General features: G+C 45.3%; 3 protein-coding genes across 3 annotated transcripts; 2 read left to right on the top strand and 1 right to left on the bottom strand.

Annotated features, from left to right (window-relative positions):
* The first annotated feature begins 1,171 nt into the window (after positions 1–1,171).
* Positions 1,172–69,610, top strand: ACO1 (aconitase 1). The gene is made up of 21 exons (XM_079791177.1): positions 1,172–1,302; positions 29,412–29,530; positions 30,804–30,972; positions 32,031–32,168; positions 44,455–44,524; positions 44,675–44,858; positions 45,356–45,495; positions 46,205–46,376; positions 48,338–48,438; positions 49,979–50,095; positions 50,884–51,043; positions 52,290–52,425; positions 53,136–53,220; positions 54,002–54,158; positions 55,350–55,474; positions 56,983–57,087; positions 57,969–58,111; positions 60,085–60,232; positions 64,880–65,002; positions 67,788–67,973; positions 68,787–69,610. Exons 2-21 carry the CDS (start codon positions 29,434–29,436, stop codon positions 68,898–68,900), a joined length of 2,670 nt encoding a protein of 889 aa, XP_079647303.1. The 5' UTR covers positions 1,172–1,302; positions 29,412–29,433; the 3' UTR covers positions 68,901–69,610.
* Positions 69,611–78,262: 8,652 nt separating this feature from the next.
* On the bottom strand, positions 78,263–80,569 carry LOC307111352 (uncharacterized protein). The gene is made up of 4 exons (XM_079791181.1): positions 80,496–80,569; positions 79,390–79,526; positions 78,979–79,092; positions 78,263–78,891 (listed from the first exon to the last, which is right to left on the bottom strand). Exons 2-4 carry the CDS (start codon positions 79,513–79,515, stop codon positions 78,754–78,756), a joined length of 378 nt encoding a protein of 125 aa, XP_079647307.1. The 5' UTR covers positions 79,516–79,526; positions 80,496–80,569; the 3' UTR covers positions 78,263–78,753.
* A 42,710-nt stretch (positions 80,570–123,279) lies between these two features.
* On the top strand, positions 123,280–126,298 carry LOC307111350 (uncharacterized protein). Its single transcript, XM_079791179.1, has 5 exons — positions 123,280–123,340; positions 124,600–124,736; positions 125,042–125,212; positions 125,482–125,725; positions 125,824–126,298. Exons 2-4 carry the CDS (start codon positions 124,611–124,613, stop codon positions 125,710–125,712), a joined length of 528 nt encoding a protein of 175 aa, XP_079647305.1. The 5' UTR covers positions 123,280–123,340; positions 124,600–124,610; the 3' UTR covers positions 125,713–125,725; positions 125,824–126,298.
* Positions 126,299–137,017: the final 10,719 nt, after the last annotated feature.

Genomic DNA, 137,017 nt, shown 5'->3' on the forward strand with positions numbered 1-137,017 from the left:
TCCTGTATGTTGAAAAATTAAATGTAACTGGGGGATAGCTGTACTCTGTGGTGTAGCATGATGAAAACCGTGTGGCCTTCAGAGTCAGCCAGGCCTGAGGGCTGCATCCCGGCTATGGGACATTTCATACTTGCAGAATGGGGTGCTATTCTCCACTGCATAGGGCAGTCGGAAGAGTCGAAGCACATAACCTGTAAAGCTCCAACCATAGGGCTCTGCGGACTCTGAGCATGGTAACTGGTAGCAGTTGGCATTAGTATTGGCTATTATTCATCTTATCGCTGATTTATTCAGATACTCAAGACAGAAAACTACATTGTCTAACCACTATGCTGTTCGCCTGAAACTAATATAAAATAACATGGACAGCTTTCCATCTAACTGGGCAGGAAAACCTCACCACCTTTCATCCAGGAGGACCTAATCACTTCGTTGGACTCACAGTGCCTGGGAGGGCAAAATTCCAACCAACATCCGGAAAGCAGGTCCCGTGGAGAAGGCCGGGGCCACTCTCAGCCACTTCTCCTGGGGCCCAGCCTGCGTTATAAAGAGTTTCCACACGTTTTTTGAAAAAGTCACACCCAGAAACTTTGCGTTTGTAACCGTGGAAACCTTGAAGTCTCCCTATCTTGTCAGCATGACCCCGAGGCCCACTTGGCACGCTTGGCAAGGAATTAAGGCGAGAGAGAGAGAGAGAGAGAGAGAGAGAGAGAGAGAGAGAGAGGCGGGGGAGGGGGGGGGGACGGGGGAGGAGCGAGAAGATCACACCTACCCAGCAACCAAATAATGGAGCTTAGGGTGGCCTCTCAGCCAAATCTTTTTTAAAAGCTGCATTTCTGCACCGCCCCCCCCCCCCCTCCAACCCGCCCCCCTTGGCTCACTTCCCAGCGCGAGCTTGGCAGTCGCCCTCCAGGCCCCAAAGTGGCTAAAGTCGCCCTGGGCGCAGGCCCTGTGCGCGCACGAGCGGACCGGGCCCCAGGGACAGTGGGTCCCCAGCTGCGGCCGCCCATCAGCTCCCCGCTCCCAAGGCCAAGTTCCTCCCGCGGGGCGGGGCGGGGAGCGGGGCTGACTCCGGCCGCCCCTCCGGCCCCGCTCGGACCCACCCCCCCCCCCCCCCGGCCGCGCGCTGGCCCCGCCCCCGCCCCGCCCCCTGGCGGCCGGCCGGGTGGCGCGGGGCGGGGCCCGGGGGAGGTGGCCGCGGGTGGACCCGTGCAGCTCGCGGAAGCGCGCCCCGCAGCGCCCTGGAACGGCCCCGGAGCAGCGTGGCGTCCGCCTGGCCCCCGAGCCCTCGGTGCAGCCCCGGTGAGTACCGACCGGGCCGGCCCGACGTCGCCGGCGGGAGCGCGGCCGCCCTGTCCCGGGAGGAGCCGCGCGAGCCCCTTTCGCGGCGTCCGGGCCACGTTCCCGAGCGCGACTCCGGCGCTGGGCGGCCCAGGGCGGGGAGCGCCCGGGAGGCCGCGGGGAGAATCGGGGACTAGTCCTCCCGGGGGACTGACCTCCTCACCTTGTCCCCAGCCCGTGCCGCGCGGGGGGCAGGGGCCGGGGCTGGAAGGGCTCCCCTCGCCCCCGGTGCCGGGGTGTGCGTGCCGCCCGAGAACCCTCGCCGCGGTGCGGGCCTCGCCGGCGAGCCCTCCGCAGGCGGTGCCGGCCGAGCTGGCAGTCCTGACTCCGAGGAGCGTGTGCGGGCCTCCCGGGTAGGCCTCGCCGGGCCGGGCTGGCCGGGCCGGGAAATCCTCACTGGGTGCCGGCCGATCGGCAGTCCCACCAAGTGGCAAGAGGAAAAAGGGGCGAGGGGAAAGCACCCCTCGGTGGGAGGTGGGAGGGCGGCACGGAGCACATCCTGAGAGATGCAGAGCCGGGAGGGCGCATGGGCTGCCTTCCTAAGCCAGCGGCACGCACGCTGAGTGGCATGTCCTCCTTCCTGCACCGCGCGCAGCTCCTGGGGGTGAGGGCCGCGGGGCACAGCCTCTGGGACAGCAGTTCTCAAACTTTTGGGGAGACGCAAAACCCCTTTACACTCCTAAATATGAGCGTACTAAGGAGCTTTTGTTTATATTGGGTTATATCTTTCGATATTTACCATCTAGAACAGAAATTTTTACTTTATTTTAAAACAATAGTGGTCCTGTTATCCTTAGCCTAACGTGTTTTTCTGCAAGGAGCCATGCTGTCCAAAACAGACTGTTACTGAGAAGAGTGGCATGTTACATTTTTGCAAACCTCTCTGATGCCAGGTTTCATAGTAGGCAGCTGGATTCCTCTCTCTGCTTCTGCATCCAGTCTGTTGCAATATCACGTGTCATGTAGCCTCGGAAAACCTCCCTGTGTGTACTCCTGAAAACGTGAGAGTGAAAAAGCCAATCGCCTCTTGGTGTCATTACAAAACTCGTGTAGACCTTGTGGATTCCTAGACTGCCCGGTCCCGCACCACACTCCGAGAACCACTGGTGTGGGAGATGCCTCCGAGGCTTCCGTCATTGGCCCGGCTTCTTGTTTGCGATCCTGCCTCTGAATGGAACGCACGCCAGGCCAGCCCATGCCATGGGCAGCGTTAGCCTCTGCTATTTGCGACTAAGTGCTGGGGCCCCACATCAGCGCTGATGAGCCCTGCTGGCCTCCTGGAGACTCAGCAAGGCTCACAGGTGGCTCAAAACTTGCACATAGTTGGCCTTCATTTAAATAACCTACTATGGATTCTTCTTTGATCCCAAGTCCTCTGCAGTTGTCACTCTAGCCATGTCTGTCTAGGATGTGAGTTGGATCCCCATTCAGGGCGCGTGAGTATGGGAGGCAACTGATTGATGTTTCTCTCTCTCTTTCTCTCCCCCCCTCCTCTTTTCTCTCTAAAAGTCAATAAAAGCATATCCTTGGGTAAGGATTAAAAAAAGAAAACAAAAAGAAAAACTCTCATTATATGTACATATGTTATACACTGTAAATGTACATTGTGTGTATGTATGTGTATGTGGGCATTTGTGTGTCTCTATATGTACCTAAGTCATATGGGTGTGTGCTTACATATTCCATCTATTTAAAATTGCCTTATAGATGTTTGGGCGACAGATATACCGAACTGTGAAAGTTGTAGTGAGTGTGGGATGGGTGGAAGAGGACAGTGGGCTTTTACTTGGTTGTTTCTGTGCCTGCAATCCGGGTCCGACAGGACCTGGGTCCAGAGAAGAGCCCACCCGGAGGTTGTGGCGAGCGTACAGGGGTCTGTGTGACTGTTACCAGAAGTTCTTTCCGAAAGAACAGGAACGCGTGCGTGCTTTTGTCTTTCCTTTCTCCGTGTGCATTTCTGTTTGCCGTTGCATGGCCTTGAGTTTGTCGGGAACTCACTCCCCGGTCTCGGTGCTCTTGCACTTCCCACTTGCCGAGGTGTGTCCCTGAGTGGCCCTTCCTGCATCCTTCCTGGTGCGTGGTAGGTGGGACCCCTCTCGGGTTATTTCCGCCACATCAAGTTCGGTCAGCACAGGTTCAGGTAGAAGCTCCATACATCATAGACAAACAGTTCTCTAAGTCTGTCCTTCCTTCCGCTCCTGCATCCACAGGGCCTCTGTGCTCCAGGCTGCAGCCTCCCCTTCGGAAATGTTGCAGGCACACGGGCGTGTTGCATCTGTAGCTACACTCTCCGCAGACTGGAGCAGCCAGTGGGTTCGCCTCTGAGCGCCTGCTCTGTTCTTGGTTTAAAGATATTTACTGACCTACTTCCCTTGCCCCAGCCCGTGCCCAGCTCCGCACAGGATTCTGGAAAAAGTAGGAGCAAAAACAGGTGTGGGCCCCGTCTGACCAGAGCTTTCCGCTGGCGGTCCCTCAGGGAACTGCTGGTTCATAGAGACAGAGCCCACATGAGCCATGGTCCCGTGTGAAGAACAGTACCCCTTCCAGGTGTGCGCTCAGAGCAGGTGCTGGGAAAGCCCGGCCCCGAACGGTGAAGATACCAATAAAACCAACGTTTATGGCCACGCGCCTCGCCCAGAACCGCCTTCGCCTGCCTGCCTCCGCGCTCTTATGGAGGAAGTCACCCCGGTGAGGCAGCCGGACTCTGCAGGGAAAGGAGCTCCAGCCTGGCTCAGTCACTAGCCCAGTCCCGGGCGAGGCCCTTTCTCTCTCGGGGCCTCGGTCTCCTCGCCTTTGAAGTGAGGGCTTGGGCCACTGGTGTCCCAGGTCGGGGCCCTGCAGATGCTGGAGGAGCCAGTGTTTTGCTGGAGCTGGTTGGCACTAGTGTTGTGTGCATTTCTTCCAGCTCCGTTCCAGTGGCATCGCATGTTTTAGCGTGTAGTACGCCATCATCCGTGTATTTACACCACGGAAATCTGCTCGAAAGCCAGGGCGCTCCCCCACTCTGCAAGTTGTTAAAGGTTTACCAGCTCACCGTTGCTGTGTCAGAGCCGGGTGATTTTCCTCTGTATTTTAATAGAAAACAGACTCTTTAGCCAGGACAGAAACACTGGACATGGGGTGCATGGTTCAAGTTCTCCAAATCTTTGATAGGGAAAAAATAGTGTGTGTTCACTATATTCTAGAATACGGGTCAGCAGACTTTTCTGTAAAGGGTCAGATAGCATTTTACACTTTGTGGGCTCCCCTGTCTCTGTTGCACCTATTCAGCTCTGCTGTTGTAGTGTGAAAACAGCCTGAGACAATATGTGAATGAGTGGACACAGCTGAGTTCCAATAAAACTTTATTTATAAAAACAGGTGCTAAGCTTCAGGTTGCTGACCCCTGTGCTAGAATGTCGAAACAGGAGCCATGCTTCAAGGGGGTAGTTTCATGGAAAAGGAAATTCTTTAGGACTTTATGCATGAATACTAGGGACTTGATATTCCAAGACAGACATGGCTAGAGTGACAACTGCAAAGGACTTGGAATCCAAGAAGAATCCATAGTAGGTTATTGAAAGGAAGGCCAACTATGTTCAAGTTTTGAGGACACAGCCATGGGTGGAGGAGGGAAGGGGGTGTCTTTGTTCCCAACTGTCTCTCTGGAGCCATCTCGGACATGCTGGGATGGAGGGACCTGCAGTGTAGCCCCGTGTGAGTTTTGGGTGCTCATTGGCTGGAGCATCATCCTGTACACCAAAAGGTTGCAGGGGTTCGATTCCCAGCCAGGGCACATACCTAGGATGAGAGTTCGATCCACATTCAGGGCGCGTGCGTATGGGAGGCAACTGATGGATGTTTCTCTCTCTCTCTCTTTACCCTCCTCCTTTCTCTCTAAAAGTCAATAAAAGCATATCCTTGGGTGAGGATTAAAAAAAGAAAACAAAAAGAAAAACTCTTATTATATGTGCATATGTTATACACTGTAAATGTACATTTTGTGTATGTATGTATGTATATGTGGGCATTTGTGTGTCTATACATGTACCTAAGTCATATGGGTGTGTGCTTACACATTCCATCTATTTAAAATTGCCTTATAGATGTTTGGGCGACAGATCTACCGAACTGTGAAAGTTGCAGTGAGTGTGGGATGGGTGGAAGAGGACAGTGGGCTTTTACTTGTTGCATTTGGTGATGCCATTTGTCTGCCTGCCCTGCAGCATCCGTGTATTGCTTTTACAGCCGGAAAACAAAACTAAAAACGAAAATCCCAACAACCTGTATTTTAAAAAAGAAGGTAGTTATTTCTCTAGTAAAAATGTTACTGCAGCCTCCTCTCCCCCGATAAAGAAAATCATGTTAATTGTCACATCCTGGTTCTGAACAAGGGTGTATGGTACGGGTATATATTAACGCAAAATAATCTTGAGAGACAGCCCTCTCAGATCGGAAGATTTCGTTAAACAGCCATGTTAGATTTAAGCCCCAGATCCAAGTGTTCTTTACCGAACTATCGCTCAGCCTTTACAAGGGTGTTGGAAAATGCTATTTCACGGAGTAGCCGGAAGTACAGTTTAATGAAAAAACATATTACCCAAGAATATTTCCCTGTGATCCTGTTTTTCAAGGAGAGGAAACATGCGCCTGTATGTGTGGGTGTGCACACGCGTGGACCGAGGCAAAGGCTCTGCCACGCACCGAAGGCTTTTCTCTGCGTTCTGGAGTAAGCTGGCTTTAAATGGTCTTCACTTTGCCTATCAATGCTTTCTAGCTAGTATTAAAAAAGTATTAAATTTGATATGACAAGGATTAAATTGGACATGACCAAAAATACGCCCCATAGTTACTTGTACACCTAGTAGGAGAACAACCCGGTAGCCTTCGTTTGTCTTAGACACACTTACCACCCTTCCTCTCAGTGGGAAGTGGGGAAACACGGGCCGAGGGACAGGCATGGGGAACCGAAAACAGGCCCGCCGCCGGGCCGCCGTCACGTTGTACTACTTCCCCGTGGAGTGGGCTCCAACCTCCGCCCACCCTCCCCCTCCGGGTGACCCAGACGTTGGGAAGTTCTTCATAAACACCATCATCTGAGAAGCCATCAGCTGACCATCTCCCTAGGTCGCCTGGCCTTCACTTCTTTCTTGGACATTTTTAATGGAACATGTCAGACATAAGAAGTGGAGAGTAGAAACCTCCAGCTTCAACCAAGAGGAACGTTAACTTATGGCCAGTCTTGTTTCATATTTTCCCATTCCTTTTTCTCTCTGACATCTTCATTTTCAACTGTATAAATTAACAAAAAATATTCTTCTTTGCTGTGTCTTTTTAATGACAAGCATGGGCTGACTGCTGGAGCCAAATCTTCAAACCCCTCTGCCCCAGGGTCAGCGCCGCTCAACCACCCAGTGGCCCTTGAGCACTGGCTGTGCCGTCCCGCTCTCTGTGGCTGCGTTTGCTCTTCCGTGTACATGTGTCTTCCCTCTTTCTTTCCCCACTTCTCTGCAAAGCCTTTCTCCCCTCGTGACAGCTGTCTCTCAGGTGACCTTTCTTATAATCCTTATCCTACTATCGTGACTTGTGTGCTGATCTTAGTCTCCTGGTTAGATTTATTTGTATGAAGCAAAAAAGTGTTTTCCTTATCTTCTGTATTCCTTAGCAGTGCTTAATGCAAAGGAGATGCTCAAAGAATGGATGCTACATTAATTGGAATCGAGTTCGTTGAAGGGAAAAATTTTTTTTTTCAATCCTCACCCAAGGATATATTTTTTCCATTGATTTTTAGGGAGAGTGGAAAGGAGAGGGAGAGATAGAGAGAAACACCAAGGTGAGAGAGACACATCGATTGGTTGCCTCCCGCATGCCCCCGACCAGGGCCAGGAGCTGGAAACCAAAGTATGAGCCCTTGACCAGAGTTGAACTAGGGACCCTTCAGTCCTCAGGCTGATGCTATATCCACTGAGCTGCCCCGACCCGCGGGGCAACAACGCAGACACCAGAGACGAACCTAAGAGAACGAGACAAACAAGGGACGCGGAGAATGGAGGCAAGACAAATGGGTTCTGATCAAGCCTCAAAATTTTATTCTTACAGCGGTGCCTTATATCCAAGTCAGGGAGTGGGAGGTGGGGCGCGGGGAGTGAACTGTGGACCTATCAGTGCTTGCCAGCAGGGGCTGCAGGCAGGGGAGGGGGTATGAGGAAGTAGCCGTGGGTGCACGTGGTTTCTAGAAGGGGAGATATCTAGGAGGGATGGGGGCTGAGCGGGTCATGTGGGTTAGATAATTTGCTAAGGTCATAAAGGGTGCTGACTATAGATAAAGGATGGGGCGGTTGGAGGGCAGGTGTGGTGGTAGAAGGGCAGTTATGCGAAGAATGCTTTGTCCTTAGGCATGAGGAAGTAGGCCTATGGTGAGGACCAGTTTTCCATGAGGTTCTGTTTCATTAGCTTACTAAAATAATGTTAGAATTAATTTGTCATTGACTCTTGGCTCCTGACATCTCCTCCCTCTCTGTTTAAGAGAAGGGAGTGGGCCTTAACCAACCGGGGAAACATCGACCTGATTCCTCCCGTGGGCTTTGTATGCCCACCATGTGTGGCTCTTGACATCTTTTGGGGAGGAGAGGCAGAGCCATTATTTTTATTGATGTCAACCTCTATGCAAACCAGGTGTACTCTCAGGGAAATCCAGAGGAGGTTGGAAAAAATGTCCCGATCTTCCCTTGCAATGCTTTGCTCTGCACTCGGTTTGATACCCATACCTCTGGCTCTGGCCAGAGCGTAGGTAAGCATCCCTCTGGTTAAGATGCTGTCCCCGTAGGGAAGGAGCGAGTCTGGGTCTGGAGGTTTTCTCGCTCTTGGTAAACCGAGCCCCACCTATCGGCCATTTCCAGGCATTGATAATGAATCTGAATGGGTTTTGCTAAAGCTGAATCTATTTGCTGTTTTACGAGGTCGGTTATTTTTCTAAATGCCCAAGGGCCAAATGTCTTCATGGCTGGAGCATTCCTGTTAATTCCTCTCTGTTGCAGGAATCCACATGGTCTAGGAGTTGTTTTCTGAAAATATACAAACACATTCTCGACCAAGGTTAATAGAGAACTCTTTTCTATAAATTTTACTTGGGATCCTTTATTTTTTGCCCAAACAATTTTCCTTTGGCTTATTTTGACACCATATATGTTTTTCATGGGTGTCCTGCTGTGTGAAAATTAATTTTCAAAGTAAAAAATTTTTTCTAGATGTAATTTACTTACAGGATATTTTTTCTTACATGGTATTTTTCCACTATCCCCCTTTTTTATTTAATTTTTAGGAGGTTTTGGAAGATTTTTATAATGCAGTCTTGATAACTTTAAATTTTAATTTCTGCACAAAATATGACTGCTTTAGGTTCATTGCATGTTAAGTAATTTTACCATGAAATGAACCATCAATAGAAATTTTGGTTAATACTTTAGGAACAGCTTTTGTACAATTACATTTTCTTGAATATTTATTTTCAATTAGCCAATTTAAATTAATCTGAAAACTTGACTATTTTACTGTCAAATTTAATACTCATTAAATAACAACAATCTTAGTTTACTCAGTAAATATTAATGGAAAGGATTATTTTGCATCCTTGAGAAAGCCCTGAGCATTCCTGGATTTAGATATAGGGCAGCTGCCATCAGCCAACTCTCTGTTGCCTGGGTCTCAATCCAAGCTGGGCCAAGTCTCTTTCTGTATCTGGGTCCAGATCTGATCTGATCTGGGCCAAGTCTCTGTATGTTGCCTGGGTCCCGATTTGAGCTGGCATGGGAAGCGCGAAGCAGCCATGGGGCAGGAGACCTCCCTCAGAAGGGGCGAGTGTTCAAGCCCCTGCAATGTTGGGGGGGTGAGGTTCTGTGCCCCACCTCTGTTGACCCCCAAGTTCTCTCCTGATGGCCCCTCTGCGACTGTGCCTGTCTTAGGTTGTTCCTCCCTTGAGGAATCTTACCCGTCTTTGACTAACCAGCCATCCTCTGGGGCCAAGCAGGGTGATGTGAGGTTCAGTTCTGTCTCCTTGGTAGCCTATGCCCCTATGGCCTCCATGCCCAGCACCTGCCTTGGGATCCCCTCGCCTGCTGGCGGGGCCCCGGCATTGATCACATATCTTGGGGAACCCAGGTTTCTTCTCCAGGGAGGGCCCATCTCACGCCATTGGGCGAGAGACAGATCCATGGTACCAGTCATTATGAGGCTTCAACCTCAGCATGAACTGAAAACTCAGGCAACAGCTATGGGCAATTGGATTGTGAGAAGAGGGTCCCTCTTGGCAAAAAGAGCAAGAAGGGTCAATATAGAATGCTCAAATGCTTTCCCAAGGGGCCTTCCACACCGTGGAAGGGATTAAATTCTTTCATGTCCTTTTTAAATTGCTGCCAAACATTCAAAGAATTAGTTTGTAAGTTTAGGATAATTGTACAATATGCTGTTGTAAAATATCAAAAACTATAATGAAATTGTAAAATATCATGTAAGAATATTCTTTGTTCTAGGCCATGGCAATTCAATCTCAAACTGGCTATCAATTTCTCTTGTACACAAAAGGTTTTAACCAGTTAAAGTCTCCTAATAATTTCTAAAAGTCATTTAATCTTTTCTTATCTACACCTTCTGAGGTCTGATGCATTGATTATCAATTACAATCTCTGATGTTTGAAGGAAAACTCTATTTTCTCCCAAAATAATCTGCAGGCTATAGAGCGTTTCATTTAAGGATCTTTGTCTTTCTTTTTACAACAAGCAACCTGTATGGTTACAGCTTGAAAGGCAAGCCTCAGGCGACTAGCTAGCTATATTACAAGTATTCTTACAGTAAGGCTGACTACTAATTTACTTTCAGATTTAACATTTTAATAACAATTTTCAGTTTATACTGTAAATGTTAGTGAAATAGAATTTAAAATCTTAAAATTTCTTTTTTATAAATTTATAATTATATTTTTAAAGTATCCTCTTAGGCTTATTTGAATATACAGAGGAATCATGGGAAGCCTTCAGTAACCCTTTTAGAAAACTTATTTAAATTGCTTACAAAGACATTGGCTTATTTAAAGGAAGGGGACTGGCCTTTGTTATTTCAAGATGGTGGCCAAAAGCCACATGGCCAGAGGGGCAGGCAAGATGGCGGCTGCCTCACAAGCGGCAAATGTTGCCCCGCCTCTGGCTTAATTAAGAATGCAGGCGGCTACGAGTCAGGATTCAACTACTTATAAAAACATTGGCTTCTCATGTAACTTAATTTATATGAGACATTGATTATATTTTAAAAATCCAATTTATAAGGTAACTTAAGTAGGTATCTTTAATTTAAAAAGCAAAGAAACCTATTCAGTAAAACTTATTTGATACTTTATTGTTCTGATCCAAAAGTATAAACACTGTCCCACCTCCAGCCGATCCAAAAATGCAGGCTGCTTGAGGCTTTTGTCTTTTTAGAAATTTTACTGCTGTTGAAAATGTTGGCTATATTTAAATATATTGTTTTTGCCCTCCTTACAGGCAAAAACTTTCATTATTTTATAAAGCTTTCCATGAAGAGAGAATAGACTTTTGAAATACATTTAAGGGCCTGTGAAATGTCTTAAAAGCTATTCTCAAAACCTTGAAATACCTTGGAAAGGTCAAACATATAATATATATATATGTATATATGATTTAAAGATTATATACTTAAATTATCTTAAAGAATATCAATTAAATTTAAACTGTATCGCAGAATTAATTCTCTTTTTTAAATCAGACCAAGAAGTAACATGTTTTGAATTCCTAATTATTTAAGAGAAAACACATTTTATTTTCTCAAAAATTAAGTTGCTATACTCTAGGCATTTAGTTACCACAATTCTATAATTTCTCACAATTCAATCTGAACCTTAAACTTCCAGAGTTTGTAAGTCAAATATTTAGCAGTTCTTTATTAATAACCCTTTATATTTTTAAGAATAAATTTTAAAATCTAATAGTTAACTTTAAATCATGTTTTTTCTGGCTGGGGTTGGCCTAGCCACTTGACCTTTTCTGGGAAGGTCGGCTAGCAAAAGGTGTAGCCATTGAAATGCAAATGAACATTCTTTAAAAATGGCCGCTGGCGGGAACCAGCCCACCTACACGCTAGGGGAAGGGCGCGTCCATCCCTCCCTCCATAAAAAAGGGTGTAGCTTTAAAACCTTTTAATGGAGAGTAAAGAGACCTTAAACTTTCAGAGCTTTAAATCTTAGATAGCAAAATTAAATACTTAGCATTTCTCAAATCAATAATACTTTTACATTTTTAAGGATACATTTCAAACAAAATATAAGGCATAGTCAATTAATAGATTAATTAATTATAACATCTAGACTTCATACTAGGCATACTCAGATCAACATTTCAGTATTATAAATTTCAATACATTTAGATAATTTGAACTTAAAAGTTGTAAATTTCCAGCCAATAGGCCTGGCACAGCTGCTAAATATTTTAAAAGAATTTTCCTGCTAGGGAAGTCAAGAAGCGAACCCATAGCTATCTTGCTTTCTACTTCCTGGGGGTTACTTGCCTCGGGGTGGGTAGTTTCAAAAGAGTCACCCCAAATCACCTTGGGAAACCAGCCTCTATCTCTCTCCCCGGTTCATCTCCACCATCTTTAAGGCCAAAATAGTCTCGGGTTTTTATTCTGTACACAGAAAAAGGTCAAGTCCAGCTCAAAACTATGCGCACTCGTTTTTAAACTGGCCTTTTCCCTTGCATGTGCACAGAAATCCCGGATGCATTTATAAATTTGTAAAAGCTTTAAGTCATTAGCTGGAAAATAAATAAAGATGGTGAAGATGAGGCCTTTCAAATTGGCTGTCTTGGGGAGTGGCGTCCATATTGGATCACCTCGTGTCTCCCTTCCCCCACCTCCTTCTTTCTTAGGGGGAAGATTCAGTAAAGGTCTGGCATCTACTGTTTTTATTTTATTTACTTTTTTCAATTTTTATTTATTTTTATTTTTAAGGAAAGAAAAGATTTTTAAGATAAAGAATTATTGGCCGTTGCTGAAAAGTTCCTTTTATTCTTTTTTACTTGGTTACAAGTAGTTTACACGTGGAGGCAGAAGAGGTGCAGATGGTATTCTTAGAGACTTGCACCCTTCCATTGCAGGCTGTAACCCACTTAGACATTCTTAAACTCTCCTGTGCTGAATCAAGGCCATCAACAATTAAAATAGGAATTTTCTCTGGACCAAAAGTCTCATAATAATCCTGAAGGGCGTGTGGAAGGGGGACGGGAGTTTTCTTTAAGAATTTCCTCCCCCGTTTTAATAACTTCCTGAACATCAGGGCCATGTGAGTGGATTTTCAGCATGTAAATTCCAGTAGGAAAAAGTAGTTACAGGAATCTTTTCAGGGCCAAAGGCTCGATAAAAATCTTGTAAAGCATCTCCTACTCTAGCCCATCGTCTATGATTGATGGTTCCTTCTAGGAGGAACCAGGGAAGGGTATCATGAATAAAGTCAAAAGATTTCTTGAGATCCTTCTTTTTAACCCTTACTCCTCGCGTCCTGAGGGATTTCTTGAGGCTATCAAGGAACATTTCATGACTACTCAGTGAATTCCCCATTCTTGGTCGGCTGGATGGCTTTTTAGGTACTTATCCTCTCCCACGTAAGCCTCCGGGCTGTATAAACCCCGCGCCAGGTCAGCCTGACTTTTTTCGCCTACTGTGAAATCAAAGCGGAACTCTCTCCTTTCAATATTGCTCTTTACTCCCTTGCTTGCGTGAAACAGTCGGTAGGTATAATCCGCCTACTCGGACCCTCATAGACAAGGAAGATCCCTGATGCCCCCGTCCCATAGGAACGGGGGAGGTGAACTCCTCGTGGTTGAGTCTATGAGGTGAACGACCTTTTGTTCATAGCAAGCTCAAGGTTTGGAGAGCAAATCTACTCAGTGAGGAATTCACGACAGAGAAATCAAGCAGGGATACTAGGCCAGGTGATTCAGAGTTGTCACTACCGAGACTGGGTACCCTTCACTCTTCCCCAGTACGGTGAGGTGACTGCTTATTAGTGGGCTAGAGGAATTGACCCGAAAAGCCAATAATAACAGCCGAGCAAAGAGGGGTGAAATGTCCGAAAATGCTTGTTTGTAAAATTATCCACTTACCTCACTCCGATCTGACTCGCGGCGGGTGCGCGGCGATCTAGGGGGGAATGCAATCCGAAGGTGCGAGATCAGGGGGAATGCAATCCGAAGGGTCGCCTGGCCAGGCCTTTTCAGTGGATGTTCCCGTCGGAGGGTCTCTAGACCACGTTGGGCGCCATCTTTGCCCCGACCCGCGGGGCAACAACGCAGACACCAGAGACGAACCTAAGAGAACGAGACAAACAAGGGACGCGGAGAATGGAGGCAAGACAAATGGGTTCTGATCAAGCCTCAAAATTTTATTCTTACAGCGGTGCCTTATATCCAAGTCAGGGAGTGGGAGGTGGGGCGCGGGGAGTGAACTGTGGACCTATCAGTGCTTGCCAGCAGGGGCTGCAGGCAGGGGAGGGGGTATGAGGAAGTAGCCGTGGGTGCACGTGGTTTCTAGAAGGGGAGATATCTAGGAGGGATGGGGGCTGAGCGGGTCATGTGGGTTAGATAATTTGCTAAGGTCATAAAGGGTGCTGACTATAGATAAAGGATGGGGCGGTTGGAGGGCAGGTGTGGTGGTAGAAGGGCAGTTATGCGAAGAATGCTTTGTCCTTAGGCATGAGGAAGTAGGCCTATGGTGAGGACCAGTTTTCCATGAGGTTCTGTTTCATTAGCTTACTAAAATAATGTTAGAATTAATTTGTCATTGACTCTTGGCTCCTGACACTGAGCCAAACCAGCTAGGGTGGGAAATCCTATCTAATAAAAGGATAATATGCAAATTGACCATCACTCCAACACACAAGATGGCTGCCCCCATGTGGTCAAAGATGACTGCCCCCATGTGGACACAAGATGGCTGCCACAAAATGGCCAGCAGTGGAGGGCAATTGGGAGGGACCAGGCCTGCAAGGGAGGGCAGTTAGGGACAATCAGGCCTGCAGGGGAGGGCAGTTAGGGGTGACCAGGCTGGCAGAGGAAGAAAGTTGGGGGTGACCGGGCCTGCAGGGAAGGGCAGTTGGGGGGGACCCAGGCCTGCAGGGGAGAGCAGTTGAGGGGAACCAGGTCTGCAAGGGAGGGCAGTTAGGGGTGACCAGGCCTGCAGGGGAGGGCAGTTAAGGGTGACCAGGCCTGCAGGGGAGGGCAGTTAGGGGCAAACAGGCTGGCAGAGGAGCAGTTAGGCATCAATCAGGCTGGCAGGGGAGTGGTTAGGGGGTGATCAGGCTGGCAGGCAGAAGTGGTTAGGGGCAATCAGGAAGGCAGGCAGGCAAGCAGTTGGGAGCCAGCAGTCCTGGATTGTGAGAGGGATGTCCGACTGCCCGTTTAGGCCTAATCCTACCTGGGTTGGGCCTAAACGGGCAGTCGGACATCCCTCGAGGGGTCTCATATTGGAGAGGGTGCAGGCTGGGCTGTGATACACACACACCCCGTGCACGAATTTCGTGCATCGGGCTTCTAGTTTTTTATTATAAAAGAAATGCATCACATTGAAAGAAAAATTCACAGACCCTGCCTCGTACCAAGAACATTTGATGGCACCTGATTTTAAAACATTTTAAAGAATTGTGATGAAAAGACTTCAATTTAGTCTGTTACCATTTTTTCAAATACACAGCTAGAGCCTTTAGGTCTTTTCTGATTTTATAATTTTTCCCCCCAGTAGATAAGAGTGGCTCTGGCTAGATTTTAGAGTATCCATAGTGTTTTAAAATGTAGATTTAAATCTTCAATAAAGAAATAGGCCATGTTTAGAATCCCCCTGTCCCATGAAGTAAGTGGAGAGCAATCTCATGCATAATGGTAGGTCACAGGTATAGAGTTCCCAGCGTGCACTGTGCTTCCCTCTCTTGCCTTGTTTCCTTACACAGCAGCCATTGTGAGCTGGGCAGAGCAGTGCAGGTCGGGTATCATTACCTTAAGTCTGCAAAGAAGTAACTGAGGTTTAGGGAGGTAAGTGAATCTTGAATACTTACCTCCAGAAAATGGCAGTCTGATTTTTGGTGTTGATTGGAAACCAGAGGGCTTTGAGATTATATGTTGCAAACATGCAAAGACAGAAAACTATCTTTCTGAGCATTATATGTCTTGGGAGACATACCCGGCTCTTGAGGTAAGGACGTATGTGTCCCTTAATGCCATCGAACTACTAAAGGGATATCACACTCTCTGAGCTAATCGTTTCTCAGATTCCTTGTGTTCTGCTTTAGTGTTTGCCTTTCTTACGCAGTTGTTGAGAGACCAAAAGTTATCCACCTTCTGATGAGTTAGCAAGGCCAGTGCATGAGTGCTGGTGTGATTCTCATTCTGTTCTTGACCTAAGATGACTCTGGGAAAGCCCATGTTTGGATAGTGTGATTTGCTCAAGCAGATGTTTACAGAGCACTTAATTATTCCTTATCCTCATCCTCCTTTTGAGACAATTATTGTGACATTACGAAGCACAGTTCACGCCATGGCATCGTTCACAAAGAAGCTGCGTCAGTGAAGGACAGTGCCCTCCTACCTAATCGCCAGGTTTGAATTTTTAGTTGGGGAGGGGTGAAAATCATTGATGACACTCTGTTATGTGCAAGAGCTGTGCCAGGGCTGACGTACCAAAAGTACAGTTGTGTAATAGTGGTGGGGCCTGACCTGCCTCAGGGTTAGTCTTCAGGATGGTAGGTTTCATAAAACCCCTGTTTGCTCAGGTAAGGAATGAGTTGCTTTATTTGTGCTGGTGACGCCTATACTTTTAAAGGGTGGGTTGCTGTCAACAACCCACCCTTTAAAAGTTATCTATCATATAAATGTTGCCAAAGTTAAGGATATTTGAGGGGAAATAGAGGTGACTAGCTAGTCCTCACATGTGCACCTTTGAGTTTGAGGATTGTTGTAATGTGAGATTTAATTTTTCAGTCCCTTTGGTTAATTTGAGTCCTTACATGAAGAGTGACTATAAAATGCTGCCACTGTGCAGCCCTGGCACCAGGGGGCCTGGGTCTGACTCCCAGCCTGGCCAGGTGCCAGTCACTAGACCTTGGCAGGTTACTGAACCCCTCTGATCCTCAGTAACATGGGGTGGCGATGCCTTTCTCACGCAGTTGTTGAGAGACCACATTACACAATGTGGGTGAGGTGCCTGGCACCCCACAGGCACCCAGCACATGCCATCGGGCCCCGTGCTGGTGGAGTGATGTGGCGCTCGTGGCATAATGCCTGGTGATTGCTGCTGTTCTTCTGAATTTTCGTTCCAGCCCAGAGCTCCTGAGCTCCAGGCCCAGGTATGCAGCTGCCTGCTGGATGTCATCACCCCAAATCCAGCCCAACATCCTGGTTCTCATGTTAGTCATTGGTCCTTCCAGCGTGCCCAAGTGAGGGACATAGGCGCTCTCCCCGACCGCTCTGTCTTCAGTGCTCACCCTGCGTCCCTCCTGCCTTCCTCACTCTTCCTGGGATTCTTGAACTTGTCTAACTCAAAAAGAGAGCCTCTGGCCCTAGCTGGTTTGGCTCAGTGGATAGAGCGTCGGCCTGGGGACTAACGGGTCCTGGGTTTGATTCCGGTCAAGGGCACACGCCCTGGGTTGCAGGCTCAGATCCCCAGTGGGGGGCATACAGGAGCAGCCGATCAATGATGCTCTCTCATCATTGATGTTTCTATCTCTCTCCCTTCCTCTCTGAAATCAGCAAAAATATTTTTAAAAGAGAGAGAGAGAGAGAGAGAAAGAGAGAGAGAGAGCGCCTCTGTTCTCTTTTCCTGACGTGACTGTAGTAGCACCATAACCTGCCTCCCTGCTGCTGGCCCTGAGTCAGTCCCCACCACTACCGGGCTGATCTCTGACAGTCAGATCAGGTCTTGGGGACTCCAGCTTAGAATCCTTCACTGTGCATCCTTGTCTTCCGGATGAATCCCAACTGTCTGTGAAGTCCCTCGTGATGTGGACCCTGCCCTCCTTTTCCTCTCGGCCCTGCCCAGCATGCACCCTGTAGGACTCCCCCAGGGGCCCACCTCCCAGGCCTCTGCATGTGCTGTTTTCTGCCCGCAGTTTCTCTTCCTGACTCCGTCCCGCTGCGTCCTTCTGGAAGGCTCCTGCAAGGTGTTGCCTGTAGCTAGAGGCCTTCCTCACACCTCCCATGCAGGTTAAGGTCTCCCTGGAGGCTTCTTTGTCACCCTCCCTCTGCCACTACCTCCCGACCAGTCTGTGTGTGACCGAAGCGCGATGGGGCTTTTACCCCTTTACCCAGGTGGTCCATAAGTGTCCTTATTAAGCTCATGAATCTACACCAGGCCCTTCTCTTGAACAGTTCAGCCCCCAGATGTGTCATGGCCTAATGCCACTCCATTACTTGTCACATCATTGACCCAATGTGGATCTCCTGCCACTGTGTGGTGGGTACACTGAGATGGACCGGAGCACAGTGCTGAAGAGCTGGGCCTTAGGGTCGGGTGGATTGGCTTGGAGTTCCGTTCTCCCTGCAGCACGCCTGCAGTCTGGTTCCGATCTCAGCTCCTGACCACCCAGCTACGCGCCTGTGGGGCCAGCAAGTGCAGGCCAGAAGCCAGGAGCATCGGTCCTCCGGCAGCTGCCTTTCTTCTGGAAAACCAGTCAACATGCGGGTTTATACCTCAAGCTTCTTTCTGGGCGCTTGACTGTCGTGAGTCATCATCCTCGAGTCCAAGCAGTTCTGGGGTGGGTGGGGGTAGATGACTTCTGAAGCTGGGTGAAGTCATGGAGATAAATGCTTCCCTGGGGGACCTGTGGCAGCCCTGCACCCGGCCTCTGGTGGTGACACTCTTTCCCAAGTCTGAGTTAGACAAGTTCAAGAACCTATGAAATGAGTGAGGGAGCTTGAGGACGTCAGGCTGCTTTCGTAAAGAAAGGGTGTCGACTGAGCGTGCTCTGTAATGCTCTAACACAGCACAGCTGCCTGCCCCTACTCCTGCTCTCAGGACTGGGGTGCGGTAGGCCTCGGTCGGGGTCTCTGCACGTGTCAATTTGGAAGCCCCACTGGTGATGGGGGTTGCTGCAGGTAGGGGACCCACGTTCTGGGAAGGGCTGAGGACTGACCTTAACGAGGAAAGGAGGAGGTCGGGAGCAGAGCTCGGGCTGGGTCAGGACCCCTGGTTCTGAGGAGGCCTGTCCAGCTTCTTCCTTTATTTCCCGGCCAAATGTTTCCTGACCCCAAGATGCCTTTCTTTTCTCAGTGCATCTCTGGAATTATAAATTCTCAAGTTCGCCAAGACTTTTTGGGGAAACTCTGCTTATATTAGCCCACTGTTTCATCCTTATGAGTTGGTGCTGATGCAGTTGATACAAAGTGAACTTCGAGGATGTGTCGGGCTGGCCTTTCCCCTTTGGGAATCGCGTACGATACTGTGCTGCTTGGTCGCGACCTAGAACTCGGGAGCCTCGAAGAGGCAGGCGTTTTACTTTCTGGGCTGAGAGTGAAGAGCAGGGGCTGCTGGATTAGGCGGTGCAGCGGCCACGGCCTGGCCCCCCCAAATCCTGACCCTTGCCTTTGGCAGTGGCTGTGCACATCTGCCGAGTGAGTCACGATCATTTTAGGATACATCCTGGAAATTTCCAATGTTACCTAATAATGAAGTTCAGAAACAGAAGAGTTAGTTTTGAGGAAGTAGCCACTTTTTAAATGCAATTTTTATATTACAGGCTAATTTCTTACCCCACTTTAACAAATTCAGATGTTGGAAATCTACAGTTTAAGCCAAACATAAAGCTAGGAGAATACTCTATAGGTTGTCTTTGGTCAAAATCACTAGAGTGGCCTACTCTGCTCTCCTCTTTGTCCTCTTTTTTTGCACTCATTCTTGCCTTTCTCAGACCTACCTCAGGGCCTTTGCACATGATGTTACCCCTCCTCCAGATTGCATGTAACTTGTTCTCTCTTCCTTCAAGGCTCTGCTCAAGTGGCTCCATGTCAATGAGGCCTGCTTTAACTCCTGACATCCTTCAAGGCCCCAACACTCCCCACTGCTCTCGCCCTGCTTTATCCACACAGCTGCTCTGTCTGACATTGTTTGTATATTTATTTATTTGTTTAATCTTTCTCCTTCCACTAAAGTGGGAGCCCCGTGAGGGCAGGAACTTTGTCAGTTTTGTTCCTGGGTGTATCCCTACTGCCTAAACCGTCCTTGGCATATGGATCATATAAATATGTATTGAATAAATGAATGAATGAATAAGTCAGAATTTTTTTCATTTGGTAAGGCCTATTTAGATCATCAACTAACCTTATGTTGCAGATTAGGAAATTGAGGCACAGAAAGGTAATATGGCTTATTGAATAAAATTGAATCATTTAAAAGCTGTTGTAACTCTTTAAAAGGCCTAGGAATATATGTGGAGCATTCTGGTTGATTGTCAAGTAGAAAACAAACTAACTAAAAATTTAGCAAAAAGAGACAAGTCGTTGTGTGGTGGCAAAGCTTTCTGATATAGAAGGCAGACTCTTATTCATTTTTAAAGTGTAAAGTGCACCTTGCATATAAATAGAAAAGAAAACTATGTCGATGGATTTAGTTATATTGTTATAAAGCCATTTCTTTCTCCAACTCCCTCCTTCTGCACTACTTTTTCTCTTTTTCATTCTCTACCAAAACAGGCAATGGCTCTTATCACTTCTCTTGCAAAATCCTTTTGATTACAAGTATCACGTTTAAGAGATTTTTGTTTTGTTTTTGTTTGTGTTTGTTTTAATTACTTTTTATGATTCTAAGAGGTTCAAAGAGGTAATCTGTCTCTGGAAAAATTCAGAGCTTCTTGGGCTACTCCAGTTTCGTAGATGCATCTGCAAACAAGTGATTTCTAGCTCCCTGCTTGGCGAAAGAACCAAGTTAACAGGCTGTGGTGGTTTGCTGGCCTGAACAGTCCTGACCTCGGTCTTGTTTATGCTCACATAGACATCCTTGGAATCTCACTTTTGTCAAAAAGTTGTTTATAAGTAGAATGACATTCAGATACATGACCGTCAGTTTAGGAGTGGGACCAATTAATTTCTCTTTAAACAAACAAACAAACAAAGCAGCATTCTGATTTTGATAGTGAACTGAAATGAACTCTAGAGATGTAGTGATATTTGACCTTGGAGTTGGAAGCCATGATAATGCAGGTGGGTGTTTTTAGGAAAGTGAGAAGAGAGGTGGGTAAACCACATGAAATACAGAAGGAACTCTTTTTGTTGTTTGCATAAATTTTTAAAATCTACTCTCCTGGAAACTGCCATGTATGTATGCACACTCTGTACCCCCTTACCCCCCCCATTACCCCGCCCCCCCCCCAGTTAGCTCTATCCTCCCACCCCTTGCTGACCGGGTCCTGCTGCTCAGGGTCACTCCTCTCCTCTGCTCCTTCCCACAGGTGCATGGAAAGCCTGTGGTTGGCTGTAGGGCACACTCATCTCAATGCCTCTCTCTATGTCCCTGGGCAACATAAGAGGCTCCAACTCTTGACAGCAGAGGCAGCTAAGTCTTGGACTTACATTCTCCAAAGGCAGGAAATGATCTGAAGAAGTGAATCTTATTTTATCTGATCACTGGAGTTTGGCTAAAGTCAGCCGACTGTTCCAAACATCTCTACAGATCTGGCTGTGCCAACACGCATCACTGTGTGGCATTCACTGTGGCCTGGGTGTAGGGTCTGAGGTGGTCTTCTAGCAGGCGTGATGGTGTCGCAGTGTTCTGCCCATATGCTGTACTCGGCTCCCTCCGAAGGCCCATGGGCAAGGTTGCTGCCTGGGCTTGGACGTTCAGTTTGGGTTACAGATGGCAAAGCCTACTGATCAAAGAGGGATTTTGCCCGTGACTCAAACTAATGGACCACTTACCTTGCTCTCCCCATCTAGGTTCACGATATACCCGAGCATGGGCTGAAATTGTACATCAGATTTTAGGGCCTACCCTTCATGTAAAGGGGAATCTTGTAGACTGCAAGTCTGAAGATCAGAGAGAGGCCAAGGGCAGTCCTTCCTTCTCCAGGGTTAGAGTCCCATCCACATTGTAAGCTCAGTCAAGTCCTCTCCGGAGGCCATCTCAGTGTCACTCAATTTGGCCTGTCGGCAGACACGCAGTTTATGAGAGAAGAAATTCAGATGTCTAACAGACAGATGGAAAAGTATTCATCTTCACTAGCATTTAAAGAAATACCCAAGATTAGCTTTTTAATCCCTCAATTTGGCAAATGGCAAGAAGGAAAATTATGTTGCCTGGTTTAGGCAACTCCAGTCACGGCCTCAGACAAGGGTCACAAACCTGGAATAGCCTTCCGCAGCTCCCGGTGCTGTGTGACAGGTGGAGATGGGCAGAGCCTCGCTCCCGCCGTCCTACTTCGAGGAATTGAAAGCTCCGAGTTTATTTTAAGGAAATGGATTAAGAACCTGTTCAAAGAAATGTATACAGAGGTTGTAGCATTGTTTGAATGTAAAAATTTGGAAACAACCTAAGTACAGATGGTCTCCAGCTTATGATGGTGCAAAAGCGATACACATTCAGTAGAAACTATACTTTGAATTTTTAATTGTGATCTTTTCCTTAGCTAGCAATACGTAATATGATACTGTCTCATGATGCTGGGCAGCAGTAGTGTGATGATTTTGCCCTACTGTAGGCGAGTGTGTGTGTTCTGAGCATGTCCTGTAGGCCTGGCTAAGCTATGTTATTCAGTGGGTCAGATATATTTAAGTACATTTTCGACTTAGGATTTTTTTCAACTTACAATGGTTTTATCAGGATGTAACCCCAACATAAGTTGAGGAGCATGTGTATTTTATTAAGGATTTAAATAAATTGTTATATCTGAATGACAGATTTTTATGGTATAGTTAAAGGTGATATTAAATATCATATAATTGCCCTATAAAGATGTTTGTGGTCTATGGCTGAGTGAGAAAAGCAATTTACAGAACAATGTGAAGTTTATAAAGTATCATATGATTGCCCTGTAAAGATGTTTGTGGTCTATTGCTGAGTAAGAATGCAACTTACAGAACAATGTGAAGTCTGATCGATTTTGTTAAGAAATTCAAATACATTTTAAAATCATGTTCAATGAAACCGCAACCATAATACAGATTGACTTTTCTTTTTGTTCACCTGCATTTTTTAACATTTCTACAATGACCATCTACTTCTCAGTGTAATATTTTTAAAGTTATCACCACCTACCAAGATGTAGTTCAACAACAAGCTTGATACCTGCTAGGATTCCCTAGGAAGGAGAGGGGGCGGGGCTGGGGTGAGAGGAAGGGGTGCAGCTTGGATTGACTTGTGTGAGTATGGAGTTGTCCATCTAAAGTTAAACATGAGCCACTTCACTGCGTTGGTGGATAATGGAGGACACATTTTGGGGAGCAAGGTGGGTTTATCTAAGAAGTAATAGTCACAGGTTTACTTTTAAAGAAATCCTCATCAGACATTATTAAAGAAAGAACCACATATTGTAGTTCCAGAAATGTTGTGGACTGTTTTATCTTCTTTTCAAAGGACATATCTGTCAAATTCTCATTTTATAGAGACCACTAGTAGCCCTGCGCACGAATCTGTGTGCCAGTAGCTCTCTGCGGGGCCTGGCCACTCTGCGCCCGCTGCCCAGAGGCCCACCCGCGGCTGGGCGCAGAATGCTTGCCTCGGCACCGTGGCAACGAAGCAAGTATCCGCCAGGCCGCTCACGCTGCCCACTCTCAGCGGCTGCCACCCCGGGACTGGGAGGCTGAGAGGACTGGGCGCCACCATCATGTGGCTATGGGAGCTGCCATCTTTGTGATGGAGTGACGGTTAATTTGCATATTATCCTTTTATTAGATAGGATGCCTTCCTGTGTGAAATATCCTCTGAAGATATTTATGTGAAAACTGAAAATGGCTGCTTCAGCTCTTTTAAACTAGTAAATAGTAAATGAACCCATGCTTATGGAAAATAGAATCTGGGTTATATTCAGCAGTGTATAACATAAAAAGTTAAAGCCCCTCCCCCTTATGCAATGTATTCTTCTACCTAGGGATAATCAATGTTAACTTTAATCTTTCTTTTTTGTATGCATTTTCAATACAGTGGTATATGTGTGTGAATGAATATATACTAAGAATCTTGAAGGTTTTTAAACTTAAACTTGATTCTAGTATTTATATATATATATCTTTTCTGTAACTTTTTTTATTTCACTTACTATCACTAAGTGTGAGTCTGGGCTCACATGTCTTATGTTGAATCTGAGTAAGGAGTTGTATGTTTGATGTTTTATTGATAAAGTTGATTTGCCCTTATTCTTGGGAATAAACTGTTCACTCAGGACAGACTGTCAAAACTTAACCATAAGCTGTTTTCCCAAAGCTTAGCTATCCGTCAGTTCTCTGGAATTCTGAACCCCATGGAAGGTTCAGTAAATGATTATAGAACTAAAAGTGCCAGAGGACTGTGATATGCCTAACTAAGTAGTACACTTTCCAACTCTACTTCTAAAGGACTTTAAGTTTTTCCCTGCAGGAAATCTTTATTTCATTGGAGGGAAAATCAGTGCTAATTCTTCCATATTCCTGTGACCCCAGGCAGTCACTGTCCTCAGGGCCTGGCTTTCCTCATCAGGGGAATCTTTGCAGAAGACAACATTCTCTGATTCCCACTCACACGTCCTTATCATCTGAAGTCACAAATCCCTAGGGTGGGTGGTGGGTTAATGCCTGTCCACATATGCACAGGAGAAGGTGCCTCTGTAGGTCAAAGAGTCAGTTGGATGCAAGACTGGATGTAGTTGGGGAGGAACCCCAGCTCTGGACTCTCTCCACCTTTTTGCTGGGAGCATGGCTCATTTGTTAAACATCTCAGATCTGCCTCCCTGTGCCTAATATTTAATATTTTCCATGATTTAACTTAAAAATTCGGTGTTTGACACTCTCTTCCCCATATCCACTCGTCCAGGCACAAAATGCACCTGTGATGATCGTGATATTTTATCCGTCACCTAGCTGGTGTTTCAGGAAGGCTTAGCTTTGAAAGACATTGTTTCTCGACCAGTTGTCAATTGTCTTGACTTTCGAAGGTGAACTAGTTATGGCGAAGGGCTTGCGACGCAGTCATGTGTCTCTTTTTGGATTCCTTTCATGGAAGAACCGTTCGCCTGTCCCACGTGACTGTCTGGTCAAGCGGCCCAGCATTCTGAAGGCAAGTGTTCAGGAAGGACAGGTCCTGAATGAGCTCCGACCTCAGAGCTGAAAAGATGCCATTTCCTCAGCTCTCCTTTCCTCTTCCTGTTTCCTTTTTCCCCTTTCCCTCCAGGCAGTGCCATCTCATTCTGCGGAGCAGGAGAGGCGGCAGCCCAAACATAGTTCCATGCCTACTAACGCTTCCCCTTCCAAAAGGATAGGGTAACACTCCGCCCTCTCCTAAAAAATTCACATGGACTCTCTCTTTTACTAGATTGAATGGGGAGAAGGTAAAACGGAAAAATGTAGGACAAAGCAGAGCAGAGGAGGATGGGAGATAAGAAAAGAAAAGGAGTGAAACCGGATCGGTGCTCAGTGTGAATGTGGAAAGTAGGCAGGGCTCCCTGGCCAGTTGGTAGGGTTCCTAGACAAAACCCCAATCCTGGGACAATTTGGGAGTCAGCAGGAGCACGGTATTCCTCAGGTTTGGGATGGGGTAGGATTCTGGGCAGGGAGGAGACCGAGGGGCACTGGATTCCGCTCTGGATCTGGCGGTTCCCAAGCGAAGGTCTTTCCCCTCCTAGCCTCCTTGGAATGCTGCTGTGTTGGCTTTCTCTCGGGCTTGCTAAGCACTGGGAATCCTGTACGGGGATTTGAGACAAGGGTCACAGAATGAGGGGGACCTTGGAGTGGCTCTGATTTCCAGAGCTCTCCAGGCTCGTGTGGAGGGGTGGTTTCCCAGCTTCCAAGCAAATCCATTTTGGGGGATTGCCAAAACACAGCTGCTGCTCTTTCCCCCGACTGGGGCTCAGTCAAGGGTGGCGGGGACAGGTAACAATGGCTGCGCAGACCAAGGCGCTGGGTGATCCCTGAAAGGAAGTGAAGGGACTCCAGGCGGGCAAAACAAAGTCCTGCCATTTCAGCTGCTAGTTTTCGGGGCGGGAAAGTTCAGTCTGGGGCAGAAGCATCGTGACAGATCAAAGGGATAGCAGCATGACTGCCTTTTTAGATTCTCCAGATCTCGTCAGTGGCATGGTTAACCCGTTTCTGAGCCCACAGGTTTGTAAACTTCTCCTGGAGACAAGCTAGCCTGTTTCTCCTATGTATCCATGTGGTTTTATCCCGCCTGTCGGGCTCCTCTTTTAATGGGGATAAATGGCAAGTCTCTTGAATTTATGTTCCTCTTCATCTTAAATGCGCTCTCTCCTCAAACACTAAAGCCACAGTCTCTCCTTGGCACCCGGAGTTCAGTAGTATTTTTTCTCCCCCCTGAGATTCCCATTCACAGCCATTTTCTCTGCCTTTTGCCTCTTCAGCTTTTGCTCCATCCACTTCTCTTCCATTTCAGCTGCCCGCCGTCCAGTGCCCGCCAGGCTCCATCTCACCTTCACCCGAGTTTCCTGCCGGACGTTTCTCTGCCTGGTTACCCTACCGTTCCTCCTGGCCAGTGCACCTGTCAGTTCAGGTTGGGACACAGGTCACAGACGGACCAACAGTCCAATAGGGCCCACAGGCGTGTTTGGTTGGCCATCATGGGGCACAGCCACACAGTAGTTTACAAAACGTCACGTACCAACATGTATAAGTCAAGCGAGTGCATGTAAAAATCCAGGTGGCCAGCCTTCCTACCTCAGACCTTGGCTGGAGCCAAAAGGCTGCCGCCCCTGAGACGGGCACACACTGCCCAGGCTGCCAGTGCCTCTGCTGCCCGCTCTGTGTAGGTTCCCTGCCTGGGCCGTGTAGGCATTTTGGTTGTGACCCCCTCTCTCCTTTGAGCATGGCCCTCCTTTCTTCATACACTTACACACCTTTCCTGGTACATCGCTGCCTCCTGAATTAAGTGTAAGCTCCTACTCCACAGTGTCCACCAGTGATTCTCAAACTGAAAATGTGTCTGAAACATTTGGGAGATTAAAGACTGATTCCTGCTACACCCCCACCCCCACTCCCAGTCAATTATGATTTGGTATATCACGGGGGGATACTCAGAAATACTCATTTTTAACAAGAATGATCCCAGGTAATTCTATGCAGATTCTAGGGCACATCTATAATAATAAAAACGTAATATGCTAATTAGACCAGACAGCCGAACAACCTTCCAGATGTTATTCCAGACGTCCTTCCGGATGAAGTCGCCATGGCAGGGGCCAAGGCAGAGGTGGTTAGGGGCAATCAGGCAGGCAGGCAGAGTGGTTAGGAATGAATCAGGCAGGCAGGTGAGCAGTTAGGGGTGATCAGGCAGGCAGGCCAAGTGGTTAGGGGCAATGAGGCAGGCAGGTGAGTGGTTAGGGGCGATGAGGCAGGCAGGAGAGTGGTTAGGGGTGATGACGCAGGCAGGTCAAGTGGTTAGGGGTGATCAGGCAGGCAGGCCAAGTGGTTAGGGGCAATGAGGCAGGCAGGCGAGTGGTTAGGGGCGATGAGGCAGGCAGGAGAGTGGTTAGGGGTGATCAGGCAGGCAGGCTAGCGGTTAGGAGCCAGCAGTCCCAGATTGTGAGAGGGATGTCCCACTGCCAGTTTAGGCCAGATCCCACAGGGATTCCTGCAGGATCTAGCCTAAACCGGCAGTCAGACATCCCCCGAGGGGTCCCGGATTGTGAGAGGGTGCAGGCTGGGCTGAGGGACCGCCCCCACACCCCCATGCACGAATTTCATGCACCGGGCCTCTAGTACTTTTATAAGTACAGTTCCAATATGTTCCATTGCCCCTTGCTAGCCTTTCTTAGTTTCAGTTCCAGAATTCTTAAAGAAGGAAGTGGATTGGCCCAAATTGAGGCAGATACCTTTCCTCCCCCCATGATGGCAGCTCCTACAAAACCCACATGGGACCAGGGCACAGAAGCCGTTCCCAGCAGAGTTGCTGGCACCCTACCCGCTCTTTCCTCCAGCTTCTCTTGCCCCATCAGGTGTCTGGCTTGTCACCCGTGCTGGTGGCCCCAGGAAGGCAGGGGCTGCTTCTCAGCCAGCTGCCTCTTCCCAGAACTAACTAGCACTGGACTTTAAGCACAGTAGATGTACAAAGCCCTATTTCAAAGTTATATGTGTACACAGTTAAAAATGCAAACCATGCAAAGGGGTATATGGTAAGACTGAGTCCTCCTTCCCGACCTAATTTGGGAACCTCTGTCCCTCTTAAAGGAACCAGTCCCTTTTATGTCTTGATGAAGATAGGGACCTGTCTTTGGAGAAAAGGCCCATTTGTAACTTTTTATCTCCACAAAGAGTTGTTTCCTATACATGTTTGTTTGTTTTTTTTTTTGTTTTTTTCATTTTACAGCAATATGTTGATCATTCGTATTAGTCATCTCAAAATTACGTTGAATATTTACTCATTAAAATTTTGGATTAATTAGGGAAATGTTACTATTCTTATCTTAAAATTAAGACTGTTGGGGAATGGATTCATTAAAGGATTTTTTGCCCAAGGGGTAGGAATAGAGAGCAAGTCTCTGTCACCCACCCCAAAGTGTTCTGCTGTAAGTTGTACATATATGATTTGAAATCGCTGTTTATCTGTGTGGAGGCCACAAACAATGTCCTCCCTTGTTCACTGCTTATCCTATATAATAAAGAGGTAATATACAAATTGACCGTCACTACAACACACAAGATGGCAGCCCCCATGTGGACACAAGATGGCCACCACAAGATGGCCTGCAGGGGAGGGCAGTTGGGGGCGATCAGGCCTGCAGGAGAGGGCAGTTGGGGGGAACCAGGCCTGCAGGGGAGGGCAGTTGGGGGGGACCAGGCCTGCAGGGGAGGGCAGTTGGGGGTGACCAGGCTGGCAGGGGAGCAGTTAGGCATCAATCAGGCTGGCAAGGGAGGGCAGTTAGGAGTGACTGGACCAGCAGGGGAGGGCAGTTGGGGTCGGCCAGGCCTGCAGGGGAGGGCAGTTGGGGGCAATTGGACCGGCAGGGGAGGGCAGTTAGGCTGGCAGGGGAGTGGTTAGGGGGTGATCAGGCTGGCAGGCAGAAGTGGTTAGGGGCAATCAGTCAGGCAGGCAGGTGAGTGGTTGGGAGCCAGCAATCCTGGATTGTGAGAGGGATGTCCCAGATTGGAGAGGGTGCAGGCTGGGCTGAGGGACACACACACACACACACACACACACACACACACACACAGTGCACGAATTTCATGCACCGGGCCTCTAGTAATTTATAAAAAGAGAAATTCTGCCCAGTGCTGGGTAGAGGGTCTCCTGCAAACCTATCATGGAAGTTTGGGCCTTGATGCCACCACAGTGTTACCTTAAAGATTCTCTGCTGTGAACACTCCATTGTTGTCAGATACTAAAATGAGTCAGGAACACTTCTGACCAACACGTCTATCATTTACTTACATTGCTGCAGAGACTTACAACAGAAAGCAGCGGCCTTTAAATCCCCATTTCCAAAGTCCACGTTTTATACAGTTGCATAATATCACCTGCTATAGACCTCTTACCTCCTGTCAAGCAAGTCATGGGTCCAGCTCAAAGGTCTGTTCAAATATACAGGATTTACCATGAGGCACATCCTTCATTTCACTTCTTTCTATTTCTTATCAGTGGGAAAATGTTGGAAAATTGTAGAAAGAAGACAAAAGAAGTTTGGGACTTTATGCTCTCTTCAGAAGTGAATGCTGGGTTTCACAATAGCTTCACAGAAACCCATTTTATTTGCTAAGACATTCTTGTATTCATTTATGTCCCACTCCCTCTCTGAAAAGATAATGAATGATTTCTTGAAGTAAATGTGTACCATAATTGTTATAGAAAGCAAACACTCATCAAAATAAGTGAGGTCCAGCTTTGAGAATAGAAATTAAATGTTCTTGTTCCTTTTCAGGGACACATAGCCATCAGGAACCATGAGCAACCCATTTGCACACCTCGCTGAGCCTTTGGATCCTGCACAACCAGGAAAGAAATTCTTCAATTTGAATAAATTGGACGATACAAGATATGGTAGGTACATGGCTCTATGAAGTAAGTGCTTTGGCAGTAATTGGTATCTCATTTGCATAATAATTATGCTATGTAATTAATTAGCTTTTAGGAGAGTTGAAAAAGGCATAGCAGAGAACAGGTCTTGGATTAAGCTTTATAAACACACACCTTGCATTGTTCATTTTTAAGTAGTAATAATGATGATATCCATGTAGCATTTATATAGCATTTTATAGGGTATAGAGTGTTTGTACATATGTATTATATTACTTAATCTGAGTAACAACTCTAGAGATCATGTTTATAAAGTGCAACAAGTGCTGAGGAATCTGAATTCCCAGAGAGAGTCAATGACATGGTCAAATAACAACTTTGTGGTTATGCAGAATAGGACAAAAACATGTCTTTTTAATTCCAAATCCTGTGCTTTTCTACCTTTATACTCTTGTCTTTTCCAGATAATATTGGGGAATAATTTCACATATCAGGATGGAACATTTCCTTTTTAAATGAGCAAAGTAGTTTTTCTTATGAATTACCATTGTTTTATCCTAGAAATCCCAGTTACCACACTATATGCTGTTTGGGATTTTATCTCCTTGGAGAGATGTATGTTACTATACTTTGGTCTTAATTACAATAATTGTAAAAGAGGTATTTTCTCATTTCTTAGACATTAGTTTTCATGAGAAATATTACTGTGTGTGTGTGTGTGTGTGTGTGTGTGTGTGTGTGTTTTACTTGCTAGCATATAATACATTAAGTATCTACATTGATTTCTTTCATGATGACTTGTGAGGCAACCATTTATTCTGAAAGAATTAACTGTAATATTTTGTTTTTGCCTAGTGTGTGGGTATTTTCTAGTACTGAATTTGTCCTAAATTCATTCAATATCTTCAATACCTTCATATTTTAAACTTTTAAAATCAGTTTACATTTACCCTCTTTTCCTGTTGGAAGAATAGTCTAATGCCTTATATCAACATAGAGGCCAGGTGTACAAAATTCGTGCACAGGTAGGGTCCCTAGGCCTGGCCAGCAATCAGGGCCAATCTGGGCCTTCCAGCTGCCAGCTGGGGCCTTCCTTCATTCTGCGCCACCCTCTGGTGGTCAGTGTACGTCATAGTGAGCGATCAAACTCCTGGTCTCCTGGTCGAACTCCCAAGGGGACACTTTGCATATTAGCCGTTTATATATAGATTATATAGAGATGGGCTTTAAAGATGTATTATGATAAAAAAGTATTATGATTTTTGTTTGTTTTGTTATGCTTTCTCCTTTATCCTAGGACGCTTACCATTTTCTATCAGAGTTCTCCTGGAGGCAGCCATCCGGAACTGTGATCAATTTCTGGTGAAGAAAGATGACATTGAAAATATCCTAAATTGGAATGTCATGCAGCACAAGAACATAGAAGTGCCATTTAAGCCTGCTCGGGTCATCCTGCAGGACTTCACGTGAGCCTAATGTCACTTTGCTCTCTTCTTCTCTGCCTCCCTCGTCAGACTTTAAAGAAAGCTTTAAATAAAAAGCCAACCACAGTGACTATATAATTTATCACCCAATACCCAGACACTTTTGAAAACGAAAGGGAGCTATTGATCCCAGACAGCAAGAGATTGTTTCAGGCAAATGATGGGATGTGTTCCCTCCACCTCTTCCAGTGACAGAGTTCATTGTCTTGGTCTTGAAGACTGCAGTCCTAAACGTACCAGCGAAGGGGGAAAGACATAGGAGTGAAGCTATCTTGGAATCTTTTTCCCCCACGTCCTGCACTCAGGGAGACAAGTTTCAAACAACTGTACTTGAACATTGATGTGCAGTTGAACACTGACGTGCAGTCCCTTGAGGAGTGATAAGGAGTTCACAAGGCCTGACCTATTGCCGTTAAGCCCCAGTTCACATCCTGCTGTTCCCAGAAATCTTTGCTCCCCATCGGCCTCTTTTTTGAGATAGCACTCACTACCTTTCTATTTTTAAATGATATTAATTTACTCCTTCTGGAGGCCCAACTTTATTTTTCTAAAGGGAGATACTCAAATTTTATACTCTAATATAACTGAAAGGAAGGATTCATTTATACATTTGATTTATAACCTATTTCTCTGAATTATATTCATTTCTTTAAGTTTGGTCTGAAGTTGAATCTGTGTTCATATGTTTTCTCTAGGTCTTTGTCAGCCCACCATGTTAATGGGAAACAGTCATGGCAATAAAAGTTCCAGAGTTTTTAAGCACCAGCTTTCCCAAAGTTTCTCTACTTAGACCATGTTGGTTGTTAACCTTAATGCAGTGATAAAACTGCACATAGAGCTACGGCTCAGCCATAGCACTTACTACTTATGTGATTTCTGCTCAAGCAAATGTGGTCAGAAACTTCCACTTTTCTAAGTCATCGTTCGCTCCACTGATGAGAGTTTCATTGCCAATTTTTTGTCAGTGGAGACAAAAGCTAAAAAACTCAATGACACATGCTTGACAGATTTATCTTCTGCTCAATTCCTTCTTTTCTCAGGGGTGTGCCAGCCGTGGTAGACTTTGCTGCGATGCGTGACGCTGTGAAAAAGTTAGGAGGAGATCCAGAGAAAATAAACCCCATCTGCCCTGCTGACCTTGTGATTGATCATTCCATCCAAGTTGATTTCAATAGAAGGTGAGAGATTAAAACAAATACCTGGGCTTTCTGCTCTGTGCAAAATATTGGAGTGTAGGTCTAGTGTGTGTGTGTGTGTGTGTGTGTGTGTGTGTGTGTGTGTAATTAAATAAATGAAGAAAATATTTAAAACGAATATTTAGGGAAACTCAAACTTAATGTGGATTTTGCAGTGAAGCTTTTTATTTGGGAGAGGAGGGTAAATTTTTTAAAATCTTTTTTCTTTTTTTTTTTTTTCCTTTTTTCTGCTTGCTTCTTGGGGTGAGCAGCCTGTGCTTAAATCTAGCTTGAAGTCTGAGTGAAAACCATTCACGTGAATTTCTGCCATGAGAGTTTGTCAATGCAAGTATTTGTTTGACTTTAAGAGTTTGGTTTTTAGGTTTCTTGTTGTTTTTAACCACTGGATCCTTATTCCTTTTTTTTTATTTTTTAATCCCAAGTAACTATTTTATATCTGGCTATCTCCCCCTCTCCGTGTCGGTTTCTGTAGTGCCTATGCCTTTTTTCTCCTTTGTTCTTTCTTCTATTGTTTGTGATACTCCTTTCACGCTTCCTCAAAATTCTTCCAGTAATGCTAACATCTCCGTGGCAGTCAACAGTGAGAGTTTATTTCTTCTACAAGTTGACTGGGAGATCAGCTGATCTAAGCTGAGTGCAGTGGGGCAGCTCTGCTTCGTCCAGCCCTAGCTGGTCAGCTGCTGACACTGCACTGCACATCTGCGGAGCGGCTGGGACAGCACCACCCCCTGTGTGCTTCTGTTAGGGCCCAGGCTGAAGGAGAAAGCGACTCCTCACAGGCTCACGAAGGCAAGCAGGAACCCACAATATACTGAGGCCTAGAGCAGGACTGGCATACGTTCACTTCTAGTCACAAGGACATTAATCAAAGCAAGTTACACAATTAAGTCCAAAGTCATAGACGTAATTGCAAGATTACACAAGGGAGGGCAGCCCGGGCCTGCTAGAAGGCTGGTATCTTAACCTAGAAGTATAGCTAGGTAAAGTTCTTATCAGCTATCAGTGAGGAAAGAAAGAATTATTCTGCATACAATGCTGGGAAAATTAATTATTTGACAGACGTAGCAGTTCATAAGAATTAAAGCATTAATATTAAAAATTAAATCAAAATTTAGAAGAAAATTCAAGAACATATGTGTCAAATATCTTTATGAGAAATACCTTTCTAAATTTTGAAGCAACGAATAAAACAAAAAAGGGGAAATCTGTAGATTTAATGACTTCAAAGTTAACAGGAAATAACTTGAAAAATATTTGCAACAAATATGGCAAGGTGTTAATATTCTTAATATATAAAGGGGGGTGTGGAAGGTGATGTCAGCAGCATGGCATTGTGAGAGGTCCTTCTGATCTCTCCCCTTGAAGTTAGAAGTTGGACAGCTGTAATTCAACAGAGGATTCCCTGCTTAACACACAGACACATCTGAGAGATCCACGCATTGAAGCATCTGAAGGTGGGCGAATCAGAGCTAACGGGAAGAAGGAAGGGGGAGGAACAAAGATAGCGGCCACAGTGGGCACACTCTGCAGTCCTGAGGAGTAGAGGGGTAGAGTCAACATCCCTGCCTGAGTGGCCAGCCCATATGACAGCTGAACCCAGTAATGGGCAGGCACAAAACAGTGGCAGCAGCTGTGGATCAGCAGCTGCCATTACCAGGCACTAAACAAAGCCATAGAGCCTCCCTCCCTCCCTCCCAGCGCGTGCCTTCCCTCATTCCCAAAGCTCACATCTGCCCCCAGCAAAAGCTCTAGCAGCAAGTGTCGGTTACAGAGCACAGTATCTGCAGCCCTGAGAACTGGAGAAGCAGAAACATTCCTCCCTGAGCAGTAGGCACACTCTGTGGCTAATCCCAGTGACGAGTAGAAATATAGAAGTCTGGCATTAGAGGTGTGGCAGCTGCTGTTAGTGGGAGGAGAACAAAGCCATACATGCATGACTTGGCCTCTCCCAGCCCATCCCGTCCCAGCCCATTGCAGCTGAGCCCAGCAGAGGCTTAGACAGTACAGCACGGCCAGCAGCATCTAGTTGCAGAATGCAGTGCTGGGATTCCACCAGCTTGGAGCACCATTGCCCACCACATTTACCCCTTGAGGGTGGTGCCCTGAGACCCAGGTGGCCTGGTGAGGGGACACCCACCTCCCCAGGGAATACAGGGCATTTTCCACTGCCCTGCAGGGAGCTGAGAAGCCAGAGCAGTTCAAGATAAAATAAAAACATGCCTCAGTGCCCCCTACTGGAAACCAAAAGAAAGACCTCTTCCTATCAACCTGCTGATAGAGATGCGCTAAACACTCTTAAAAAGGCAGATTTCATTCCCATAAATGCCTCGACAGAGAAACAACCCATCCAATACCATGAATAACCAGGGTACCAAGGCAGCTCAGAAAGGTAATGAAAAATCTCCAGAAAATAAACATAGGGAAATGTGTGACTTAGAGAATTCTAGATTGCAGTTGTGAAAAAAAACTCAGTGAGATACAAGAAAACTCAGGCAGTTTAATGAACTCAGAAATAAAATCCATGAACCAAAGAGATTGAAATTTTAAAAAAGAACCAAATAGAAATTTTGGAACTGAAGAGCTAAATAAAAGAGATGAAGAATGAACTAATGAGCTTAGGAAAAAGAGCTGAGGAAACATTAGTGATTTTGAAGATAGGAATCTAGAAATGGCACAGATGGAAGAATAAAGAGATTTTGGGGAAAAATAAAAATGGAAGAACTCTAGAGAACTATTGGACTCCATCAGAAAGAGCAATGTAAGAATAGTGGGTATGCCAGAGGGAGAAGAGAAGGAGAAGGGAACAGAGAGCCTATTCAAACAAATAGAGAGAACTTCCCAAACCTATGGGAAGATGGATCCTCAAATCCAAGAAGCTAACAAAACACCTAAGTATCTCAATCCAAAAAGGCCTTCTCCAAGGCAAATATTAAAACTGTCAAAAATTAATGACAAAGAAATAATTCTCATGGCAGCCAGAGAAAAGAAGATAATAAACTATAAAGAAAATCTTATTAAAGTATAGGATTTTTCAGCAAAAACCCTACAAGTTAGGAGAGAGTGCAATAAAATAGTCAAAATATTGAAAGAGAGAAATTGCCAGGCAAGAATAATATATCCAACAAAGTTGTCCTTTAGATATGAAGAAGAAATAAAGACTTTTCCATACACAGGAGCTGAGGGAATTTATCACCACAAGTCCTGCATTACAGGAAATACTGAAGGAGGTTACCTGAAACAGACATGTCTAAGATGATTCATGGACAGACACAAACAGAAAATGGCAATCCTTTATTTAGAATAGAATATTATACCCTTAAATGTAGTGTAAAGATTAAAAGAGGTAAAAACATTTTTTAAAAAGAAAAGACATAGCTACTGCAATTTGGAAATGCCCTCACAGCATGAGAAGATAATTTGTGACAACAAAAATATAAAAGGAGGGGGGTAAAGGTCTGAATTTGCACAGGGAACTAGAGATAAGATGCAACCAGAAGCAAAATGACTGCTGCCTATATGAAACTTTCTATTACATAAACCTAATGGTTACAGCGACAACAAAAATCTAACATAAAAACCAGGAAAACATTATAGAATGCCACCAAACTAAAATAACAGACAGCAGCCCCAGTGAAAAACAATAGAGACACAGAGCTACCCAAAAGCAAAAGGTTTAAATGGCTATAGGAAATACTCAGACATCAATAATCACCCTAAATGGAAATGCTCTGAATTCATCAGTAAAAAGGCACAGAGTGGCAATTGGATCAAAAAACAAAGTCCAACCATATGCTGCCTTCAAGAGATACATCTAAGCTACAAAGACAAAGATAGGCTCAATGTGAAAAGGTAAAAAATGATAGTCCAAGCAAATGGCATCCGAAGAAAAGCAGGTGCAGCCATCCTATCAAAGAGTGATATGAAAATTGACCATCACTCCAACACACAAAATGGCTGCCCCATGTGGTCAAAGATGGCTGCCCCCATGTGGACACAAGATGGCTGCCACAAGATGGCCAGCAAGGGAGGGCAGTTGGGAGGGACCAGGCCAGCAGGTGAGAGCAGATGGGAGGGACCAGGCCTGCAGAGGAGGGCAGGTAGGGGCAAACAGGCTGGCAGGGGAGCAGTTAGGCATCAATCAGGCTGGCAGGGGAGTGGTTAGGGGGTGATCAGGCTGGCAGGCAGAAGTGGTTAGGGGCAATCAGGAAGGCAGGCAGGCGAGCACTTGGGGGCCAGCAGTCCTGGATTGTGAGAGGAATGTCCGACTGTTCAATTCCCAGTCAGGGCACACACCTGGATTGCTGTCTTGGTTGCCACCTGGGGGCATGCAGGCAACCAGGCTTTCAGGGAAGGGCAGTTATTGTCACAACCCACAGGTTGAGAACCGCTAGCAGGGTCACCTAAGACCATCGGAAAACACAGATATTTACATTACGATTCATAACAGTAGCAAAATTACAGTTATGAAGTAGCAACGAAAATAATTTTATGGTTGGGGGTCACTACAACATGAGGAACTGTATTAAAGGGTCGCGGCATTAGAAAGGTTGAGAACCACTGTACTAAACAATGACTGGGTCAAAGAAGAAATAAAAGGAGAGATCAAAAGACACATAGACAAATGAGAGTAACAGTATGACATATCAAAACTTTAGGGATATAGCAAAAGTGGGGAAAAGAGGGAAGTTTATATCATTACAGGCCTATCTTAAGAAAAAAGAGAAATTCCAAGTAAACAACCTAATATCTATAATAGTAAAAGCATAATATGCTAATTAGACCGGACAGCCGAACACCTTCTGGATGAAGCCAGGGCTGCAAGAGCAGAGGCAAGTCACCGCGGTTGCGAGGGCCAAGCTCCTTGCATGAATTTCATGCATTGGGCCTCTAGTTTCAACATAAAGATCTAGGAAAAGAAAAACAAACAAAGCCCAAAGTCAGCAGAAGGAAGGGAATAATAGAAATTAGAGCAGAATTAAATGAAATAGGAAAGAAAAAGACAATAGAAAAATTAATGCAAGAGCTAGTTTTTAAAAAGATTAATAAAATTGACAAACTGGCTAGACTAAGGGAAAAAAAAGGAGAAATAGACAAAATCAGACATGAAAGAAGAGAAGTTACGGTGGACACCACAGAAATACAAAGGACCATACAGGAATAGTATGGAAGACTACATGCTACCAAATTTAATAACCTAGAAAAAATTGAAAAGTTCTTAGAAATATATAACCTTTTTATACTGAATCATAAAGATCTGGAAAATCTGTCCAGATGGTGTTGATCAGTAGTTGAGCATTGACCCATGAATCAGGAGGTCACTGTTCAATTCCTGGTCAGGGCACATGCCCGGGTTGTGGCTAAATCCCCGGTAGGGGACATGCAGGAAGCAGCCAATCAGTGATTCTCATCATTGATGTTTCTATCTCACTCTCACTCTCCCCCTCTGAAATTAATAAAAAATATTTTTTTAAAAAAGAACTGGAAAATCTAAATAGACCAATAAATAGTAAGGAAATTAAAACTATCAAAAACCTCCAAAGACATAAAATCCCAGGACTGGGTGGCTTCACTAGTGAATTCTATTCAAACATTCAAAAAAGTTGGAGGAGATGCAATACTTCCTAACTCATTTTTATGAGGCTAATACTACCCTGATACCAAAACCTGACAGGGATAACAACAAAAAAAAGGAAATCTACAGACCAATATCTCTGATCAATACAGATGCAAAAATCTTAACTGAAATACTAGCCAATCAAATACAACAATACATTAAAAAATAATACATCATGATCAAGAGGGATTCTTTCCAGAGGCACAGTGACAGTTCAACATAGCGAATTGATTAAAGTGGTACATCACATTCACAAAAGGAAATCAATATACTCAAGCTTATAAACATTATTAATTATAAAGGTGTAATGAAGGAGACATTTTTATGCACTGCTGATAACACTGTAATTTAGAAATGATGAAAACAGTATGTATCAAGATCCTTAAAAACTGTGATAACCTTTGTCCTGGAATTTCCAAGCTTAACTGGTACAGATACAGAAAAAAGCTTAATGACTTAATAGTGTTCATTAAAGCATTATTTATAATAATGAAAATGTAGAAGCGTTCTAAATATACAATAAAAGGGAATGATTTATTAAATTATTGTATGTCCTTAAAGTAAATTATAAGATAACTTTTACAGTTATACTTATAATGTGCTACGTAACACTTGGAACCTGCTTATGTCACACAGCTCCATGAGCCAGGTGTAAATTGCATATATAGAATTATCTCAGCTAGATGAAAAGTTATGCAGAGATTAAAATATTAGAAAGTGAGGTGCAGTTACTTATAGGATCGTAATTGCTTTTTATTTTTGCAATAAGAAGCTATTATTTTATAATGAAATATTTAAGAATATGAAACAATCCATTCAAAGGGAAAAAGGAAACCGTTACTTGCTTCTTTGGGGATTTAAGCAAGTTCTGTACAGCCTCAAGAGAAATGTAGAAACTGGTCATTCTCCAGTTGGTGTTGCCAATATGCAGACCAAATAAATCCAAGATAAAGAGAAATCTGCTTTGTAACTGACGGTTCTTGGAACAAACAGACTGGATGCTTGCCAGCTCTTCCTTTCCTTTGGACTCTAAGCCCATCCTTAGGCAACATGTCTCTCCCCCTTCTCCTCCTCTTACATCACAGGAGCTCAATTTAATGTGTGATTTCAAAGGAAGTGTTAAAAATACATACACAAAATATCCTATTTGAGATTAATGATGTTTTCCTGAAGTCCAACTTTAGAAGCCATAAAAAGTGGCCTCACAAAATCATGGCCAACTTGATCTTTCTTGGAAACTCTCATTGTGGATGGATTTACCTCATTTTGCTGGCCTGGTGGAGACAGAATTGCAATTATTTTAATGTCTGAAGTCTTTTCTTACTTCTCACCATTCTTAGAGCTCCTGACTTAAGCAATTAATTATTTTTGGTTATCACCAAGTTCCGTGTGATTTTTTTAACTTTTTAAACCTTGACATCATCAACTCTGATTTTAATTTTTTATTGGCATTTCCGTTTACACTGTAGTACAAAAATCCTATATAATAAAGAGGTAATATGCAAATTGACCATCACGCCAACATACAGTATGGCCACCCCCATGTGGTCAAAGATGGCTGCCCCCATGTGGACACAAGATGGCTGCCACAAGATGGCCGGCAGGAGAGGGCATTTGGGAGGGACCAGGCCTGCAGGGGAGGGCAGTTTGGGGGGACCAGGCCTGCAGGGGAGGACAGTTGGGGGGTGACAGGCCGGCAGGGGAAGGCAGTTAGGGATGACTGAGCTGGCAGAGGAGGGCAGTTGGGGGCAACGAGGACTGCAGGGGAGGACAGTTGGGGGGGGACCCAGGCCTACAGTGGAGGGCAGTTGGGGGGACCATCCCTGCAGGGGAGAGCAGTTGGGAGGAACCAGGCCTGCAGGGGAGGACAGTTGTGGGGGATCAGCCCTGCATGGGAGTGCAGTTCGGGGGGACCAGGCCTGCAGGGGAGGGCAGTTGGGGGTAACCAGGCCAGCAGTGGAGGGCAGTTAGGGGCAACCAGGCCTGCAGGGGAGGGCAGTTGGGAGGGACAAGGCCTGAAGGGCAGGGCAGTTGGGGGGGACCAGACCTGCAGAGAAGGGTAGTTGGGGGTGGCCAGGCCAGCAGGGGAGGGCAGTTAGGGACAACCAGGCCTGCAGGGGAGGGCAGTTGGGGGGAACCAGGCTTGCAGGTGAGGGCAGTTGGGAGTGACCAGGCCAGCTGGGGAGGGCAGTTAGGAGTGACCAGGCCAGCAGGGGAGGGCAGTTAAGGGCGGCCAGGCCTGCAGGGGAGGGCAATTAGGGGCAATCGGGCCATCAGGGGAGCAGTTAGGTGTCAATCAGGCTGGCAGTGGAGTGGTTAGGGGAAATCAGGCAGGCAGGCAGGTAAGCAGTTGGGAGCAAGCAGCCCTTGATTGTGAGAGGGATGTCCAGATTGGAGAGGGTGCAGGCTGGGCTGAGGGAGACCCCCTCTCCCCCCCCTCCCATGCACAAATTTAGTGCACCGGGCATCTAGTATTTTTAAAAAACAGCAAATCTAAGGTGAACTTTGATTCTAAATTGATACCCAAATCTAGCAGATCTGTTTTGTTTTGTTTTTGTAATTAAACAGAACATTTCTGTTAGAAGTGTTTTCATTGGTGTTGTTTTGTTTTATTGCTTGAGTTTGGTTTTGCAATTTGACCTCCTAGTCTCTTTCCTCATGTTTGTAAGGAATCGAATGGGATATGTCTCAATCTTTGTGGAACTGTGTGCTGTGGGGGTATTTCCAGCTGTTTTCAGAAATGAAGTAGAAAAATGGGGTAGAGGTGGTAGGGTGGTAAGTTTTCTCAGTTAAATACTTCCAGGCTCTTTGCCTGGTTTGAATAATATTAATTCACCTCACATCATCTTTAGGCATTGAGGATCTAACTAAGACATTATTGTAAGGTTTTAAAAAGTTATCTCAGAAATAACCATTTTTAAAATTCCAACAAGAATATCGTAACAATTTCTGACCAGATTTTGTGAGTGTGAAAACTTATCTTCACTGTTTGTGAATTTCTAGAATACCATCTATAATAATAAAAGCGTAATATGCTAATTAGACGACATCCTTCCGGACGACCTTCCAGATCACCTTCTGGACGAAGCCGGGGCTGTGAGGGAAGCCAGGGTCCTGGGTGCCAGAGGGAAGCCGGTGCCGGCAGCCAGGGGTAGAAAGGCCTACTCTTGCACGAATTTCGGGCATCGGGGTCTCTAGTTTAATATAATCCTCAGAAACTTTGAAGGCCATCCAAATCTGAATTCAAATTCTGTAACTAACGAGGAATTTCCTCTTTAATCTGTAAGGCCACCACATTCAGAGACCTTATTAAAAGCTCACTAAGATTGGGTAAATTTAGGATCATTCTGAGTGGTTCAAAAATCTGAATTCTAGGTCTGTTTATTCGTGTAAATAGAACTAAGTTCCTTGAGCCAAGGTTAGCACAATTGATGTTTTGTTTTCATGAGTAAATAAGGTTTTACCTGGAATTAATATATCATGAAATAGCCTAAGCATTTCTGACTTCCCTTGTCCTATAAATGTGGTGTTTATCTCAAACTGACCTTCCCAGCATTCTCTGGGGTGAATGTTCTGCTCCATCCCTGCTTCTGCTGTGAGGAGCTCTGACACGCTCAGGTGCTGCAGATGGGAGGACAAAGCTAATGACGGAGTTAGGTCACAGGTGTTCAGAGAGCAGAAGTGATGGGGTGCCAGAGGCAGGGGGCGGCCATGTTTCAGAATGATGTTCCAAGGTGTGTGTTGTTTTTCTTAGGTAAACCCATTTAACAGCCCTACTATGTATCAGTATTTGTTCAAGAAACAGGTTAGCTTAGAAGAGGAGATTAGTAAACACACAACTTTAATGCAGTTAGCAAGTGTAGCTGGGGCAGGTCATCCTGACTTGGGCTGACAGAGGTCCTTTAAGCAGTGTCCTAGTCGGGTCCTGCAGGGTGATTATCACAGAGAGAAGAGCCAGGAAAGGCATTCTACTCTGAAAGAGGGAGTGTGCAAAGGCGCGAGGACAGGGGTTGGGGAGAAGGTGCGGGCTCCGGTGTGTGTGAAGCTGGAAATTTGCACCGCAGGTTAGGAGAGGGCTCACAAAGGAAGGCTGAGGACAGATTGAAGTATTTTTTCAAAGCACAAAATTTGTATATTCAAAAGATGGGAAGCCATTGGCAGATTCAAGATGAGCATGATCTATTTTAGGAAACATTCTGATGACGTTACAAGAGATATATTGACTAGGCTGACGGAGAAACCAGTGAGGAGGCTATTTCTGGAATACAGACTTTGGTAGCCATAGCTGCTAAGTGACAGGACAGGAGGGCGTTAGCACAGACAGACGAGGACGAGATTTAGGGAAAAGGCCAAGCGTTAGGGTTTGTGCATTAAGTCTGTATTCCTGACACAGGTGCCCCAGATACGGTGGGCATGTGGGTCCGGACCTGAAGAGAAGGTGGGCATTGGAAGGACGGAGCCCTGGGTGTGCTAGTGAGAAGGGGATGAGTACCCTGGGGAGTAGCTGCCCGGCCAGCAGCGGTCCTGCCTTGTTGCACTGAACTGGGCCTCCTGTCTCCATTGCCTCCTCTGCCTTTCTCTAACACACACACCTTCACAGGCATTCATCCCTCTGTCAGCAGTCAGCAAACTTCTGTCCTGCCTTTCTCCAACACACACACCTTCACAGGCATTCATCCCTCTGTCAGCAATCAGCAAACTTCTGTCAAGGGCAGTAGTTCAGGCTTTGCTGGCCACATAACTGTCTCTGCTCACATTTTTTTCCCAACCTTTAAAAATGTAAAAATGATTTTTTGCTTGAAGGCCAAACACACAAGTGTTGGACTGCGTTTGGCCTCTGGGCTGTGGTTTGTGGACCCCGAGGTAAGGCTCTCCAGGGATTCATTCCATTAAAGCCACCAACACTGTTCTTGGAGGATATTCACATCAAGAGGAAAAGGGGGGGGGGGGGGGGTGAGGTAACTGAATGTGGTTTTTGTAGAGTAAATAAGTACCTCCAGTTCTTTTCTTCCCAAAGAGTGCCTGCCCGTTTGTATCAGGTTGACTCCCCTCCCCTTCAGACTACATCGATGACATTTCCTCTGGACGGCATTTCGGAGCCCAGTCTGAGCGCTCACGGCATGGCGGGTGTATTCCCTGGATCACAACACTGCTGGTCACTCCTGTCAGCACCTGGTTGAGTGCTGTCTCGGCCCGGGCTCTGAGCTCCCAGTGGCGGTGCACGTGCTGCTTTTGCATTTTGTGTTCCGTGCGGCACGAGGTGGGCTCTGCAGAGCACCAACAAGTGAAGGAAAGGGCGGAGGAGGAGTGTGGGGGTTAAAGTAGAGGCCCCAGGACCATCAGACCTGGTTCAGCTCTGTGACTTGCATGCATCTGACCTTGGACGAATTACCTAAACTTCCTGTGCCTCAGCTTCCTCTTCTTCACGTCGGGGTGACAGTAGTATCTGTGCCAAGCGATTGAGTTCACACTTGGCACCGGGGACATAATCCTAGACTTTAGCTCCTGCTCTTACTGTGCTGGCTGTGGTCATTCCCACGACCACCGTGACCGCTCCTGTTTCCGCAGCAGCAGCTACGGGAAGGCAGCACGGCTTAGGGGTTTAGAGCATCAGTACTCTCGGGTTTGAGTTCCAGTTCCACCCTTTACCTGCTGTGTGGTCCGGAGCAAGCTTTTACCCTCCCTATGTCTCAGTTTCCTCTTGAAAAATGTGGATATTAGTTGGGCCCAACTCAAAGGGTCATTATAGAGACTAAATGAGAAAAATAAAACGTTTAGGATAGTTTTATTTTCATGTCATGAGGTTGTGGATGGGAAGGGAGTAGAGAAGGGCTGGCTCCTGGGAATGTCAGTAAGTGTTAACTCTTAATGAAGTCATCCTTGGGTCTTAGCTACTAATTTTACTACCCTTTCCCATGTTCCCGCAATCCAGGATATACAGTGTATGAGCGCCCCCTGTGTGCTGAACCTGCAAAGTTGCAAAGATGAGTTACACTACTTAGACTCAACACAATGAAGTTTGATTACAAAAATCCTGGGAAAGTTCTTGATGCCCTGAGTGGCCGGTGTCATTCCCGAAGGACTGAGTGACTTTGAATAAACCTCGGCATGTAGTCTGGGCTTTACAGACATTCTTGGGTGGCCCCATCCTCTTCACGGACCTCGTTCGAGAGAGAAGAGATTATGGTTCTGTAAATGCCTGCCCCTCCCGGCACCGGTTGCTCCCTGTCTCCCAACATAAACGGATGGAAATGCCAGCCCAGCCATGGCTCAGCCCAGACAGGAGTTGTCAGGAGGTTGTGGATGAGCAGGGAGTAGAGAAACAAGGGTTCTTTAACTGTCTAAGCTGCTGGTGTCATCAGAAATGCCTTGAGTCTGCCTATGGGTCGCACATTGTGATTGAATTAGTTTAAACTTAAATTCACTTAACATTTTCTACCCACCATGTTTAAAGGGATTGTAGGAATCACTTTAATCAAATCATTATTCTTTTTACTTTTGCTGATTACCTTTCCTTTCCCATGTGAATGAATGTATAGTACTACCCAGCGGGCCTGCAGATAAAATTACCATTTTGTTTATTCATTTCCAATAAATTTGACAAGTAACATTCTAACTCTTAAATTTTATACATTTGGTTTTTCTCTCTGACAGGGTAGACAGTTTACAGAAGAATCAAGACCTGGAATTTGAAAGGAATCGAGAACGATTTGAATTTTTAAAGGTATGGGCAGAGTTTGGTCCAGGTTGATCCTTTCCGAATGTGGGTACGAGGGAGAGGCGCCCGGAGCTGGGCTGTACGTGTGGGTGGCATCGAAGCAGAAGCTGTGAGCGCCTCGGGCATTCAGCGTGTTCTCCCATTTTTCAATCCTAGTGGGGCTCTCAGGCTTTTCGCAACATGCGGATCATCCCGCCCGGCTCGGGGATCATCCACCAGGTGAATCTGGAGTATTTGGCCAGAGTGGTATTCGATCAGGATGGATATTACTACCCAGACAGCCTTGTGGGCACGGACTCGCACACGACCATGATTGACGGTTTGGGCGTTCTCGGGTGGGGTGAGTGTCCTTCCGTGTGCTCTGTACTGTAGCTGTGCGTTAGTTTATGTGGGTGCCATTGCTCCCAGGAGCATGGGTTTGTGTGACCACAAGAATCGGAGAGGCATTTGTGTCTGCTTTGTTGGCTGCTGTATTCCCAGTGCCCAGAAAAATGCCTCCTGCCTTTGTTTGGAAGCGTGAACCGGAATAGGGGTCAGGGTCCTTTAGAATAAGTGTGGGTGTGTTGCAAGTGGAGGTTCCTGAACCCCCCATCCACTTGGTGTGGAATCAAAGGGATTTTGATACAGGTGTTTGGGGAACCACACTTGGAGTAACGCTCATTAAGAAGTCTGTGGAGGGAGATAGGGAGAAGGTCATTGCTCCTTTTAGAAGCATAACTCTGTACTAGTAACTAGTAATGTTGTAACTGGGTTTATTGCCTGTTAATGACTCTGAATTCTGCCTGGGGATATGGTGAGAAGTAATGAAACATTGTTTTAACATGCCACTCCTTGCAGGTGTGGGTGGCATCGAAGCAGAAGCTGTCATGCTGGGTCAGCCAATCAGCATGGTGCTTCCCCAGGTGATTGGCTACAGGCTGATGGGAAATCCCCACCCTCTGGTCACATCCACTGACATCGTGCTCACCATCACCAAGGTAACAGACGCTGCCTCTTCTGTGGTCTTGGAGAGTCACAGAAAGGTCGAGAACCACTGAGATAGGGGAACCAGACTGGATCTTTTGGTTACATTTGCCTTGTACCTGTGTTTAGGAAATTTGTCCATTATACACTTGAAAATAGCCATTTACTTACTCAAGCCATCAGTTATTTTTTAGCACTTCCAGGCATTTCCAATGATCTCATTGCAGAAAAAGTGTTTCATATTTTTAAGCCCTTTTCTTAATGTTTTTCTTTGTGTTTATGGCATTACTTTTTTTTTGAAGATGGTTTTGACAAAACTTTAGATTTACAGGAGAGTTTATGTAAAGATGATACGGAAAGCTCCTGTTACCTTTCTCCCGGCTCCCCAAATGCTACCTGGCATAACCGTAGTGCATTTATCAAAATAGAGAGGCTGGCATTGTTACGAACGGCACTGAGAGCCAAGCAGAAACTTGGCCGGTGTGTTTACTAGCAGTAAAGTCCCTTTTCTGTTCCAGCTTCCAGTCAGGATACCGTGTTCTATTTAGTTGGCATTAGTTTTCAAGGTTTGTTTTTTAAAGTAACCAAAAACAGGTTGAGCCAACTTATTGTTTCTGTTTATTCATTGCTAGTTTGTAGGAATTGTAAGGTGATGATAAGGTGATAGTTCTGCATTTCAGATGTGGCCTATCCACTCTGACACCTTTCCATTCTGCCGCTCAGCACCTCCGCCAGGTTGGGGTAGTGGGAAAATTTGTCGAGTTCTTCGGGCCAGGAGTGGCCCAGTTGTCCATTGCCGACCGAGCTACGATTGCCAACATGTGTCCAGAGTATGGAGCAACCGCTGCCTTTTTCCCGGTCGATGAAGTTAGTATCAAGTACCTGGTGCAGACAGGTGAGTGGAATCCCCTCAGAAGCAGGGGCCCTTCGTAACGTTTCATAGAGCACAGCGTCGGGCACAGCCTTCTGCTTCCAGCCCGGGAAGGGCACTGGGTCAGATTTGCAGACGTCTTCCTTCTCTCTGTGGAGTCGCAGTAATTGCTGGGGTATCAGCAGATGTGAAGTAGGTAGGGTACAGCCATCAGGAAGAGCTCAGCTTCTCTGGAAGCCTAGGGTTGAGGCCGTGGGAGGTGAGGTGAGGGGGTGGGCAGGCAGGAACCAGATCCACACAGGCTCGGAGGCCACAGTGATCAGTGAGGATTTTATTCCACACGTTCTAGGAAGCCACTGAGTCATACTGAGCAAGAAGGTAACATGAAATAATTTTATTTTCACTACCTCATTCTATGTGACAAAAATAGAGACCTTTTAGTTCCCATATGACTCTTAAAGTTGTAACGAAAGCATTAAGGAGAAAGGAGCGAACTCCAGCGTTCGCATCCATGTCCCGTGTTTACTGCAGTGGCCAGTGTTTCTTTCGCAACCGGAGTAGTGGGCAAAGTAAGAGCCGGGTGCCCATCTCCGAATGGGTCTCATAAGGCCCGTTACTTCCAGCTTCTCCCTGACTTTCCCAAGGAGAGGTTTCCTGGTAGAGTTACGATTGTCATGAAAAGTTTATTTAAAAAAAAAAAAAAAAAGGTTTTTGTTATAAATACAGCCACATCGAAATTGATTAATTGCTACCTCCCTTGATTTCCAAAGGACTTGAAGTGAAAAAGATATAGAAATTAAAGGACAGAATAAATAACTGAGGAGATCAAGCTAAAGAAGAGCAGGGAAGGGATGTCGGGGAGGGGAGCAGGAAGAAAGCTGTAGAACCATCCAGAGCAAAGATTAGTGTCTGAGGCTCAAGGGGGGCCACTTGAGTAGTGACCTGGCACCACATTTGAAGCATCTATTAAATTGAAACAAACATACCCCTTAGAGAAGTGGAACTCTTTCTCACTCCAAAGAGAAATCTCTCCGGCGCATCTTTACGAAGGGATGGCGTGGGATGTAATCAGCATGGGCTCAACAACAGGTCAGGATAAGCACGTTAATGAAGCTCGGACCGTCGGCTTTTGTGAGGCCGGTGCTAGAAGCTGATGACCTTGACAATTCATGTCAAAGAAACAGGCAAACAAAAAATGCTGCTGTGTGGTGGGTCCAAGAATCAGGCTTTCAAACAGTTTTTTTCAGAGACATGGGTGGACTGCATGTCCTTTGGGCATACTTCCTGAGTATTATCTCCTCCAGCCAGGGTCTCGTGATTAAGTGCTGAGCGTTCAGGGTCATATTCATGGTGATGCAGCATTATGAGTTAAGACTTTGGACTTTGGAGTCAAACTCAGGTTCGGATCCTGGTTCTGTCATTTACTGGCTGTATTCCATGGGAAAGTTACTTCATCTTGAGCCACCATTTCCTCATCTGTGAATGAGAATAATAACAGTAGTTGTCTCCTAAGGTCATGATAAAGGATTAGAGATTGAGATAATGCATTCAAGACGTGTAGCACACAGTGCAGGGCACCCAGGAAGTGCTCCTAGCTGGTGACTTGTGGGATCGGGGTGGACTATTACGTTAGCAATAATAATGTGGGATGCTGGGAGTCTGGCCAGGTGAAGACAGAGGCAGGATGTGCCGAGGCCTAGGATGCTCCTAATTGAGGAGCATAAGAAAGAGAAGGGGGAGTGCTTACAGGTACGAGGAGCCTCTCATAGCCTCTTCCTTAGGAACCACAGGTCGGTTAATAGTCCGCAGGGAACAGCAGATCAGCTAGAGTCAGACTAGTGGCCTGAGTGCCGTGGCATCAGCAGGCCTGTCTTGTGAAAGTGAAGTGCTGTCACTGTATAATCGCTGGTGGAGGCAGTAGCTTATAGTCTTTAACCAGAAGTATTTACATCTATCACTTGTTTCCTCTTAAAATGCCCCCCTAGGTCGTGATGAAGAGAAGGTCAAGTACATTAAGAGGTATCTGCAGGCTGTAAGAATGTTTCGGGATTTCAATGACTCCTCCCAGGACCCGGACTTTGCCCAGGTATGAGAGCGCCTTCACAGACTTGTGTTTCCTCTTCCTGAGGCATGATTTTAGTGCTGCGTGGTTTTTCTTGGGGGATGTACTTGTAGAAAATTAGTAGAGGAGCTTGGGGAAGGACTTCACCAGAAGGACTGAAGGCTAAACTCATCCTTATTAAAGAATAGTGGCCCAGTGCACAAATTCGTGCACATTGAAAGGAAATTAATTAGAAGAAATATTTTAACATCGCTCTTCGCCCTTTATCATGTCAATCAAGCCAAATTCACGATTGACGATGACAGATGGAAACACACGTGCAATAGGCGGCAGCAAGAGATTTATATGTATCGTGATGCGCGAGTCAACTTAGCCTTTTATAGATATAGAGTAAACTTGCTTAATTAGACCTGCTTTCTGATTTAGCTAAGCTTTTTCCAGCCCAGTGAAGCACCCCAACTTCCCTTTCAGGTAATTGTCAGCAACACAGCAGTAAATATCAACATGAAGCAGATTATTATTGTAAATCACACAGGGAGAACAAGGGGTAAAATATTTAACTGCAGCAGTGTTTGACTATATTCTGCACAGTGAGAAAACCTGAAGTCATTTTCAAGGTCCACCATTTCTTACTTCTTTTCAGTCAGGTCAAGTTTCTAAACTTCCTAAATCTCCATTTTCTGGCTAATGAAAAGAAAATAGGATTCTATTGAGTCTCCTATCTACCTACTCCAGGACTTCTGTGAGGATCAAATGAGATGAGGCACGGGAAAACGCTTCACAGACCTTTGGTTACAGTGTAAAATGTTTCCACCTGGCTGTAAAACAAGTCGTGTTTCTGGGCTGAAGAAACTCCAAGGAGGCTAGTCGCTAGGGAGAGGAAGCCAGGCATTGCTATGTGACATCATTACCCAGACGGACACTTAGCATATTAGCCTTTAATATAGGTAGATGGGAAAGAAAGGGAGGTGTGAACAGGTCAACTAGTTCTGATTTATCCAATGACTAAGCCTTCATTCATTTCCTAGGGTGCTAACTGAATCCACACTTTTCTCAGCAGCCAGGAGCAGAGGGCACAGTAGGTGGGGCCCTCATTTTCCTTCATATGACACTGAGGGAAGGAAGTGCTGCATTAGACTAGGGCCCACTTCCTGGCATTGATGACTTGATGGCTGCATCCCTCCCAAATCATCTTCGAAAAGTATAATGGGTTATGTATCATTTCAATAGAAAACCCATCCCAGATCAACTTAAAATAAAAAGGATGTAGGAGCTGCTTTTCAACGATGGCTGGCTGGAAGACACTGGGCAGCAGCCACATGCCCACCCTGCTCTTCCTGAGAGCAGCACAGCTGCCTGCTGTCCCACGCTGCCTACGTGACCACCTTCATCTTTGGAGATTCGTCCCTTAGGCGTTAAAACGAACACTGACCTCCTTGGCTTTGAATGTGGTGGTGTAGTTGGTTTTTATTATTGCAGTGCTTTGAGATGTCTGACATGGCTTATGTTGTTTCTGTGTGGGTATAACATCAGTTCCACGTTTCCTTTCCTTCCGGGGCGGCAGGTGGTGGAATTAGATTTGAAAACGGTAGTGCCTTGCTGCAGTGGACCCAAGCGGCCTCAGGACAAAGTCGCCGTGTCCGACATGAGAAAGGACTTTGAGAGCTGCCTCGGAGCCAAGGTCAGTGCCGGGAGCAGGTGGAGGCCCTCCCCAACCCGGCCCGCCCCACGCTCGCTCACCTAGTGCCAGGCTTCAGAACACCCCATTCTGAGATGACTCCTCCAGGAGCCTGGCTGGGTGGGGGGAGGGGGTGTCTTCTCCATCCTGACGTCCTCAATGCCTCCCCACCAGCCAGGAGCCAAGCAGCCTCCTGAGAGCACTTGGCCGTGTGTAAGCATGATCCAGCCCACCTTTTAGAGCATATCTGCTTTCACATGCCGCTCCCCACATCCTTCCCTCTACTCGCCACGCTTGGCTGGCCCTTGTGCTGCTGTTCATTCCGTTCCCTGCTCGCTAGGCGGCCTCCGGCTCAGAGCAGACAGGCATCTCTCCTTCTTTGGAAGCTTCATGCACTTGCTTGGCTGAATCTGACCCAAATGGCCCCTTTTTCTAAATTTCCATCTGGTTAGAATCCGTGACCTCATTAAACTATAATAATGCCATTGAATTCTACGGAGATTAACTTTAAACTAAATTTGTAGTTTTAACATTTCCGGTCTTTAGGTACAAAGGAAGTAATTGCTAATTTCAAAACAAGAGTAAGATTTAGAATTATGGCTGCTGATTGTAAAGATTTTAAAAGACTAAAGAAAACTTCAATTTTACTGTAGCATTTTGGATTTTGTTGGCCAAGATATTTATGTGTTGTTAAGAATTGCCCTTTAATGTTACAGTTCCCAAAGTATTTCTTCATCTTTTAAAGTGATAAGTTTTGAAAAAAAATATCTTTTTCTTTTTTCTTCCTGTAGCAAGGGTTTAAAGGGTTCCAGGTTGCTCCGGACCATCTTAACGACCGTAAGACGTTTATCTACAACAACAGCGAATTCACCCTCGCTCACGGCTCCGTGGTCATCGCCGCCATCACTAGCTGTACGAACACCAGCAATCCATCCGTGATGCTAGGGGCAGGTGTGTGCATTTGAAACCCTCCTCGTGGCCATGTGGAGGACATGAGGGTGGAAATCCCCCAAGACATGACCCAGGGGCTCAGCATGTGGTTCCCTGAACCTTGTCTTTCCCAGATGTAGGAATTTATGGGCCCAGAAATGTTTACACAATAAATAGCGTCCAAAGCAAAGTACTTAAAGTAGGACAAATAATGCATAACCGTGGTTAGAATAAACCAGAAAATAAGTAGAAGAAAGGCAAAGGAAGATGAATTTCTGGCAAAGCCCAGAACTTAGGTCAGACTTTAGAAGAAAAAACTAATTTCCCATCCCAGGTGGTTCTCTGTAGCACCCCTGCTGGGCCCTTTTGTTCGGTGGAATTCAGGCTTAGATTTGTTGTCACGCGCACCTGAGGTAGGGCACAGGCCTTGTCTGCAGTTCTGATTAAGTAGCTAACATTTGCATACAGACTTTTGCTACTATAAGGTCTCTTTAAGTTTCCACATTTCTGAGCATCCCCCACAGTTCCTCTTGAGCTGCATGTCATAGATGATGGAGTTACAACAGCCCTTTCCCTACGAGCTGGACGGTGCACAGGAAAACCAAGGAGTCAGCTGCTGCCAGCTAAGCTGGTTTTTTCTGGCACAGACCAGGTTCCTTAAGAGCAGTCACCAGCGTGTCTGTAGCTTTCTGTGTCTCTACACCCCCTCTCCTCATTTCTTTCTGCCTCTGTGATACAGCCTCAGACAGAGCTCCCCAGGGCCCAGGGCCCCTGCAATGGGCTGTGTTTGTGGAAGTCTTGTGGCCCACGAGCTCCTGATCTTCCACTTTAAGACATTTTTACATCTAGACGGACTGTATTCCTCACCAGCCAGTGCACCATTCAGATGCTTTAAGAAGGGGCCCTTCCGATTAGAATTTTCATCCAAATAAAACATAGTTAGATTGCTCTCCCTCCCCAAATTAAAAACTCATTCTGTAACATATCCCTAAACAGTTTATCTCTTAAAATACACACGCACACACACGCACATCTCTTTCTTCACTTTCGTGGCCGCTTTTGAGTGTACTGCACACCTGTGAGGGACTTGGGCCAGTGAGCTTTGTGTTTCTAATCAGCAGCAGAAATAGCAGAAAGTGCCCACATGAACGGGGCTTGGTCTGGCAGGGGCCGGGAATGCAGACTGAAGAGCCAGTGTCTTTCTTGACTGCCCCTGGTACCTAGAGTAGGCGGCCACCCACCGTGTGCCTGTGTTTACCATCCGCAGGCTTGTTAGCCAAGAAAGCCGTGGACGCCGGCCTGACCGTGAAGCCTTACATCAAAACGAGCCTGTCTCCTGGGAGCGGGGTGGTCACCTACTACCTGCGGGAGAGCGGAGTCATGCCTTACCTGTCTCAGCTGGGGTGAGGGAGAGTTCTTTTACGCCGTTGCCTTGTCGTATTGTCTTCCACATGTACCTTGCTGTGTCACCTGTAACAGATGTAAGCTCATCCGATGGTATTTTGTCAGATAGTGAGTGACCTTTAACCCTCACATTCTCGCGGAGTAGGACCCTCAATTGCACTAGTTGTTCATCATACGAGGGTGCCCGTGAAGGGCAGCGCAGGGCACGGATCCAGCCTGTGGTTGGGTGCCGCTCCCTCCCGGTGCCGGGGGCCAGCGCTGGCTCTGCACCGAGAGCTGCCCTTTGGTGTGAGCATTCTCACCCTGGCTAAGATGTTCTCATTCCTCAGGTACTTTAGTTATTTGTTTCCAGACACAGTTTCCCCAGCTTCCCCATTATTCCTAATTCGGATGACAGAGGTTTTATTCCTGTGCATCATAATAGTCAGAAACCCTTAGGAATATATGATAAAAATAGTGAATAGAGACAATAAGTGGCATATCCAATTTTAACTTTCACTTAGACTTATTTTTATAATTTGCTCAAAAAGGAGTCTAATGGAATGATCTAGAATGGATGAATGATGTATCAGAATGCTCCGGGAGTGAACGCTTTAAAGGAACGGCGCTGTCCCAGGCTCATTTCATGCGCTGCTCTCCTCTTGAAGGCAGCGCTCTCGGGGGCTATTCCAGCAGAGGGCGCTCTGAGCATTCCGTCTTGTGCTTCTAGGTTTGATGTCGTGGGCTATGGGTGCATGACCTGCATTGGCAACAGCGGGCCCTTGCCTGAGCCTGTGGTGGAAGCCATCACGCAGGTAATCCCAGGGGCCTATGGGTCTTCAGAGCTGTGGCCTCTTCTCATACGATGTGTGACCAAAACACTGGTTAATTTCAAAGAAGGTTTAGGGAAGCAGGGGCTGTGATTAGATGTATGGCCCTTGAAGTCAAACTAAACTTCCTGTTAGATAACCTGGGGCAGGTCAATGAACCTCTCTCCACCGGAGTGGCCACGACTGTAACTGGAGGTGATAAATAGTACCTGTTCCAGAGCCTGTGAGCACTGAGATGAGAATGGACATCAAGTGGGAATGAATGCAAGTTCTGACTCCAGAGGGCTCCAGATTGTTTCATCTGAAAACTGGTTCCAAGTCTGAGCAGTCTTCCCCCACATGAACCTAAACTGACTTGCATTGGCTTAGGTTTTGTCCCATAAATTCTGTAGCGTTGACAAATACTATTAGGTTTGCTTTGCATGAACTACAGAATCCATGTAAGTCAGCGTGGCTGCCTGTAGCTTTCAACGTTTAGTCATCCCCACCTGTTCTTAGGCCCCGGGCAGCAAAATAGGATGTTGCCTCTGACCTACCTGGCATCTCCTCATGAGCAGAAACCAGTGACCATGTCTCCCTGTGTCTTTTGACACAGATGGTCTCCCCCAGGGACACCCCTGTGTGCTCTCCTATAGGGGCGAGGACCAGTGCAAGGGAAGCTTAGAGAGCTACGTCCTGGTGACGGGAAAACTCAGCCAATGGCCTAAAACGAGCCGCCGGAGCGATCTCGTTTCCTATGACCGGATTCCTCTCTCGCCTCTCACAGGGAGACCTTGTCGCTGTCGGAGTCCTCTCGGGGAACAGGAATTTTGAAGGTCGAGTCCACCCCAATACCCGGGCCAACTACTTAGCCTCTCCGCCCTTGGTGATAGCGTATGCAATTGCTGGGACCATCAAGATCGACTTTGAGAAAGAGCCACTGGGTAAGACTTTGTTTCTGGGGTTATAACCCCCCCCGCCCAATGAATTTGAAAATGTAAGTGAAAGAGAACTAGTGCTTTCCTTAATAAATAATGAAGCCTAGAACGTCCAGAGGTAAGATGAAAAGGGAGGAGAGTCTTTTCTCTATTCCTCAATACACAGCCAGACGTAACTGAAAGAAATAAGGATTTCCGTAAGAGCACGGGATGACAGAAAAGAAGTAAGTACAGAGAGGAATAGAGAGCTTGCTCTTCTGACAGCTTCTCCAGTTCCCTTTTCCGTCTCCTGCTTTAACCTAATGACAGGCATTGCTTAAATACGCCCTCTGTGGCAACACCTTCAGGTAGTGTAACCTCCCCAAATTCAGAGAAAAGGATGCTTTGTCCCCTTACCTCTGGTTTTCTTGCTTCCTATCCCCTCCTCAATTCACTCTAAGCAAATTAGATTATATGAAAACAACGCCCTTTCAATTCGCCTCTAGGAAATTATAACTTAGACCTACAGGTGGGACTCATTATGTGTATTCCATATTTGCAAACTTGCCTGTTCACTAAAATGTACTTTACCCCCCAAGTCAGTGCTCATCATGCTTCTGAGGTCATTCACAGGCACGCATAGAGCGGGGAAACCGAGTCATGCCAGGCACACCTTCTCAGCTGCAGTCACGCGAGGCAGCCCCCTGCCTTCTTATCTCAGCTGTCACCCTAGCTGTCGCCCTGTAAATGAGTGACCTGTTCATGGGCCACTCGTGCCGGGGTGTTTGATTGTTGTGCTGCTTGCAAGTGATGCCACTGTTTCAGACGGCCCCCCAGGAGAGTGCAGAGTGCTGTCCGGTGTCCCTAAGCCCAGGGAGCCTGTGAGGTGTCTCGTGCTAAGTAGGCTTCCTCAGGCACGGGTCATCGTGCCGTTGGCAGGGAGTTCAATGTTAATGCATCAACAACATGTGTTAACTAAGGCGTCTGTAAACGAAACACATAAAGCCAGGCTATATACTGATCAGCTGACCGAAATGTTGTGGCCAGAGGCTCCGACACCTGCCCTGTGTTTCCTCAGGGCGTGATTTGGGATTCACCCTGCAGTGTCAGCATGGACTCGATGGATATAACTACCGCCAAGAACAAGACTTGACTGTATGGAGTAAAGAAAAAAGGTGTTAAATGAAGTTTTCTCATTAATAAACATTTCTCCCCCAGGGGTAAATGCAAAGGGACAGCAGGTATTTCTGAAGGATATCTGGCCAACGAGAGAGGAGATCCAGGCGGTGGAGCGTCAGTACGTCATCCCTGGGATGTTCAAGGAGGTCTACCAGAAAATAGAGGTGAGGGCCCGCCCGCCCCATTCCGCCCAGAGAATCTGAGGGCCAGCTGCTCCTTAGTGTCAGCTCTGCAGACCTGGAGGCTAATGGGGGCGGAACCGGTTCATAACTCCCTCTTCAGAGAATAGGGCAGTGGCTCTCAGTCATTTTTCTCCGTGACTCACAGTTTTACAAACCCCACGCCCCCCAGATGTTCCATATGTAGACAGGTGGGCGGGAAGAAAGGCCTCAGGTTGTGTGTGGTTCCCAGCCAGCTCTCCATCACTCTCCCCTTCTCAGACCCCTGGGCTGTGGCGTCCCTGTGGGTGAGGACCCTCCCCCAGGTGTCACCGAGGGGGAGTCGGTTGGGGGAGCGCACCTCTCGCAATTATTTGGATGCTTAAGAATAAATAAATAAGCAAACAAGTAAATAAAAGCCACTCAGTAGAAAGCACCAAACTGCTTCAATAAATAAAACTTTTTGAGCATTTTACAATTAGGGATAAAATGTATGGGCTTAGTATTATTTGTTGAGACCCTTGGATGTTATTTCTTTCCCTGCTTTCTGTGTTCGGCTGACTCACAGCCTGCTGACAAGGGCTTGGGTTTGAAACCAAACCGAAGACTGTCTGGGGGGGGGGGGGGGGCGCTGTGCCCTCCTCCCAGCAGCCCTTGGGAAACGAATGGTCTGAGGGAGTTTGGTGGGCATTGCATTAAATGCACGCATTCAGAGGCTGCGCTAATGGACCTGTGGAGCGATTTCAAGCTAATTTGTATGCAAAGCAGCTGTGATTGGCTATCCAATGACCATGTGACCTGGAAGTCTACTTCCCCAAATCTTCAGAGAGTAAATGATTTCCCTTCAGAACAAATCTGGATTATTTTTTCTTAAGTTACATTTGTAAGTATGTGGATTAGTTATCTCTTGCTGTACAACAAATTACCCCGAAACTTAGTGGGTTAAAACAGCAAGCACTTATTATCTCACAGTCTGTGGGCCCAAGGGTGGCTTAACTGGGTGGCCTGGCTCCAGTCAGATGTCAGCTGGGGAGCTGCACTTGTAAGGGACCAGCGCCTCAGGGCTGCTGGGCCAGGGGCCTCAGTTCCTCATGACCATCAGCCACAGGCCTTGCTGGTGGTCTCCGCACAGCTCACATGGCAGCTCATACCATCAGGGCAAGTGAAAAAGCAAGAGAGGCGGTGGGACATAGAAGGCAGAGTCTCTGTATAACCTAACCTTGGAAATGAGCCACTAAGTTCAGCCCACACTCAGCAGGAGGGGCTCCCTTTAGGGTGTGAATCCAGGGGTGGGGCCAGCTGGGGCCCTTGAGGGCTGCCTGTTGTAGTGCATGTGTATTGTTAAGTTACTTAGCGTGGCGCTGTCTTAGTATAAAGGAATTCTTTTGTATGACTAGAATAAGAATGGTTTTTATTGTACTCGTAGCTCAAATATGTGTTATGTGTTTATGTGTTAAATTTTCCTTGTAATAGAATGTAGTTGGATTGGCCTTTTTTTTTCTTTTTTTCTAAAGACTGTGAATGAAAGCTGGAATGCCTTAGCAGCCCCATCAGATACGCTGTATTACTGGAATCCCAAATCTACATACATTAAGTCACCACCATTCTTTGAAAACCTGGTATGACTTTTTATTTTTAACAAACTGAATTCTTCGAAAGGTTTCTTTCCTTATAACATCTACTTTATTACCCCATACCCTTGTTTTCACCACCTATTTCATTCAAACCTCCACAAACCCAAGCAAATGCCACTAGGGAGGCAGGGTTAGGGGAGTCTGGGAGGTTGGCTGGAGTGAGACCTCAGTTTCTCTGTCAGGGCTTGTGTGTGGCTGTGTAGAGACACCTGGGGATCAGATGCCACCTGGGCGTGGTCTCAGTGAAGTCTGAGGGCTGTTCCAGAGAGCATGCAGGGCCTGCCATCTTTACCCCTGAGACCCACTCAGACAGGGGAACGCTTCCCCAAAACTGCTGGTCAAGGAGTCCTTGCTGCCCAGGGTGGGTCCTCTGGGAGGGGATGGGATAGAAGTCAGCGTTCTCTGCATGTGGAGAAAGAGAATGCCATTTGCAGCTGCATCCCTGTTGCTTTGGAGGGGACAGGGCCATTACTTTCCTAAGCACCCCTGATAAAACTGAAAAGAAAAGAAGAAAAAAAACCACCCTAGAATTTCCTGTGCACTGATTGGGGCTGTCACCTGGTTCAGTCCACAGAGCACCACCGTTGAGACTTCCCTTGTGACTTGTTGGAGGAAACCTGGGCCAACCCTACTTGTTGTGTTCTTTTTTTTTTTTTTTTAATATATTTCTATTGATTTTTAGGGAGAGAGGAAGGAGAGATAAAAATATCAATGAGAGAGAATCATTGATCGGCTGCCTCCTGCACACCCCCCACCAGGGATCAAGCACAAAACCCCGCGCATGTGCCCTGACCGGGAATTGAACCAGCTTCCCCTTGGTGCATGGGGCCACACTGGCTGGGCTGACTTGTTGTGTTCTTTGCTAGACTTTGGAGCTGCAGCCCGCTAAATCTATTGTGGATGCCTACGTACTGCTAAATTTGGGAGATTCGGTAACAACTGACCATATCTCTCCGGCTGGAAACATTGCCAGAAACAGCCCTGCTGCTCGCTACTTGACTAACAGAGGGTAAGTGTGAGTGAGGTGCGGGCTGAGGACCGACTGAGGGCAGCGGGAGTGACCAGGCCAGCATTGCTCTTCCGCCTGGTCCCGTTGGAAGCAGACTGTGGCTCTTCACCGAACCCTGGTGCTTGGAAACCAGTCAGTCTTTCTGTTTGCTGCTTTGAAGCTTCTGTGGGTGAATCCATCATCACGTGAGCCCTGTCAGGGGAAGGGGGGACATTCTTTGAGCAAGTGTTGTATGAATTCAGCTCAACTATCATTTCTGCCCCCGGCTTGCCAAGTAAATAAAGCACAAGGGTCTGCTTATAACCCGCGGCAGAGCCTGGCTGCATTGAACCGCTCAGCGGGAACATAATGTGAACTGCATTGCCGTTCCCGGTGGAGACACACTCTTTACAGAGAACTGTTTCTAGGCCTGGCAGTTCACGCACGCACTCAGCAGCCCTTCGGCCACGTACCGATTTGACAGGTGCTATACCAGCGTTATCTCTGTTAGCTAGCAGGCCCGGATTAGTCAACGTCAGTCCAGTCTCTCACTTTGCGTGAGAATCGTCTGGGGAGATAAAGACGCCTGGTTCCCACCCCCACCTCCCGAATCAGCTTCCTCTAGGTGGGGGCCCAGAGCCAATTCGAGGAGCAAAATCCAACACCTTATTTTGATTGGTGATTGTTGACCTCTTTTGAGACATGTACTCTTTAGGGCAGTGGTCGGCAAACTCATTAGTCCACAGAGCCAAATATCAACAGTACAACAATTGAAATTTCTTTTGAGAGCCAAATTTTTTAAACTTAAACTTCTTCTAACGCCACTTCTTCAAAATAGACTCGCCCAGGCCGTGGTATTTTTTGGAAGAGCCACATTCAAGAGGCCAAAGAGCCGCATGTGGCTCGCGAGCCGCGGTCTGCCAACCACTGCTTTAGGGAATTGAATAAAAGCAAATATAATACCTTCCCAGAAAAATGCACATATCATAACATTTGGGGTATAATTTTAGTTGCTCCTGAAACCCATTTATAGGTTCTCTCAATCCTCAATTAGGTCTAACCTTTAAATTGCATTAACACTCACACTCATTTCCTAGAATTTTAAGGAGCAGCCCAGTGGAGGGGTCACTGTGTTTGTGGTAAAATGTTGCCTCTGACGTTCTCACGTCCCCCTGACCAGGTTTTTCTCTGACCTCAGGGCCAGGAGGAATAGCTGTTCTGCCTCCTTGGCACTGCTCTCATTTTCATCTTATGAAAATGTAAATCCTAAATCCTATTGCCAGTTGTGTGTCTTCCCTTTCAGTTCAGTTCCTGATAACTGGGGGGACAAATCTGAACCCCCTTCTGGTTAGCTTATGGGACATAGTTTATGTTTCCCCCATTTTGGGCTCCACCTGACCCCTGACCAACTTACTTTGATTATTCGTCTTTACTTCTTTTTCTTACCCATTTATTTTTAAGCCTTGCCCAAGGCTATGTTTATCGATATTAGAGAGAGAGGAAAAATGGGAGAGAGAGATAGAAACATTGATGTGAGAGAGAAGCATCAATGGTTTGCCTCCCGGATGTGCCCGGATTGGGGATCGAACCCACGGCCCTTTGGTATACAGGACAACACTCCAACCAACCAAGCAACCTGGCCAGGGCTTTCTTACCCATTTTTCATGTTTTAATTTTTGTGAAACTTTATAGGCTTCCTTACTGAATAAATGAAATAAATACTCTTATTAGAGTTCCTCCTACTTTTTCTACCCAGATTTGTAAGACGGAGGTTGGCCTGGGATAATATTTAGTTCCACCTTTCCCCCCACAGAGTGGAGGTTGGGGATTGCACCCCCAGCTGCCTCAGTTGAGTCTGTGGGAACAGTTTGCTGCCTGGGAGGCATTCTTGGTAGAGGATAGGAATACCGAGGTTCCTGTTTCCCCTTTCTTGGTGTAAGCGAAGGCCATCTTCACCCATTCTCTGACGGCTCCCCTCCCTCTCGCCTTGGCAGCCTGACTCCGCGGGAATTCAACTCCTACGGCTCCCGCCGGGGCAACGATGCCATCATGGCCCGGGGCACATTTGCCAACATTCGCTTACTAAACAAATTTTTGAACAAGCAGGCACCGCAGACGATACACCTGCCTTCTGGAGAAGTGGTGAGTATGGTGCCCTCGTCTGGCCCTGGCTGATTGGGTGTCTACCCAGTCACTTTCCTTCGATCTTAGCTCCTTCCCTGCCCTCTCCCCCTCCCCCCCCACCTCTGGCTTCCTGCGGTCTCGCCAGGTGTCCATGTGGAGTTCATCAGTGATGGGGTCACCCTTTAACCTGGGAACCTCCTCGTCCTGCTCAGAGGGTCTGCCTTTGGCTTAACCAAATCTGCTTTCCTGGAGTTGAGCTTTCAGAGCCTCTGGTTGAAATGCTCCGAGTTGAGAGTGTTGGAGGGGAAATTCAGGTTAAGGTAGAGGGTGTTTATCCAGAAGTGCTGTTTTAGGGCTGTATTGGCATTTCATTGAGTTCACCATCCCAGGAGGAAAGAAGGAATGTGGAGGCCTACAGGGTCCTACAGGGAACCCGTGTGTGGACCTGTGACGGTGGAATTGTCTGCTGGGAGGCATGAGAGAGGCCGGGAAAGCCGCCCTTTGAGTCGGACAAGCCCGGGTTCAAGTCCCAGCTCCACCTCAGACCAGCTGTGGAACTCACAGCAGTGCGTGTCCCTGAGCCTGAGCGTTCCTACCTGTGAAGCAGAAATACTGTGCTGTCTCCCTCGGCAGGCTCTGAGGCTGAGACGTAAACGGAGGGGCATGTGAAACAGCTAGTCTGGTGTGTAGTCCGCAGTGTCACTTCCCTTCCCAGGGAATGTGGCGAAGCTGCTGGAAACGGGCTAGGCCACTTGAGAAATAACCTTCCCAGCCTATTTTAAAGCAATAACAGCTAATATTTATGTAGAACTTACTATGTATCAGGTACTGTTCTAAGCTGTTTGCATGCATTGTCTAATTTAATACTCGTAACAACACTTAGAAGCGGGTACCGTAGTTACCCACATTTTAAGTTGGGAACCCATGGCATCCAGAGCTCATATATCCCTCAGGCCACAAGTACAGAAACTGAGTTTAAACCCAGGGAGTCTGGCTTCGAAGCCAGTGCTGTTTACCACCATGCCCCCTGCCTCACCTGCAGCTGATTGTGTTTTTGTAAAGTCTCTTCATAGACAGTCACTGGTCACCAGGACCAGCACAGAGCCAGTGCCCAGGAATGTTCAGTGGATCAGGGATAATGCGCAAACTATTAGATGAAAAAGATACAGTTAAATGGAGGGATGCGCAAGAGACCGAGGGGAGGCCTTGCGGCGGCAGACATCGGGGCCTCCGGGTACTGACTGTCGCAGCGAACGTCACTTATTTGCGAGCCCCACCATGACAGAACTTCTAGCCAGATGTTCGGTGCTTCTTAAATAAGGAGACAGAGCAGAGAAGGACAGACATTTGAGCCAATCCTTGAACTCGAAAGATAGACCTAGGCCAAGGACAGGGAGGAAGGGAGAGAACACAGATAATGCAAAAAATAGAAGAAAACAGAAAAAAAAAAGTTGTTTCTTCAGAGTGGTGAGATGGTTTTCTGTTGCTGTACAGCAGGGGTGGGGAGCCTTTTTCCTGCCCAGGGCCATTTGGATATTTATAACATCATTCGCAGGCCACACGAAATTATCAACTTACAAAGTAGCCTGCTATATTTGTCAAACATCTAATTAACTCACCCTAACGCCTTGGCAGGGCCAGACCAAATGATTTTGTGGGCCTTACATATCACCCATGGGCCAGACGTTCCCCACCCCTGCTGTAAAGTAATTAGAGGGCAAGAAAGAGCTCTTTGAATTTAAAAGTAATTTTTTTTCCTTAAAAATTTCACAGGAAAAGTTGGTTAGTTGAAAAAATCTCTCAAAATATAGAACAGAAATTAGAAACTAGAAAAGTAAAGACTGAACTGAGAAAGCCCAACATCTGACTGAATAGAGACACTGAAAAGAGAAGAGTGGAAATGGTCACACACTAACGTAAGGGAAGATCGAAGACTCCAGATTGAAAGGGCCCCTGAGTGCCCAGCAGAGTGCCTGAAGATGGCCTGCGCCAGTCACATCCCTGGGAAGTTAAGATCAGCAGGGTTCTGGCCAGCGTAGCTCAGTTCATTAGAGCGTCATCCCTTGCACGGAAGGGTCACGGGTTCCATCCCTGGTCAGGGCACATGCCTAGGTTTCGGATTCCATCCCTGGCCCCAGTCAAGGAGGCAACTGATCGATGTTTCTCCCTCACATCAGTTTCTCTCTCCCTTCCTCCCTCTCTAAAAAAATCAATGAACATATCTTCGGGTGAGGATTTGAAAAAGAAGATCTAGAAACTCCCGGAGAAGCTAAAACAGGTTATATACAGTATGCTGGAGATCAGAGGTGCCGAGGCAACACTGGGAACTTAGACTGATTTCTCCCTTACAATTCTGTCCTTCATACTCCAGTCAAATGAAATTAAAGTAATAACACATTCAGATACTCAAAAACTTAAAAGATATCCCTCAATTCCTGTCGCAGGAAGCTGCTTGCTGAAAGCGTTCCACCAAAATAGAGGAAGGTGTCGGGTCCAGGAGAAGGCCGGGCTGGGAATCCCCAGGATACGGGTGGAGGGCTCCTCCGTCTAGTCCAGGGAGACACCTCAATAGCGCCGTCAGCCCACACAGAGCAGTGCCGGCTCCAGGAGCGTAGCCCCAGGAAAAAGACTTTCAGGGATAGATTGCCTGATACGACTGAGTGTCTTTAGAGGAGATTTGTGCTTTAGGCAGATCGCTTGGGGATTAGTAATGGGTGGGAACATAGAAACAGGTGAGCACACACACACAAAATGAAAATTATTAATGTCAGTGAAAATTGTTTTTAAATTGCCAAGAAAGAGAAGTCATAGTACATTACCTGACTCAGCAGTAAACAGCGTTTACATAATCATAATGCAAATACCAAATACTGACATACCAGCCATCTGACATCACTCTATCGGGAGGTGGGGGGGGTGGGGGCGGGGAGAGGTGCAGAGGAATTCTTGGGAATGGTGCTTAAGAGAACCTAATCCTCATCAAACTAGGGAATGTGATAAAACTGGAGAAATGAAGAACGGACTGTTCAAACCTAATGCCTAGGAGTTATAGAGGCACAGAAGCATGAGAAACTTCCTAGGAGAGGGAGAGTGCAGGCCCACTCTAGCCTGGTTAGCACGCAGCATGGCTCCCGAAACAGCAGTCCGGAGACGGAATCCGGAGCTGCTCGGTCCCCCTGACCTTTGGTTTCATGACCTGCTTTGCCGTGGGATGCTCAGCTTTGCAGTAGTTCTGAAAGCACATTAAAACTCAACTCCCACATTCTTAATACCCAACGCTGGTAACAGATATCTCTGAAACTATCAGCAGGATGTTTCTTTTTGGTCTTTGAAGCAGTCTAGACTATTTGGTTGGACAGAGAGGCTTTTACTGTTTTTGTAAGTTTCTCTATTCATGAGCTCTGTCCAGCTGCACACATACAGACTTCCACCCAGATTTAGCTAAGGCCCTGGGGAATTAACCACAGGCTCCTGCGGTCCATCAGAACAGTAGTTTGTCAAAGCTGGCTTGAAGGTTTGATTAAATACCTTCCAAAGGGAGCACTCTCTAGAGGGATTTTATTTTCCGACTTAGTAGCTGGGAAAAACAGTCGTTGCATTGCTCCACCTCCAGCAATGGCATCAGATGTGTTTGTGAAGTCTCAGCTCAATATTCAGAGTTCCTGTGAGAACAAATGAATCTATTTGTGTAAGGTGTTTCTCATATGTACTAAAATATTCATCTTCTCCTGTCCTTTAATGCTGGGCATTAACCCATCAATATTTATACTCTCTCTACCTTGACCTCCATGCAGAAGGGTGACTAATAAAAGTTTGCATTTTAAATTATTTCAGAACCTTACCTTCTTGTGTTTTGCTACCCTTCACAATTGACCATCACTGAGTCTCTGATACTGAGTTGAAACCCAGGTTTAGGTGGGATTCTCTGTTTTTAAATTTTTTTTAAATAGTTCAGTCAATGGAAGAGGAAAAAAGCAATCTAATCTATTTTCCTTTTTCCCTTGATGCCTTAGGATTTGAATGTTTTTCTAAAACCCTCACAATCAGCCATTTCAGTTAAGAAAATATCTATGTATATAAAAGGCGAAGCAACCAGCCGACCTGTCGATAGGGATGACACTCACTGACCACCAGGGGGCAGACATTCACGCAGGAGCTGCCGAGCGGCCCTCTCGCAGTCTCAGACCCCTCGGGGGATGTCGGACTGCTGGTTTTAGCATGATTCCTGCAGGCTAGGCTGAGGGACTCCACCTACCAGAGGGACCCCGCTCACTCCGAAGATGCTCTTTGAGCCCCAGCACCGCCCCACGTGCAGCTGGCCAGGGAGGGACTGCAGGAGTTGGCTCCAGGGCATGTCCAGTCTCTCTAGCTCAGTGCTGCCAAGCTAGCCACCTTTTAATTAATTTTTTTCAAATGTGCACGAATCTGTGCACCGGGCCTCTAGTAAAATATAATTTGGTCAGTGTAGACAGATGGAGCTCATTGGGAATCTGTAAACCAGGCATCTGTAGACCAACCTGTAGATTGGCTGAGTTTTCCATTGGCTTTGCACTGACCTGGCTCACTGCAGACCTCTGACCCTGCACACCCTACCAGGTCTCCCTGGCCTGTGTCTGCATTCTGTGCCTTTACTACAACGTAATACCTTCCGTTTCTCTTCCTCAGCTTGATGTGTTTGATGCCGCTGAGCGGTACCAGCAGGCGGGCCTTCCCCTGATTGTTCTGGCCGGCAAAGAGTACGGCTCGGGCAGCTCTCGGGACTGGGCAGCCAAGGGCCCTTTCCTCCTGGTGAGTATGACATAGGGACATCCCCGCGGGTGGCTGCCCCGTGGACCGGAAGGGACGCTGGGAGGGGCCAGGAATCCATCCTGGTACTTTACTCTCCACGATGTGGAAGACAGCTCAGAAAAGCAAGTGGCGTTTGTTCCTCCCCTGCTTCTTGGTGCACTGGATTCCCTTCTCTCAGTGAAGAGTAATCTGGAGGTGAAATGTTCCCTCAGACCAAACATATCCCGGAACCGTGATCTTTGGGGGTCGCAGTAGAACAGCTGGGCGGAAGGTCTGTGCAGTCTCTGAAATCATATCCAAAAGTTTGTCTTTCTTTTTCTAAGGGGAAAATTCCATGGTTTTCATAATGTTCTCAGAGGCTGAGGACCCAAAATTTGTTTAAGGCCATTGTCCCAGGTGAACTTGAGGAATAAGCCAGGGCTGTGGCTGCTGACCTGTGTCTGCCAGGTTCCTGGAAGGGAAACAGTCAGGAGCCTGAGCTTTGGGTAAACTCAGGGAAAGTGCTTCCTACAATGCTTTTTCCTGCCTGTGACAGTCTCGTAGACTCAGCAGGGAAGGAGCTCTCTCTAAATGCGAACAGACACTCTGTAGACCCTTCAGCCTTTCAGGTTTGACCTGGAGGTTTCCCCAGAGGTGGGGCCACACAAGGCAGCAGAGAGCTCTCACCTCTTCAGCATCCTGCTGCCGGCTTTAATCCTCAGGGCAGGTAAAAGGGCTTAGCTGATGTCAATGTAGATAACGTGGCTCGAGCCAATCAATGCACTTGGGAAACCCTAAATAGGTGGTATCCACAAGTACAGTAAAACCTGTGGCTGTCCGGCAGGCAGCCCCAGGCTTCTGAAAATCTTTGACTATCCCACACCTATTTTTTTGTTGTTGTTGTTGTTTTAATCAATCATTTTGCTCTGTCGGAAAAAAAAAAGGTTCTCTGATTATTTGGTAGTATGTCAGAGGTCTGCTCTTCTAGAATCTGCTGAAAAGAACCAGAGAAAGGAAGGAAGAGGTTTGAGGAAGAGAGCTGGTCGCTAACTGTAGTGCCAGTCAGTTGGGTGGGGAACTGTAAGACAGTCAGATGGGTGGGAGGGAAGGAGAACTGGCACCCAGGGGGCGCTCCAGAGTCTAGACTTCGCTGTAGAGCTGCTCTGAGTTCTGGCTGCCTAGACACCATGTACTTCAATCTGTAGCTGCCCAGCCAGGGCCACTCAGCAGTCTCCTGGGCTGAATTCATGCAGAGAGGGTTATACAGTTGTGATCTGTGGCATTTACAGACCTGCACAGCCATTTATACAGAACTAGGGACATGAATAGTATGCATTTACAAAGATTTATACTCCCCCCGCAAAATAACTACGTAATACATGTATCCAAAAATCCGTACAAAATATCTGCTATCCTGAGGAATCTGCCCTTCCTCCATAAATTTGTTTTTAAACTTGGAAACAGTCTTGGCCAGGTAGCTCAGTTGGTTAGAGCGTGGTCCCGATACACCAAAATTGCAGGTTCAATCCCCAGTCAGGGAACATACAAGAATCAACCAATGAATGCATAAATAAGTGGAACAACAAATCGATGTTTCTCTCTATATATATTTCTCTCTCTCTCTAAAAGTCAAACAAATTTTTAAAAATTTGGAAGCACCTGTGGGATTTTTAAAATTACCTGTGCCTGGATCTCATCCCAAGAGATTATGGTTTAACAGGTAAGGAAAAAGGCCTTGATGTCAGATTTTAAAAGCCTCCCTTGGTGATTCTAATATGCAGCAAATTTGAGAGCCACTGCTCCATAGCCATGGTTTCCATGACTTGCAAGAATCACTGTCTTCCTCCTGCCCACACTCCCTGCGTGAGATCGGGGGTAGTGGCCAAGATTCTACATTTTTAAAACATGTTTGTTTATTTATTTATTTGTATTGACTGATTAGAGACAGAGAGAGAAATGTCGATTGTTTGCTTTCTGTATGTGCACTGACAGAGGATCCAGCACAACCTTGACGAATCGAATTGGGGCGACTCTCTACCCAACTGAGCTACCCGGCCAGGGCTCTAAGATTCTACATTCTTAACATGCTCCCTGAGGGACCCTTATGCAGGGATGTTCTTAAAAGTGTACCCTAGATATCAAGAGACCTTTTAGGGGTACCTAAATATTCTACTACAGTTAACTAATATTTGGGAATAGGGTGTTTTAGTTAATCAGGTATCCTGGTTTATCGATCATTGCTGTATAGTATTGCCAGTTATAGATTGCCAGTAAAATGTACTTTATAGATAGCTTAATGTCAAGATTATATTCCATAGAATTTGATCCTTGAAGCAGGAAGTATAAAAGCACACAGTAGGTAATTCTTTAGTCTCTTGATAGTATGTTCTATAAGTTGCTTCTCTGATTAAATCTTCCATGTCTGCCAATGGACCTACAGTCATAATAGAATTGATTCCAGTTACAGTGGAAGTTTGCTAAGAGGTGTTGCATCACACAGTGGCTTAGTGTGTTCATACTGCGTGTGTTCAGAATACTAGATACTCCCCTGACTGCCTGGCGTGGTGGAGGGGGAATGAGAGCAGCCATTTAAGGGCTCACACAGTGCCTGTACTGTGTAGGCACTCGTTTAGCACTGACAACTGTGTTATTTATAGTGAGGGGGTAGCTTTCTGTGTAAATGATTACTTCGTACTTACAAAGAATGCAGGTGTGAGAAGAGTTTTGACTTAAGAAGCCTTTTGCTAAGTTTATGTGTGTCTAAGGAAAGCCTGGGACTGTGTCCAAACCCTCTCTTGGTCCTCAGGGAATCAAGGCTGTCCTGGCGGAGAGCTACGAGCGCATTCACCGCAGTAACCTGGTCGGAATGGGCGTGATCCCCCTCGAGTACCTCCCTGGGGAGACGGCAGACACCCTGGGACTCACGGGGCGGGAGCGATACACCATCAACATCCCAGAGAACCTCAAACCACGAATGAAAGTCCAGGTCAAGGTGAGCCGGGGCCTCTCCATGTCAGGGCCAGCTCACTGGGACCCTGCGTTTGTAATCGATCTTGTTAGAAGGAAATCAGTGGGATTTGGAAGAAGAAAAAACAAAGGGTAGGACTAAAGTAGATTTAATAGTTTTACTAGCCCTTTTTCTACCTGCCTCACAACATCTCACGTATTTCTGTTTATTCATAGAGTTATCAGTTCCATTCATACCTCCAAGCCTTCCCCATTCCTCCCAATGTCACTTAGCCCGGAGACTAGTGGTGCAAGCTCAGGGGCAGGACAACAGACGCTGTCCCCATCCCTGAGGCTTACCCCGGATGACAGCTTCTGGGTGAGGAAAGAGGAGGTGCCCACGCCAAGGTCCCAGGGGGGCTTAGACTCCAGGCAGAGGCAGCTGCTGAGGTCTGTGTCCAGGCTGAGGAGCTGGGCCCAGTGCCTAAGGGACCCCAACAAAACCTGCTGACCTGAACACTTCCCTCTGCAGGGAGCCCTGAGAGAGGCTTGGAAACCCCGTGCCCCAGGTCACAGTGACTACAGCCCAGAGAGGCCCTTTCTAACTCTCCGATGCCTCACGTCCATCACTCACACCGCAATGCCTTCCATGCGGATGTCACTAGGGATATTTAAAATGCAGCCTCTGAATCAGGGTCTGGGCGGGGCCTGAGGCGAGCATGTCCCCAGGCGCTGCGGGCGGTGCTGGTGTGCGGTCCCCTCCCCGGTGGCTGACCCTGGGGCCCGGCACCAGCCCCTCCTGACTGAGCTGCCTCCCCTGCTCCCCCAGTGATGCTTCTCCGCTTCTTTGTCGTCGCAGCTGGACACCGGGAAGACCTTCCAGGCGGTCATGAGGTTTGACACCGACGTGGAGCTCACTTACTTCCACAACGGCGGCATCCTCAACTACATGATCCGCAAGATGGCCCAGTAGGCCCTGGTTTCCTGGGAGACCTGCCCGGGAGCTGCCCCGGAGCGTGTGCGGGGCCCGGCCGCCGAGCCCCGGGTGCAGAAGCGAGTCCGATGCCCCCGCGCGGGGCGCTGCCTGGCAGGCGGAGCCCGGAGCACTGCGTTCCGCGCCCTTCCTCCGGGCACAGGCAGCAGTTCCTACATTCTCTGTTTTTAATCTTTTTACCTTTTTCTAGAATTTGGAAGCTAGCACGGTGGAATGTCAGTAGTGCCAGAAAGAACAGAGCTTGTCTTTAAAGTGACTGATCACAGAATGTTGATTTTTTTACTCTCGGCCTGTTCGTGTTCAGCTGAACACAAATAGGTGTTCTCAGAAGGAACTCCCTGTCCTCTGTTTCTCGGTTCTCCTGGGCTCACCTGTTACTCCAGTGTTAACTGACCTGGTAGATGTGAACTTCAAATCACAGTGGTGATTGCGACTCTCCCCCGCCCCCTTTTCCTCCGAGTGAATGGTCCAGACACCTTGTGGACAGGCCAGAGGTTAACACTTTTTGATTATGTAACTTTCGATCGATCACCATTAAAGAAATGTGAAGTTTTCTTTTACTATCTTTAAAAATTTTTCCCCAGAAAATTTTTTTTCATTTGTCCAGAGGATGACTTTGTTTGGAGGTGGTTTGGCTGAGAAACAGATATTTCTAATTTGAATAAAATTAAATCTATTTTCAAGGAAAACCTTTTGACTTTGGGATTGAATTCTGCTGTGTGTGTGGCTAAAGTTTTGGGCTATTTAGAACAGAGCGAATCTCAGATGTTAGCTTCCCAAAGCCTGGCTGACCTTCAGGCTCTCCTGTTTTTACAGCCACGGCAGTGATCTACAGGTGGGGCTGAGGGGCTGAGGAACCAGCATGGTCTCTGCCCTGTTTGGGAGCAGACAGGCAGGTAAAAGGCAGTATAGTGAGCAGGTCATCACTTTGATTTTTGTGTCCTCTAGTTTATCTGCTCATTTTCATTTCTGAAGTTGTCTCTTATTCTGTGCCAGCAGCAATAATAAAATATAGACTTAAGTGGCTCAAACATCAGAAACTTATTTTCTTCTAGTTCTGGAGGCTAGAAGCCCAAGCTCAAGGTTCCAGCCAATTCATTTTTCTGGTAAGGGCTCTTTCCTGGCTCGAAGACAGCCACCTTCTGCTGTGTGCTCTCATGGCCTTTCCTTAGGGCAGGCACAGAGAGAGAAAGAACTAGCTCTCTGGTGTCTCTTCTTAGAAGGGCACTAATCTTATCAGGTTAGGGCCCCACCCTTACAATGTCATTAAACCTTAATTACTTCCTTAGAGCTCCCATCTCCACAGAGGCACACTGTGGGGTAAGGGCTTCAACATATGAAATTTGGAGGTACACAAACATTCAGTCTATAACAGGGCAAACACAGTCTAAAGGGGCCATTTTCAGCAGAAAAATCACCCAAATTGGAAATAAAAGGACATATTACAGCTAAAGGAGCAGACTTGGGAAGGTCTAGTAACCTAGCAGTATTCCCCCTAATATGCTTCCTGGTCAAACAAGTTGGGCTGATTAGAGACTTCAGCTTTCTGAAAATCAGAGAAAACTCTAAAGTTCTGTCATCATCTGAACCAAACCAAGCACTTCACTCTCCCCTCCATCAGCAGTAACAGAGTTACATCTAATTACTGTCTTTGGAGATTTTTAAACCCTTTATCTAAAAGGTTTTATGAAAAAATATATATAGAAGACTAACCTGAGGATATTTTCTTTTTAAACTAAGGAAATATTTTTATTTTATTGTAAAACTGACCCATAGCCCCAAAAGAAAGTTGGGAAAACATAAAACAGTACCAAGAGAGAAAAATGGGAAGGTGCTCACTAAAAAACATCTGTCCTCAGTAAAATAGAGGAAGAGAATTAAGAAGTGCTAAAAAATTTCTTCTCACTGAAAATGTGGAATAGGTGTTTTGAAATACCTTGGTCTCCAAACTTGAGGAAGTAATGTTTTTTTAAAATGAGTCAACACTGATGTAATGTAATTCTTTCCTAAAGTAATTTGTTGGTCTGCTGAATTATAAGGTTCATCTTTTTGAGTTAAAATATTCTTCACACCTCGGTCCAATAACAACTCTCATTTTCTGAGCACTTGTTTTATATATCTCATTTTATCCCCCAAACTTCCCTGAAAGTTAAATACTATGATTTCCCCAACTTTGCAAATGGGGAGACTGATCATTTAAAAGACAGAGTAACGCCGAAACCGGTTTGGCTCAGTGGATAGAGCGTCGGCCTGCGGACTTAAGGGTCCCAGGTTCAATTCCGGTCAAGGGCATGTACCTTGGTTGCGGGCACATCCCCAGTAGGAGGTGTGCAAGAGGCAGCTGATCAATGTTTCTCTCTCATCGATGTTTCTAACTCTCTATCCCTCTCTCTTCCTCTCTGTAAAAAATATATTTTAAAAAAAATAAAAATAAAAATAAAAGACAGAGTAACTCTCTGAGGTCACACATCTTGAATGGTATTGGAGCCACTGATTCTAATGGTAAAGCTCTCCCCCAGCTCAGTGCTTCCAGAGACTCTGAGGTGCGATCTCTGCAAAGGCTCTGGAGAAAGTGTGGTGTGTGTGCCTGCAGCTGTGTGTCTTGACTTTCCCCAATCTGGTTCCACACTTCTGTGTTACAAAGGAAATTACAATAAAATGACGGTCACTACCAAGAGGCTGAACTGAACAGGTGGCCGCTTCAAACTCTATGTTATTACCCATCCCAACACCTGCACAGCACAATGGGAGCTTTCCTCGGAGGACTCCAGATGTTAGAGAGAGAGATCTGAGAGAAAGACTAAGGGTGTTGTCCACAAGATGAACTGTCAACTAAAGAGCAATTTTAGCTCACTTTGCCTTTTAGATTTGAAAACATAACTCCAGGTATTAGTACTAATAAATTATATTTTAATCTCACTGAGACTTAAAGCAAAATGAATTTAAAGTTTACTGCAGGACAAAATTTTAAGCATAAATGTACTGTTCTAATGCAACCCTCAGGGCAATATGATAACAGGTACCAACCATGCTCATGTGTTACTTATGGTCAGATTCTGACAGTAATCCTATCTAATAAAAGAGTAATATGCAAATTGACCATACCTCCACTACACCCACCAGCCATGCCCACCAGCCAATCAGGAGCAAATATGCAAATAAACCCAACCAAGATGGCTACAGCCGCAGAGAGCAGGAGGGAGGCTTGGGTTTCCCTGGCAATGGAGGAAGCCAAGCTTTCCGCCTGCCCTTGCCGGCCTAGGCCTCCACTCAAGGCTACAAAGTTTCAATTATAGAAGGTAAACAAATCCAAACAGAAATAGCAGCAGCCATGGAGCTGGAAAGAGCGGGAGGCTAGGGTTGCCCCCGGCAATGGAGGAAGCCAAGCTTTCCGCACACCCTGGCCTGCCCAGGCCTCCGCTTAAGGCTACAAAGTTTCAATTATAGAGATACATAAACCCCAACAGAAATGGCTGCTGCCACGAAGCAAGCAGAAAGCTTGGCTCTGCTCCAGGCTACAAGGTTTCAATTGTAGAAGATAAATAAACTCCAGACACCAGGGCCTTCGCTTGGGTCACCAGAGTGGGTGGCCGGCCTGCAAACCACCACAGGCTCCTTGCCCAGGCCACCCCACACCCCAAGGGAATCCCTACCCTGATCCGGGACACCCTTCAGGGCAAACCAGCTGGCTCCCACCTGTGCACCAGGCCTCTATCCTATCTAATAAAAGAGTAATATGCAGATTGACCATCATTCTAACACACAAGATGGCTGCCCCCATGTGGTCAAAGATCCTGCCCCCATGTGGACACAAGATGGCCACCACAAGATGGCCTGCAGTGGAGAGCAGTTGGAGGGGACCAGGCTGGCAGAGGAGGGAAGTTAGGAGTGACAGGGCCTGCAGGGAAGGGCAGTTAGGGGTGATCAGGCCTGCAGGGACGGCAGTTAGGGGTGACCAGGCCTGCAGGGGATGGCAGTTAGGGGCAAACATGCTGGCAGGAAAGCAGTTAGGCATCAATCAAGCTGGCAGGGGAGTGGTTAGGTGGTGATCAGGCTGGCAGGCAGAAGCGGTTAGGGGCAATCAGGAAGGCAGGCAGGCGAGCAGTTGGGAGCCAGCAGTCCTGGATTGTGAGAGGGATGTCCGACTGCCCATTAAGGGTGGTATCAGGCCTAAACGGGCAGTCGGACATCCCTTGAGGGGTCCCAGATTGGAGACGGTGCAGGCTGGGCTGAGGGACACCCCCCCCCCCGCACGAATTTCGTGCACCGGGCCTCTAGTCCTATATAATAAAAGGGTAATATGCAAATCAACAAAACAGCAAAACAACCGGTCACTATGATGTGCACTGACCACCAGGGGACAGATGCTCAACACAGGAGCTGCCCCCTGGTGGTCAGTGCGCTCCCACAGGGGGAGTGCCGCTCAGCCAGAAGCCGGGCTGATGGCTGGCTAGCACAGCGGCAGTGGTGGGAGCCACTCCTGCCTCTATGGCAGCACTAAGCCATCAGTTGAACATCCGAGGACTTCCGCACTGCGAAAGGGCGCAGGCTAGGCTGAGAGATTTCCCCCCACCCCCACCCTGAGTGCACAAAAGTTGTGCGCCAGACCTCTAGTACAGGTAGAAAGACTTAACCATTTCTTTACATGCTTCATCCCATGTCTAAGGCTACAAATGGAGTAATTCATCATTTTTTTCTTTGTATAGGTTTATTTTTTCTTTTTCAATTACAGAATTATTATTAGTCAGAAGAAAGCTCTTGCTACCTTTTGTTCTTCCCCTATCATAAAGTAGAGGAGGAATAAATGGTGATGGATGGAGACTTGACTCGGGGTGGTAAACACACAATACAGTGTACAGATGATGTGTTGTCGAACTGTGCACCCGAAACCTGTATCATTTTGTTAACTAGTGTCACCCCAACAAACACAACAAAAAGGAGAAAAACAAAACAAATGAAAAAAGAAAATAAATATTTGATATCTTTGACTTAAAACTGTAATAAATCTGAGAATATGTAAGCAAAGAGATTGGTGTATTCCTAAAATTCAACTTTGGTTCACTGAATCCTGCTCTCTAGGAAGCAGAGCTGCTGGAGCATGGACTCAAATGCAGGTGTTCACCTGCCCATTAAACATGTAGGAGCTCACCTCAGCCTGGCCTCCTTGGGGTCTCCACTGTGCAGGGTGATCGGTGCCACATTATCAGAAATGCTGTTTTCAAGACAATCAAACGTGAACCTCAGGATGCCACTGGGAGCGATTTAAACAGATCCTCAAGAGCTCTCTAGGAAATGGAAAGTGAGGTATATTTACTCCAGAATGTAGGTGGAAATGAGAAGTACTATAAAGAAGAGAGCTACAAAGGGTTATGGGCATTCAAAAGAGACCTCTGCCAGCTGGGGGGATCCGGGGCAGATGGTATGGAGACAGCGGAAGGGAGGAAACTGAGATCATCAGTTGCAGCACATGAACAACTCCCCCAAGAGGAAAAAAATTATCAAGTCAGGTTGGCTGAAGTGAATAATGGACAAAGGGGAAGAAGGGGAAATAAGGTTGGAAAAATAAGTGGGTGCTAGATTTGAAAACTCTTTAACATCAAAAAAATTAGGGGCCTGGCCAGCATGGCTCAGTGGTTAAGTGTTGACCTATGAACAAAAAAAAAATGGCAATAAATACGTATTTATCAACAATTGATTCTAAAAATCAAAATAAACAAACAAGGAATCTAGTGAACAAAATAAACTGATGAATAAAGTAGAACCAGAGGCATAGAAACCTGGAACAGACTGACGAATCTCAGAGGGAATGAGGGTGAGGGGATGGGAAGAGATTAACCAAAGAACTTCTATGCATATAAGCATTCCTTATGAACACAGACAATAAGGTGGTAAAGAACTGGGGCAGGGCAGGAACCGGTTGGAAGAGGCAATGGGGAGAAAAAAGGGCACATCTGTAACACTCTCAACAATAAAGATTTAAATATAAAAAATAAAACCAAAATCTTCTTTTCTTAGGTTAGAGATTTAAGCCCTGATGTAATATATCAGGAATACATCTCTTTTGTAAACAACTTATCAAGAGGCATAACAGACCACTAGTTGAAACACTAGCATTCTACTCCTGTAAGGAAACAGCAGAGAACACAAAATTACCAGATCCAAGGGGTCTTTTTAATTTAATTACAGAGTAAAATTATTTGGTAAATTTGAAAGGTCTAACAATTACACAAAAAGTAAAGTATTCCTATACCAATCAAATTATAGAGCCATTGAAATATATTTATGATGTTCTTAACATCATGGAGATAAGGGTCAAGTTATATCAAATAGAAACATCAGGCACAAACATTACATGTGCAGAATGAACAACTATGTAAAGTCACACACCGAGGAATTCTACATTGAAGTCTACATACTGAAGAAAGAGTCAATCTTGTTTTATGTCATCGATGTTTTCCTGTTATTCTGCCTCAATTTATACAAAGGCAAATGCTTGCCTTCTTTGTAGAACTGAAAGCTATACTGACCTGCACCCACAGTGACAGATGAGCCCACAGTTGCCATTTCCTTCATAAGGAACCTCTCTTGCTTATGAATATTAATGAAGTCAGGGTCGTTGGCAGTAGAATTCTCAGGCCTACATCTGCAGATTCCATTCTTTCAAAGTTAAAGGGGAAGGTCTTGATTACTACCACTCACTTCCCTGGTAACAGGAGGTCAAGACAGTTTGCAGATTAATGGTTTTCAAGTCAAGTTTGTTATAAAGTGGAAAAGAATATGGAATTTCCTCAAACAATTAAAAATGGAACTCTCATTTGACCCAGTCATCCCACTTCTAGGAATATATCCCAAGAAATCAGAAACACCAATCAGAAAGGATATATGCACCCCTATGTTCATAGCAGCACAATTTACAACAGCTAAGATTTGGAAACAGCCTAAGTGCCCATCAGCAGATGAGTGGATTAAAAACCTATGGTACATCTACACAATGGAATACTATGCTGCTGTAAAAAAGAAAGAACTCTTACCATTTGCAACAGCATGGATGGAACTGGAGAACATTATGCTAAGCAAAATAAGCCATCAAAGAAAGATAAATATCACATGATCTCACTCATATGTGGAATATAATGAACATAAACTGATGAACAAAAATAGGTCCATTGAACAAACCATAAAACCGCAGAGGGAAAGTTGGGGGATGGGAGGGGTAAGAGACCATCGGACTTGTATTCATGAGTATAAGCAAAATCAATGGACACAGACAGTAAGGGGGTGAGGGCATGTGCTGAGGGGTGGGAGCAGCTGGGGAGAGGTCAATGGGGGGAAAAGGAGACATATGTAATACTTTAAAAAATAAAAAAAATTTCAATTAAAAAAGTTTGATATAAAGCATCTCAGGGTGAGACATGCTATTGGTTGTTTAGAAATTAAAAAAAAACCAAGCTGGTGTGTCTACTCAGCAAGGCACTACATGTATCTGCTCATAAGATACATGGAGAAGTTTGTACTATATATAGAATGGTAAGTACATCTCCATGTAACATGCTAATAGAAAAACTATCTTAACCATATCAACGGAGAACTGTGCAAAGCTAATAGAGTTTGCAGAAATAGATTGTTCCCTAAAGTGTTGAATTTCTAAAGTAGAGCTGGGACGATAACAGGATAACAAGCACCTTTTATCTTTGCGAGATATGGATAGGCTTCCTCTGTGTCCAGGCCTTGGTTGTCCTTGACATACTGGAAGGCTTTATCCATTAGGCAACCCCTGCAGCCCTCATTGCCCTGAGCGTGAGAGCAGTCCACCAGGTTCTGCTCACTCAGCGAGACAAGTTTGCCAGTTTTCCGGAACATCTGTCCTTCGAGGGCACCAGTTGCACTAAAAGCCCAACAAGAACCACACAGACCCTGAAAACAAAATCCAAAAGTTCTGTCTACAAAACAAATAGCAAGACTGACAATAGCCCCTGTATCTGAAAACGCTTTTAAAAATAAAAAACTGCATAATGATATATATTCTACATAAAAAGGCCACGGATCCATTGTTGGCTTTCCTCTTGGAGAGACCTGCTGGACACCGGCATCCCTGATTCTTCGTGGGAGTCACACGGCCTTTCTCTCTCCAATCCACAGCCAAGTGGGCTCCTTGGAGCACTGTTCCCTTCCGGGTTCCTGGTTTTGAAAGCCATTTAGCATCCTCCTGAATTTTTTGTTGGTCTTTAAGGAGAAGGAAATAGTGTTGCAAAGCAAGATTATTTTTGCTAACATGCTAGGAGAAGAAACACAAAAAGCGAAGCCTCGGATGCCACACTCACAGTCATTGCCATGGCGAAGCGGCATCTCCCTCCGCTGTGTTCAGTCATTTTCAGGCTCTTCTCCCCCTCTGCTCGTCTACACGTTTCTTCATTCTAGAGGCAAAGGAATTAGCCGTGGCCTCTATTTCCATTTAAAACAGGGATGCACGTCCTACTGAGTCAGGACAGGGTGTCACGAAGTGAAGGCCTTGGTCAGAGCCGGCCTCAGGAAGCTACTCTGCGCCATAAACTCCCAACAGCCTGGACCTCTGTGGGGCCTTCAAGTGAGTGTCGAGGCTCAGTTAGTTGACCCTAACTTGTCCCAGGACAGGTCATACCTCAGTGAACCTGGGGGAAGGCAAACCCCTTACAGGAATCCCTCCACCCACCTCAGTGGATTAACCCCAGGTGTGATTTAGTCCTATACTTGGTTAAAATCCCAGCAGGGCTGAGAACAGCCATCTCTCTGGTGGCTCCTGTTTATTCTGCAGCAAAGGAGGGGCGGGTGGGGAAGGCAGGGCTCACAGGCAGAGGTGCTCACTGTCTCAGGAGGGGCGCAGCTGGGCTTGGGAAGAATGGGGAGTGGGATGGCCATGCCCAAAGCACAGACATGGAGGTCCAGGCCCTGGTGCTGGGATGACTGGACGGACTGGGAGGGCTCCAGGGAAGGGGGACACTCCTAGTGCTCCTGTCCTGTCCCCCCAGGCAGGGAGTCTCCTCCCTCCCAGGCCTTTCTCCAGGTCCCCAGGAAGGACTCATTTACAGAGAAATGTGGTCAGGTTATGGAGGAGAGGGGGGAGCAAATGGCTTTTACCTCTCCTCTCTGTGCATCATGAGTCATTATGTCTTCCTTAGTGTCTAACCAGCTGTTCTTGAGATTTCACTCAAGAAACTTTGGACTTTTATTCAGTGATTTTTTTTAAATTTTGATTTACATTTAATGTCAGCATTTAAAGGATATTTTGTGAAAAATTTTAAATGGAGGAAAATATATGTCTGTATTAAATAGTAGTGTACATAATTAAGAATTTAGGAAACACAAACCAGAAGAATTGTACATTTATTACCTAAAAGTGTGTACTTATTATAGAAAATACATTTAGAAAAAAAATCTTTTTATATCACATCCCTTCCCACATCAGATTTTTCTATGCATGTTTTAATTTTTTTTATAAAAATGGAGTCACAGTTCATGAAGTCTAATAACTACTTTCTACTTACAATTAAATTGACAAACTTTTTGGAACCACGAGATACATTTTTTAAATTTTTTATTGTGGGGACATAGACATAAAAATATTGTCTTGGGAAGAGTTGGCCTCAAGAAGCTACTTTGTGCAATAAACTGCCAACAGCGTGGGCATCTGCGGGCCCTCCGGACAGTTTCCAGTGTTATCGACCTTGTTATACAATCTCTTGTGCACTGTCTTCCCCTGGATCCATGGTGCATCTTAACTGCCATCAAGTTTTGGAGGCTCCTTATCTCACATCCTGGGTGTGAGCAGGGTGGCCACGCTGTAAATTCCAAACAGCTATTTCCTCATCGCAGGAGTTGCATAGCCGTCCTCTCCCAAACCCATGGACAAGAGGGTCTCCACAGCGGCTCTTTCCACTTTCTGTGCCTCTGGCTCTGGGATCAGTACATCTCCTGCCTGGAATTCTGCAGCGATCTTCAAGGAAAAGGAAACAGAGTGTTGAGAAGCAAGAGATGATTTTGCTAATAAACTAGGAGAGGACACTTTGCGTGTCACACTCACCTCATCAGCGGGGGCATTGACTACCGTCTCCAAGCTCAGTGCTTTTCCCTCAACCAATGTTTTAACCACGCTGCCAAGGACCGACTGAAGCACACCTGTGAGTACACCTTTAAGCTAAAAGGAAAAAGATACAATATATCATGTTTATTTCTATTTCAAACTAACTCACCTTCCTCAAGGGGATTTGCAGACAGAGAGGATGAGAAACCAGGACCAGGGAAGGGTTTATAGGTCGGGGAGCTCTTCTCAGGCACCCATACAACAGGGATGCAGGCCCTATTGTGTTAGTAAAGGCATCAAGTTATGGCCTTGGGAAGAGCTGGTCTGAAGAAGCTACTCTCTGCTGTAAACCCCCAACAGCATGGACCCTTCCCTTCAGGGCCCCTCTGGACAATTTCACATGGTGCCTACCACGCCAAGTATAGCTCCGGGTATTGCGATCAGTTCATTTGCTTCTGCATGGGAACTGTATTCAACTGTTGGAGCAGCGGAGGCTATTCCCAAGCAAAGAAGTATCAGGAAGATTGAGGCTTTCATGGTTCAGAAACCTAAGGAGAAAAAATAAATGAGTCTGATGAGAGCGATCCTTCTAAAAACCCATCATACCTTCTTCTGAAGAAAGTAAGTAGGACAAAATGATTAAATTCCCTCTCCCAAGGACTTATCCAAGGCCTGTGGAGGAAGGATGAGGATCTACGTGGAGAAAATCAGTCCAGATGGAGGTATGTGATTCAGTCACTGAAGGAAAAGCAGCAGAGAAGGACTCCAGGTTTGAAACATGATGTGCAAAGATCATTTAGGTTGGGAGAAGGCTGTGAGGGTGGCTTATGGGTCAGGATCCTGAGGCTCCAAAGAGGAACCAAGCAAAAGGCTGGTCCAGGGATTTAACAACAGTGCCGAGGTGACCCAGGAGAGCCTCCCTAACGAGGACTCCTGACCCCAGGTAGGGACAGAGGTCCCAGGAGTTAGGTGGCCACTTCCCACTTCCTCCCTGACTACTGCATGGCAGGGTGAGATGTCCTTCCAACCGCCTCTCCTTGAATTGGAATCTCTCCTAAAGGCCCTGCCAGGGGAAGGTGGGCAGGAGGGCAGCCAGGGCTCAGCTGCCCCCACCTGGCCTGGGCCACCCATCCTCCCACTCCTCCCCCAACCAGAGAAGTGCTCACCTGGCACAATGGACCAGAGACACCCCCACAAACCAGTTCCTGCCTCCTGACAGGGCCCGGCTCTTCTGAGGCTCAGATCACTGGCCAGGGACAAGGAGCAGGAAAGCAGGCAGGACCTGGGGAACGCAGCCCTGCTCCCTGCCCACCCACACTCCTGCCTCTTCCACAGATGCTGAAACAGGCAGGCAGCGCGGGCCCAGCAGCGGATGGGCTGTGCTCAGGCTGCTGTGTCCTGCCCAGCAATGGAAGAGGATCTTTCCCACTGGGGGCCTAGGATCCTGTCCCCCAAGGTGGTGGGCAGGCCGGTTCCTGGGGTGGCCTAGCCCAGCCTGGCCTGGCAGAAGCACTCACCTGCGGTGGACGCAGCTGAGAAGGTGCAGTAGGCACTGGCAGGTCCAGGGGTCTCTGATGCATGGTTGTGGCCCCAAGGCCTCCCCTTTAAGGATCCTGAGCAGCCTGGCCAGCCCCGCCCCCATCTCTTACCCATGCCTCATTGGCTAGGATAGCCTGTGGGCGGGGCCGCCAAATTCTGTGACTCCAGGTGAGTATCAGAGTTCACTTGGTTGTAACTGGTCCCTGGTCAGCTCCTATCTGCCTTGGTGACACCTGAGGGTGACTAGCTAGGTAGAACCAGGAAAACACTGAGATGCACTCCAGGGAGGAACTGGAACCCACGTCAATGAATTACCTGCAGTTCACGTCCTGGGCAGGGGGTTCAAGAACAAGAGCTTACAGGGGACCCCAAGTGGTATTTCAGCATAACCCTGCCTTTCCTCTCAGTTCTAGGGGTTTTGGTTAAAACCTCAGGAGGGCTGAGAACAGCCATCTCTCTGGTGGCTCCTGTTTATTCTGCTGCAAAGGAGGGGCGGGTGGGGGAAGGCAGGGCTCACAGGCAGAGGTGCTCACTGTCTCAGGAGGGGCGCAGCTGGGCTTGGGAAGAATGGGGAGTGGGATGGCCATGCCCAAAGCACAGACATGGAGGTCCAGGCCCTGGTGCTGGAATGTCTGGGATGGAATGGGAGGGCTCCAGGGAAGGGGGACACTCCTAGTGCTCCTGTCCTGTCCTGTCCCCCCAGGCAGGGAGTCTCCTCCCTCCCAGGCCTTTCTCCAGGTCCCCAGGAAGGACTCATTTACAGAGAAACGTGGCTTACCTATGGAGGCGAGGGGGAAGCAAATGGCTTTTACCTCGCCCCTCTGTGCATCATGAACCATTATGTCTTCAGTGTTTAACCAGCTGCTCTTGAGATTTCACTCAAGAAACTTACTTTAGACTTTTATTCAATGAAGTTTTACTTTGATTTACATTTAATGTCAGCATTTTAATGATGTTTGGTGAAAATGTTTTAAATGGAGAATGTATATTTCTATATTACATATTAATTTCTATAGTTAAGTATTTAGGGAACACAAACCAGAAATGTTGTATGTTTGTTTGTATTCATTATAGAAAATACCTGTGAGACAATTTTATTCTTATCTCAGGTCCCTTTCCACATCAGTGTTTTCTATGCATATTTTCATTTTTTAAAATGAAGATGGAGTCACAGTTCATGAAGACTAGTACCTATTTTCTACTTACAATTAGATTGACAAACTTTCTAGAACCATGATGAGGCACATAATTTTGTTTTTTACTCTGGCGATATAGATGTAACATAAAAATACTGATTGCCACCATTTTTAAGCGCACAGTTCAGTGGCATGAAGCTCATTCACATTGTCCTTAGCTGTCACCACCCTCCATTCAGAACCTGTTCATCTCCCCAAACTCAAGCTCTGTCCCCTTTAAGCAGTTCTCTGCATTCCTCCCTCCCCCAGTGCCTGGCAATAAAATAGAAATATTTTATTTTCTGTCTCTATAAATTTGACTACTCTACGTATATCACATTAGTGAAACCATATTTTCTTTTGTACCTGGCTATTTCACTTAACATAATAACTTCAATGTTCATCCATATTTTAGCACATGTCAGAATTTTCATTTTTCAAAAGTGAATAATATTTTGTGAGTAAATGTGTTATGTTTGTTTCTCTAGTCATCCCTGGATGGGTATATGGCTTACATTCACATTAGGCTACTTTGAATAATGCTGCTGTCCTCATAGTTGCACAAATGTTTGAGTTGCTCCTTTCAATTCTTCGGGTGCAAACCCAGAAGTGGAATAAATTGCTGGGTCTGAAAATTCTATGCTTATTTTCTGCTATGATTGCCACAGGGGCTGCAGAATTTTAAATTCTTACCAGCATTGCACAGGTTTCCAATCTGATATAATTTGCAAGAATTTTCTCAAATCCTCTGATTTGCCATTTTATTAAGTAAATAATGTCCTTGGATGGACATTTAAAAACTTGTAATTAATCATATGAAACTTATTTTATTTTTTGGTTGCCTGTTCTTTTAACATCTTTTTTTTTTTGCCCAAAATTACTAATACATTTAATATTATGACATTTTTCCTTTGTGTTTTCATTCTAAGGTTTGTAATTTTAGTGTTCATGCTTTGCTCTTTGATCCATTTTTTGTTTATTTTGGCATAGGTTTGAGGTAAGGTTCTAATTTTATTCTTTTGCATGTGGATATTTGATTTTCCAAGCATCATTTGTTGAAAAGATCATCCTACCTCTATTGAATAATCCTGGCAACCCATACAATTTTGAAAAATTAGTAGCTCATGTGAATTTTATTTTAAAATCATTAAGAATATAGAAGCTCTCCTCTCTCAAACACTGGAACCTGAATCTGTTAGGTGGTTAAAATTATGTTGTATTCTATATCAGTGGAGTTGTATTTTTTGAGTACATCATGCATTTCAACCCAATCAGTGATCACGGGATGTAAGCAGATATTCTGATATATGGCTTTACAGTTTCCCTGGGGTCACAGATCGATAAGATAGTTAAACCTGCTACTGCAGGAACCCCTGCCCTCAGGCAATTGCCTCACAGGAGGCTGTGTGGCAGGTGCTGCTCCAAAGAAGGGCATCCCCTTTGGGTTTGAGGAAATTCCAGACCACTTTCCACAGTGGCTCCTTTATTTTACACCCCCCTCAGCACATTATGGAGGTCCTGATTCCTGCACATCCTCTCTAATACATCCTACTGCCCATTTTTAAATTGTGTCCCTGCTAATAGGTAGAAGTGGTATCTCATTTTGGATTGGATTTGCATTTCTCTGATGAATGATGATGTTGAATATCTTTACAAGTGCTTATGCATATGTGCATATATCCTTTGGGAAATATGTATTCAAATCATTTGCCCATTTTAAAATTGCATTATTTGTTCTTTTATTGCTGAGTTTCAAGGGTTCTTTATATATTCTGGATATTATGCATTTATGAGATATATGATTTGCAAATACTTTTTCCCACTCTGCTATTGCATTTTTATCTCTTGGCCATGTTTTCTTTTAACATCATGGTAAAATAAACATAACATAAAATTACCACTTAAGCCATTTTAAGTGCACAGTTCAGTGGCATTGGGCACACTCACATTTTGTGCATGCATCACCGTCATCGAGCGCTGGAATTCTCATCGTGTCAATCTGAAAATATGCACCCATTCAATACTGTTCTCCATGTCTCCCTCCCACCAGCCTCTGGCAACCATTATTCCACTTTCTGTGAATATAACAAAACCAGTGGATTGTATATGCTTATCTGGTGAACTTTCTCATATGAGAATCATATCTCAGTTTAGAAAGTAAAGAGGGGAATATATTGACGTCATTAGACACTCTATGATGCCTCATAACATTGCTGTAGTCCCGTGGGTTGACTAGCAATTGCCTGCCCCTCTCCCAATACAGATCTCCAGGGAAGTTCAAGAGAAAGAGGAACAATTGGTGGAGAAGTAGTAAAGACAAGCATGTGGCAAATATACGTGTTAGTCAAACGTCTCCCCTGGTGATTCCAAAGAGTGCCAGCATGGTAAAATCAGGAGGTAAACTGTTGCTGTGCTCACCACTGTTGAGCACTCTGGAGATGTAGGAGTCACACCCCACAGGCACAAAACCCTTCAGCAAGGGCAACGGAGACCTGCCACCTCAGCATGGATAGTTCAATGGTTCTGCCCAAATTATGAAAGGGGAGGAAATTAGGACTTGACTGAACTTGCTGTTGATGAAAAAGGGGTTCTATGGAAAGTGATCTCACAGGTGATCTGCTCATAAATTCCTAAGTGGTCAGGTCATGGTGGGTAGTCACACCCCAGCTATATACATTTTTATTAAAAGGTTTATCTTTGACTCAACCAAGCCCTGTTCATTGTTTCCATACATCTAGATGAACACACCTTGGCAATAAACTGTAACCAACCTCAAATAGTACGTAATCTCACTAAGCATCCTGTAATCCAATTCCTGCCTGGCTTTCCCCAACCTTCATGTAATCTCCCTTACATTCCCTTTTTAATTTCAAATGCATAAAAGAAACTGCACAACTGTTATTATCTGGAACATTTGAGATCTTTCCCCCCACCATATGTTGCCCATTTGTCTCAAATAAGCACCTATGAAAATTATCTACAGCCAGCTGGCTTGGTTCAGTGGTTGAGCATGGAGCTATGAACTGGGAGGTCATGGTTTAATTCCTAGTCAGGGCATAAGCCCAATTGTGGACTTGATCCCCAGTAAGAGGTTTACAGGAGGCAGCTGATCAGAGATTTTGTCTCATCATTGGTGTTTCTATCTCTCTCCCTTCCTCTTTGAAATCAATTTAAAAAATATAAAAATATTATCTACAGGTTTGGATTTTTCTTAGGTTGACATTTTATTTCTGATTTATCATTTTGCATTTCATTCTGAATAAGAGAAGCAATGAAAATCATTTTTTTTCTTTCTCTTCTTGTTTATTATTTTAATTGAACTGGAAGAGAACGTTGATAAATGTTTTGCCGGAAATAGTAAGCTTTGGTCACTAAAATTACAGAATATATCAAAGTTTCTATTTTAAAACCATTGTATGTTACTGCCATGTCTGAGTTAAAATAGTGGATAAATGATACATGAATTGAAAGTTTTTTTTTAACTCTTGATGTCAAGGTTTTACCACAGAATTTCATTGTGGTAAATGCAGGTAAATCCAAAGTCATCCCTCACAGGAATAAATTTGGGGACAAAGAACCTATCTTCTCCAAGCCACAGACACAGTCACCTACCCCTGAGAAGTTCATCAGCATGACCACAAAGCTCATGACAAGATTAAGTTAAGATGAAAAGAAGAAGACACTCTTTACTCCATTTCTCTATCAGGTGTCCCTTTGAACATCAAGTACTCATTGGCATGGAGTGTAAATGAGCCTTTTCAGCACAGGTGCCTTGGATGAGCCACCATCCAAATGCACTATACATGTGGTTAACATCAAAGATGTTAAGGGCAACCCTCATACGTTTGGGTTACAAATTAAATGAAGTAACAGAGGTGTTGATAAAACCCATCATATCCAGAATTTCTCCCTTGAAAATGGACATGTCCTTGAGTAAATGACATTTAACCCAAAGGCCCAGTAACATTGCAGTGACTACTGTTGCCATTAAGTATTGGCTCTTGATCATGCTTATTGTATACTAGAGGCCTGATGCAGGAAATTCGTGCAAAAGTAGGCCTTCACAGCCACAGAGGCTGCCTCAATCCCGCAGCTGCAGCCCCAGCTTCGTTCGGAATGTGGTCCGTAACGATGTCCGGTCTAATTAGCATATTCTGCTTTTATTATTATAGATATGTACCACATCTTCTTTATCACTTGTCTATTGATGATATTGATTTTCTTAACATATCTTGGCTATTGTAAATAGTGCAGCAATGAACATAGAGGCCCACATATATTTGTTAATATGTGTTTTGAATAAGAAATAGCTTTTTTATCCATTTATTGATTCATGAACAATTAAGTTGTTACCATACCTTGACTATCCCATAATACACACACACACACACACACACACACACACACGCACACACAATGTGATAATGCTAACCATTAGAAAAATGAAATCTTGCAATTTTCTACAACATGGATGGACCTTGATGGTATTACTGCAAGTGAAATAAGTTTTACCAAGAAAATTAAATACCATATCGTCTCTCTCTAATACATGGATCTTTAAAACAAAACAAATAAAAAACTAACAAACAGAAAATAAGCTAATAGATATAATAACAGATGGGCGGTAGCCAGAGACAGGTGGGAGGTGGGAGAAATAGATGGAGTTCAAAATGTAAAAAAAATAACTAAACTAAATTAAAAATTTAAAGCCTGAAGTAAAGAAAAAAAGAAAAACTATTGTTTCTTCCCTCTATCTTATCACCTGTCCTACTTTATTCTCAATTCCCCCTTTAGCCAGGGGCAGGGAATTTAGTATCTCAAAATCTGCAAGTAAAAAGATGAACAGAATCTAAAACATCTTCAATTACTTCCATTCAGAAAGGGTCTTTCACACAAATTTTTATTTTCTTTCCTCCATTTCCAGGTGTGCTAGCATGCCGAGAATTTTCTCTGTAAAAGAAGTAATTTACTTGCTGGAGCTCAGCGAAGGCTGTAGGAGTCATCAATCCATGCCTACATTCTACATTTTCGCTGCAGTTTCCTAGTTTTCCAGCCTGGTTAGCTGTTTTCTATATCCCAGGTACAATAGGTGACCGGTCAACCACCTTGTCACAAATATTTTCAAATTCTTAGCTTAGTAAGAACAGAAATCTTCTTACTGCCATCTACCGTATTACAGCGCTGCCCATTGTCAACTTTATGGACATTTTTGATAACACCCTATTTCTAAGGACTGGTTCCTGCATTAGACATACCTTTTTCTTGTTCTGGTGATTGACACCTAACTCAATAAGCTTTGAAAGAGCCTTCTGTTATGCGACATAGGGTAGTTTTTCTTGAAGTAGAGCTGGATCCCACCAAAAGCTGAGTAGTTTTGGTATTAATCACCTTGGTTGATATTGTCGCATCACATTCAGGTTCCCTTCCTTTTCACCCAGACAATCTTGTCTTTGGCTTTATTCTCGGAGTTCTTATACCCACATTTGGCGATTATAAACTGACTCTTCTAAGGGTGGTATTCTGAGAAGAGAAAGGCACTTGGCTACTAGCATAACATTGCCGCTAGGTGGCCTGACTGAGACCTGAGCTCATCCTGAACAGATCCCTGTGGGTTGCACATGATTGGCAGGTCTGGTATTCATGCTGGAAGAAGGTGTCATCAGCTGCACCTGAAACCCTTTCAAGGCGGAGGAGCTGTTAGAAAAGAAAGAAAGAGTGCGATTTACGGCTGATATGGTTCAGGTGTGTTTAATTTTATGAGAACTGCTTTGGTAGAAAGTGGATAAAGGTGTTTAAAAGGTACAAACCTTAGTTTTAATATAAATAAATTCGGACGATGTAATGGGCAACATGGTGACTATGGTTAATAACACTGTATTGTGTATTTTAAGTTGCGAAGAGAATAAACTTAAAAGTTTTTATCACAAGGAAAAATGTAACAATGTGAAGAGATGGACGTTAACTAACAGATTGTGTGAATCATTTTGTAATATATACATATATTAAATTATTATGTTTTATAATTTAAACTAATACAATATTGTTTATTTATATGTTAATTATATGTGAATAAAATGAGAAGGAAAAGACTACAAAATTATGTTTGAGAATAGCTGTATTATTTTACATTCCTGCCAGCCAGGGAGGAGCAATCTAGTTTTCTCTGCATCCTTACCAGCATCAGACAATACTTTTTATTTAAGCCAAACTAATAGGTCTCTAGTAATCTATTATTGTGGCTTTAATTTGCATTTTCCTAATGGCTAATGGTGCTGAATGTCTTTTCATGGGCTGATTTGCCATTCGCATACACTCCTTGGTGAGGATAAACTGTGGGTCAGCACTCCCCCTTTACACATATGGTACATGGATATCAGGAACCCACCCAGTGTCAAACGAATGGCTGTGGTTCCTGCCTAATTTGGATGTTCATTCAAGGCATCTCTGCTGGAAGACTCATTCACACTCCATGCCCACGAGACTTGATGTTTAAATGTGCTACCTGATAGAGAAATGGAGCAAAGAGTATCTTCTTTCTCTCTTAATATTCACATGAGCATTGTGGTCATGGTGATGAGCTTCTCAGGAGGGAACTGTCACCGTGTGACGCTGACTGTCTCTGCCGCAGGGGGGCTGTGCCTGTGCCTCTGCAGTTCTGGGCTCTTCTCTGTGTGTAGTGACAGGACTCACTGGGGCTGCACGGGAATGCATGAGGAGTGATGTTAAATGCTCTCCCAGCAGCTTCACTTTGCTTTATGTGACACAACAAGAAGTCCCGCAGCCAAACAGAACACGTTGGAGCAGGGAAGTACACCTACCCATGTAAGGGAGGAGAGAGAATTTTGCCAACGTTTAACAACATTTTCTAATGGAAAGTGCATTGAGACCACGACACCAGTGGAGAGCTGATGCTATAAAATTTAATTTTCAGATTTCATTTTCACATGTTAATTCACATTTTATTTATTTGTCCTTTCATAACCAACATCACAGATTCACTGAGTTGCCTCAGCACATATCAATTCACATCTTATCTAATAAAACAGTAATATGCAAATTGACCATCACTCCAACACACAAGATGGCCGCCCCCATGTGGACACAAGATGGCCGCCACAAGATGGCCAGCACGGGAGGGCAGTTGTGGGCAATTAGGCCAGCAGGGGAGGGTAGTTTGGAGGGACCAGGCCTGCAGGGGAGGGCAGTTGGGGGGACCAGGCTGGTAGGGGAGGGCAGTTAGGGGCAAACAGGCTGCAATGGAGGGCAGTTTGGGACAATTGGGTCGGTAAGGGAGCAGTTAGGCATTGATCAGGCTGGCAGGGGAGTGGTTAGGGGGTGATCAGGCTGGCAGGCAGAAGCGGTTAGGGGCAATCAGGCAGGCAGGCAGGCAAGCGGTTCGGAGCCAGCAGTCCCAGATTGGAGAGGGTGCAGACTGGACTGAGGGACACACCCCTCCCCCGTGCATGAATTTCATGCACCGGACCTCTAGTTCTATTATAATTATTGAGGCTTATTTATTGTTTAGATACATAATTAAAATTTGATGTGGTGAGAAGCTAAGTGAGATCATTCTTGTTTTCTCTCCAAATCTAAATTAAGCCCACAGTTGGAGTTCAGATAACCTCTAGCTATGAGGTCAATGCCTTTTTTCTGGATTTGTCCTGTCAGCAGGACTCAAACATCCCAAACCTCTGTGGCTGTAACACAACATTCCAACACTCTTCCTGAAAACAAAGGTCATCCACAGGTCTGTGCTTGGCTGCACGTTTTCTGATCCAGGTGATCAGCCACAAAAATAGTTTAGTGGCATCCCTCATGCTCTTTGGATTGGCCAAGTCATGCTCTACATGTGACCATGACAGAGGTACAAGAAGTGATGGGAAACACATGGACTCATAAGGCCTAGGCTCAGAACTAGCACAATATCTCTTCCACATGTTCTTTTGTACAAGAGAAGTCACATAGCCAAGCCTAACGTATTGGAGCAGGGAAGTATACCTACCCATGTAAGGGAGCAGAGAGAATGAATATTTCTGAATAAGAATCCATGTACAGCAGGGTGTGAAGATATATGATTGCACACAGCAAGGAGGAAATGTATGGCATTTTATGCCCCAGCCTCAGAAGTCACATCTCATGATTTCCCCCATAGTTCATCAGGAGCCATCAGAGTTTCTACCAGGTTCAATGCGGGAGTGGAGGGGACCACATAGACCCCATTGTGCAATGGATGAAGTACAAAGGTCATTTTGTTAGAAGACCACATATAATTGGAGATCTCAATATGGTTATCTCTGGAAAATGCAATCAGCCACAGGAACAATGACATGGTATTTCCAAGGAATGAGCTTCCATAGCAGTTAGTGTTTAGGGAACTAGAGGGCATTCCCTGGACCCCGGGTGGTGGTGGCACCATTTAGTGTCCTAAAGACAGGATTTCCTCAAAAGGAAATGAGCTCCAGTTTTCCAACTGTAAGTTTCTCCTGGGACCCTGGGATCTCCACTGCCTTTAAGTGACTAAACTTCTTTGTGGAAGCCCTTCACTCACTGGCTGATGTAAGTGTTCAGTGCTGATGGGACATAGGGCCTCCCGGAGATCTTCACAAGACCCACCCACACCCACGGTTGTATCCCCAGGAGGTGAGAGAGGCCAAGCAGAGAGGGGTGTGCAGATTCTGGGTGCAGACTGTCTCCTTCCAAGTGTATGAAGCTTGGGTATGCCCTCACCCTCTCTCAGCTCCAGTTTCCTTACTCTGTACAACAGGACAAGCAGAAACTTGTTCTGAGGAGTATACTGTACTAATGCACACAAAGTATAGGATTGGCACTGGGCAAGTTCTGGACAAATACACACTGATATAAAGATGGTGGTGACTGATGCTGCCTTGAGGTAGAGGAAATGCAGAGAAACCCTGGGTATTTGCTAGACACTGAATGTTTGTTTTCTCCTCGATAGTCATTTGTTTAATCCCTAACTCCAAGGTGATGGTTTGAGGAAGTGCTGTTTTGGGGAGTTAATTGGGACATGAGGGTGGTGCCCTCATGAATAGGATTAGTGCCCTTATAAAAAAAAGCCCAGGGGATTCCCTTTTCTCTTCTCCAGTTGAGGACATCCAGAAAAGATAGAGTTCTATGAACCAGGAAGTGGGTCCTCATAAGACTCCAAATTTGCTGGTGCCTTGATCTTGGACTTTCAGTATACAGAGCCGTGGAAAATAAATTTCTGTTGTTTATAAGCCCCCGAGTCCATTTTACTCTCACAGCAGTCAGAGCAACTAAGGCGGTGTTGATGTATTCTATCAGCTGAGTCCTGATTCCCCCCCATGGCTGAAGCCTTTCTAGGGCTGTGTGGACAAAGAACACTCTCTGTGTTTTCTTTCTAAGATAAAGAAAAGGCTTGTTTTGCTTGAGGAGTCATATGGCTCCAGTTCTCCACTTCACAGGATAGAAGTTAAGGTTAGTGAAAGTGATTCTAGATATCAAACCTGTATTTTGAGGAGCAGAGGAATTATTGGGAATCATAAAGATATATTCTGGACAATGTTTCTGAGCCTTCTTTCTATATGATTTGATAGCTAAGAAAAGCATAAATTAACCAGTGTAATTTATTTTTAAAATGTGTACCAGTTAAAATTCATATGCCACTCAATTTTATTCAAAAATATGTCATGTTCATTTTTTATGTCAACACATATAGATCTCTGGCATTCTATATAATGGTTATATAAAATTCTACTTTATAGACATTTTCTTTTCTTGATATTTTTGTTTTGTGCTTACATATTTTTCCTATTATATATTTGTACATAGTTATACAAATATTCTAATACATTTACAGGGATATTTTTAGCTTACTACATCAATTAGTATGCCCATGGAAAGTTATGTGGATGTTTTTATTAATATGCCCATGGAAAGTTATGTGGATATTTTTAAAAGTATCCTCCCAAAGTATTGAGTTGATTGATACCTGAACAGCTAGTGTGAGAGTCTTCCCCTTCCTTACCCATCTCAGCCAAGACTGGATATGGATGTGTTAGTTGACAATTAACCTATTCCTATTATAATGGGGTGTTCTCTGTGTTGAAAGTCAATTCACTATGAGAGCTGATACTTTTGTCTTTATCATTAAAAATAGTTTAGTGGCATCTGTAATGATTTATAGTGGGTAATCAATTCATAGAAATAAAATGATGTAGTATTTCATGTTTATCCATGGGATAGGTATGTACAAATAGATATATGTGAATAAGAAGTTAATTTTCTCTCCTCCTTTTTGTTTTATCTCTATTTTATTGGGTATACAGAATAAATAAAGAATAATTCTTGAACAGTCTCAAAAAATATTAACTGGTGTCATACCTTCCTAATGCCACCAATACCTTGATTTTGTTAACACAAATATATAATTGATTACTTAATATTATAACCCCAGGGTTGTAGTCCAGGAATCAGGTTTTCAAGCAATAATTCCACAACTTCAGGCAGTGATTGGAGTCATGTGAAGGCAGAATCATTGTCCTGTGCCTGTTACACAAGCCCCGGGCCCCTTCCCAACACCTGAGATGAAGACAGCAGTGAGCTGAGGGGCCTGGGGGCAATCAGCTGGGTCAGCAAGAAGAGCTGCAATGGCAGCAGCACGGGTAGAATGGTCCCTAAGGCCTGTCTGTCTAGGAGGTGTGTAGCATCATCAGCATCTTCCTTCATAGCTGAGCATGAGGTGTGTGACCACAGTGTGTGCCCTGGGGCAGGGGTGCTTCCTAGATAGGAGGCCAGAGGGTAAAATGGAAAGTGTGAGTGCTATGCAGTTAAATTACATAAGAAACAACTAGTATTGAGTCATTGAACACGTGACAACAGATTTGTCCTGTATATCCTGTGCCTTGTGGGTAAATCCTGAGCACAAAGAAAGACTAGAGCAGGGCTCCTAATCTGTTGTCGCAGACTCCTTGGGCTTATGGGTAGATTTCAGGAAGCCTGCATTAGTCAGGACTCTCAAGAGAAACAGCATCAGAAAGATGTATATAAGTGTGTTCATTACAAGGTGCTGGCTCATGAAATATGGAGGATGGAAAATCTCAAGAACGGCATTTGGCAAATTGGAGGCTCAGGCTCCAGGCCCAGGAGTTGCTAGTGTTTCTGGTCCAAAGGCAGGAAAGACCAGCGTTCCAGCCAGAAGGCAGCCAGCTGGAGGTGCCCCCTGACCTGCAAGAGCGCCAGCCTGTTTGTTCTGTTCAGGAGTCACCTGATTAGGTGAAGGCTGCCCGCATTCGGGAGGGCAATCTGCTCTGCTCAGTGAGCCCGCTCCAGTGTCAGTCTTGTCCCAAAGCGCCGCACAGACCAGTCCTGGGTACTCCATGGTCCCGCCAAGTTCACACATAAAATTAACCACGAAAGTCCACTCTTTGTGAATTTGGCACCTTCTCAAATTACACTTAATCTCCAGATAAGGACATTAAAAGGTCATATTTCTGCCAAACACATTGCAAATGTCATAATACAACCAATAATATACAAACCCCTCACCCAGAAAATACACTTCTGAGGGATGTTTACTCTTTTCCTTAATATTCTATAACTTAAACTCCACGATGTAAAATCAACCATACTTTAATATCATGATATATCTTCAATACTTCTCATGTTACCTGATAAGGGAATAAAGAGAGGAAAGGGAGACGTTGTATGCACACACACAGACAATCATACCTGTAAGAAAATAGGGAGGAATTGATCTTGGTAATTATAATCCTCATTTCTGTAACTGGTATTCATAACGACTGTCTTCCACTACCTGCTCTGTATTCCCTTTGTCCTCAGCAAGCTCCTCAGCTTGTTGTGTTCTTTACCTGGTGGGCTGACCCAAACTCTTATTCCTCAAGGGTCTAGGCCACTGATTTTCCATCATTTTCATCTCATGGCACACAAACTAATTACTAAAATTCTGGGGCACCTGCAAACTTATATATTTTTTTTGCTGATCTGACAAAAAATAGGTATAATTTTGATTCGTTCACACTGGGTGGCTATTGTGTTTGTCATTTTTTTTATTTTTGACAATGTAAGGGGAGAGGTCAGTGCCCTGAATAAATAGGCAGGTGTTGCATGTTTAAAATTCCTGCGGTACACCAGGTGAAAATCCCTGGTCTAGGCCGTTACCAGTCCTGCCTGGATTGGGCGTTGTTATTTAATCTTAATCACAGGACATCCTAAGGGATCCCTTGTGTGTCAAACACCTTCTCCCCTGCCTCCATGTAGAGCAGCAGCCCCACCTCACCTTGGCAGTGAGAACCAGTCACCCTCAGCACCATAGCTCCCTTGCTTGCTGACTGACTCAGAGGCATGCGGGACCCCAAGTGTGAGCAGAAACTCAGGACATCAAACCAGGTGGAGAGGGACATGGGCCATGACAACCTGGTTCATGAGTGTTGACAATTCAATGAGCTTATTGTAAGTCACTGACGTGAAGACCTGACATGTCAGAGAATCCTACAGCTCAGTTAGGAAAAAACACAAAACCCCAAACACATCCCGATACAGGTTCCCCAGGTTTAAAAACAATTACAGAAATTTCAAGGGCATTATCAGTAATAACATTTGAAACTAATGTTTTCTCAACTCACAACACCTTTAATTACATCTAATAATTTTTATCCTCATGATGGCATTAAAATTGAATTTTCTTTATGTTGTTGCTCAAAGGTTTATATTCTAAAAGCCATTATTTGTAGCAAATAATAGTAAAAAAGTGTAAGATGAGTCAAGAGTTAATGGATAAAATGATGTTTTTCTGGGGAAAATAGTAAACCAGACAGAAACCAACAAAAACGCAATATTTTGCTCGGCCAAAACTGCGCCTTGGGTGATGTCCTGCACATAAAGCAAGGAAAACAGCTTCAGGTCCAATCCAAAATGCAGAAAAAATGTGCGTAAGGATGTTGATCCCAGCTTTCTCTGTAACAGGGAAAAGGCCTGGCTGTTTCAGGTTGGGAAGAGTTAAGTCACTGGGTGTGACAATGACCGTCAGTGCTATGCAGCCATTGACACCGATGTTTCTGAAGAGCTTCTAAGAACACTGACAACTAGCTGTCCTAATGTTAGGTTCATAGGTTCAGTTTCTTTAAAAATGTCTAGAAAAAGAAAAGCCAACACTCTCCTCCATCAAGTTTCTCTGAAAGCCTCGGGCATTGCCTGAGCCCTGGGGGGCGGGCACCCAGGACTGCTCTCTGCTGACTTTCTGTGCAGAGGCAAGGAGAGAAGGCTCAGCAGGAAACGCCCGCTTCTCCTTCCCAGGGGAGTGCTGGCCACAGAGTCACTGACCTCCAGGAGGCAGCGCTGGCCTCCCTCCAGGGGGGGCTGCCTTCCCTTCTTGGGAGACAGAAAGATTGTCAGGGCACTGGCTGTGACAGTCCGAGGGCTCACAGAACCCGGGGGTCACTCAGGGGCAGGGGGTGGCATGCAGGCGTGGGGGGAAGAACATCTCAGGATGCTCTGTGGTCACCCTGCTGTGGAGACGCGAGTCATGGCTGAATCGGTGAGAACCAGGCTCTTGGCCAGAAGCACAGATTCTCTTTAGGGTCTGAGAGCCCCTCACTTCATAAAACACAGACACGCACATACACACACTTATATACAATACACACATCACACACAAAGTCACACGTTTATAAACAATACAGACATAACAGACTTATACATAATATACACATCGCACATATACATTCACAAAACATACAGAAAACACACATACACTCACACGTAAACATACAAACTTGTACACATATACACAAATACACTTACACATATGCACACACACAATTCCATACCTGCACACACACTTAGGCTCCTATGCGCGAATGCCTACATGTGCATTCGCACTTACACAATACACACGTGCACTCATACACATGAAGGGGTTCTGGGGAGACTTCTCGAGAAGTATTATTATGACACGTGGGTTATTTTGAGCAGAAGACAATCAAGATCCAGCAAAACTTACCTCTCCCTTAGCCGTCTGAAAGCATTCGGTTGAGGTGTGGAGACGGTCCCAGAAAAGGAGCTGTGCCCAGAGTGACCTTTCACCTGGAAGACCTGTCTGGAGGGCAGGGCAAACCTCTGCTCTTCTTGTCCTCTGAATGCCGGCCTCCCCTTTGAGGCCCCGGCCTCCACCCATTCCTTAGCGCAGGCTGGCACACAGGCCTCAACCGCCAACTGCCCTTGGGTCTCCTTCTCTTATGGAGCTCACATACGCAATTACATTTGTTTTTCTCCTGTGATCTGTCTTGTGTCAATGTGACTGTTAGATTAGCCAACCTGGAAGGGTGGAAAAATAATTTCCTCCCCAACACACACACTACATCCCACCATGAACACTTAGCAGAGGTTTATAAGGAATCGGGTGTGGTCAGCTGGCCTTACGCTCTGGATTGTTAATTGATGGTACAATTTTGAGTAAATCTCTTGAACGCTTTCCTTCCAGTCCCCATTGAGTGCAGTTAGACTAAACCCTCTCTGAGTCCCTTTTCATTGTAAAATTCTGTGATTTCATTGGGACAAGAAATGTCACCCAAAGCCCTGGTCTTGGTCCCTCCTCTGCACCCCTGACAGGACCCTGCAGGCTGGAGCCACAGCATCCAGCACCTGCCAGGCTGCCCCAGCAAGCATCAGCCCTGGGAGAGACAGTCACCACCCTGGATCCAGGGGGCCCTGCTGTGGGTGCTTGTGACCCTCCTCTCCCTCCCCCCTCCCCCCCCCGCCCCAGACACCTCTTCTCGCCCTTTGAGAGAAGACTTGTGCTTGTGATCAACAGTCAGGAGCCAGCAGCCCTCTGACCTGGGTGGTTTGGGAAGATGAGCAGCTGTGTCCTGGGGCCATTTCCTGCTCTGCCACCAGTACTTCCAGGGCTGCACATGGAGGGGGGCGACTACTCCTTAAACCCCCTTTTGGGGCACCGCCCTGTCCACCCTCAGGCCAGGGGGTTCGGCTGGGACAGACCCTCCTGCCCCTGTCCTGGCTGTGTCTGCAAGCTGTTCCATTCTTGACCTAAAGCTTTTGAGACTCAGGCCTCTCATACTTCGGGACATTTGCTTGTGATGATAAAGTCTGACCCCTCCTGCAGGTTGTGACCCACAGCACAGCTATAACCCCCCTCCCCAGAGCAAATTCCTCAGGCTGCTAATGAGCTGAGCCCCATGACCAGCCCAGGGAGCAGGTGACCAGCCTCAGGGAGCAGGTGACCAGCCTCAGTGAGAGGTGACCAGCCTCAGGGAGCAGGTGACCAGCCTCAGTGAGAGGTGACCAGCCTCAGGGAGCAGGTGACCAGCCTCAGTGAGAGGTGACCAGCCTCAGGGAGCAGGTGACCAGCCTCAGTGAGAGGTGACCAGCCTCAGGGAGCATGTGACCAGCCTCAGTGAGAGGTGACCCTCCTCAGTGAGCAGGTGACCCTCCTCAGTGAGAGGTGACCCTCCTCAGTGAGCAGGTGACCCTCCTCAGTGAGCAGGCACAGGTGTGCTTGGCTCAGTGACCCTGGGATTGGAGCCCAAAACAGGGGCTCAGCAAACTACTGGGAAATGATGCAGCAGATCACGTACCTCCTCATGAACAGTTTGTCCTAATTAATTCCTCAGGAATGCATCTCACATGTTCCCAAGTGAATTCAAACTGAAGCAAGTGAAAATTAAAAGAAAATTAAAGACTTTCTTTTCAAACTAAAAGAAAAAAAAAGTAAAAACTTTTTTTTTTAACCTTCCCTTTGTAAGACTCTCAGATTTTTTTGAAATAACAAATATCAAATGTTTCTGAAAGCCCATCTATCAGTTCTCTCTCCCCTTGCTGAGGAGCTGATGTGAACACGGGGCAGGCGTGTACGTGACTCTGAAGCTCACTGTCCTCCTGCAATTCCTTTGTTTTTAAACCATTTTAATAAAGTATAGTTGGCCCAAAACAGTATATTAGTTTCAATTGTACAACATAGTGATTTGCCATTTGCCAGCACAGGGGATGAGGAGAGGGAGAAAAGATGAAGGCTAAGATGTTAAAAATAAATAAATAAAAAATGAAAACAAAACGTGATGAGGAAAACTACTGACTCCTCCTCCTCCGATCTCAGGTTCTCTCTCACTTTCAGCCTCAATCCCCGTCTTACCAGGGGCAGAGGATCGTCTCTCTAATCCGCAAGCTGAAGGATGAACAGAATCTAAACACGTTCAGTTACTTGTACACACAGTCTTTCTTCACAAGGTTGTATTTTCACTCCCCACTTTCCAGGTGGCCTGGCAAGCAGAGAAGTTTCTCTGTAAAAGTTCTTTTCTTGCTGGAGCTTAGAGCAGCTGCAAGGAGTAGCAACACATCCCTACATCCTAGTCTTTCTGCAGTTTCCGAATATTCCGGCTTGTTGGGTGTTATCCATTCCTCCAGGCACAACAGGTGACAGGTCAACCACCTCGTAGCAAATACTTGCAAATTCTTAATTTAATGATGATAGAGACCTACTTGCTGCCATTTCCCACGCTACGAGCAGCCAACTGCCCGTTTTATGGACTCTTATTTACAACACCCCAGTTCTAAGTTCTGGTTCCTGCATCAGACATAAGTCTTTCATTTTCAAGTGGAAGATCCCTAACTCAGTGAACTTACAATAGTGCATTGCTTTCTGTATGTGAAACAGGGCCATGTGTCCTGAAGGAAAGCTGGACTCCATAAAAGCTTAACTTTTTGGGAAGAACCTAGTTGAGTGACTCCGTGCCCACCAGGTGCCCTTTCTCCCATCCACACCTTCGATGGCCCTTGGCTTCCTTCTCAGAGTCCTTCCCCTCAGGCGTGGCTGGCACAGGCACAGGCCTTTCTCAGGACGGTAGCCCCAGGGGAAGAGAAAGGCCCTGGTCACAGCACAGACAGCCTGGAACTGCTCCCTGGCCTGTGCTGGCCTGACTGACAGGAGGGCTCCTCCTAACCAGGTCACTGTGGCTCCAGATGATTGGCAGGCCTGGTGCTCATGCTGAGGGGAGGTATGGCCAGCTGCACCTGAAACACTTTTAAGGAAGAGTGGGCGATAGAAACACATTTTTAAAGGAGGGCAATGGCTGGGTCTTATGGTGATTGTGTGTTTAGATTTATAAGGAACAGCCTGGGGCGGGGAATGAGTAAAGGTGATGAAAGGCCAAACTTTCAGCGTGAGGTAAAGCATTTCTGAGGCTGGGATGTACAGTGAGGTCACCATGGCTTCCAAACTGTGCTGTGGACGGGTGCATTAGTAGTACTGTCCTTCACTCATGCCTCTCACATGCTGCATTCCTTACATGTTGAATGTAAGCCCTCACACTGGCTAAAACCTTATGAGGAGCTCAAATGGTACTCAGCATTTCTTTGCAACCAAGTACATTTTATTTTATTTATTTTTAAATATATTTTATTGATTTTAGAGAGGAAGGGAGAAGGAGAGAGAGATAGAAACATCAATGATGAGAGAGAATCATTGATTGGCTGCCTCCTGCACGCCCCCTACTGGGGATCGAGCCCGCAACCCAGGCATGTGCCCTTGGCCGGAATCGAACCTGGGACCCTTCAGTCCGCAGGCTGACACTCTATCCATTGAGCCAAACCAGCTAGGGCGCAATCAAGTACATTTTAATTAAGGTGCATACTTCTTTGTTTAGACATAATGCTATGCACACCCTTAGACTACAGTATAATGAAAACATGAATTATATATGGGGTTGGCTTTATTGCAATATTTGCTTTTTTTGTGGTGTCTGGAACTGAACACAAAATATCTCTGAGACATAGCTATATTTGAAAGTCCTTAAGAAAGTAAATCCTAAAAGTTCTTATCAAAAGAAGAAAGAAGTTGCAATTACCTGAAGTGATGTATGTTAACTAAACTTATGGTGGCAATCAATTTGCAATATATTTATATTTAAATCTTTATGTTGTACACCTTCATTTAATACAATGTGATTTGTCAATTATGTATCTTTATGAAACTGGAAAAAATAAAGACTGCTTAACTATAATCCAGAATAGCTGTATTATTTTTAAATACTTCCAGGAATGGACGAGTGATCCATTTTCTTTGCATTTTTTCAAGTATTTTATTTTTTTATATATGTGTGTGGGAAGTTGGCATTTATTTATTTTATTTTTATTGTTGACACTGTTACAGTTGTCCCCATTCCCCCTCCCCCTTTGCCCACCTGCACTCAGCCCCTGACTCTCCTTCCCTCTGGCCATCACTACACTGTTGTCTGTCTATGGGCTATGCATATATGTTCTATGGCTAATCCTTCACCTTCTTTATTCACCCCCCACCCCTATCCCTCTGACAGCTGTCAGTATGTTCCAGGTATTCATGCCTGTTTCTATTTTGTTCATCAGTTTGCTTTGTTTATTAATAGCACATATTAGTGAGATCATACAGTATTTGTCTTTCTCTAACTGGCTTATTTTGCTTAGCATAATAATCTTCAGGTCCATCCCTTTTTATGGCTGCATAGTATTCCATTGTGTAAATGTACCACAGTGTGTGTGTGTGTGTGTGTGTGTGTGTGTGTGTATTTGTCCTTCCAGACAATTCCATGGTGGTGGGGGCCGAGGCAGAGGCAGTTAGGGTCTATAAGGCAGGCAGGGGAGGGCAGTTGGGGGTGAGATCAAGCCAGCAGGGGAGGGCAGTTGGGGGCGAGATTAGGCAGGCAGGGGAGGGCAGTTGGGGGTGAGATCAAGCCAGCAGGGGAGGGCAGTTGGGGGCGAGATTAGGCTGGCAGGGGAGGGCAGTTGAGGGCAACCAGGTCAGCAGGGAGGGCACTTGGGAGTGAGATCAGGCTGGCAGGGGAGGGCAGTTAGGGGCATTCAGGCAGTCAGGCAGAGGCAGTTAGGGGCAATCAGGCAGGCAGGTGAGTGGTTAGAAGCCAGCAGTCCCAGATTGCAAGAGGTATGTACGACTGCTGGTTTAGGCCCCCGGGTGGTCGGACATCCCCCAAGGGGTCCTTGATTGGAGAGGGTGCAGGCTGGACTGAGGAACCCACTCCCTCCCCCCATGCACGAATTTGGTGCACCAGGCCCCTAGTTGTAAATAATGGTACTATGAACATAGGGGTGCATATATTTTTTCTGATAGGTATTTCAGGATTTTAGTATTTGCCTATTGGGTATGATGTTGGATGTAGATTTTTCATATATGGCCTTTATTATTATTGAGGTATGATCCCACTTTGGTGATAATTGTTATCATAAATAGGTGCTGGATTTTTTTGAATGCTATTTTTGTGTCTATTGATATGATCATGTGATGTTTATCTTTAATTTTGTTTATGTGATGTATCACATTTATTGATTTATGAATATCATACCAACTGTACACCCCTGGAATAAATTCCACTTTTTCATTGTATATGATCTTTTAAATGTACTGCTGGATCCAATTTGCTAATATTTTGTTGAGGATTTTAGCATCTATGCTTCTCAGGGATATTGGCCTATAATATTCTTTCTTTGTAGTGCCTTTATCTCATTTTGAAATTAGGATAATCTTGGTCTTATAAAAAGAATTTGGAAGTCTTCCCTACTCTTGAATTTTTTGAACTAGTTTGAGGATGATTGGTGTTACTTATTCTTCGAATGTTTGGTAAAATTCACTTGTGAATCCATCCAGTCCAGGACTTTTGCTTGCCATTTTTTGTTTGTTTTTTGTTCTTTTTTTCATTACTGCTTTCATTTCATTGTTATCAGTCTATGCAGGTTTTCTGCTTCTTCCCGGTTCAGTTTTGGAAGATTGTGTTTCTAGGATTTACGCATTTCACCCAAGTTGTACAGTTTGTTGTCATATGGTTGTTCATAATATTTTCTTAAAATCTTTTGGGTTTCTATTATGTCAGCTGTTACTTCTCCTTTTTCATTTCTAATTTTATTTATTTGGGTCCTCTCCTTTTCTTTTCCTTGATGAGTCTGGTTAAAGGTTCCTCAATCTTGTTTAGGAACTGGTTTCATTGATCTTTTATATTGTTTCTTTCAGTCTCTATGCCATTTATTTCTGCTCTGATCTTTATTATTTCCTTCCTTTTACTTTGAGCTTTGTTTGTTGTTCTTTCTCTACTAGTAATAGGTGGAGGGTTGGATTGTTTATTTGAGATTTTTGTTGCTTCTTAAGGTAGCCTGTAATGCTATGAACTTCCCTCTAGGACTGCTTTTGTTTCCTATTGATTTTGGGTTTCTGTGTGTTCATTTTCATTTGTTTCCAGGGGATTTTGATATCTTCCTTGATTTCATTATTAATCCATTTATTGTTTAAAACATCCTATTTAGCCTCCATGTGTTTGAATGGAGTTTTGAATGCTTTTGAATTTTTTTTTGTATGTGATTTCTAGTTTCATTCCATTGTTATCCAAGAAGATGCTTGATATGATTTCAATCTTCCTGAATATGTTAAGACTTATTTTGCATCCTAACATGTAGTCTATCTTTAAGAATGTTTCATGTGCACTTGAGAAGAATGTATATTCTGCTGCTTTGGAATGAAATATTCTGTAATATCAATTAAATTCATATGATATAGTGTGTTGTTTAAGGGTGCTGTTTCCATGCTGGCCAATTTTTTCTCAGTGGTTTGAGCATTGGCTCACGATTGAAGGGTCACAGATTTGATTCCCATCAAGGGCACATACCGGTTGCAGGCTCGATACCCAGCCCTGGTTGGATCTTGTGCAGGAGGCAAACAATCAATGTTCTCTCACATCTGTTTCTCCCTCTCCCTCCCACTCTCTCTAAAAATCAATGGAAAAAATATCCTTCAGTGAGGATTAACCAAAATAAATACATAAGTAAGTAAATAAGAAAGGACACTGTTTCCTTGTTGACTTATTGTCTAGAAGATCTATCCATGCATGACAGTGAGGTGTTGAAGTTCCCTACTATGGCTGTATTGCTTTCAACTTCTCCCTTAAACTCCAACAAGATTTTCTTTATATATATAGAGATGCTCCTATATTGAGTGTATATATGTTAACAGGGGGTAATATTCTCTTGTTGGATTGATGTCTTTAGTACTGTGTAGTGACCTGTTCTATCTCTTTTCATGGCCTTTGTTTTGAAGTCCATTTTGTCCGATATAAGTATTTGCTACCCCAGCTTTTCATTTGTTGTTTTCATTTGCATGGGATATTTTTTCCATCAGTTAACTTTCATTTAGTTTGAATCTTTTGTTCTGAGGTGGGTGGGTCTCTTATGGACAGCATATAGATGGGTCATGTTTTCTTATCCATGGAGCTACCCTATGTCTTTTGATTGGAGCATTTAATCCATTTAAATATTCTTATGGGAAGTTCTCTATAATGGAAGTCAATTGATTGCACTTGACATGACATTGAAATGAAGGACATACAGACATTTTATGCACACACAAAACATTCATAGCAAAAAGGGAGAAACTGCACAAAATTTGTTGCTTTTGTCTTTATTATTAAAAATTGTTCAGTAGCATCTATAATAGATCTGTAGTGTGTAATCAATTCATAAAAATAAAATCATGTGTTATTTCACTCATTTCCATGGGTGGCCATGTGCAAATCAGTACAAGTAAATAGGAAGCAACTTTTCTCCCTCTTTTATAACTTATCTCTACTCTATTGTGTTTACAGGTTTAATTGAGGAATAATTCTTGAACAGTCTCAAGAAAATATTAACTTTTATTATTCTTCTTCACATCCCAATCACATGATTTGATTTTTTTGAACAAATATGTACAAAAAGGGCTATATAGTATTAAAACACCTGTGTTGCAGTCTAGAAATCAGGTTTTCCAGCAATAACTCCACAACTGCAGGCAGCGACTGGAGTCATGTGAAGACAGCAACATTGTCCTGTGCCTGTTACACAAGCCCCGGGCCCCTTCCCAACACCTGAGAGGAAGACAGCAGTGAGCTGAGGAGCCTGGGGGCAATCAGCTGGGTCAGCAAGAAGAGCTGTAATGGCAGCAGCACGGTAGAATGGTCCCTAAGGCCTGTCTGTCTAGCAGGTTTGTAGTATCATTAGCATCTTCCTTCCATAGCTGAGCATGAGGTGTGTGACCACAGTGTGTGCCCTGGGGCAGGGGTGCTTCCTAGATAGGAGGCCAGAGGGTAAAATGGAAAGTGTGAGTGCTATGCAGTTGAATTAGATAAAAACCAACTAGTATTGAGTCATTGAAGACGTGACAACAGATTTGTCCTGTATATTCTGTGCCTTGTGGGTAAACCCTGAGCACAAAAATGCCTCTCGGGCAGGGCTCTTAATCTGTTGTTGCAGATGCCTTGTTTTCATGGATAGACTTTGGGAAGCTTTTATTACTCAGGGTTCCCCGAAGAAAGAGAACCAACAGAATATATATTATTTCAAGGAGTTGGACTAAGTGCTCGTGAACCCTGAGAAGTCCTCACATCGGTAGCCTTCGGTACACTGGAGACCCAGCAGAGCCAATGGTGTATGTCCCAGCCTACAGGCTGGCAGTTTCCAGGCCGAGGAGGAGCCAGTGGTCAGTCTGGGTCCGTAGGCAGAGAAAGACCAATGTTTCAGCAGGAAGGCAGCCAGGCAGGAGGCGTCTCCCTCCCTCTCAGGAGGGTCAGCCTCTGTTCTAGTCAGTCTCCAACTGATGGGGTGGGGGCTGCCCACAGTAGGGAGGGCAACGGGCTTTTCTCAGTGTCCCCACGCACATGGTGATATCAACCCAAAGCATCCTTTCATGCACAGTGTTCCACCAAATGCCTGGGTGTTCAAGGGCCAGTCAAGTTGACATAAAATCAACCGTCATTAATCCACCTCTTGTGAACTTGGCACCTATGCACATCTCTTTACACCATGCTTTATCTCCAAATAAACACAATAACAAGATTATTCCTAACATGATGCAGCTATCCTGATACAATCAAAAAACAAACTAACCCTTTTTTCCAAAAGAGGAGCTGAAGAGATAAGGGTGATATTTACTCTTATATTTGATATCTCCTAACTTCAGTACTATGATATAAAACTAAGAACATTTAAATGCTATGATATAAAGTCAATGAATCTTATGTTACATGACATTGAAATGAAGGACATACAGACATTTTATGCACACACAAAACATTCATAGCAAAAAGGGAGAAACTGCACATAATTACAGTCCTCATTTCTGTAACTGGTCACGTGCTCATACACAGCTGATAATTATAATTACGTTACTTTCTTCCATTCCATCAAGTAGCCCCATTGCCTTCTGAAATCACCCAAACTTGAATTCCTGAAGTGCCTGGGCCATGACTTGCCCTACCTGAATGGGGCTGTTGGTATTGGACATTGACCTTATTCAGAGGACACGCTTATTAATCATTTGTATTTCAGACCTACCCTTCCTCACGTCCACTATAGAGTAGCATTAATTTGCCCTGGTGGTTAAGATCCATTGTCCCTGCCAGACCATATAACTCGCTTCTTTGCCTTTTGATTCAGAGGCATGAGAAACCTAAAGTGGCCAGGAAGTAATCTTAAATTCTTAACTTCCAGTTCAATGGAATCATTGTTGTATCTCCTGGTGAAATCATCGTCCTTGTGAAACTAAAACTTCTATAGCAGCGGAGTATAGTTGGGTTGTTGAAACCAGAGCAACATTTTTACTGGTGAGTCCCTACTGGTAGCAGTAAGTAGTGTGATAACTATTTCCATTTCTTTGTTTTGGGGCCTTTGAATCTTGGCTGTTGGAGAAACAGCACCACCCATTAGACACTGGTTGGACCATACACAGCCTCCTGGAGAACCTCCCCTTGGCTCTGCTAAGTATTGCCACTTCACTGTCATTGAAACCGACTCTTCAAAAGGATACGGATGGACCTGGAGAGTATTCTGCTAAGTGAAATAAGCCAGTCAGAGAAAGACAAATATCACAGGATCTCACTTATATGTGGAATCTAATGAAGAAAATAAACTGATGAGCAAAATAGAACCAGAGGCATGGGAACATGGAACAGATTGACCAATGTTGGAAGGAAGGTAGGTGGGCAGGACTGAATGAAAGAAGGTGAAGAGCTGGCCAACATGGCTCAGTGGTTCAGGTTCGACCTGTGAACCAGGAGATCCTGGTTCAATTCCCCATTAAGGCACATGCCTGTGTTGCGGGCTCGATCTTCAGTGTGGGGCATGAAGAACGTAGCCGATCAATGATTCTCTCTCATCATTGATGTTTCTATTTCTCACTCCCTGTCCCTTCCTCACTGAAATCAATAAAATATATATGTGAAGAGAGTAGCTAGAGAATTTAAAGATACAGACAACAGTGTGGTGATGGCCAGGGGGAGGGGGTGGGGGGGGGATGGAACTGGAGGGAGGTGGGCAAAAGAGAGGAAAATGGGGACATATGTAATAGAGTCAATAATTAAAAAAAAGAGAACATTTCATCATTCTATCAAGCCAGCTGCTTTAAAGAGAAGGCTAATGGCAAGAACAGTGCATCCACGAGCATTCCAACAATGCTGCACTTCATTAGCTGTGAAGCAAGTGCTGCGAGGAGCACTGCAATTGTGAAGAGAGCATTCTGTGCGTCAACGGGTGGTACTTTCAGCGGAAGCATTACTTTCAAGGGAGGCAAATCTGTATACAGATAGATGTCTATTCCAGGAAGAGCGCATCCTGCCTCTTTCATAATAAAAGTGGTCAAAAGTAACCAGCCTGCCCCCAGGTAGCTATCTCATCACCTTCGAGAATGGTGTCATATGAAGAAGTCAGTGCTGATCAGTGTGCTGACAGATTGGGCACCCAGTGGTGGTTGCAGCCACCACTGCAGCCTTAGTGAATAGAAGTTCATGTGCTGAGCCCATACACAAGCTCCGTCCCTGCCACCATGGCCACGCCACTTTGTGAATGAGCCCATAGAGTGATGACAGGGGTGGCTGGGAGAGAGGCTGACTGGTATTCTCAGAACGGGCCTTACCATCCACTTGATTATTAAAATCCTGCTCTACTGGGGACACCCTGTGGTGAGAATTCACATAAAACGAAACATCTTCTATTTTTTTTCCTATTTAGAGGTGTTTTGCATATACCTCTTTCCTACAATTTCTTGTCACCAGTTTCCCAATAATGGGCTATTCAAGACCATGACCTTCCCACCAGCCACAGCTCATGAACCAGATATAATCCCAGGTCTGAGCATTTCTCCTTCCAAGCCAAGTGAACGGACACCTGGTGCACAGCGGGATGTTCTGCCCCCTGGGGAGTTGTCACTTCACCCCTGTCCTTCAGCGATGTCCCAGAAAGGGGCTTCACGGCTGCAACTCTCCACTTTTCAGTGGAGCTTGCATACCGGGTAGAACGATTTTAAACTAGGCTCTGTCTACACTTTCTTTGTCATTGATCACAGGAACTCCTCATGTGGCTCTGACTGCAGAGTGGGAGAGAGGAGGCAGGAGTGGGGATCATGGGCTTTTGGGTTCTTTCCTAATGTAATTCAGCTGTGTCCCCAGGTCCTACCTGGCCCGATCCTGCACATACCACTGCCACTGGATGATGGACTGTAGCTGTGCGTGCCCAAATTCATGGCTGGGTGGGTGAGATAACCCTGTGGATGATGCACAGGCCAGCTCTGATGGCTTCAAGAGCCATGGTCAAACAGTTGGTCTTTACTAAGGCCCAGTAGCAGATCAAGACCTGCTTCTCAAAAGGGGTCCTGCGCTGGGCCTCAAACAGCATCCCTATCATTGACACTTTATGTACCATTAAATATGAGCATAATTTATACCAGAGTCCACAAAATTACAAGGGGAAATAGCACATCTATATTTTCACAAAATTTTCACCAAATATTAGCATTATCTTAAACCACGTATGTCAGCAAAAACACAGGAACTTATCCGCAGTACCCATGACTTTGTCATCATGAGGAATCAGATACTTCATGTCACATTTGAGTTGTTCCAGATGTGTATAAATTGTTTATGCTGGTTACTATTTCAAAATTACACATTTAGAAGATTTTCCACTGGAGGCACAATATGTTGTCACACTATTAATTTGTTGTTATATTTGATAAACATAATTCAATCCTATGTGTTTCATTGCTGACATTTAACAGCATCACTCGGAGACAGGAACCACAGGCATGAGCAGGTTGCCAGAGGTTCCAGCGCTGAAAGGCTCCTGCTGTCGGGGACCTCTATGCTCAGATTGTTGGACTTTGGGCCACGCTCCACGGATTGAAACTCATCAGGACCACTCTGGGTGTCTCCGAAGTGAGGTGTGGAAAGTTTAGCTGACATGTAAACCACGAGGCCCCATCGACAAGGCAGAAGTTTTATAATTATGGCTCTTTTGTGACTGGACAACCCTGACCAAGAGTTGAACTGAAACCTCCTGGTTCACAGGTCTGTACTCAACCACTGAGCCACGCCGGCCAGGCAAGAAGGCCCCCCCTTCTTCAGGTGGAACAACCGAAACCCACACAGCCACTTAAAATTTGCTCAAAGTAGTCACTGGAACTACACCATCAGGAGTCCATCTTACTCCTTTAGGTACCTTCCAATATGGTGGTATTTGTACAGGAACCACAATCCCTTATGTAGGGAGCAGTATTAATGCCCTTGAGTGAGTGGTAATGACTCCTCATTAATTGGGGGATGTGTTAACATATTAGCAAAGGTTGAAAAGGGAGAAAACATTTGACTGAACTGGCTCCTAGTTATAAGACAACCTCATACTATTCAGGGCTTCCACTGGTGTGTGTTCAAGTGGAATAAGGGGCAGGAATGCACCTTGCACATCTACTTGTGTTTAATAACAACTGTGACCTGTGGGAGGAAGGTCTAGTCCTTCCTCCTGTGACATGTTTTCTGATGGGCAGGCCCAGCTGTTTGCTGCTGCCTCCTGCATTCAGGTGGGGCCTTCTCATCACGCTGACCCAGCACGCGCAGGGCCACTGATGGGCCTTCCCACTCCCACTCCCACTCCCACCAGCAACCTCCATCTGACCCTCTCCTTTATGCTCCCTACTGAGTTCACGGTTCTGCACTGAGTGCCTAAAGTAAATGTTCAAAATCCTTCCTAGAATATGTCAATAATCCATGGGTGACATTGAATCCTTCCCTATTAAAAACACCTTCAGAAAGCCAGAATTAGTAACTCCTTTACTGATTGTCTTTAAGAGAACCCAAGGCTATGGCCTTGAAGTTCCCTAGACAATGTCTTTCATCGGAAAGCACTTCTGGGAGAAAGAATGCAGCTTGCCTTCTCTGGAATCCCCACTATTGGTGCTGTGTAGAACATGGTTGTATTCTGAGGAGCAGCTCAGGTTTAGCATTGAAAGAATTTCATAGTTTCCAGAAACACAAGGAAGGCGTTCCAGAGAAAGAAATGGGCAAAGGTAGAGACATCTGCTCAGTGTGGCCAGGGTGTGCCTGGGGAGAATGAACCAGAAGAAAACAGAGGAGCTGATGTGACACTGGTTGTTGAGAAGTGTCAGAGAGAAGTCATTTTTCTGTCACTGAACATGAGCTGCCCATAGAAGTGACTTTAGTGTTCTGTAGGAGAAACAATGCCAGTCATATATTTTAAAGGGCCTGATATCTGGGTGCAGAAATTTACCTTTTGATGATAAATTTAGTTTTATCATTCCAAAATGTTTTATTTTTTTTCTACTTCCCTCAAATTTTCCAGGTTTATAACAACTTGAACTGAGCTATCTAGCATATATAATATTTACAAAAGAAAAAAAAAACTTACAAAATCTTGGCATGAAGTGTTTCTGTAATGCAACTAGGAATTCCTGCTTCTGTACTAGGGAGCCATGGAGTTGGGAATTTGTCAGGGGCACCAGGATACTGGCCCTGCTATTTCAATGAACTGTGAGACAAACCATGACCTGCTACTACCCCACTATGCCTCTGTTCCCTAGGTCTGGAGGGGAGATAGCCTTCATTCATGCCACAGTATTTATTTATGACTTATCATATGTGAGGTGAGTGGTTATGATGACGGTTGTCAGGGCAAGATAATAAAATAGACCTACATGCAGTAAACGTGGGCCACTGATTTGAAATAGAATAGTTCTGGTTTCAAATCTTGATTCTGCTTCTTAACAGTCATGTAACCTTGAGAAAGACCTTGATAGAGAGTCCATTATCAAATCTGTGAAGGTGAAATTAAAAATATTAAAAATGCCTACTTCTGAGGGTGTTGTGAGCATTATAGAGGATAAGTTACATAGTGCTTAGCATACAATCGCCAGCCTGTTGCTACTAGTTTTATCATTCTTAATATTGTTTTGAAATTTTAGTTGCTTTATATCATTAAAACAGTCATACCTTATGATATATCACAGAAGATTTAGAATTGTTAGGCAATACAGAAAAATAACAAGATATGTGACAAGCCCTTAATGTCTACTGAAGGCAGAACACCTGAGATTTCAGGACATAGCAAAGATGACAGAAATTTAGGGACATGAAGCCACAAACACCCACCTGGAGCCATTGCAACATGATGCCTCAGGCGTGCTGTTCTCACTGTGGTCTTGGAGCTTCTCAGTCAAACCAGCCTCCATCATCAGTGCCTTCTCCCCTGCTTTGCTTTGGTTGTTGAGCCCCCAAATGTGTGTGATGCACTGAAATAGGTCAACCTCGGGCAAGTTTCAGGAAAAGTGCAGTGCTGAGTCCAGGCCCTCTCCTGGTGAACCAGTGACCCTCCAGAAAGCTGGTCTTCTTTCCCCTCTTCTCTTGACTCTTTTCAGGAAAACAGAAAGAATGTCAACAATTGCTTTCTTGACTTCAGGTGGACTGACTCTAATTGGTCCTGACAAACCAGACTCACCGACAGACCTGAGTAAACAGTGCCTTAAAGTTTCAGTCTCTTCATCCTGACTTAGTTGTAATTTAATGAGAAAGGCATTGGTTTGTTGGGAAAGTATGTAAATGTCTAATTACTAAATAACACAATTAACTAAACCAGGTACCTGGCTCATGAGCCATAATGTCACCTGTTCCTTATGTCCTGTTCCTGCGGATGGGACAGTAAGCACATCATCCAGCTGGCTTGTTTCCCCCCATTAGAGCTTCCAGTGAATAACTTGGTAGTGGCTGTTTCCATGAATTTTCAGAGGGTCCTTGGTTATGGTTCTTCCAATAGTTTCTTTTAATTATATTTTGTTAGTTAAAAAAAAAAACAGGTAATGAAACTAGTCATTATGAAAAACTTAGAGTGTGTAGATAAACAAAATGAAAAACAAATGCATCCAAAATTCCACTTTACTTTCTTGTGGTCTTTGGAACCAGTAGACTTAGAATACATGGCTCATGTATTCCTCCTTTTGGATATGGCATTTGATCTCCATAATAACCCTAATCCCCACTTCACAGGGGAAAGCACGAAAGCATGCGGAGCTGGGGTTGCAAGGATTAAGTCTGACCTCACCCTCAGGCTGCTGCCCAAAGGGCAACCACAATCTCTAAATATAGCCCTCAAGAGCAGTTGTCTGTCAGCTGTTGAGTTGAGCCCCGAGGCCAGCCTAGGTGAATGGTCACATGTTTGCTTGGCTCTAAGCCCTGCTATGAGCCTGGGGCTGGTGCCCAAAACAGGTGCTCAGCAAACCTGGAGGAACGGAAGAACTGGAGCCGTTCCCTCCTCGTGAGCAGTTTGGCTTGCTTACATTCTCAGAAATCCAAGTACTGACAAATCCATGGTGCCATCCGTGTATGACTTTAAACAAACAAAGAAGAATGAACAGCAGGTGAAAACAGAAGCCATTCAAGGCTCTTGATTCTTTCTTCTATGAAAATCACTTTCAAAATATTTTTGAAATAGCAAATATTACATTTTTTCCAATAGCCAACCTATCATTGTTCCATCCCTCCTTTTGGAGGACCCTGCAATGCCTGGCTGCTTGGCTACTCTAAGCACATGGCAGTATGTAGATTGGTCTACAAGCTTTCCTCTGACCTAAATTTGTGTTACCATCCGGCTTTCTCTTTTTTCTTATTTAAAAAATGTGATAAAACAGGAAGAACAGGTATCTATTTTATTTTAATCATTTTAACCACACAGGGCAGTGGCATTAAACATAGGTTCAGCTCTCCCCACCATCAGTCTACAGAACTTTTAAATTTTTATCACAGGGATGAATACACACGGTAAGAAACCAAACCGAAGGAAAGAGCACAGGACAAAAGTAGCATCCTTCAAGTCTTTCCCTCACCTCCTGGTACACGGTAACTTCTGTGAGTGGTTTTATGTATTTTCCCAGCTTCATTAAGATATAACTGAGAAATACAATCATAAGATATTTATTTATTGTTTTAAAATATATTTTATTGATTTTTCACACAGAGGAAGGGAGAGGGATAGAGAGTTAGAAACATCAATGAGAGAGAAACATCGATCAGCTGCCTCCTGCACACCCCCTGCTGGAGATGTGCCTGCAACCAAGGTACATGCCCTTGACTGGAATCGAATCCGGAACCCTTCAGTCCGCATTTTTGAAATAACTTTAGAATGCACTGAAGACCCTTTTTAACAATGATAGAAAACCTTTTATTTTTAAAAAAAAGGTAACCAATTTGACAACATAAAAATTAAAAAAAACCTCTCCCAAATAAATTCCATAAACAAAGTTAAAAGTTGAGATAGATTGGGCCAAATTATTCTCAATGACCTTGGCACATGAAAGGTTCCTACTCACAGTATTCAAAAAGCTGCCTGTATTTGGTGTACAAATGACAAACATCTCGATGGGAAAAGCTAGGATGCTCCCTCAGGTTCCTGCTGCCCCGCCTGAGTGAGAGTCCCTCCTCCCCTGCCAGGCAGAGGCCTCCTCCAGTCAGAGCTCCCTGCTTCCCTGATGGGAAACGCCACACTTCCAACCAGGCTCCCATTCCAGACCCGCTTCCAGCACTTTCAGGAACCCTCCCCGCTCTCAGGAAGCCTGGCCCTTGCTTCTGGGGGAGCCCCAATGTGGTGCAGTCAGTGGGTGGGGGCCTCAGAGGACCCTGTCAGGGGAACTAGTGGGCACCCATCAGGAGCAGTGGTCTGGGAGGTGCTCTCAGTGCTCCTCACCTGGCCCCTGTGCTCACTGCATCGTGGGCTCGTCCCCACAAGGGGGCAGAGCCTGCACACTCCTCCACCCTGTGCACGCAGCAGGCACCTGAGCTGGCCAGGGCCTAGAAGATACAGTACAATTATGTTTACTAACATATGTACAGACATACTGCATATATATCAAATGTGAGTGACAAGTCGCTAAGAGACCAACCCATGCTAGTAAAATCTCAAGGCTGCCTTTAGAAAATGGTCAACACAAAAAGGAAGGAAAAGAATAAAAAGATAACAATCATTTTCTCTGTTTTGCCCAAATTGGTGACAATAAACATGATTTGCTTTTATAATGAGAAAAGAACTATTAATAAATTAAAATTAAAAGCTACACATACACCAGTGCCTAGAAAGGGTGACTCTGACATTGAAATTGTGGTTGCCTTAAAGAGTGGAACCTCCTTCTCTGGTGTCAGGTTCCTCCTGAATGTCGGCCTCACTGTCTGTCACGTCAAAAGAGAACTTCCCATCACAGGGATAAAAGCACCAGCCACTGGAGCCCAGAGGTCAGAGGTTTGACCTTGACAGCATCTGTGTGTGAAAACCAGAGCTGGCTGTGACTGCTCCAGCCTGGGTCATGGAGCTGTCCCTGTGCAAACATGGAGGATGGAGGAGACAGAGCCACGTGACTGGCCTGGCCCTGGTAACCCTGGGTCTGTGCTGAGGGCGGAGAAGTTCTCCCCAAGAGAGGAGTTCTGTTTAGGAGAAAGGTGCAGAGGGAGGCTGCTGGGCAAGTCAAAGGACTGTCAGAGTCTTCATACTTTTGTTCCATGTACGTGTGAGGACAGCACTTGTTCATAAGGTTGTGGGACCAGCCGGGCTCCTAATGGTTGAAGCCACAGTTAGGAATCATGACAGGCCAACTTTGAAGAGCTTAAGGGCCACTGAGCTCACTGCCACATCCTGAGGAGTGTCCTGGGGACGTTCCAGGGGCATTAAGTGCCATGATCCCTGGTCAGGCTGAAACCGTCTGGCAAACCCCACCACGGGCAGCTGGAGGGAGGAAAGCAGACCACAGCTCAGCTCCTGCGGCCACACTGCGAATCCAAAGGTGCAAGTTCTTAGGGGCCAGAAGAGCCTTTCATGGGCCCTTGTCCTCAGAGTTGCCGTGAAACGAGCTTGGACAGCACGCTCCTCATCCCCTCGGGGCTGTGGCTGCCCTGGGGACAAAGTTTCCATTTGTGCTTCCTGGATGCCTGAGGCCCCCATGTGGACAGAGCTTCCCAGACACACAGAGTCTCTCTCTATGGTGTGGCCTGGAGGGCATTCCTGGGATTTATGATTGATTCCAATACCTGAATCCCAACTTCCATAAAGAATCAGAATTCCAGGTGGGACTTCTGAAGGACATTTTGCTGCACAAAAGGGTTTGCAATCACAACTACAGGATTCCCTGACATCATAAAGCTACATTTGGCCCCATTGGTGTCCAGAGTCCATAGGATCTCCCTACCCCCTGCTGGTGTGACCTCAGAAAAGGGAAGAGGACCTGGTTATCCCCGTGTCACAGCATCTAGATGCCAGGCAGCTGTGGAACTCAGAGAGTGGTGGGAGAGCTGAGCTGAGACGGGCAAGGCCTTCAAAGGTAGTTTCAGTTTTGCAACATGAAAAAGTTCTGGAGGTGAAGGGTGGCGCTGGTTGCACAGGAATGCGATGTCCTCAATGCTCCTGCACGTGCAGTTCGGATGGTTTGAGGGACGTATCTTATGTTATGTCTGTTTTCCCACAATTCCTCTAAAAGTAGAGAAAACAGGCTTAGCTGGAGCCTATACCCTCCAGGGAGCAGTAGCGCTTGCAGAGTAATGTGCACGGCCGCCCTGTGCTCACACCACCCAGCAAAGCAGGGCCCCCAAGGTGTGGTAGAAGGAATGATAGATTGATTTTCAGAAAAGATGGATCCTTGTTATTTCAAAAAGTATCTTAATGTTTTAGAGGGGGAAAAGTTAGAAAATTTTTTGACTTTTTTCCCCCTCTTAGTTTGCTGTTTAATTTTTGCATGTTTCAGTTTAGAATTCACACATGAAATGACACCGGAGACTTTTCAGATCTAGAGATGCCTGAGGACCTAGTTAGGCCAACTGTTCATGAGGAGATACGTGCTCTGGTACATCATTTCCCAGAAGCTTGCTGACCAGCTATTCTGGGCTCGAGCCCCAAGCTCACAATAGGGTCACTGAGCCAGGGAGACATGTGCCGGCTCACTGAGGAGGGTCACCTGCTCACTGAGGAGGATCACCTGCTCTCTGAGGCTGGTCACCTCTCACTGAGGCTGGTCACCTGCTCTCTAAGGCTGGTCACCTGCTCACTGAGGCTGGTCACCTCTCACTGAGGCTGGTCACCTGCTCACTGAGGCTGGTCACCTCTCACTGAGGCTGGTCACCTGCTCACTGAGGCTGGTCACCTCTCACTGAGGCTGGTCACCTGCTCACTGAGGCTGGTCACCTCTCACTGAGGCTGGTCACCTCTCATTGAGGAGGGTCACCTCTCACTGAGGCTGGTCAACTACTCACTGAGGCTGGTCACCTCTCACTGAGGCTGGTCACCTCTCATTGGGGCTGGCCACCTCTCACTGAGGCTGGTCACCTTCTCACTGAGGCTGGTAATCTCTGACTGAGGCTGGTCGCCTCTGATTGAGGTTGGTCACCTCTCACTGAGGCTGGTCACCTCTGACTGAGGCTGGTCGCCTCTGATTGAGGCTTTTCACCTGCTCTGATGCTGGTCACCTGCTCACTGAGGAGAGTCACCTTCTCACTGAGGCTGGTCACCTGCTCACTGAGGCTGGTCATGGGACTCAACTCATTGGCAGCCTGAGGAATTTGCTCTGGGGAGCAAACTTTAGGGATTGCAGCTGTGCTGTGGATCACAGCCTGAGGGTGAGGTCAGACTTGATCATTACAAGCAAAGGTCATGAACTGATGAGCTAGAGGTTTGAGCCTCAAGTCCTCAAACCAGGAGGAAGTAGCTTGCAGACACAGCCATGGCAGGGACAGAGGGTCTGTCCCAGATGAACCCCCGGGTAAGAGGGTGGTCAGAGAGATACCCCTGAAAGGGGGGTTTAAGGAGTAGTCATCCCCCTTCCATGTGCAGCCCTGGAAGTACTGGTGGCAGAGCAGGAAATGGCCCCAGGACACAGCTGCTCATCTTCCCAAACCACCCAGGTCAGAGGGCTGCTGGCTCCTGATTGTTGATCACAAGCACAAGTCTTCTCTCAAAGGGCGTGAAGAGGTGTCTGGCGGGGGGGGAGGGAGAGGAGGGTCACAAGCACCCACAGCAGGGCCCCCTGGATCCAGGGTGGTGACTGTCTCTCCCAGGGCTGATGCTTGCTGAGGCAGCCTGGCAGGTGCCGGATGCTGTGGCTCCAGCCTGCAGGGTCCTGTCAGGGGTGCAGAGGAGGGACCAAGACCAGGGCTTTTGGGTGACATTTCTTGTCCCAATGAAATCACAGAATTTTACACTGAAAAGGGACTCAGAGAGTGTTTAGTCTAACTGCACTCAATGGGGACTGGAAGGAAAGAGTTCAAGAGATTTACTCAAAATTGTACCATCAATTATTAACAATCCAGACCAAGTGGCAGGCCAGCTGACCACACCCGATTCCTTATAAACCTCTGCTAAGTGTTTATATATTGTGAGTGGGTGTGTGTCATGAATGTACATGTTTATGTGTGTATATTGCTTATATTCAGATGTATGCATACATGTATGTATGTATGAATGTGCGTATGTATCCCTATTTATAAGTGTAAATGTATGTGTGCATATGTATATGTGTGTGTGTAAATGTATGAATGTATGTGTGTATATAAGTGTGTATGATGTGTATATTGCATATACATTTGTGTATATGTGTGTAAATGTGTGTGCATGTGTGGTGCATATATCGCATATAAGTATGTCCATGTGTATGATTGTGTAATGTGTGTGTGTGTGGTATGTATGTTGTTTATAAGTGTGTGCATGTGTGTATGTTTGTAATGTGTGTCTCTGTGTGTCTGTGTTTCATGAGCTCGCAGACTCTCAGGCCTAAAGAGATCTGTGCTTCTGGCCAAGAGCCTTGATTCTCACCGATTCAGCCACAAGCGCCCGTGTCCACAGCAGGGTGACCGACATCACATGGTGAAAGGACAGGAGGAACTCGCCAGAAGGAACAGGCTTTAAGTTTGAGGAACCAACTAAAGATACTCTCACGTAGAGACACCCACCCCCAGGGCAAAAATGCAAAACCAGTTATTGTGCAAAATATTCTGATTTGTGGGCTTATTTATTGCTTTCTCCTGGTGACATTTAACTTTTCTCTGTATAAACTGGACAAAGGTGGACTGAAAACTTGATTAGAGTCTCACTTATCATTTTAGCAAGAATGCTGTGATGAACATAGGAAATAAGAGTGAATTTCACTTCTCTTTGCCCCCAAAGCTGTAGCTGAAGCTGTTTTCCCCCAAGGAGCAGCTTTTGTGTTTCTGACTGTGAGCCCTGAGCTCTGCTGTGTGTCGCGGTTCCCACACTCTGGGAGTTTCATGGAAGATAAAATTTCATAGAGAACGCAGACTGAGTCTTAGTTTTGCAAAGTGAAATGGTGTAGCTACAATGAAAACGGTCCGATATTTCCTCAAAAAGTGCTACATGCCAATTCCTATATATACACTCAAAGACATGAAGGCATTCCTTCACACAAAAAATTCTATACAGATGTTCGTAGCTGCATCATGCACAGTTGCCCAGGGAGTGGAAACAACACAACTGTTCATCAATGAAGGAATGGATGAAAACCCACGGTGCTCACACACTGAATGAAGTGTTAGTCATAGAGAGGAATGAGAATTGATACGCACTGCCATCTGCATAAACCTTGACCACTGTGCTAAGTGACAGAAGCCACACACAAAGGACATACTTTTTATGATTTTATTTAAAAATATATATTTTATTGATTTTTTACTGAGTGGAAGGGAGAGGGATAGAGAGTTAGAAACATCGATGAGAGAGAAACATCGATTCAGCTGCCTCCTGCACACTCCCCACTGGGGATATGCCCGCAACCAAGGCACATGCCCATGACTGGACTCAAACCTGGCACCCTTCAGTCCGCAGGCCGACGCTCTATCCACTGAGCCAAACCAGTTTAGGGCAGTGGTCAGCAAACTGCGGCTCACGAGCCACATGCGGCTCTTTGGCCACTTGAGTGTGGCTCTTCCACAAAATACCATGTGCGGGCGTGCACGTACAGTGCGATTGAAACTTGAGGGCTTGGGAGGACAGATTCCAGACTCCCATTTCCCGAGTTTCTGTTCCAGGGGGTCTGGGAGGGGTTCCTGAACTGGCTTTTCTAACAAGTTCCCATCGATGCTGCTGCTGCTGGTCAGGGGACCCACTTTGAGAACCTCCGCCCTAGGAGAGGGGTGCTACTGTATGCCCATTTTTCAGATGAGATGGTCCCAGCTGTGGGTGTATAAAATCACCCCACAGGGGAGCCCGGTTCCTCTGTCCAGTGAAGGAGGAACGTAAATGTGCTCCAGGCCAGCAGGCTTAGAAAGGAAGCTGAGCCTGCCCTTGTCCCTCACCTCCAGCCCCATCGCCTACATTGCACACTGGCCTCTGGGTGCCGGAAGGCAGCAGGAGATGAGAAAGGGAGCCCTGAGACCATCCTGAGATAAAGCACCACAGCCCCCAGGCCGGCTCAGCTTGGAGGTCGGCTCACCTGCTGTGATGCTGAAAGGAGGGAGAGGCAGGCGAGCCACACAGAAGGCACGCTGCTGCCCACACGGACTGGTCCTCTGCGGCCTCCAGGAGGGGGGTTTGCACTTGCTGGAACATTCCTCAGAGACAAAATGTCAGCATCTTACCTGCGAAAATCAAAGGTCACACTGTGACCGAACTCCAATGGTTTGCCCCAATGACAATCTCAGGTATGTAAAAATGAGGTTCATTCATTCACCAATTCTAAAGACACACATAGAACATTCTTTTAAAAGAGTATGAGGCCACAGCCTTGGCCAGGTGACTCAGTTGGTTGGAGTGTCATCCTGTAAATCAAAAGGTTGCTGGTTTTATTCCAAGTCAGGGCACATACCTAGGTTTCTGGTTCTACCCCCACTCGGTATGCTCACTGGAGGCAACTAATTGATCTCTCTCTCTCTCTCTCTCTCTCTCTCTCTCTCTCTCCTTCTATCTTCTCTAACAATCAATAAAAACATATTCTCAGGTGAGGATAAAAAAAATGAGATCCAATATCAAATAAAATATCAAAATAAAACCATAATATGGAGCATCCCTATTTCCTGTAGGTTCCTGTCCAAAACCAAAACCAAGGAAATGGTCTCAATATCAACCTTTGACAAATTGCTGAATTACTGGTGTTGTGATTTAGGTTTGTGTCCTGTGTGTCCCGACAACCTCAGTCGTTGCTGCCTCCCTCTCTTGTTTCGTGTCCTGGAAGCAGACCTGTAGGCGTGAGTCAAGCACATCTGAACGTTACTCTCAATTCCATCGGGCCCACCGAGGAACCCAGCTCCCACCTCTGAGAACGAGCCTGCCTCTGAATTAGGAATCTGATCTGTGGGACCATGGCGAGAGGAAATAGCACGTGAGAGCTCGGTATAGAACACAGTTCCCTTCCAAGGAAGCAGCAAATACTTCCTGTAAATGACTTAATTAACACCAGCATCCTGTGCCCAGATGGTGGTCTCCCCTCTGGAGGAGATGTCAAGAGGATGGCAGAACACAATGGTCAGAGGTGCAGAAGACATGCGCTGGCCTCCACAGGAGAGTATATGGATTACAGAGGGCGGGGGAGGGGGATGAGGAACGTGGGGAGAAGTGCCCCGGGCAGTTCCCCTCCCTTGCTACCTGCTGCTCCAAGATGCTTGCCATGAGTTCAATGACATGTACCTATCGTGGGCTGTGCTCCTTTGAAGGAGAATCAAGATTACTTAGGTAATTTTAGGTTTTTAAATAGAGAGACAAAGCCTGTGACACTAGTAGGAAAAAAAATGTAGATTATTTTTTTTTAAAATCTTCACCCATGAATATTTTTCCATTGATTTTTAGAGAGAGTGGAAGAGAGAGGGCAAGACAGAGAGAAATATCGATGTGAGAGAAACACAGATTGGTTGCCTCCTGCACGCTCCTGACCAGGGCCCTGGCAAGGGAGGAGCCTGCAATCAAGATAAGTGCCCTTCACTGGATTCAAACCCGGGACCCTTTGGTCCGTAGGCTGACACTCTATCCACTGAGCCAAACTGGCTAGGGCTAGATTACTTTTTTAAATGCTCAAACCACATAAAGCAAAAAACAAGAACAGAAGACAATAGTTTAGTTAATTTATTTGCTTAATGAAATGGCTGACTGTTGAGCCCTACAGAAAAAATAAGGTTCCAGTAGCTCAGAGAGGTAAGTTACTTCATAAGTGGCTTCATGTGAGCATCAAAGCATAAATGTACTCTGTTGCAGAAAATTATATATGGTCCCAAACCACCTTACAAATAGACAGTTACCTGCATAACAATTTTCAAGAGTAAGTCTTGGCTGATAGAATTTAAATAAATTGGAGGGTTACATTGGGAAGAGATTCTCAGTGGTCTTAGGACCATGAACACCATCTAAGTAGATTTGTTTCTTCCCTGTGGTTTGAAACCTCCAGGGATCAGGTACGGCATTATAAACTCTTTCTCTAGTGAGCAAAGGAAATTGAGAAAGATACCCACAAGAATAAACTTTCACAGAGAAAGCATTGTAAATAAAAATCAGGAAAATTGCCAACTGTATTTTATCAAAGGCAGAACTAAGGATTGTTAGACTTAACTCTGACCATTTTAATGATTAGTCACTCTGTCTTTCTGTAAAATGCTACTTAACAGATTTCTTGAATGAAATGATATAATTTATTGCTTGAATGGCCTTCTGCCATATTTCTCTGGCATTTAGATACCTCTTATCCTCATTCTAGATTTGGGGCACAGGTGGTCTAAGTAGAGCCCATGCTTTCTCCAGCGAATTGTACCACATTCCAGAAGCAAAGGGGATGCCATTCTTTGAAGCAGCACCTGCCACACAGCCTCCTGTGAGGCAATTGCCTGAGGGGCAGGCGTTCCTGCAGTAGCAGGGTTAACCTCTCTGTGCAATCTTTTCAATCTGTGAGCCGAGGGCAACTGTAAAAATGTACGTTAAAATATCAACTTAAATACCTTGAATAAGTGACTCTGTTGAATTTTATGGTGTATTATAAAAAAAAAAAAAAAAACCAACCACCAGTCATTTACAATGTAACATACTGCAGGTGCTGGTTGTGTTTGAGAGAGAAGAGCTTCTACAAACTCTAAGATTTTAAGATAAAACTTAAACAAACAGATTTTTAAAGACTGTATGGAGTTACCAAGACCATCCAATAGGGAAGAGATGGCCTTTCCAACAAATCAGGCTGGAAAATCCAATACCCACATGCTAAAGAGTGAAATTTGACCCTCACTTGGTTCAAAATTAACACAAATGCAGCGAAGAGTCAAACATAATAAATAAATTGATAAAACTTTAGATGAAAACATGAGGTTAGAGACTCATGATACTAAAATATCTGTATTTTTGGCATAATACATTAAAAGAGCAAGCAACCCAAAGTAGATATTAGATATGATAAATTTTAAAATGTCTATCTATTGACTCAATAAAATAAAAACTCACAGAGTTTGAGAAAATATTTGCAAATCACATAATATTGGAACCCTGTGCAATGCTGGTAGAAATAAAAAATGGTGCAACTGCTGTGAAAAAAATCAGAAAAAAAATAAACACACTTTTTATATGTACCAATTTGTTCTACTGCTGAATTGAAAGGAGGAACTCAAACATTTGTGCGACTATGTGGAAGGCAGCATTATTCAAAGTAGCCTAATGTGGATGTAACTCATATGCCCATCCAGGGATGACTGGAGGAACGAAACATGGTACATTTACTCACAATATATTATTCACTTTAAAAAAAAAATGAAAATTCGGACACCTTCTAGACATGGATGAACCTCCAGGCTATTTTGTTAAGTGAAATAGCCATGCACAAAAGGACAAATCTTACGGGTTTCCACTTGTGTGAGTGCGGTACCTAGAGTCGGGAAATTCACAGACAGAAAGTAAATAAGGCTGCCAGGGCCCGGAGGCAGGAACGCAGATTGGAGCTCAGTGTGGACAGAGCTTCAGTGTGGACGATGGAGGATCTGAAGGTGGATGGTGGTGACAGTGGACATCCGTGAGAATGGACTTCATGCCCCGGAAGTGTACATTGGAAAATGGTCCACCAGTCTATTTATGCTGTCTATAGCGCCAGCGTGAAAAAGCATGGTCTGAGTGTGCTTCTACACACCTTGTCAATTTCATTGTAAACAGCAACTAGTCACTGGTGTACATGAGCTGTGACTCCATTTTTATTAAAAGAATTGAAGATCTGCATAGAAAATGGACATGCAATAGGAATGATTTCTAAAAGGCATTTTCTGTATTGAGTACATACCTTACTTTAGGTAATGAAAGGACAGCCACACAATGTTTCTGGTTTGTGTTTCTTCAGTTCTTCATCATATAAATTAGCATTAAATATAGTGATACATTTCCTTCATGTCAAACCTTTTCACAAAACATCCTTTACATGCTGACATTAACTGTAGATAAAAGTAAAAATCATTTAACACAAGTCTCAAGTAAATTTTATAGTTAAACCTGAAGAAAAGTCAGTTGGATACTGAGGACTTACAGAGTGGCGAGGTAAAAGCCATTTGCTTCCCCCTCTCCTCCATAGACCATGTTTCTCTGTAAATGAGTCCTTCCTGGGGACCTGGAGAAAGGCCTGGGAGGGAGGAGACTCCCTGCCTGGGGGGACAGGACAGGAGCACTAGGAGTGTCCCCCTTCCCTGGAGCCCTCCCAGTTCATCCCAGTCATCCCAGCACCAGAGCCTGGACCTCCATGTCTGTGCTTTGGGCATGGCCATCCCACTCTCCATTCTTCCCAAGCCCAGCTGCGCCCCTCCTGAGACAGTGAGCACCTCTGCCTGTGAGCCCTGCCTTCCGCCACCCGCCCCTCCTTTGCAGCAGAATAAACAGGAGCCACCAGAGAGATGGCTGTTCTCAGCCCTCCTGAGGTTTTAACCAAAACCCTTAGAACTGAGAGGAAAGGCAGAGTTATGCTGAAATACCACTTGGGGTCCCCTGTAAGCTCTCAGTGTTCTCCTGGTTCTACCTAGCTAGTCACCCCAGGTGTCACCAAGGCAGTTAGGACCAATTGAGCTTTTTTCTTTTTTAATTTAAATTCTTTATTGTTGAAAGTATCACATATGTCTCTCTTTCCCCCCATTGACCTCTCCCTGGTCATTCCCATTCCGCCAGAGTTGAGCTTTATCACTCACCTGGAGACCCAGGATTTGGTGGCCCCGCCCAAGGCTATCCTAGCCAATGAGGCATGGGTAAGAGATGGGGGCGGGGCTGGCCAGGCTGCTCAGGATCCTTAAAAGGGTGGCCTTGGGGCCACAACCATGCATCAGAGACCCCTGGACCTGCCACTGCTGACTGCACCTTCTCAGCTGCATCCACCGCAGGTGAGTGCTTCTGCCAGGCCAGGCTGGGCTAGGCCACCCCAGGAACCAGCCTGCCCACCACCTTGGGGGACAGGACCCTAGGCCCCCAGTGGGAAAGATCCTCTTCCATTGCTGGGCAGGACACAGCAGCCTGAGCACAGCCCATCCGCTGCTGGGCCCGCGCTGCCTGCCTGTTTCAGCATCTGTGGAAGAGGCAGGAGTGTGGGTGGGCAGGGAGCAGGGCTGCGTTCCCCCAGGTCCTGCCTGCTTTCCTGCTCCTTGTCCCTGGCCAGTGATCTGAGCCTCAGAAGAGCTGGGCCCTTTTGGGATGCAGGAACTGGTTTGTGGGGGTGTCTCTGGGCTCCATCTTGCCAGGTGAGCACTTTCCTGGTTGGGGGAGGAGTGGGAGGATGGGTGGCCCAGGCCAGGTGGGGGCAGCTGAGCCCTGGCTGCCCTCCTGCCCACCTTCCCCTGGCAGGGCCTTTAGGAGAGATTCCAATTCAAGGAGAGGCGGTTGGAAGGCACATCTCACCCTGCCATGCAGTAGTCAGGGAGGAAGTGGGAAGTGGCCACCTAACTCCTGGGACCTCTGTCCCTACCTGGGGTCAGGAGTCCTCGTTAGGGAGGCTCTCCTGGGTCACCTCAGCACTGTTGCTAAATCCCTGGACCAGCCTTTTGCTTGGTTCCTCTTTGGAGCCTCAGGATCCTGACCCATAAGCCACCCTCACAGCCTTCTCCCAACCTAAATGATCTTTGCACATCATGTTTCCAACCTGGAGTCCTTCTCTGCTGCTTTTCCTTCAGTGACTGAATCACATACCTCCATCTGGACTGATTTTCTCCACACAAATCTTCATCCTTCCTTCACAGGCCTTGTAGAAGTCCTTGGGAGGATGAATTAAATTTTTGTTTTTACCTCATCATAGTGGCTCTATGTCTCAGAATAAAGTATGATGGCAATTTACTTTTTTAAAAAAATATGGTTTTTTTATTGAATTCAGAGAGGAAGGGAAAGAGAGAGAGAGAGAGAGAGAGAGAGAGAGAGAGAGAGAGAGAGAGAAATATCAATTAAGAGAGAGAATCATTGATCGGCTGCCCCCTGACTGCACCCTACTCAGGATTGAGACCCCAACCCAGGCATGTGCCCTTGAAAGGAATCCAACCTTGGACCCTCCAGTCCTCAGCCTGACATCTGTTCAATGAGCCAAACCAGCTTGTGTAAGTATGATGGCAATTTAGAAGCATTGGTAATCAAAGATGCCTTTATTGTTCCTTCTTAGGAATTTGAAACATGAATGCTTCACTCTTCCTGACTCTCCTTTGCTTGGGAATAGCCTCAGCGGCTCCAGAAGTGGATCCCAGTTTAGATGATCAATCAAACCTGTTTGAGGCAACAGTTGAAGACGTATCTGACATGGTTGGTACCATGTGAAACTGTCCAGAGGGACCCTAAAGGGAAGGGTTCATCTGGTAGGGGTTTACAGCATATAGTAGGTTCTTCAGATCACCTCTTCCAAGGCCATAACTTCACCTCCCCTCATCTCCCCTTGTTATGGACACAATAGGGCAGGCATCCTGATGTGTGGGTGCTGGAGAACAGCTCCCAGACATATAAACCCTTCCCTGGTCCCTATTTCTCCTCCTCTCTGTCTGCAAATCCCCCTGGTGAAGGTGAGTTCTTTAAATAGCAATACAAATGACAGGTTATGTGTTTGCCTCTAGGTTAAAGACCTTATAGATGTAATCAATGATGTGTTGGTAGAGGAAAGCCCCAAAGTGCTTGATACACACAGTCAGGAACAAAGTGAAGAACAACAGAGCAACAGAACTGCAAGCAATCACTCTGGTGACATAAGCCTGCTGATCAGACCACCCAGAAAAACACTTGGCAAGGTTGGTAACCCCTGCAGCTGTCCAGCTGGACACTGAAGAGAAGGGTCCATGCAGTTGGGGGTTCACAGCAGAGAGTAACTGCCATAAGGTCATGGCCCCGTTACTGACACAATGGGGCAGGCATCCCTGCTGTGTGGGCTAGAGAACAGTGCCCAGATGGATAAAGCCTTCCCTGGTCATGGTTTGTCTTCCTCTCTCTAAAATCCACTTGGTGATGGTGAGCTGGTTGTAAATAAAAGTTAGATGACAGCTTATATGATTCCTTGTAGAGTAAAGGCACAACCAGGAATGGAAAGTTGCTGAAAATTGCCAAAGTTCTTGGAAAGAAACTTGTTAGTGAAATTTTAAAAAAAGCACCAGAATTGATAGAAGTTGGGAAACGCATTGGAGCACTCATTGTGGGAGATGCAGAAATATCAGGGTCCTTTGGAGAAGCTTTCAAAGCCATTGGAGAGAGTGTTCTGGGAGATAACAACCCTCCCGTGACCCCAGATGACTGACTATGGTGATGAGGTGAGTGTGGCATGCAATACTTAACATTTTATCCTTCCTGCTCACTCTTTACCTAATAATATATTGCATTACAACATCTTGTTTCTTTTCCCTTGAAGACCAATGAAGAATCCTAGGCAGAAGATGCTGTGATGCCAGAACCAGAAGCACAAAAATGGGACAGTACCGCGATGGTGATCCCCTGGTCTAAGGATCCAAGACAGGAAGCCTATGGGCCTCCTCTGCTGAGGAAATAGCTGCTTGGACCTGCTGCCTAGGAATTTATAGGATAACAGCCTTGGTCACATCCAGAGTCTGGACCTGAGACAAGGACCCAACATTGGGATTCCTGCCCCAAGTACCAGCTTTGATTTTTCAGGAGCAACTTTTAAAGTAACCACTTAAAGTTGAGCCCTGGAAAAGCTAATGCTCTTCACCCCACCACCTTTGAAGCTATAATGGGTTCTTGCTACCCGCTCTCCATATCCCCTTGGTTTGTGACCTGGGGTGGAGGGTTATCCTTCCTCCAGCACTGTGTTCTCCTTCCCCTCCCCCAATTGTGGGATCTGTAAGTAATAAATCTTGTGGCTTTGCTTTCTCTGTGAGAATTAATCCAAAATACACCATCAGTGAAAATCCCTGGGTTATTACTTCTCCAAAGTGGGAGCTGGGGGGCTGTGGGAGCTGCCTGCTGACCCGGGGGTGACATGGCTCCTCCTCCAGCAGGTCATACTCTGCATGTCCCTAATTTAATACAGCAGCTCTGGGCCCACACACCCCTGTGAAGAACAGGTGTGACCACATGCAGGAGTTCTCTCTCCAAGAGGAAAGCAAAAAGAACCTGCCATGAAAAATGTGAAAATCCTACCATTTGTGACAACAAGGATGGATTGTAAAGGCATTGTGCTTCATGAAAAATTATACACAAATTTTCTACTTCAAAGGCAGTTGGTACCCCTAACTCCATGTTGTTCAAGGGCCAATCCTATTTATGAAACTTTTAAAATCATGGACATATGGTTCAATTAATGTGAAATGGCAACATGTCGCACAGATATGACTTGTACAAAATGCACAACTATGTTAAAATTCTGCATTGAGTCCTACATAACCAAAAGTCCATCTAGCTGTATCTCATGGTGTTTTCCCACTTGCTCTGATAAAGATATACATAGAGCATAGCCGGTGTGACTCCATGATTGAGCATACACTTATGAACCAGGAGATCGCAGTTCAATTCCTGGTGAAGGCACATGCTTGGGTTTCAAGCTAGATTCCCAGTGGGGGCATGCAGGAGGCAGCCAATCAATGATTCTCTTTTATCATGGATATTCCTATCTCTCTCCCTCCCTCTCTTAAATCAAATACACACACACACACACACACACACACACACACACACACACAAATGCTTGTTGTGAAATTGAAAAATTAGCAACTATTCAACGATACTCTCAGGGTTCACCAGGTCATAAGACATGATTCACTTCTATGTTATGTGGAGACATCCATCATATTCTATATATCATTCAAATTTCTCCAGATCAATTGGGCCTAAACTGGCAGTCAGACATCCCCTGAGAGGTCCCAGATTGAAGAGGGGGAAGGCCGGGATGAGGGCACCCCCTCCATTGCATGAATTTTCATGCACTGGGCCTCTAGTATATCAATAACAAGTGCTGGGGAGGAAGTGGAGAAAAGGGAACCCTAGTACAGTGCTGGTGGGAATGCAGTCTGATGTAGCCATTTTGGAAAACAGTATGGAGTTTCCTTAAAAATAAAAAATGGGACTTCTGTTTGACCCAGCAATCCTACTTCCAGGAATACATGCTAAAAATCCCGAAACACCAGTTGGAAAGAATATATGCATCCAGCCCAAGTGCCCATCAGTAGATGAGCAGGCATAAAAGCTTTGGTCTATTTATGCAATGAATTCCAAGCAGCTGTAAAAAACAATGAACTCTTACCTTTTGCAAGAGCATGGGTAGATCTGGAGATTATTATATTAGTGAAATAAGCAAGTCAGAGAGAGGCAAATACCTTATGATCTCACTTACATGTAGAATCTAATGAACAAAGTAAACTGATCAACAAAATAGAAACAGAGGCATGGCTACCTGGAACACACTGACAGCTGTCAGAGGGGAGGGGTGTGGAGGAGATGGAAGAAAGAGAGTGAGGGGATAAATGAAAGAAAATACTGTATATGCATAACCTAGAGACACAAACAGCATTGTGGTAAGGTCCAGAGGGTAGGGGGCAGGGGCTAGGTGGAGGTGGGCAAAGGGGTGGGGGCATCGGTAACAGTGTCAACAATAAAAATTAAACTAAAATAAAAAAATGCCTACTCTCACCCCAAAAATCAACAAAATAAAGTAATTGGGAAAAATAGATTGAAAAAATAAAGGGTCACTCATCCATTGCTGGAAGTATTTGATATAGTACAGCTATTCTGGATTATAGTTTAGCAGTTTCTAGTTTTCCAGATTTATAAAGACACATAATTGACAGATCGCATTGTATTAAGTGAAAGTGTACAATATAAGGATTTAAAATATAAAAGTATTGCAAATTGATTACCACCATAGGTTTAGCTAACACACATCACTTCATGTAGCTGCAACTTCTTTTGGTGAAAAACTTTAGGATTTCCTTTCTTAGGACTTTCAAATATAGGTAGGTCGCAGAGATGTTTTGTGTTCAGTTCCAGACACCACAATAAAGCACATATTGCAATAAAGCCAGCCCCATATAAAATTCATGTTTCCATTATACTGTAGTCTAAGGGTGTGCATATCCTTATGTCTAAACAAACAAGTATGCACCTTAATTAAAACGTACTTGGTTGCAAAGAAATTTGAGCTCCTCTTAAGGTTTTAGCCAGTGTGAGGGCTTACATTCAACATGTAAGGAATGCAGCATGTGAGAGGCATGAGTGAAGGACAGTACTACTAGTGCACCCGTCCACAGCACAGTTTGGAAGCCATGGTGACCTCACTGTACATCCCAGCCCCAGAAATGCTTTACCTCACGCTGAAAGTTTGGCCTTTCATCACCTTTACTCATTCCCTGCCCCAGGCTGTTCCTTATAAAACTAAACACACAATCACCATAAGACCCAGCCATTGCCCTCCTTTAAAAATGTGTTTCTATCGCCCACTCTTCCTTAAAAGTGTTTCAGGTGCAGCTGGCCACACCTCCCCTCAGCATGAGCACCAGGCCTGCCAATCATCTGGAGCCACAGTGACCTGGTTAGGAGGAGCCCACGGGTCAGTCAGGCCAGCACAGGCCAGGGAGCAGTTCCAGGCTGTCTGTGCTGTGACCAGGGCCTTTCTCTTCCCCTGGGGCTACCGTCCTGAGAAAGGCCTGCGCCTGTGACAGCCATGCCTGAGGGGAAGGACTCTGAGAAGGAAGCCAAGGGCCATCGAAGGTGTGGGTGGGAGAAAGGGCACCTGGTGGGCACGGCGTCACTCAAGTAGGTTCTTCCCAAAAAGCTAAGCTTTTATGGAGTCCAGCTCTCCTTCAGGACACACGGCCCTGTTTCACATACAGAAAGCAATGCACTATTGTAAGTTCACTGAGTTAAGGATCTTCCACTTGAAAATGAAAGACTTACGTCTGATGCAGGAACCAGAACTTAGAATTGGGGTGTTGTAAATAAGAGTCCATAAAACGGGCAGTTGGCTGCTCGGTAGCGTGGGAGATGGCAGCAAGTAGGTCTCTATCATCATTAAATTAACAATTTGCAAGTATTTGCAACGAGGTGGTTGACCTGTCACCTGTTGTGCCTGGAGGAATGGATAACACCCAACAAGCCGGAATATTCGGAAACTGCAGGAAGACTAGGATGTAGGGAAGTGTTGCTATTCCTTGCAGCTGCTCTAAGCTCCAGCAAGAAAAGAGCTTTTACAGAGAAACTTCTCTGCTTGCCAGGCCACCTGGAAAGTGGGGAGTGAAAATACAACCTTGTGAAGAAAGACTGTGTGTACAAGTAACTGAAGGTGTTTAGATTCTGTCCATCCTTCAACTTGCGGATTAGAGAGACGATCCTCTGCCCCTGGTAAGACTGGGACTGAGGCTGAAAGTGAGACAGAACCTGAGATCGGAGGAGGGGTCAGTAGTTTTCCTCATCAGGTTTTGTTTTATCTGCTTATTTTAATTTTTTTACATCTTAGCCTTCATCTTTTCTCCCTCTCCTCATACCCTGTGCTGGCAAATGACAATGCACTACTGGGGAAGAGACCTACTTGCTGCCATCTCCTATGCTACAATGCAGCCAACTGTTGTACAATTGAAACTAATATACTGTTTTGGGCCAACTATACTTCAATAAAATGGTTTAAAAACAAAGGAATTGCAGGAGGACAGTGTGGCTTCAGAGTCACGTACACGCCTGCCCTGGGTTCTCATAAGCCCCTCAGCAAGGCCCCCAGAGAGGGATAGAGAAGTGATAAATGGACTTTCAGGAATACTTGGTATTTGTTATTTCAAAAAATTCTGCAGGTCTTGCTGGGTGGAAAATAAAACAAAAATAATTGCACATTTTTTTTTTTTAGTTTGCTGTTTAATTTTTGTTTGTTTCAGTTTGAATTCACTTTTGAACATGTGAGATGGATTCCTTCAGACTTAATCAGGATACACAAACTGTTCATGAGGAGGTACGTGATCTGCTGCATCATTTTCCACAAGTTTGCTGAGCACCTATTTTGGGCTCCAGCCCCAGGCTCACAACAGGGAACTGAGCCAAGCACACCTGTGCCTGCTCCCTGAGGCTGGGCACCTGCTCCCTGAGGCTGGTCACCTGCTCCCTGAGGCTGGGCACCTGCTCCCTGAGGCTGGTCACCTGCTGACTGAGGCTGGTCACCTGCTCCCTGAGGCTGGTCATGGGACTCAACTCAGTGGTTGAACATTGACCTATGAATCAGGAGGTCAGGGTCAATTCAAAGCCTGAGGGATTTGCTCTGGGGAGGAGGCTTCTTTTCAGGGATTGAGGCTGTGCTGTGGGTCACAACCTGAGGGTGAGGTCAGACTTGATGGTCACAAGCAAAGATCACAACTGATGAGCGGCCTGAGCCTCAGCCCCTCAGTCCAGGAGGAAGCAGCTTGCAGACACAGCCAGGACAGGGCAGGAGGGTCTGTCCCAGCCGAAACTCCTGGCCTGAGGGTGGACAGGGCGGTGCCCCAAAAGGGGGTTTAAGGAGTAGTCGCCCCCTTCCATGAGCAGCCCTGGAAGTACTGGTGGCAGAGCAGGAAATGGCCCCAGGACACAGCTGCTCATCTTCCCACCCAGGCTCAGAGGGCTGCTGGCTCCTGACTGTTGATCACAAGCACAAGTCTTCTCTCAAAGGGTGTGAAGAGGTGTCTGTTGGGGGGGAAGGAGGTTCACAAGCACCCACAGCAGGGCCCCCTGGATCCAGGGTGGTGACTGTCACTCCCAGGGCTGATGCTTGCTGAGGCAGCCTGGCAGGTGCCGGATGCTGTGGCTCCAGCCTGCAGGGTCCTGTCAGGGGTGCGGAGGAGGGACCAACACCAGGGCTTTGGATTATGTGTCTTGTCGCACTAAAATGATGATTTTACAATGAAGAGGGATTGACAGATGGTTTAGTCTAACTTAACTCACTGAGGTCTCCAAGGAAAGAGTTCAAAAGATTTACTCAAGGCCTAGCCAGATTGGCACATTGGCCTGCAGACCTAGGGTCCCACATTGGATTCTGGTCAAGGGCACATGCCCAGGTTGTCAGCTTGATCCCTAGTAAGGGGCATGTGTCAGTCTAGCAATGATTCTCTCTCATCATTGGTGTATAGAAAAGCCATATATTTCTGGGTGTTAATTTTGTATCCTGCTACATTGCTGAATTCATTTATTAAGCCTAGTAGTTTTTTGATGGAGTCTTTGTGGTTTTCTATGTACAATAACATGCCATCTGTGAATAATGACAGTTTTACTTCTTCTTTTCCAATTTGGATGCCTTTTATTTCTTCTTCTTGTCTGATCACTATTGCTAGCACTTTCAGTACTCTGTCGAACAGGAGTGGTGAGAGTGGGCATCCCTGTCTTGTTCCTGTTCTTAGGGGAAATGGTTTTAGTTTTTGCCCATTGAGTATGATGTTGGCTGCAGGGTTGTCGTATTTTGCCTTTATCATGTTGAGATATGCTCCCTCTATTCCCACTTTGCTGAAAGTTTTTATCAAAAATGAGTGTTGGATTTTGTCAAATGCTTTTCTGCATCTATCGATATGATCATGTGATTTTTGTCTTTCAATTTGTTTATGTGATGTATCATGTTTATTGATTTGCGAATATTGTACCAGCCTTGCATCCCTGGAATAAATCCTACTTGATCATGATTTATGATCTTTTTAATATATCACTGGATGTGATTTGCTAATATTTTGTTGAGGATTTTAGCATCTATGTTCATCAGGGATATTGGCCTGTAACTCTCTTTATTTGTAGTGTCTTTATCTGGTTTTGGAATTAGGATAATGCTGGCCTCATAAAAAGAGTTTGGAAGTGTTCCTTCCTCTTAGATTTTCTGAAATCGTTTGAGGAGTGTAAGTGTTAGTTCTTCTTTGAATGTTTGGTGAAACTCCCCTGTGAAGCTATCTGAACCTGGGCTATTGGTTGGTGGAAGTTTTTTTATTACTGCTTCTATTTCAGCAGTTGTTATTGGCCTATTCAGGTTTTTTATTCTTCCTGATTCAGCTTTGTGAGATTGTATTTTTCTAGGAATTTATCTATTTCATCCACATGTCCAGCTTTTTGGCATATAGTTGTTCACAGTACTTTCTTATAATCCTTTGTATTTTGGTGGTGTCAGTGGTTACTCCTCCACTTTCATTTCTGATTTTATTTATTTGCATCCTCTCTGTTTCTTGATGAGTCTGGCTAATGGTTTATCAATTTTGTTTATCCTTTCAAAGAACAAGCTCTTGGTTTCATTGTTTTATTTTTTTGTATTTTAAAAAAAATCTCTATGTTATTTCTTTCTGCTCTCATCTTTATTATTTCCTTCCTTCTAATTACTCTGGGCTTTTCTTGTTGTTCTCTTTCTAATTCTTAAGTTATAGGATTAAATAGTTTATTGCTGGTTTTCCTTTTTTGTTTTGAGGTATGCCTGTAGTGCTATGAACTTCCCTCTCAGGACTGCTTTTGCTGTGTCCCAGAGATTTGGGGTTGTTGTGTGTTCATTTTCATTTGTTTCCAGGAAGTTTTTCATTTCTTTCTTGATCTTGTTCGTAAATAAAATGCTCTTTAGCCTCCATGGATTTGAATGTTTTTGGGTGTTTTTACTGTAGTTGATTTATAATTTCATTCCACTGTGATCTGAGAAGATGCTTGATATGATTTCAATCTTCTTGAACTTGTAGAGATGTGCTTTGGGTCCTAACATGTGGTCTATCTTTGTAAATGATCCATGTGCACTTGAGAAGAATATATATTCTGCTGCATTGGGGTGAAATATTCTATAAATGTCAATTAAATCCGTCTGATACAGGCTGTCCTTTAGAGTCTCTGTTTCCTTGTTAAGTTTTTGTCTGGAAGATCTGTCCAATGCAGTCAGAAGGGTGTTAAAGTCCCCCACTATGACTGTATTATTGTTGATCTCTCCATTAAAGTCATCTACAAGTATATGTATGTATATATTTATATATATTATATTTGGTGCATATATGTTTACCAGGGTTATATCCTCTTGATGGATCGATCCCTTTAGTATTATGAAGTGACCTTTGTTGTCTCTTGTGATAGCCTTCCAGCTCCCACTTCTGAGAACAAACCTACCTCTGAATCAGGAATCTGATCTGTGGGATCCCTGCTCACATGGCCATAGAAATAGCATGTGAGAGCTCAGTATAGCACACAGTTCTGATCCAAGGAAGTAGCAAATACTTCCCTTAAATTATTTCATTAGTACCAGCATTTTGTGTACAGATGGTGGTCTCCCCACTGGGAAGAGACATCAAGAGGATGACAGAATACACAGGTCAGATGTGCAGAGGACATATGCTAGCCTCCAAAGGAGAGTGCATGGATTACAGAGGGTGGGAGAGGGGGATGAGGAATGTGGGGGAGAAGTTCCCCAGGCCAGCTCCCTTGCTACCTGCTTCTCCAAGATACTTGCCATAAGTTCATTGGCATATATCAATTGTGGTCTGTGCCCATTTGCAGGAGAATCAAGATTACTTCGGTAATTTTAGGTTTTTAAATAGAGAGGCAACACCTATGAAACTTTAAGAAAAGAAAAATGTAGATTACTTTTTTATAATCTTCACCCAAGAATATTTTTCCATTGATTTTTAGAGAGAGTAGAAGAGAGAGGGCAAGACAGAGAGAAACATCAATCTGAGAGAAACACAGATTGGTTGCCTCCTGCATGCTCTGACCAGGGCCCTGGCCAGGGTGGAGCCTGCAACAAAGATAAGTGCCCTTGGCCAGATTTGAACCCGGCACCCTTTGGTCCGTAGGCTGACACACTATCCACTGAGCCAAACTGGCTAGGGCTAGATTAATTTTCTTAATGCTCAAACCACATAAAGCAAAAAACAAGAACAGAAGACCATAGTTTAGTTAATTTATTTGCTTAATGAAATGGCTGACTGTTTAGCCCTACAGAAAAAATAAGGTTCCAGTAGCTCAGAGAGGTAAGTTACTTCATAAGTGGCTTCATATGAGCATCAAACCATAAATGGACTCTGTTGCAGAAAATTATATATGGCCCCAAACCACCTTACAAATAGACAGTTACCTGCATAACAATTTTCAAGAGTAAGTCTTGGCTGATAGAATTTAAATAAATTGGAGGGGGTTGTTATATTGGGAAGAGGTTCTCAGTGGTCTTAGGACCATGAACACCATCGAAATAGATTTGTTCCTTCCCTGTGGTTTGAAACCTCCAGAGATGAGGTACGGCATTATAAACTCTTTCTCTAGTGAGCAAAGGAAATTGAGAAAGATGCACACAAGAATAAACTTTCACAGAGAATGCATTGTAAATAAAAATCAGGAAAATTGCCAACTGTATTTTATCAAAGGCAGAACTAAGGATTGTTACTTAGACTTAACTCTGACCATTTTAATGATTAGTCACTCTGTCTTTCTGTAAGATGCTATTTAACAGATTTTTTATAATTAAATTAGAAGCCTGGTGCACAAAATTTATGCATGGGGAGGGGGATGGGTCCCTCAGCCCAGCCTGCACTGTCTTGCAATCCCTGACCCCTCGGGGGATGTCCAACTGCTGGTTTAGGCCTGATCCTGCAGGAATCCCTGTGGAATTGGGCCTTAACTGGCAGTCAGGCATCTCTCTCACAATAGGGGACCACTGGTTCCTAAGTGTTTGCCTGCCTGCCTGATCGTCCCTAACCACTCTGCCTGCCTGTCTGATCACCCAAACCTGCTCACCTGCCTGCCTGATCCCCCTAACCGCCTCTTCCTCAGCCCCTGCCACCATGGATTCATCTGGAAGGTCACCTGGAAGAATGTCCGGAATGGTGTCCAGTCTAATTAGCATATTACACTTTTATTATTATAGATGACTAGAGGCCCAGTGCTCTAAATTCGTGCACCAGTGGGGTCCCTTGGCCTGGCCTGTGGGATAGGACTGATATCTCCCAAGGGTTCCCAGATTGCAAGAGGAGGCAGGCCAGCCTGAGGAACCCCACTGGTACACGATCAGGGCTGGGGAGGGGTGCAGGAGGTTGGCCAGCCAGGGAGGGATTGAGGGAGGGCTCCAGGGCATGTCTGGCCCATCTCACTCAGTCCCAATCAGCTGGACCCAAGCAGCAAGCTAACCTACTGGTTGGAGCATCTGCCCCCTGGTGGTCAATGAAAGTCATAGTGAACAGGTGAGTGGCCTTAGCATATCATTAGCATATTATGCTTTGATTGGTTGAAAAGACAACTGGACACTTAGCATATTAGGCTTTTATTATATATTATTTATTATATAGGATACAATTTCTTGCTTGAATAGCCTTCTGCCATATTTCTCTGGCATTTAGATACCTCTTATCCTCATTCTAGATTTGGGGCACATTTGGTATAACTAGAGTCCATGCTTTCTCCAGCCCATGTACCAAATTCCAGAAGCAAAGGGGCTGCCATTCTTTGGAGCAGCACGTACCACACAGCCTCCTGTGAGGCAATTGCCTGAGGGGCAGGCGTCCCTGTAGTAGCAAGTTTAACTGACCTGTGCAATCTTATCAATCTGTGACCCAAGGGCAACTGTAAAAATGTAGGTTAAAATATGACCTTAAGCCCTAACCGGTTTGGCTCAGTGGACAGAGCGTAGGCCCATGTTTGATTCTGGTCAAGGGCATGAACCTTGGTTGTGGGCACATCACCAGTAGGGGTGTGCAGGAGGGAGCTGATAGATGTTTCTCTCTCATCGATGTTTCTAACTCTCTACCCCTCTCCCCTCCTCTCTGTAAAAATTCAATAAAATCTATTTCAAAAAATATAAATTTTAAATACATCAAATAAGTGACTATGTTGAATTTCATGATGTATTATAAAATAAATAAACCTCCAGTGATTTACAACATAACATACTTCAGGTGTTGCTTGTGTTTGAGAGAGAAGAGCTTCTACAACTTCAAAGATTTTAAGATACACGTTAAATAAACAGATTTCTAAAGATTGTATGGAGTTACAACAACCACCCAATTGGGAAGAGATGTCCTTTTCAACAAATCAGGCTGGAAACTCCAATACCCACATGCTAAAGAGTGAAATTTGACCCTCACTTTATACCTGTTCAAAATCAACACACATGTAGCGGAGACCCAAACGTAAGAAATAAAATTAGAAAACTTTAGATGAAACCATGACGGAAGAGACTCATGATACTAACGTATCTGTATTTTTGGCATAATACATTAAAAGAGCAAGCAACCCAAAGTAGATATTAGATATGATAACAATTTTTTAAATGTCTATCAAAGGTCACTATTGACTTAATAAAATGAAAACTCACAGAGTTTGAGAAAATATTTGCAAATCGCATTATATTGGAATCCTGTGCAATGCTGGTAGAAATGAAAAATGGTGCAACTGCTGTGAAAAAAAAAAAACACAGAAAAAAGTAAACATACACTTTTTATATGTACCAATTCGTTGTACTCCTGAGTATGCACCCAAAGAATTGAAAGGAGGAACTCAAACATTTGTGCGACTATGTGGAAGGCAGCATTATTCAAAGTAGCCTAATGTGGATGTAACCCATATGCCCATCCAGGGATGACTGGAGGAACAAAACATGGTACATTTACTCACAAAATGTTATTCACCTTAAAAAAAAAATGAAAATT

Source organism: Cnephaeus nilssonii, assembly GCF_951640355.1.
Source record: "Cnephaeus nilssonii genome assembly, chromosome: 14".
In the NCBI taxonomy this organism is placed as follows: Eukaryota; Metazoa; Chordata; class Mammalia; order Chiroptera; family Vespertilionidae; genus Cnephaeus; species Cnephaeus nilssonii.

What these genes read in the sequence shown, in the direction of transcription:
- ACO1 (XM_079791177.1), top strand. Translation starts at nt 29,434, where the DNA reads ATGAGCAACCCATTTGCACACCTCGCTGAGCCTTTGGATCCTGCACAA. An exon ending in CACCATTCTTTGAAAACCTG is followed by an intron (nt 57,088 to 57,968) that starts GTATGACTTTTT and finishes GTTCTTTGCTAG; the next exon opens with ACTTTGGAGCTGCAGCCCGC. An exon ending in ACCTGCCTTCTGGAGAAGTG is followed by an intron (nt 60,233 to 64,879) that starts GTGAGTATGGTG and finishes TCTCTTCCTCAG; the next exon opens with CTTGATGTGTTTGATGCCGC.
- LOC307111350 (XM_079791179.1), top strand. Translation starts at nt 124,611, where the DNA reads ATGAATGCTTCACTCTTCCTGACTCTCCTTTGCTTGGGAATAGCCTCA. An exon ending in TTGAAGACGTATCTGACATG is followed by an intron (nt 124,737 to 125,041) that starts GTTGGTACCATG and finishes GTTTGCCTCTAG; the next exon opens with GTTAAAGACCTTATAGATGT. An exon ending in CCAGAAAAACACTTGGCAAG is followed by an intron (nt 125,213 to 125,481) that starts GTTGGTAACCCC and finishes GATTCCTTGTAG; the next exon opens with AGTAAAGGCACAACCAGGAA.
- LOC307111352 (XM_079791181.1), bottom strand. Translation starts at nt 79,515, where the DNA reads ATGAAAGCCTCAATCTTCCTGATACTTCTTTGCTTGGGAATAGCCTCC. An exon ending in CCGGAGCTATACTTGGCGTG is followed by an intron (nt 79,093 to 79,389) that starts GTAGGCACCATG and finishes TTTTCCTTTTAG; the next exon opens with CTTAAAGGTGTACTCACAGG. An exon ending in TCAATGCCCCCGCTGATGAG is followed by an intron (nt 78,892 to 78,978) that starts GTGAGTGTGACA and finishes TTTTCCTTGAAG; the next exon opens with ATCGCTGCAGAATTCCAGGC.